General features: G+C 57.3%; 11 protein-coding genes and 1 non-coding gene across 39 annotated transcripts in view; 5 read left to right on the top strand and 7 right to left on the bottom strand.

Annotated features, from left to right (window-relative positions):
* Positions 1-11,898, top strand: part of ADAR (adenosine deaminase RNA specific) — a 12,753-nt gene extending 855 nt beyond the window's left edge. The window contains exons 3-16 of one of the 2 annotated variants that reach the window (XM_075724527.1): positions 626-2,167; positions 3,473-3,659; positions 3,741-3,898; positions 4,306-4,447; positions 4,644-4,861; positions 5,112-5,268; positions 6,310-6,481; positions 7,067-7,160; positions 8,612-8,740; positions 8,851-8,984; positions 9,670-9,852; positions 10,330-10,442; positions 11,020-11,147; positions 11,458-11,898. In XM_075724527.1, coding sequence (XP_075580642.1) covers positions 626-2,167; positions 3,473-3,659; positions 3,741-3,898; positions 4,306-4,447; positions 4,644-4,861; positions 5,112-5,268; positions 6,310-6,481; positions 7,067-7,160; positions 8,612-8,740; positions 8,851-8,984; positions 9,670-9,852; positions 10,330-10,442; positions 11,020-11,147; positions 11,458-11,698 — 3,598 coding nt within the window. In that variant the 3' untranslated portion in view covers positions 11,699-11,898. The remainder of the gene's footprint in view (positions 1-625; positions 2,168-3,472; positions 3,660-3,740; positions 3,899-4,305; positions 4,448-4,643; positions 4,862-5,111; positions 5,269-6,309; positions 6,482-7,066; positions 7,161-8,611; positions 8,741-8,850; positions 8,985-9,669; positions 9,853-10,329; positions 10,443-11,019; positions 11,148-11,457) is intronic. The other variant, XM_075724528.1, reaches the window with a different exon arrangement.
* A 2,524-nt stretch (positions 11,899-14,422) lies between these two features.
* CHRNB2 (cholinergic receptor nicotinic beta 2 subunit) lies at positions 14,423-17,649 on the bottom strand. The gene is made up of 6 exons (XM_075724529.1): positions 17,607-17,649; positions 16,841-16,986; positions 16,695-16,739; positions 16,269-16,378; positions 15,193-16,153; positions 14,423-14,593 (listed from the first exon to the last, which is right to left on the bottom strand). Exons 1-6 carry the CDS (start codon positions 17,647-17,649, stop codon positions 14,423-14,425), a joined length of 1,476 nt encoding a protein of 491 aa, XP_075580644.1.
* A 750-nt stretch (positions 17,650-18,399) lies between these two features.
* UBE2Q1 (ubiquitin conjugating enzyme E2 Q1) lies at positions 18,400-26,919 on the top strand. The gene is made up of 13 exons (XM_075724326.1): positions 18,400-18,684; positions 20,019-20,123; positions 20,464-20,568; positions 20,919-20,969; positions 23,088-23,228; positions 23,811-23,895; positions 24,355-24,415; positions 24,951-25,041; positions 25,144-25,202; positions 25,477-25,525; positions 25,755-25,850; positions 26,019-26,085; positions 26,492-26,919. The coding sequence occupies exons 1-13, from the start codon at positions 18,400-18,402 to the stop codon at positions 26,521-26,523; spliced, it is 1,227 nt and encodes a 408-aa protein (XP_075580441.1). The 3' UTR covers positions 26,524-26,919.
* A 3,619-nt stretch (positions 26,920-30,538) lies between these two features.
* Positions 30,539-34,308, top strand: SHE (Src homology 2 domain containing E). The gene is given in 7 exon segments (XM_075724514.1): positions 30,539-30,934; positions 31,617-31,743; positions 32,535-32,611; positions 32,613-32,844; positions 33,314-33,464; positions 33,567-33,686; positions 34,109-34,308. Coding segments are annotated over 7 exon segments (1,290 nt in total). The 3' UTR covers positions 34,296-34,308.
* Positions 34,309-36,096: 1,788 nt separating this feature from the next.
* On the bottom strand, positions 36,097-39,364 carry IL6R (interleukin 6 receptor). The gene is made up of 10 exons (XM_075724505.1): positions 39,262-39,364; positions 37,935-38,186; positions 37,726-37,849; positions 37,384-37,568; positions 37,140-37,300; positions 36,909-37,053; positions 36,783-36,826; positions 36,578-36,656; positions 36,364-36,472; positions 36,097-36,286 (listed from the first exon to the last, which is right to left on the bottom strand). The coding sequence occupies exons 1-10, from the start codon at positions 39,362-39,364 to the stop codon at positions 36,097-36,099; spliced, it is 1,392 nt and encodes a 463-aa protein (XP_075580620.1).
* Positions 39,365-40,679: 1,315 nt separating this feature from the next.
* Positions 40,680-50,462, bottom strand: ATP8B2 (ATPase phospholipid transporting 8B2). The gene is made up of 27 exons (XM_075724631.1): positions 50,402-50,462; positions 49,284-49,342; positions 48,448-48,561; positions 48,165-48,263; positions 47,925-47,986; positions 47,701-47,773; positions 47,261-47,331; positions 47,012-47,091; positions 46,630-46,788; positions 46,467-46,555; positions 46,196-46,392; positions 45,252-45,460; positions 44,984-45,027; positions 44,743-44,908; positions 44,474-44,662; positions 44,153-44,268; positions 43,843-44,007; positions 43,648-43,759; positions 43,400-43,505; positions 43,137-43,281; positions 42,867-43,050; positions 42,453-42,676; positions 42,041-42,124; positions 41,577-41,822; positions 41,285-41,423; positions 41,060-41,190; positions 40,680-40,967 (listed from the first exon to the last, which is right to left on the bottom strand). Exons 1-27 carry the CDS (start codon positions 50,460-50,462, stop codon positions 40,680-40,682), a joined length of 3,612 nt encoding a protein of 1,203 aa, XP_075580746.1.
* A 902-nt stretch (positions 50,463-51,364) lies between these two features.
* On the bottom strand, positions 51,365-53,372 carry AQP10 (aquaporin 10). Its single transcript, XM_075724577.1, is given in 8 exon segments — positions 51,365-51,600; positions 51,603-51,643; positions 51,715-51,931; positions 52,010-52,088; positions 52,090-52,133; positions 52,226-52,366; positions 52,462-52,585; positions 53,268-53,372. Coding segments are annotated over 8 exon segments (987 nt in total).
* A 651-nt stretch (positions 53,373-54,023) lies between these two features.
* On the bottom strand, positions 54,024-55,978 carry HAX1 (HCLS1 associated protein X-1). The gene is made up of 8 exons (XM_075724515.1): positions 55,918-55,978; positions 55,361-55,584; positions 55,141-55,262; positions 54,984-55,026; positions 54,759-54,874; positions 54,494-54,644; positions 54,275-54,420; positions 54,024-54,129 (listed from the first exon to the last, which is right to left on the bottom strand). The coding sequence occupies exons 1-7, from the start codon at positions 55,968-55,970 to the stop codon at positions 54,302-54,304; spliced, it is 828 nt and encodes a 275-aa protein (XP_075580630.1). The 5' UTR covers positions 55,971-55,978; the 3' UTR covers positions 54,024-54,129; positions 54,275-54,301.
* A 1,827-nt stretch (positions 55,979-57,805) lies between these two features.
* Positions 57,806-89,284, bottom strand: UBAP2L (ubiquitin associated protein 2 like). Of its 5 annotated transcripts, XM_075724547.1 has the most exons (29): positions 89,245-89,284; positions 85,141-85,270; positions 84,485-84,562; positions 83,942-84,052; positions 81,238-81,406; positions 80,806-80,901; positions 80,075-80,120; positions 79,677-79,789; positions 77,897-77,971; positions 74,282-74,334; positions 72,714-72,799; positions 72,080-72,251; positions 71,026-71,227; positions 69,523-69,800; positions 69,070-69,242; positions 67,895-68,084; positions 67,251-67,305; positions 66,613-66,787; positions 66,338-66,410; positions 65,444-65,639; positions 65,249-65,337; positions 64,481-64,534; positions 63,738-63,819; positions 61,702-61,919; positions 61,508-61,613; positions 60,234-60,301; positions 59,713-59,910; positions 59,210-59,260; positions 57,806-58,580 (listed from the first exon to the last, which is right to left on the bottom strand). In XM_075724547.1, the coding sequence occupies exons 2-29, from the start codon at positions 85,228-85,230 to the stop codon at positions 58,485-58,487; spliced, it is 3,393 nt and encodes a 1,130-aa protein (XP_075580662.1). In that variant the 5' UTR covers positions 85,231-85,270; positions 89,245-89,284; the 3' UTR covers positions 57,806-58,484. The 5 variants fall into 5 exon arrangements, with proteins under 5 accessions (XP_075580662.1, XP_075580663.1, XP_075580665.1 ...); XM_075724548.1 differs by lacking the exon at positions 59,210-59,260; XM_075724550.1 differs by lacking the exon at positions 59,210-59,260 and having other exon boundaries at positions 77,912-77,971.
* On the bottom strand, positions 63,922-64,056 carry LOC142595782 (small nucleolar RNA SNORA58). The gene has a single exon (XR_012831803.1). It is a non-coding gene; the product is annotated as a small nucleolar RNA SNORA58 (small nucleolar RNA).
* Positions 89,285-89,513: 229 nt separating the features above from the next.
* On the top strand, positions 89,514-92,366 carry LTAP1 (lipid transport auxiliary protein 1). Of its 5 annotated transcripts, none has more exons than XM_075724349.1 (7): positions 89,514-89,607; positions 90,265-90,366; positions 90,625-90,733; positions 91,098-91,106; positions 91,346-91,512; positions 91,648-91,706; positions 92,130-92,366. In XM_075724349.1, the coding sequence occupies exons 1-7, from the start codon at positions 89,539-89,541 to the stop codon at positions 92,326-92,328; spliced, it is 714 nt and encodes a 237-aa protein (XP_075580464.1). In that variant the 5' UTR covers positions 89,514-89,538; the 3' UTR covers positions 92,329-92,366. The 5 variants fall into 5 exon arrangements, with proteins under 5 accessions (XP_075580464.1, XP_075580462.1, XP_075580466.1 ...); XM_075724347.1 differs by lacking the exon at positions 91,098-91,106 and adding an exon at positions 90,986-91,039; XM_075724351.1 differs by lacking the exon at positions 90,265-90,366.
* A 5,375-nt stretch (positions 92,367-97,741) lies between these two features.
* TPM3 (tropomyosin 3) lies at positions 97,742-117,068 on the top strand. 19 transcript variants are annotated; one of them, XM_075724277.1, is made up of 11 exons: positions 97,742-97,855; positions 98,215-98,340; positions 104,360-104,493; positions 105,334-105,451; positions 105,701-105,771; positions 106,569-106,644; positions 107,702-107,764; positions 107,928-107,997; positions 109,829-109,907; positions 111,826-111,893; positions 115,185-115,472. In XM_075724277.1, exons 1-11 carry the CDS (start codon positions 97,742-97,744, stop codon positions 115,247-115,249), a joined length of 984 nt encoding a protein of 327 aa, XP_075580392.1. In that variant the 3' UTR covers positions 115,250-115,472. The 19 variants fall into 19 exon arrangements, with proteins under 19 accessions (XP_075580392.1, XP_075580396.1, XP_075580397.1 ...); XM_075724281.1 differs by lacking the exons at positions 106,569-106,644; positions 111,826-111,893; positions 115,185-115,472 and adding exons at positions 107,135-107,210; positions 114,314-114,372; XM_075724280.1 differs by lacking the exons at positions 97,742-97,855; positions 98,215-98,340; positions 106,569-106,644 and adding exons at positions 100,907-101,038; positions 107,135-107,210 and having other exon boundaries at positions 111,826-111,889; positions 115,172-115,472.
* Positions 117,069-132,462: the final 15,394 nt, after the last annotated feature.

Here is a 132,462-nt window from a genome sequence, read left to right as displayed (position 1 = left end):
CAATTTCTGTGCGTGTTATTGCTTTACTTCCCCTGTGGCGTGATGCTTTACCTCTATGGGTATGTTCAGGAAGCAAAAGACATTTGGGCTTTCAGGCTTTTTTTGGCCATGAGTCTGAAAACTGTTGCAAGCCTCTTGCAGCTCTGTCCTGTGTGACCGTGTGAGCTGCGTCACCACCTTGTGCCCCCATTTTTCTGGTTGCAAAGCAGGCCTGAGATTCTTCTCTCCCTCAGGGCAGAGGAGTGAAACTCACTTGTGTTTCAGAAGCTTAGGGAGCTTAGGGTGAGCCTTCGACAGAGGGCATCACAGAAGGACAAACCGCCCCTGTGCAGCTATCTTGAAATTCAGTCCAACGGGAACAGGGGGTCGCTCTTATTAAAAGCTGTTTCTCGTGGTTTACTTCACCTGTGATTCCTGACTGCTGGGTTCTGTGCTGGGCAGACACAGAGTTTGCTATTTGTGTTTACATGAATAATTTAGACTTGGTCGAAAACAGGAAAGCTTGAGGAGGTGAAGACGTGAAGATGTTTGAAATGCCTCAGTAGCAGGGAAGCTGTTTAAACTGCGTTTCTGGAATCCTATAGTTGTATAAATAGGTTCTGAATTCCTGTGTTTTGCCTCCTAGCAGGTGCCTGGGAGAGTGCAGAGCGGATCGCAGCTCCCCTTCTCCTGGCGTGCGAGTAGCCCGATTCACACGTGTGTCTCAGCAGTGCGCTATGAACAGAGGCGCTGGTCGAGGCAGAGGCTCATATCTTGCCCGGTCAAGACGTAACTGCCCCAGCACTAATCAAGGTTTTTTTCACCGCCCTCATACCCGACAAGAAGTTAATCAGGAAACCTTTTTACATCAGCAGTTCCTAACAGAGCGGGCCACTGAAGTCTGTTCGCTTCAGGGACGGGGATCACACGACGAATCACGCATCAGAGGCGTGCGAGCTGTGGCACCGGCTCCTGCAGAGAGATGGCAACCCAGCTGCAGCAGAGTGGGATGGCATAAGTTCTCCAGTAAGCGTCCATGGGTAGAAACTTCGCCACGTTATTGTCATCCTCAGTACCATCATCAGGAGGACTCGGAGAGAGATTCTGACACCATCAGGCTGAATTTCCAGAGACTGTCTCTTGCTGGACAAGACTGTGAACAAGAAATTCTGACAATTTTCAGGCAGCTTGGGGAGGGGAAGACTTGTACAGTCCATGATCTTGCACGTAAACTTAAAACTCAAAAGAAAGAGGTCAACCGTGTTTTGTATCAACTCTTACGAGAAGGCAAATTGCACAAAGGTGAAGAGACGCCGCCGCTGTGGAGGATTGCCAGCCCAAGCGCAGGGAGAGAAAGAAGCCCTGCTGACCACAGCAGTGGTCGCGCAGGTCCAGCTTGCAAGAGCAGAGGTGGAAATAGGAGCGCAGTTGGCTCAGGAGACACCAATCCCATGATGGCTGAGACGAAGGACAAAATCTGCAACTACTTGTTCAGCGTGGCAGAAACAACGGCGCTCAACCTTGCCAAAAACATTGGGTTTTCGAGGGCCAAGGATGTTAATGCCTTTCTCAGTGCTCTGGAAAAGCTGGGAGATGTCCACAAGCAGAACACAAGCCCCCCACGGTGGTCCCTGACAGACAGGAAACGTGAGCGGATGCAGATGAGGCTGAAGGCCAGCGCGGTAATGCAGACGGCAGATCCCACACCTGGGTCAGGTTTTCAACCTTCCTCTGTTCCTCCGTGTTCTCAGGAGATGGCTGTAGCTTCACCAGCAGTGACGACATCAGAAGAAGAAAGTATAGAAAACGGACAGCAGCGTTTGGGGCAAACTGACCAGAGCGATGCCAGTGACACAGAAGCAGCCCTGCCTGAGGACACTAAGCCCGAATTCTCCAGTTTGAGTAATTATGATAACTCTGAAAATGGCAAGTGGGCCACGGATGATATCCCAGATAATCTGAACACTATCAATAAGCAGCCCGATGAGTCAGAATCCATCATGAATTCCCAGTCTTCCCCCAGTTACGCTGCCCAGTTTGAAACTGCTTTCCTATGTACGCCCGTAGAAAAACTGATGGCTTGTCAGGAGAAGAACCCAGTGAGTGGCCTTACCGAATATTCCCAGTACACATACCAGCACTGTGAGTTTGCCATGCTGGAGCAGAGTGGACCCTCTCATGAGCCACGGTAAGACAATTTCCTGCCTTTCCTCAGCTGTCTTTTTGCTTAAAATGATCTGATGTCAACTAACTTCACCCACTCAACTTTGTCCTGAAGGGCCTGCTCATTAACGTTTACTTCATTTCAGAAGGATTAGCCTAGTTGATTTCTTGCTGCAGCTTAAGGAAAAAAAAAAAAACCAAGGCTAAAATTGAACCTTGGTTTTGGCAACCCTGCACCTCATTCTGAGAGCAAAGGTGGGATTCATCTCTTCAGCTAGGTCCTGTCTGATTTAATCACTTGGCTTTCAATTTCATTGTACAGGGAGAAACTGGTATTTCTAAGCTACCTCTCAAGATGCTCTCACCCTGGAAGTGGTATAAAGGGGGCCTGGAACAAAGTGCTTGGGTGCAGATACCTTGGGTTAGATGAGGTGAACCCACTCTGGACATTTCTGTGGTGTAGCAGATCAGAGTGGCCACTGTGAGCAGAGCACGTAGCATGGCACTAGGTTTTGCGGAGTCAGTCTCTGGAGTCCTGCTTCCCCTTGCTAAATCATGGCTGTTCCTGAGCACCAGCAAGACGGCGAAAAGCACCATATGTGCCGCACTGGAATATGTCAATAGATCCGCTAGACAGGAAAATTGGCCTCATTTCTAAAGACAGAGTCCTGGGCTTTTTTTTTTTTGGAGGAGGAGGGATCTGAATGGATTCAGCCCCGTAACCCCTCTCCAGATGTGGTTTGATCTGTTCTCGTTGGAAGCAGTTTTCCTCTGTATAGGGCTGGAGGACAGAAGAGAAGCTGTGTTTGTTAGAGTTCACAGGGAGGAGAGGGACAGAAACATCAAAGGCAAGACGTTTATGTGCGGCAGCACCTCTCTGAGATGGTGTGAATGCACTGGATAGCCAGGGAAAATGCCGGAGGGATGAGTGACCCCAAATGTCCAGGTGCAGAAGGAACAGTGCAGGCTGCTTTTAAGCTTTCTTCATCCCTATGCAGGAGACGTAACCAAACTGCTCTTTGCATACAGCTATTACGCATTTTGGGCGCTTGTAGAACAAGGCAATTCATCCTGGTCCTTCAGAACAAAATCTGGAGCTGCTCCTCTGTCACAAACAGCTCTGGAAATGTGATGAAATGAGGCCCAGCTGCAGAGCTGTTGGGGCACCCTTGGTACTTTTGTCTTCTGCATGTGGCAGCCGGGGTTTGCTCTCCCAGCCAGGAGCTAGCTGTTCCTTCTCACTTGAATTCCAAGAGCAGCCTTACTTGCTTGCTCTGAGAAGACCACACTTTTGCATCTCGATTTACCCCTTTGGTTTTTTCTTTCAAAGATTTAAGTTCCAGGCAGTGATTAATGGGCGCCGATTCCCACCAGCAGAAGCAGGGAGCAAAAAACTCGCTAAACAGGAGGCAGCAGCTAATGCTATGAAGGTCCTGATGAGTGAAGCAGAGAATGGAAGACATGGTGGAATTAAATGTGAAGAGCCATTTCCCTCCAGCAACTCTGAACTGGAATTGGTGAGTCGTGTTTTCTTGACTTGTGAGGCTGGTCAAACAGTGTTTGGTCTGAAACTAGTTTCTTCCATCTTCTTGATGTAGCCTTTGCAACCAGAGCCAGAGCCATTGTCTGTGCCAGCTCAGCTCAACCTGCTTCCTGGGAAGCACCCTATCAGCATATTAATGGAGTACGGACAAAAATCGGGGAACACGGTTGAATTCCAGCTGCTCTCTCAGGAGGGCCCACCTCATGATCCTAGGTATGGCATAACAATATGCTAGCTTTGGGGAGGACAGAAACCCTTTCTTTAATACCCTTCCTCTTCAGCATGCTATCCATGTTCCTGGACTCATCGCTGACCTAGCTGAGTGCTCCTCTTATCTGAGGAGTCTGGGCATGGCTCCTCCATGACATCTACCTCCAGAAAGAAACCAAAACCAGGAACCTTTCTCTGAGAAAGGACATTGTTTCTTCTACCAGACCAGGAACAGCTTCCAGTCCTCTACCCTTATCTGGTAGTGCTCTAGTGGGAGTATTTAGGACCATCGTGGTAGATTTAAGTTGGAAATAACCCCGAAGGATTTAACTTGAACCAGGAGAAGGGGATAATAAACAGATCGAGACACCTATGCTTAACACTTTTCGTATGCTATAATGTCCTGTCAGGTTCAGCTACTGTGTGAAAATGGGTGACCAAATTTTCCCTGCTGTGGTAGGAAACAGCAAGAAGGGAGCAAAGCAAATGGCAGCAGAAGTTGCTGTGAAGATTCTTTCTGGAGAGTCTGTACCCCATGTCTTGCCTGAACAGGTACAAAGAACTTCTTTATAAAACCCAAGTGTTTTGGGTTGGGCTCCCCCCCCCCCCCCTTTATTTCATAGTCCACTGGATTTCAGCCCACAAGGTCACGTGCTGGCTCTAGCAGAGGTTTGCTGAGTGCTCTTGGCCTGCGGTAATACCAGCTGCTGAGTATTTAACAGCCTTCTCCTGTCTAACTCTGCTCTAGCCTGTCGTGAAGCCCCATGGCGATCAGTCTACACACAGCTGTGGACCATGGATCCCCCCTCCAGATGAACCCAAGGTGGTGAAAGCAAAGGGTGTTGGGGAGCTCATCAAATACCTTAATGTCAATCCTGTCAGTGGCCTGCTGGAATACGCCCGCTCCAATGGTTTTGCCGCAGAGTTCAAACTCATTGACCAGTCGGGACCTCCTCATGACCCCAAGTAAGTAACTGCCTCTGTCCAGGAGGAAATTTTGCAGTGTTGCTGTTGTCCTGGAGAAAGGGCAGAGAGTGCAAAATTCCTGATGCAGTTCAAGATGGCAACAGGCCGAGCTGCTGCCTCTGCCAAACCTTATGTCTGGATGACAATAAGCTACCTCCACTCCTCTCCTCTCTCCACTGAGACCATTTAAAAACCAGACTGAAATCTGTAGGTTTCCTGGTTTCTCAGAGGTGCGCTGCTGTCTTTATAGGTTTGTCTATCAGGCGAAGGTTGGAGGCCGTTGGTTCCCAGCTGTAACTGCACACAATAAAAAGCAGGGCAAGCAGGAGGCAGCTGATGCCGCGCTCAGAGTCCTGATTGGGGAAACAGAGAAGATTGAGCGCATGGAAGGGATGAACATCACCGAGGTAAATCCTCTTCCTCCAAAGCTCGGACTGCTTTTGTAGCCCTGCCTGTCCTGTGCTGTTCAGTCCAGCAGAAAAATGCCTTCAGGATCAACTGAGAGATCTGTGTTCTTCAAAGGTGTAAATAAGCTGATGTTTTCCTGAAGTGGATTAGGTGTTTCCTCAGGGCACAGACGTGCTCTTCCTTCCTGCTGGCGTCTGCTTTAGGGCTAAAATACCATCAGATTCTTCCACAAGCTACTGAAATGTGTTCCTGTGGTGGAGCAGGAGTGCACTCATTTCTAATTCTGTGTCTTTTTTTTTTTTTTTTTTTTTTTCCCCCCTCCTTCCAGATTCTTTCATGCTGCGTTAAAAATTGTGTGTCAGCTCAAGAAGCTCATGTGTCAGATAAGAGCAAAGCTCTGGTTGTGTCAGGATGGCTGTCTCAAACCTGTGCTGCTTTAAATCAAACTTAGAGTTTTGTGATCTCTTAAAAGCTGCGTTCCAGGCCGCACAGCTGAGCACAGCAGCTGTGCCTCTAAATAGAAAAGCCATCAGGGAGGATTTGTCAGTCAGCAGTGCTAGAGGAGGCAAGTGCCCGTCTGCAATGGGAGTGACTGTGCAGTCTCCTCACAGGCAGCCAGGGAAGGAATTCCTCCAAAGCCAGTAACAGATTTCCTTGGCTGAGTCTGTGGGAACAGGCAAGATGGGTTTTGTTCCTTTGCGATGGGGGTTTCCCCTGGCAATCTCGGGAGGCCATTCCTCAGCCCATTTCGCTTGCTGCCAGGAAGACAGCTTGCCGCTGTCTCTTAATGATGTGCTCAAAGCAGAACTCAAAGCATTGGACAGGGTTTTCCCAGAAATACCTAAAAGAACTTCACCCACCCTTTGACACAATACTGTCCATGCACTCAACCCAAACTTGCACTGCCTGTAGCTCATGTTTTCTGTGTTCCTGCCTTCTGCTTGGATCGCTGTGCTTCAGGTTGGCTACTTCTTCAGCTGTTTTGTTCCGTGACCTGCTCGTGATCTCTTAGCAATCCTGGTGTTGTGTGCCCGTTCCAGCTCCCCGTGAGCGGCAGTACCCTACATGATCAGATGGCTATGCTGAGCCACCAGCGCTTCAACACCCTCACTGCTCGCATCCAGCACAGTCTGCTTGGGCGGAAGATCCTGGCTGCCATCATCATGCGGAAAGGAAACAAGGACCTGGGAGTGGTGGTCAGCATCGGAACGGGTATGAACAGCATAAGCTGAACTCTCGCTTCCCCGCTAGATTCCCTGTCAGCTACAACTAGGGAATGGCTCTTGCTGTAGGCTTTTTCAGAGAGGGCAAGAAACGTTCCCAGGGCTTGCATGGTGTCACAAACGATCTGGTTATAGAGAGAGAACAAAGCAAATGTGCCTGCAGCTATATTGCTCTTAATCTTTGCTTCCATTGCTACGCGCTAGTCTGTGCATCAGAGCATGGATTCCTTGCATCATACAGCAAAAGATCCCCCAGCTTCTCTTGGCTGCACGTACCTTAGCTCCCTGCCTAGTTAGTTGCCATGCTTCCAGCCAGAGCGGTGTGCTGAAAAGCACTCAGGAAGGGACACTGGCCCTAAACCTGTGGCAATTTAAGTCTTTGCTGTCCCTAAAGTAGTGTGTGCTCTTTGTCCCTTTATTTTCCTAACTGCTTGGATCAGGATAATGATTTAATAGTTAGGGTGCTGCTGCTGCTCAGGAGCCCAAAGAAGGAAAACTTGAAGCAAAATGAAACCCTCCCTTTTTCTGTGAAGCTGTGTGTTGACTTTGACACTTGCCTTTTTTTTTATTTCAGGTAATCGTTGCGTGAAAGGAGAAGAGCTGAGCTTGAAGGGGGAGACAGTGAATGACTGTCATGCAGAAATAATTTCTCGAAGAGGCTTTGTGAGGTGAGACAAGGGAAAACCTGAAGGAGAGGGGCCTGCCAGGAGGTGCTGACCCATTCTAGAGGGATGTAGCTGTGACGGTTCCTTGCTGTGTTGAGAGAGGCTGTGATCCTCTAACACTGCTGTTTATCCATGTGTTGTTAAATAGAGGGAAGTTATTTCTGATAAGAAAGGGCCATGCTTGAATGGTGCCTAAATTAGTACTGAACTGGAAACTTGCCAAGAGCCCAAGGGCCGCATCTGATGTACTTAAAGCATCCTGCAGAGGCTGCTTGGCCGGCACGCAACACACTGTTTGAGTCTGAGCACAGCTCTGAGCCAAGGTGCTGGGGAATCTGCAGGCCAGGTCTCCCTGTGGCCTTTTGGATCTGGATGTAGAAGGCTTCAGGAAAAAACACTGAATGTGTTTGTGTTGATAAGTCAGAAATCCCTTTTCATCGGTTGGAAAGGGTTTTCCCAACTAAACTGCACAATTGTTCTCTTCTCTTTATAAACATTCAGTGTGGCACTGTTGTGGGGTTTGGTTTTTTTTTTTAAAGTGAGATGAAATTGGACTACCCTTGTTAATGTCTGCCCTTCCAGTTATGAACAGCAAAGCCAGCTGCTTTCTTAAAGCCTTCGCCTGTTGCCACCATGCTCTGTGCATTCCTCGGCACCAGAAGGTGTTGAGGGCAGGTCCCCGGCAAGCCGTAAAGTCTGAGGATTGCTCTCTTGCTTACTGTCTGTCTCGGCTGTTAATCTTGACAGTTGTGACTGATGGGCTGCTGTGGCACAGCAGAGCCTGTCAGAGATGAGAACAGCGAGTTCCACCTCTCCTTGCAAAACAAATCCCTGCACAGGCTCTGCTGGAGGAGTTTGTGAAGCTGCAGTTTTTCTTTAGTCCTTGATGCTATGTTGGAGACCTCAAGGTTTTTCCCTGTCCCTGGACAGAAGTGGCCATAAAAGACCCAGTCACTGTAAACAGATCGTGGGGTTGTGCTAATAATACCACTTAGCATTCAGCTGCCCATGGGGCTGTTTAGGCAGCACCAAGTTGGCATTAAGAGTAAAGGTGCTAGGTTAAGAACCTTGAAGTCTTCTTCACGCTTGGATCAGATACACACGAGCAGCAGCCAGCCAGGCTCCTTTGTTTCTCCTGCCATTGCTTCCCTCTGCTCACCTGCCGGAATGCTTATTTTCTATTGCATGTCCTCTGCATGGTAGGAAATCGGCTTTATTTCTTGCCTTTTCTGTGGTGTCAAGCACTGTTCGTTGGCTTCCAAGTATTCTCAGCGCTGTTCATTGGCTTCCAGGTATTCTCAGCTGCAGCTCCGGGTCTTCACTCTCCTACGCGTCAGGAGCAGACAGAGGCAGAGGTTGGGACGCTGCCTGTCCCAGCATGGGCAGTGGCTGGATTGACGTTCTCCTTGTCTGAGGAGCAAAGCAGCCTTTTGACGTGATTTTGTTATTTTCAGGTTTCTCTACAGTGAGTTGATGAAGTATGACCCATCTAATCCTTCCTCTGCAGAAGAGAGCATTTTTGAGCCAGCAGGAGGGAAGAGACTCAAAATAAAGAGCAGCATTACCTTTCACCTCTACGTCAGGTTTGTGTGGGGTTGTGCAGCAAGTGACCGGCGTCAGCAGTGCTATCGCACCCCTGGCCCTGGCTGTTTTCTGAGAGTCGGTGCTAACCTGGGGAGTATTTGTTTTCTAGCACAGCACCTTGTGGAGACGGGGCACTCTTTGACAAATCCTGCAGCGATCAGGCGAGCGTGGTGGGGCAAGCCCAGCACCAGCCTCTCTTTGAGAACCCCAAACAAGGCAAGCTGCGGACCAAGGTGGAGAACGGTGAGTGTGTTCGCTCCCTGCACGGTGTGGTGGCTCCAGTCCTCTCCTCTGAGCCTTTCGGGAGCTCTAGAGTTTTCTTACCCCTCTCTGTGTGGTGCTGTTGCGGCATTTGAGGGTGGTGAGGCACTGGAACGGGTTGTCCAGAGAAGTTGTGGATGCCCCATCCCTGGAAGTGTTCAAGGCCAGGTTGGCCGGGGCTTTGAGCAACTTGGTCTAGTGGAAGGTGTCCCTCCCCATGGCAGGGGGCTGGAACCAGGTGGTCTTCAAGGTCCCTTCCAACCCAAACCATTCTATGATTTAAAGCATTTGGGAACTTTGGGGGTGGGTAAAAGGGATGGGGGGCATTAGGGGGAGTCCCTTCACCTCTCCCCACTCTGCCTGTCGGACTGCCACGCTAGCAAGAGTACAGCTGAAGTTTGCCGCAAAGCTTATACATCTCTGACCTCCCTTTCAAGCACTATTTAATTCTGCTTCAGTCATTTGAAAAATGACTCATCTGTAATCAGTACCGAGTTCCCTTTTTCATGTGGTTCTAAAACATTCCCCAAACCTGGGGACAAACAGACTCCAGAGGTCACTCCCTACCTGTGCATAGAATATAGTTTCTTCTGCAGCTGCTGGTGGGGTTTTGATTTATAGAATATCTCACTCTTTACAGGAAAGCTTTTCTTCTTCTCTTGTGCAGGGGAAGGTACCATTCCTGTGGAGTCGAGTGACATCGTGCCCACGTGGGATGGGATCCAGCATGGGGAGCGGTTGCGAACCATGTCCTGCAGTGACAAAATCTTACGCTGGAATATACTTGGCTTGCAAGGGGCACTGCTGTCGCACTTCATAGAACCAGTTTATCTCAGCTCTGTTACACTCGGTATGAGACCCGCCATCCTTTCTGGGTCGGGATGGATGTGCTGCCCTGCTCCTTAGAACCAGGCTGCAGCGACAAGTAACCTCCCTTCCCCAAGTGATGGAAGAGCTTGTTTGTGGAAGCTGTAGGAGTAACAGACTGAAACGTCGTTCTTGGCAGAGCTGTGCTGTTTGGAAGTGAAAAGGGAGTTTGTGGATTCTGTGCTGTGGGTGGAGTGGGTTTTTCTCCAAGGTTCTTGATTTTTAGAAGCCACATGTGATCTAGGAGGGTGAGACAAAAATTGCCTGTTTGTGTCTTCTGTGAGAAACATTGCAGTCTATAAAGCTTCATCTTACACATCTAGGGTAGACGTAGCTGTTGCTGATCCACATGGCCGCAAGCTTTTTGGAGCTTGTGGGAAGCGCTGTGGTTCTCAGGGTTTGGCCCGTCCATCACCTGTGCCATTCCTGTTTCCTAACGCCTTCACGTCTGTCTTCACAGGTTACTTGTACAGTCAGGGTCATTTAACACGTGCAATCTGCTGCCGCGTGGCAAGAGATGGGAATGCACTGCAGGAAAAGCTCCAGGCTCCGTATCATATTAACCATCCTGAGGTACTGTGGGCTTGGCACCTCTTTGTCTTTCCATCCCCCCTTCCACCTCTGCTCTTGGCTTTGGGTTTCGCTCTGCAGTGGGGTCACTTGGCAGAAACTCTCTGGCCAGGGTCAGGAGGCTGATGGCCAGAAACCTGCCCGCTTTGTGTCACCCCACGGTGCATGGGGGTTACGGGCAATGTCTTGGTCTGGGAAAAAGGAGACCGAAGTTGGCCTGGTAGCCTTCAGCTTAGTGAGAACCTCATGCTTGCTGCTCTCAGGAGTTTGGGATGAGCTGAACCCCTGCTTGCGGGGGATGGAAGGTCCTTGGATTTCACATGTCCCGGATAAGATCAGACCTAGTGTGACAGCCTCTCGAAAGGAACAGCAGCAGCAGCCGGGCACCTTGAGCGTGGGGTAACTGAGGCTTTAACACGCAAAGCACTGAGAATCCAGGATGGAAAGTAAATGCTAGGCTCTGCCACACCTCTGCAGGGCTGTGGGTGCCATGTGCCCAGTCCGCTGGCAAGAGGCTGCCCTTAGCAGCAAGCTTGCGCAGCAGGACCGGTGTTAAGAAACCCTCTTACCTCTTATGCAGGTTGGGCGAGTCAGCGTATATGACTCTGCGAGGCAGACAGGCAAGACGAAGGAGTCTTCAGTGAATTGGTGTCTTGCCGATGAAAGCGAAGTTGAAGTCTTGGATGGCACAAAAGGGAAAGTAGACGGGTAAGAAGAGCCTTTCCTGATGCTGCTTTTCTGTTTTGGGAAAGAGGGGCAGCTCTGAAGGCATGAGTACCCTCTGTGCTGTTCCAGCACCTTACGTGTGGGGTGGGTTGGAGAGAGGAATTTCAAACTGACGTAAGCGAGCGCTCTTGAAGCAAAACAAAATACTGCCCAGCCTGGACCCTGCAACAGAGCCCCACTGAGCTGAGAGATCTCACAGGCATCCCACTGTGGGTTTTTCCCTGTGTCCTCTGCTCCTCTTTGCTTTTCTGAGTGTCGTGTCCTTGATTGCTGCCTTTGTCTCCCTTCTCAGACCGAAGCTGGAGGTGTCTCGTGTGTCCAAGAGGAAAATGTTCGCCCTGTTCCAGCAGTTATGTGCTAAGAACAACTGCAAAGACCTGCAGAACCTCTCAGTCTACTCAGATGCTAAGGAGGCAGCCACGGCGTACCAGGAAGCCAAGCAGTGCTTCTTCAGCACGCTGGAAGAGATGGGCTATGGCAGCTGGATCCGCAAACCCCAAGAGGAAGATAATTTCTCTTTCCTTGATGCATAACAAGACGCCCTGTGTGCGTGGGGGGGTGAGTGTGCACAGGCGTGTGCATGGGCGGATGCGTCCTTCTTTCACCGCCACCTTTTTGAAGTGGAATCAGGAGCGTGCAGCGGTTTTCCCCCATAGGCCTGGCTGCCTTTTCTCTCTGCTCTTGTTACTCTGAGACCCTGCCCCTTCTCTTTTTAAAACATGCATGAAAATTACTGTTTTGTTTTTTTTTTTTTTTAAGCTAGGGCAGGCTCAGTCCCTGCTTGCTTTTATGTTTTCGTCTCCTCTTTTTTTAAAAGAAGGCACAAGAAACCAGAGGGATTCTCGGACTGCAAGCCAAACCTTTGGACTGTGCACTACAGATCCCTCTGGCAGGTTTTGAGGCAAATTTTCTCTTTTGAGAGAGGGGAGGAAAAAAAAAAAAGCTGACTAGCTGGTTTTATGTGTCTCTGTTGGAAGGTGGCTGATGGGACTGACCTCTGCAAGACAGCCGGCAGGACCAGCATAACATTCCGCATTAATAATAAAAAAAGAAAATTTCTGTAGTATAGCTGGCTCTGCGCCATGGGTATGTTAATTCCTGCAGGGTGAAAGAGGGGCCCTGGGTAGAGCCGGGTGGGGTTTGGAGAGGAACGGAGGTGAGTTATTGTTTGCCAAATGATGGATCATCTCATGTAGAATGGTGGCAGTTGTGAAGGCAGAACTGAGCCCTCAGGGGGTTTGAGTGTACCCTGAAATGACGGGGCAGGGTTCTCCTGGCTCCTTCCCTCACCTCTGGCTCTAGGACAGGGCATCTCCCCTCTGGTCTCGGGAGGTCGCTCAGGCGGCTGGCGGGGGCTGCAGGCCACGTCATGTGCCTGCTGATATCTGAGCTCAACCACATGCCAGATGCACTTGTAGAAGGCGAGAAGTAAAGATGCTGTTCCCATCCAGCAGCGAGTTTATTGGATGTTGTAGAGCAGCCCCTTTCCCCACGCACAGCCCGTGCCAGCTTTGCCTGGGACGGGACAGTCGACACCAGTGAGATCGGACCAAGCGACCGTGAAGCACTTAGCGTGGGGAGCGTGGTCTAAAGTGAAGAGAAGTCCTGAGGCTGGGGGAGCCCAGCCTGGGGAGCAAGGCCCTGACTCCGGCTGTGCCTCAGGCTTGCACGTCCCCGTGCAGCAGGGAAGGATGCTGGCGGGCACACCAAGCAGGTTAAACGCTTGCTGAAAGGCTGGCTGTCACGGGCTCTCCCTGCCTGCGGTGGCCGGACAGCACTCGGACGCTGACTGCAGCGCAGAGCTGGGTGGCAGCATCTCCGTGCATGGAGCAAGGCTCCGGTGGCAGCAACGGCACAAGAACAGAGCTGGGGGCTCCTTCGTCCACGGTGGCCCCCCCCCATCACTCTGCTAGCTGCTCCGGGTGCTGTGCCTGGTGCTACCGGGGCTCCCGCTGTGCTCCCCGCACCCTCCTGCTTTGCTGGAACTTGTGGGTCTCTGCTCCCCGACGGGGTGCAGCGGGAACCCCCTGTCCTGCGCCCACAGCAGAGGGGATGTAGAGGTGGAACAAGGTGGGACAAGCCCCTGGCACAGGGCCAGCAGGATGCTGCTTTAGGGGCAAAGCTCCTCACGTTTAAGTATTGAGGGGTACCCCTGAGAGGGGGAGCTCCAGGAGGATCTGCTGGAACAGCCCAGGATTTCTCTGGCTGGGTGAAGTGCTGGGATTTAAAATTAATTTCTAGCGTGTGGCTTCCCCCGGCGTTGTGTGCTACCGGCCCCCGTCTGCGCCACGCTCCCCCCAGCATGGAGGATTAGTGGTATTTATAGCAAACGCTCCACTGCGGTTTTCCCTGATGAGGCCAATTCCTGCCTACGAGGGAGAGTGCGGGAAGCGCTGCCGGACAGGCCAGGGCTGCCAGCCCAGCCCACCAGCTCCCCTGCACGACCCGCGGCAGAGGCCTGGCTGCCGGCTGCTCCCGGCTCGAGTTGTGATCGATTTGTATTTTCCTTCCTTGCATGATTTTGTCTCATGGCTGCTCTTGGCTTCAGCGCACCGAGCCTGGAGTTTAGCAGGTGGCACTGCCGGGGCGTGGAGCAGTCCCCGGTGCTCACTGCCCCGGCCCTGCCTGCAGGTAGGACCTAAAAATAGCTCACCTTGAGGAGCCAGAGCAGAGCAGCCCCATCCTCCTCCCTGTGCCTCTGCTCCCGCTGCATCAGCACGGCTCTGCCGGGCTCCTGGGAGCCCCAGGGACGGTGTGGGGGGCTGGCGGGGGCCAGGAGCTGGCTGCAGGGGCTGGGGCACTGGCCCCACATGGCCCTGCATGGTTGCATCCACGGGAGAGCTGTGGCGAGTGGCCGGTGCTCCCGGAGGTGTGGGACAGAGCTGGGTGCATCCCTATGAAGCTGGTTTCATGCCGCTGCGCTCCCACCCTCGGGAATTGGGATTTTCCTCTTCCACAGCTGATTCCTCCCTGGCCTCTTACCTTGGTCACAGGGTGCTGGAGCCCCCCTCCCAGCCCTGGCTGCACCCTGCTTCCTCGTGCCTGCAGGGAGCGGTGTGGAATTAAAGGACACTAAAATGAACAAGCCCCTCCTGTGTGAGTATTTATTGTTTTGCAGCGGGTGCCTGGAGCCCGGCACCCAGCTCTCCGGCCCCAGGACTGGCCGGCCCCCAGCTCGGCAGTGGGGAGAGGGTGCGGAGCCCACAGTCCCTTGCTGTCTCCGGGGCCGGCGGAGAGGGTGGGTGGCCGCCATGGCACTATTTGGAGGTGGGGGTGCCCTGGCCAAGCTGCAGCTGGGAGTTGGTGGCGTAGTTCTGGAAGAGGGGCTGGAGGAACATGCCAACAGTGCCGAAGACGCAGACAAAGACGAAGATCCACAAGAAGAGGCGGTCGATGACCATGGCCACGTACTTCCAGTCCTCGCTCACCTGCGCAGGGCCGGGACAGATGCTGCGTCAGGCCAGGGCCTCCGGCATCACCCAGCGCTGCCTGTGCTGCCCCTGGCAGGTGGCTGGACCAGGAGCTTGGCAGCTCCGCAGAGCCCTGAATCTGCTCCCTCAGCACTGCAGCTCCCAGGGCTGCCTGCCAGCCTGCCATGGGCCCCGCAGGGCTCCGTCCCCCCACTGCCACTGCCCCGCCGAGCCCAGGAAATTCAACTCCTCATCCCTTGGCCCTGCAGCCCCAGCTGGGGCTGGCTCTGCCAAAATCTGCAGCCTCACGGTGCTGTGCAGGGTCAGGCCTCGCGGGACCCTCCTGGGTTATCAGAGTAACTGCTTCAGGCTGGGGCCGCAGCGGCGGGTCGGGGGCCAGGGCCAGGCCCCTGCCCAGGCAGGGGCTGCAGAGGGTCCCCAGGCAGGGACCCCCTTGGTGTTCATGCACATCCCTTCCTGCAGGCCAGCCATACGTGTGCTCTGCACCCCACAGCCCTGCCTATACCCCATGGTCCTGCCTGCATCTTGCAGCCCTGCCTGTGCCCCACAGCTCTGCATGCACCCCACATCCCCTGCCCACCTCCGCCCCGACTCACGCTCTGGTCGTCGTCCTCGCTGCGCATGTGGTCGGCAATGAAGCGCACACCATCCACCGCCTCCTCCAGCCCGCAGGTGCAGCTGGCTGCGGGGGCTGGTGCCTGCCCCTGCCGCTCCTGGTAGCCGTTGAGCCCCTCGGCTTTGGCAGCGCCGAGGTTGGCATAGCAGGTGCAGGCGCGGGCGCCGGCCTGGAGGAAGAGTGTGGTGGTGGCAGCGCGCTCCTGGGTGTGCCGGCGCTGGCGCAGGCGCTGGCGGGCACAGTTCTGCTGCGGCTGCTTCATGAAAAGCAGCGCCGGGAGCTTGCGGAGGAAGAGGGTGCGGACCCAGGGCGGCATGGTGTGCGTGGTGGGCGAGCGGTGGTGCACGTTGAGGACGCAGACGCTGGTGACGATGGAGAAGGTCACCAGCACCATGGTGAACATGAGGTATTTGCCCACCAGCGGCACGTCCAGTGAGGTGGGTGGCACGATTTTGGAGATGAGCAGCAGGAAGACGGTGAGGGCGAGCAGGACAGAGATGCAGAGCGTCATCTTCTCGCCGCAGTCAGACGGCAGGTAGAAAACAAGGATGGCCAGGGAGGTGATGAGGATGCAGGGGATGATGAGGTTAATGGTGTAGAAGAGCGGCTTGCGCCGGATGATGAAGTCATAGGTGATGTCCACGTAGGTGGAGTCATCGGGGTTCTCATTGCGCCGTCCCGGCAGTGCCACGATGTCCCACTCGCCACTGGGCGTGAAGTCGTCCAGGCTGGCCACCTCACTCTTCAGCACCAGGTCGATCTCAGTGCGGTCGTAGGTCCAGGAGCGGAACTTCATGGTGCAGTTCTGCTGGTCAAAGGGGAAGTGCTTCACCTCGATCTTGCACGCGCTCTTGTAGATAGCCGGCGGCAGCCAGAAGATGCTGCCGTCATAGGAGATCACCGCGTTGGAGTAGAATGAGACCTCGTACATCCCATCGGCGCTGGGGCGAAGGGATGCACTGTCAGCCCTGACCCTGCCCCAGTGCTGCAATGGCACCGCCCCGAGCCCCGGGTAGGGTTAGGACATGCAGGCGCCCTCCCAAAAAAAACACCTACTTGTTGTAGAGCACCACATCAGGCAGCCAGATGTGCTTGGAGGGCAGGCGGACCTTCTTCATGTTGTCAAAGTCCTCCGGCTTCCAGGTGAGGCGGTAGTCCTCCCACTCCTGCCGACAGGCAGGCTCAGCACGGCCCGGCCATGGGTGGGGGGGCTCAGCGCAGGGTGCAGGGCATCCCCAGGACAGGGTGGACATGGGGGGCCTGGGGCAGGGTGCAGAGGGTCCCCAGGACAGGGTGAGCATGGGGGTCCCGGGGCAGGGTGCAGGGGTCCCCAGGACAGGGTGGGCATGGAGGGTCCCGGGGCAGGGTGCAGGGGTCCCCAGGACAGGGTGGACATGGGGGTCCCGGGGCAGGGTGCAGGGGGTCCCCAGGACAGGGTGGACATGGGGGTCTCAGGGCCGCGGCAGAGTCCAGGGCTCCCACCTGGGTCAGCCAGACGTTGGTGGTCATGATCTGCTCCCGCTCGTGCTGCAGAGAGCAGGGCTGGTTACTGGGGGTGCCGGGGCAGGGGCTGCAGGGCCCCCTGCCTTCCCCGGGGGCCGGGGGAGCAGAGCCCCCGGCCAACTCACCACGCTGATGAGCTGCGCCAGCGACACCATCAGCTGCACCGTCACCAGCTCGGAGCCGTTGCTTGCCGGCCGAATCAGCTTGTTGTAGCGTGCGGGGTCCAGCAGATACTCGACCAGCCGCTCCTCCGTGTCCGTGCCCAGGCTCCCTGAGGCGCGGCAGGAGGCTGAGCCCACGGCGGAGGGCAGGGCCCCCCGGGAGGCTCCAGACCCCCCCCGGGGCTGAGCCTGTGCCCGTCCCGGGGGTCTGGGCCTGGCAGCTCGAGGGCGGGTGTGCCGGTGTGGGTATCACAGCCAGGTGCAGGCTGCTCTCGGGGCCGGGGCGAGATTGGGGGTCCCGGGGGGCTGCGGTGCCTGGGTGGGAGCTGCTCCGGGCGGGGCTGGGTGGGAGCCCCGGTGCTGCCAGTGAGCCTGCAGCTGGGTGCCCCCTACCTGCTCCTGCCCTCCCCATCCACCCCCTGCCCATCCCTGCCCACCCCCGGCACCGCCCCGGCGCAGCGGTTCAGGCAGCCGGAGCCCCCGGGCCAGGCGGTGCACCCGGAGCACCGGGAAGCGCTGCCGAGCCGGACCGGGGCAGCGGGCAGCGCTGGCACCGCAGCGGGGCCAGTACCGGGTCCACGCCGGGTCTGTGCCAGCTCGGTACCGGCGCGGCGGAGGACGGTGCTGTGCGACAGGCGCAGCCCCGGGGCCCGGTGCAGTCCCCTCCCCGCCGCTGCCGGTGCCGCTGCCGGTGCCGGTGCCCACCCCTCCCCCGGGCCCCGGCACTTACGTCTGAGGGCGGCGAGGAGGCAGAGGACGCGGAGCAGCGCCATGGGGGCCGCCCGCTGCCGGCGCCGCTGCCGGTGCCCGGGCGCTGTCCCCGGTGCTGCCCGCGCTCTCCGCGGTGCTGGAGCCGGCGGCGGCGGCGGCCCGGGCGGGGCGGCCCCGGGCGGGAGGCGGTGCCGGGTGCTGCGCCGGGGCCGCCCCGCGCTCCCTGCTCCGCCGCCGTCACCGCCGCCGTCAGCGGCCCCGGGGCCGCCCCCGCCTCCGCCCCGGGGACAGCGGGGGAGCGGGGGGCACCGCGGGGGGGGCCGGGCCGGGCTCCCCCGACCCCTCCGCTCCACCGGGGTCCCTGCACGGTTCCAGCGGGGCGGGGGAGCCCCGAGCCGGGAACCGAGGGGGCAACGGAGCGGGCAGATCCCGGCAGCTCCCGGAGACCCCCCGCGGCCCCGCCACAGTGGGGGGAGGGGAGGGGGCTCACCCCCCGCAACCCCCCCGGGCCTCGGGGACCCCTCAGCCCCGCCCCCGCCCGTGCCCCCCCCGCCGGTGCCCCGGCCACCACGTGACCCCCACGTGACACCTCTCGCCCCGCCCCTCTCTCTGATTCGCCTCCCTGACGTCACTTCCGGTCCGGTGGCGCCTCGCCCGGTTGCACGAGCGCTTCCGGTGGTTTTGCGGCCACGCCCCTTCCGCTGGTGGCGGGAGGGGTCACTTCCGGAGAGCGGGGCCGTCCCGCCGCCATCTTGGGCCGGCTCCCGGGGCTGCGGCGGCGGCGGCGGCGGAGCGGGTCCCTCCATGGGAAGATGCAGCGGGCGGGGGCGGAGGAGGCGGCGGGGTCGCAGGCGGCGGCGGGGGGGCCCGGGCGGAGCGGGACCGAGGTGGCGGCGGCCCCCGCCGGGCGGCTCCTGAGGCGGGAGCTGCGGCTGCTCGAGTCCATCTTCCACCGGGGCCACGAGCGGTTCCGCATCGGCAGCGCCTGCCCTGACGAGATCAGCTGCGAGTTCGTCCCGGGGGCCGGGGCCCGCGCCGGTGCCTCCGGTTCCCGGGGGCCGCCGCCGGGGCCTGTCCGCATCCACTGCAACATCACGGTGAGGCCCGGAGCGGGGGGGAACTGACACCGGCCCGGTGCGACGGGCCCTGGCGCCGGGGGAGCCCTCCCTGGGACCGAGGGGCCACCCCGAGCCGGTCAGGGGAGCCAGCCGGGGCGGGGGCCGGGGCTGCCTGCCCGTTGAGCGACCGCGGCCCTCTGGAACCTGGCACCGTTGCGGGGACGGGGCGCGCGGCCCGGCCCCTGCGGCTTGGGGGGAACCGGGCCCCGCCGTGCCCCGGGGTGCGGGGGGAGCGAGGCCAGGCGCAGGCAGCTGCGGGGGGATCTGCCCCCGGCCCCCCGCCCTCCCAGGGCCCGTGTGAGAGCGCTGCGAGCCGCACTCAGCCCCCGCGGGGCCCCCCGTCACCGGGAAGCGTCTCCCGGCAGAACAAACCCCAGAGCCTTCACCCTCGGCCGGCAGGCACAGGCAGGGCCTAGGCGGCACTTTGGGGTCCCCAGGGTGCTCTCGCCATCCCGATGGTCCCCTCCTCCCCTCCACAAGGCTCTGCCGCCCCCCTTTTCCGTGCTCACCCCTGGATTTTTTTGGGGGTTCACAGGTGGCCCTGACCAGCGATGCCTGGAGGAGAGGGTACCTGCGACATCTGTGTTGGGCTCTTTGCGTCCGCTCTGGCTCGTTCTCGTCTGGGTTTTAGGGGATCTTGGTTCTGGGTTGGTTTGCAGTGGGGTGCAGATCGCATCTCGTATGGCGAGTTGCAGCTGGTATTGCAGCTCCAGGCGAGGAGCAGCAGAGCCTGGAAAGCCCTCGGTGTGGATGCTGAACGCGGCTGCTGTCCAGGATTTTCCAGAGGGCCGACTTGGGAGCGTTGTCCGAACCTGGGTTGAAAGCACCTGCTTGGCCTCTGCCCCTGCGCGGGTGCTGTCGGGTTGTGCACACCTGATTCTTCTCCTGCGGCGCTTCTGGTCCAGAGCTGGCGAGACAAGAGGCCTGCAGGGCAGCATGGAACGCCCTCGGTGTCCTGCCTTAACTGCTTTCCCACCCCAAAAGGCACCGGCGACCAAAGGGGTGCCCAAAACAGCACCACCCTCCGTATTCCACCCCATTCCCCTGGGCTGGGGGGAAGCGGTGCGGAGCTGAGCCAGATCAGTGCAGTTGAAGCAGGGGTTTGTTTTGCTCTTGGCCCCAGGATTGGCCTGGAGAGTGGATTCAGTCGCTTGCGGGCCGTTCCACTGATCTCTGTGGCCTGGAGGGATCCATTTGCAGGAGACACGGGGCTGCAGCTCCCTGTCCTGCTTGGCTTGCTGCTCTGTTCCCCGCCAGCTGCATCAGTGGGACGGAGGCTTGTGGCAGCTCACACGCCACCTTCTTCTCTCCAGGAGTCTTATCCAGCTGTTCCCCCGATATGGTCTGTGGAGTCAGACGATCCGAACCTGGCAGCTATCCTGGAGAGGCTGGTGGAAGTCAGGAAAGGAAATACACTGGTGAGGGGGTGCTGCCTGGGGAGAGAGGAGGGGTGGCGAGAGGCTGGCTGCTTCTGCAGGGTAAAATCCCTCTTGCGTGTCTCTGATTGTCTGAGGCAGGAGGTGCGTCTGGTCTCAGGGGTTCAGGGAATTTGGGATGAGCAGCTCCAACTTCTGTTGAGTTTGGTGCTGGAGTGTGATTTTCCCCCTGTGTCCACCACTGCTTGGAGTGGGAAGGAGCGGTGTCCGGGCCTTCGCTCGCTTGTTTGCGAGGAAAGCATTGCAGTGCTGAGGATGGCTGAGGCTTAGCTTGGCGTGTGAGTCTGTGCGCTTCTCTGACGCTTGTTTGGTCTCTGGACAGCTTTTGCAGCACCTGAAGCGAATAATCTCTGACCTGTGCAAACTCTACAACCTCCCCCAACATCCAGATGTTGAAATGCTGGACCAGCCTCTGCCAGCAGAACAGGTGAGTGACTCGGGATGAGACTTTGTAAGCTCATAAAATGAGTTCCTTGGAGTTAGCTTTAGAGGCTGAGGCTTCCTAACCCCCAGAGGAGGAACGCAGCAGGTGAGGTGTTGATCTTCTCTCGCTGGGGTGAATTCCTGTCCCGGGTGATGCCAGCCTGATCTGTTGGGCCTCAGTGCTGTTTAGCTGCTCTGGTGTAGTTTCCTGTAAAGGTTCTTGGCTTCGCTCTGGTTTTAACTTGGTTCTGCTTGTAAATCCCTGTTTAACCTTGCCTCAGAAGTGTCTGGGAAGGCAGGAGAGCGTTGCTGCAGGAAGGTGTGATCTTCGTTTCTGTCCTTTTATCCCCGCAGAGCACGCACGAAGAGGTGTCCTCTGAAGAAGAAGATGAAGAGATGCCAGAGGTAAGTGTTGCCTCGCTGTATAAGGAAGTACACCGGAGAACTGAGCACAGGGAGATGCCCGCTGAAAGGTGCGAGGGCGCAGGGATCGTGGCTGGGAGGAGCTTGTGGAGTCCAGACAGGGAGGAGCCCGCTGTTTGGCTCAAAGGCTGGGTTGTTCTCAGCGTTTTGCTGCTGGGGAGCCAGGTCCTGAGCCACGGATGGGAGTGATGTGTTCACAAACCACAGGGGACCGCAGCAGCCGAGAGGTGTAGCTGCGGCCTCCAAAGGCATGCAGACGAGCTGAGAGTGGAGCCCCTTGGACAATTTCTCTCTCAGCTCGTGCTGCTGTTGCTGTAGAGCCTGAAATTTACTCATGAGCGATGGGATTTCCGGGTTGCCATTGCTGGCGGGGAAATCGCACCGTGCAAATGGGACTCCCGCAGAGAGGATTAGGTAGGATGGCTGAGTGTGCGAGCGAGCTAATTGGCAGGAGCGGCAGAGGCAGCCATACTTCACTGCAGGATGAGAATATCATGCTGCAAAACCCACAGGCTTCAGTTGTTTGGTTTGCGGTTTAGAGATCTTTAGAAGTGGGTGGAATAATCTTGAATCTCCATGGTGATGTTTAGCGATGCCTCGCACACTTCTGGGGTGCGAGAGGCACGGGCACCGAGTCAGCAGCACCACAGAACCTGGGGGCAGGTCACTTAGCAGCAGCACACCTAGCACTTGTTTGGGTTTTAGCAAAGTTAATAGCTTGCTAAATCAAGGCTGGCCTTTGCCAGGGTCCCTGGAGAAAATGAGGAGGCTTAAACTGGTACCAGCATAACCTCGCATATCTGCAAACTTGCTGCTTTGTGGCAAATTTGTGATGTGCGAGTCCTCACGCTCCTGTGGGCTGGAAAAGAAATCCTTGGGAACTGCGCATTCCCCCTCGGGCTTTCTGCTAACGCTGTGTGTTGTCGTGCAGGGACAACGCGCTCGCTTAGAGCAAAGGTTTCTTGCTGAGCGGTTGGATTTGTTGGGCTGTGTTGGAAGAGCAGAGCCGTGCCCTGCTGCAGAGATGCATTATGCAGGTTAATCCACTCGAGGGATTTTCTAGGAGGATCTATTTTCCTGTGTGACAGTCTAAAAACGTCAAAGCGCCTTCCAAAAATGCTGCTCATCCAGAATAGCAGCAGCTAGCCTGGAGAGGCCGAAGTAAACACTTGTTCGGAGAATGCAATACCAGCACTGGAGCTGTGTGTACCCACAGCCATTTGCAGGCAGCTTCCAGGGAGCTGAACCCTGTGTGCTGACACAGTGCAGCAGCCACTGTGCGCAGGGAGAGATCTCTGGTGGCCCCGATTGCTGCCGCTGGTTTTTACTGGTTATTAACGTCAGGATCTTGCACACGTCAGCCTGATGAGCATTGCTGTGGAAAGGGATGAGGGGCAGAGCCTCTGCCGGGGTTAGGGAGGGCACTGGGGGCGTGCTGTGCGGCGGAGAGCTGAGCTGATCTACAAAGAGCCTCCAGACACGCTGTGAAACATCACCTCTTTGAGGGGAAAACATCCTGCACTACCGAATTTTGTGTGTGAGGGTCTCTTCTTGTGCGCTGCTGGCAACCTGTGTTCGTTTTGGGTTTTTGCTCATGAAGGGGGAGCAACACGGCCCAGCAGCACTGTGCCGAGTGCCTGCACTTTGTTCCAGCCATCCAGAAACGCGGCACGGGGCTGCTTGAGCCACGTGCCTGCTGAGATGCAAGTGCCCTTCAGTTACATGGGGCTCGCGGGGGAGCATGCGTAAGATTAATGGGTAATTATAAACAGGCGCAAGACTTGGCAGGGAAGAATCCAGCGAACAAAGAGCTTCTATGAGCCCAGTTTAATTCTGGAAAGGGAACTGTGCCACTCTGCCTGCTGGCTTTGGTACGGGAGGGCGGTGGGGGCCTAGTGCCTGAAACCTCTTCACTGAGCATGCCCAGGCCTTGTGCCTTCCACTCGGTTTGTGCCTCAGATCAGGGCTTGGGACTTCTGGGGAGGGAGAGATGCACTGGGAATCCTTCCTGGTTCAGGGCCAGGCAGCTTCTGTCTGCAGTGCTCGGAGCAGGGAGGAGCGAAGGCGTGTCTCCTACTAGCTCTCCTCTCCCCTTCCCAGGACACTGAGGACTTGGACCACTATGAGATGAAAGAGGAAGAGCCAGCAGACGGGAAGAAGACGGAGGATGAAGGAATTGGGAAGGAAAACCTGGCCATTTTAGAGAAAATAAAAAAGAACCAGAGGCAAGATTACTTAAATGTACGTGTCACCTGGCGGGCGGGTGGGTTGGGGAAGCAGAGGGGCCCAAGGGTGAGAGCAATGGAGGCACCTGCCAGCCCTGAATCAGAGGGGCCATCTCTGGCCAAAGGTACAGCAGTGGCCCTCGGGGGGCTGGCGTGGCTGATGCAGAGAAGCCTGTGAACTGCCTCTGCAGCTCAGGGAAGTCAGTGTGGGCCTCAAGTGCCCTCGAGGCATCAGTGCTACGTGGGGCAGCCTTCCCGCAGTGAGATCTGGGGTTCCCCTCTGCTCCCAGGAGCTGCACCTCACTTTGGGCCGTGGAGGTGGCTGGTGGGTTGTGCTTTTGTACTCCAGGGCTGAGATTCATACGCAGCTGAGAGGGCATGGAGGCGTTTTTGCTGCAGCTGCGCTGCCCAGGGTGGCCTGTTTGGGGCAAGGAAGGTTGCTGTAGGGGGAAAGGTGAAGACTGAGAGGTGGGGGACATGGTAAGGTCTCATTTAGAGGCCGAACGGGATTTCTAGCTCAGGCATTGGCCTCGTAGAGCAACGGCTGTGGTTGGTGCAGTGTAACAATGCAAATTCCCTCTTCCCAAATTCCTCGTAGGGTGCAGTGTCTGGGTCTGTGCAGGCCACTGACCGGCTAATGAAGGAGCTCAGGGATATTTACCGATCACCAAGTTTCAAGGGCGGTAAGTACTGCGGGGAGCTCGAGGGCTGCTGCTCCACTGTTTGTGCCGGGGTTTTCCTCCTTGTTCCAGGTGGCACCTAATGGGCCTTAGAGCTGTTCTGCTCTGCTCAGCTGGGGAGAGGACCTTCAGTGGCTGTGGCTCTGTCAAGAGCGAGCAAAAGTGCCTTACCATCCCTGCCAGTGCTGGATGGAAGTGAGGAGCGTGCTGTGGGTGGATTATCTGGCTTTGAGGGTGATGGTGCTCCTCCCCCTCTGCTGAGCCCACGGACTCGGGGAAAAAGCAGTCGTAGGAAAACTGCTGCCCTCGGGACAGTCCTTCGGGATAAGTGCTGCTTTTTGGGGAGGGTCTGTGCCAGGCTGAGGATGTGCTGCAGGGTCGAGGGAATTTGAAATCTGGGTGGTGGCTCAACCCCCTCTTCAGTCTCCCCCCGTAGTGACACACCTCTTCTCTGCCTTGCAGGATACTATGCAGTTGAACTAGTGAATGACAGCCTGTACGATTGGAACGTCAAACTCCTGAAGTAGGTGGCATAGCTTGGGATCATGCAACTGTGGTGGATCTTGGTGGTGGGACCAAAATGTCCCCATGAGCCAGAGGGGAAGTGAGCAGGGCAGGGGAGCACCTGGCAGACCTTGAGTTAGCCTCTTGGGCAGCTTGCTTGCTGTCTCTGCATCAGAAAGGAGATGACATCTCCAGAGAAAGATAATCTGAGGGCTCTGCAAGTCTGTCTGCTGTTCCTAGAGTCCTGGAAGAGGTGCATCAGACAAAACCCCGAGCTTTCACACCCTCCAGACACCAGTGCTGCCTTTTCCTTGGGCCAGGCAGTCTTTATTTTTAAGCTGGCAGCATGCAAAAGGGGTGTGATGGTCTTCTCTGCAAACCGGGAGCAGAATGCTGACAGCCCGTGCTGTCGCTGCCCTCTGGGTGAGAACCCGAGGGCCCACGAGGCAGCCAGGTTGTGCAGGTACAGTAGCTCTGGGGTTCGGTGGCAGTGAGCATGGCTGACTTGAGGTGCACGACCTTGACTCTGACCCTCTGGGGTTTTCCTTTGGCAGGGTTGACGAGGATAGCGCTTTGCACAATGACCTCCAGATCCTCAAAGAGAAAGAAGGAACTGATTTCATCCTCCTAAACTTCTCCTTTAAAGTAAGGCTTTCCTGTACCTCCCCCTCCTTGACACACACCCGCCTCAGCGAGTCATCAGAGATGATGTTTCTCAGCGGCTTTGCTTCCCTTCTCTTCTTCCAGGATAACTTTCCTTTTGATCCACCATTTGTAAGGGTTGTGTCCCCGGTGCTGTCAGGGGGGTAAGTACCTATTTGCCTGTCTCTGCTCACTGAGCTCTCCAGCACTGCTTCAGTTTTCACTAAGAGTTTATCCAGCGCTGTGCAGTCCTGTAATCCCCCTGATACGAGTTTGCAGTAGCTTTCCCAAGAAACGTAGATGGGGGTGGTGGATTTTTTTTTTTCTGGTGTATCTCTCCATCTGAGATCTACTCTGAGAAAATGGTTCATCTTTGGAGCAGCGGTGGGTGTGGCTCTGTCCATCTCTGACATAATTTTGCCTGATTCCTTCCCCAAGGTATGTTCTGGGTGGCGGTGCCATCTGCATGGAGCTACTTACAAAACAGGTGGGTGCTGGCTGTTACGTGGACTCGGGTAGCTGCTGCTTTGTATTCCTGCTGCTCAGGGCCTGCTGGCAGCCAAATCCTGCCTGTACCCCTGGCCGGCAGTTGCCTGGCATGGCTTTGCAACGCCTGTGCCGGGCTGGGGAAGGCCCTTTGTTGCTGTGGGGAAGCGCAGCCCCTGGGTGGGGGTCCTGTCTGCACTGGCCTCACCGTCTTGTGCTCTGTCCCTCAGGGCTGGAGCAGTGCGTACTCCATTGAGTCAGTGATTATGCAGATCAGCGCAACTCTGGTGAAAGGGAAAGCGCGAGTACAGTTTGGAGCCAACAAGGTAGGGGCACGGTCAGCATAAGGGAACTTGAGGAGCAGTTGGGAGCGGGACGGAGGCAAATGAGCGGACAGCCGGCTCTGCGGCAGTGCAGCTCGCTTAGGGAAGGCGTGTGGGGTGGCTCGCACCGGCTTCTGGCTGGACTGACGGCCACCCTGGCTTCCCTTGCAGAATCAGTACAGCCTGACGAGAGCACAGCAGTCCTACAAGTCCCTGGTTCAGATCCATGAGAAGAACGGTAAGGGCTGAGGGAGAGGCCCTGCATTTCTCCTTGCTAGTCTGGGCATCCAGACAAGCTGCTTGAGATTTTTCTGCCCCAAGTGTGGAGATTACCTGGAGTGAGATGGCAGCCGGTGACGGCAGCCACTATCTAACACGGAGCGCGCGGCTGTGGCATCCCTCTGCCCTTCCCCACCGGTCAGTGCTGCGCTCCTTCGGCTGTAACTAGAGACAGCACGCCATTGTCCGGGTGGTGTTGGGAAGTAACCTGGAGAGAAAGCCTCCCAGTAATCTGGGAGACATGGCCCTTTGGAAGTGGGACTTGGCATGCTTGCGCTGCTGCTTTCAGCAGCTTTTCCAGCTGCGTGTTTCCACGTGTAGGTTCGTGCAGCTTTGTCCCTCATGGATCTCTCTTCTTCTTTCAGGCTGGTACACACCACCCAAGGAGGATGGTTAGCACAGACGGATGCTGCAGGACCAGTCTGATTATCTTCTGGATGCTCTACTTGGATCTTTGATGCCTCTTGGCTTTCCTCCAGGATGTAATAGCTCTGCCTGTTGCAGGACAGTAATGGCTGTTAAAAACTCTAAATAAAACTGTTTAAGCAGTTGGACTGACGTAAAACACTTGCTGGACCCTTGCTAGCAGGCATTCTTGTTAAAACAAACTTTTGAGCCTCTTGTATCGCTGGAAACTTTCAACTCTACTCCAGTCTAGAGCGTCCTCCTTACCTATGCTATGGATTTAATTTATTTTCTTATTTCATGTACACTGCTTTTTTTTGTTACAGTGTATGATGGATGTGTATGGAAAATGTATCTTTCAAGAAAAATTACAGTTTGTTAATTTGAAGATGCTGGTCTGAATTTTTTTTTTTTTTTTCCCCCCTAAGCTGCTGCTGGGTGGATTGTACCCACACTGGCAGTGGCTGGGAGCAAACCCCTTCGTAGCAGCTCTGCCATGCTGCATCTTCAGCCCTGGTCCTGTGGTGGGGCGGTGGATGGAAAAGAAAATCTTTTTTTTTTTTTTTTTTTTTTTTTTTTTTCAACAAGGGAGCAGGGCTTCCATCTTGTCCCCTAGACCAAGAACAGACTTTTCTCTTTATAAACTGCAAACTACACCTCTGGAAGCAGAGAGGGGAAGATCTGTAAGGCTTTCCCCAGCCCTGCTGTGGATGAGGGGTTTGTAGGTGCACCCCAGGGCTGCCAGCTCTCACCCCAAACTCCTCCATGTCCTGTCTTGCCAAGCAGCAAGAGATGAGCAGAGGCTCGGCTGTGCCAAACCAGGAGCCGTACCCCTGTGCACCGTCTCTCCCTGCCAGCCATGTGTGTAGAGGGAAGGTGGCTGAGCCCCTCATGCCTGTAATTCCTGCGCTGTGATGAAAGCTGCTGAATGAAGGGGAGTATGGGCAGCGCTGGGTGTTATCGCTGCCCTCATCCCTGCAGCAAGTGGCCTGGTGCTGTAGGGTTTTATTTTATTTTTCCTCCTCAAGCAATCGTTCCTGCTCAGCTCAGTGCTGCAGGCGTTGGTGGAAGGCATTGCTGCAGTCATGCCCTGTTGCTTCCCTCCCTGTTCCTTGCTCGAATCCCCCCCTGCTCTGGCCTGAGGCTGCTGGAAGATTTGGGTGTTGGAGCTCCTCTAACTTCTGACACTGTGTCCTCAGCTGGAGGACATGGCTGATTCATTAGTGTCAAAGCTGGACCATCAGTATTAATTCACTGTGTTTGAATAAAAGTTCTTAGAAAATCAAAGGGCCTCAGAAGAAGTCCATTATCTCCTCCAGCAGCTGTTCCCCTGCTCCAGCCTTGGAATAAAAAGATGCTGTAAGAGAGGGATTACTGATGGACGCTCTGTGCTTGCTGCTCCGACCTCGGCCGGGGACTATTTTTAAGTTGCTTTGCTGAAGGATGGGAGGGTTTGTGACACTGAGCAGCTCGGCCATGCTCTCTGCTCCGCTCCTCCGCCTCGGACTGGCACCCAACGGGCTCCTGGTGCTGGGGGGGCGGAGGCAGCCGCGCTCCGCTTCCCTCTTCAGCTCAATTTGCACCAAGGAACCCGCTGGGGAGAGGGGTTGGGTTAATGAACTTTTAAAAATCTCGTGGTGTTGAGATTTGGTGAGGTGGGGGCTGTGCCCGCCGCCCCCAGTGATGGGGTTGGGTTTGGTTATGCTGAGTTGGTTGGAAGAGCTCACGGCACGTGCATTCCCAAATCCCGGTGGCTTTCCAGGCCGGGATAGGTGGGAGAGTTGAACAGAGCCCTGCAGGGACCCTCTGCCGCTTGGATGCCAACCCGGCAGGCGTTGAGGCTGCAAGCACAGCCAGAACAGCGCGAGCTGGCATCTGGCAGGCGTCTGCCTGTCCCGTCTGTTCTCACCCGCCTGAGCGTTGGGATCCGTCCTGCTCCGAGACAGGCTCAGCGCTTGTCACCGCCGTGCTGGCTCGGCTCTTGTTTTGGCTGCTTCGGGAAGCAGGCGCGCGGTGCCATCTGTCACCACTGCCAGAGATGCTCCCACAGCCTTCCCTTGCAGGACCTGGCAGGGGATGGGGAGAGACTTCCCAAAGGAGATGTGTGGATTGGCGCGCCGCGGGGAACGCCACCGTGGTACAAAGCCATCGAGACGGCGCTGCCTGCGTGTCAGTCCTGCTGTTGAGGCCCCCTGGGAAGATTCACAGGGGTTTTAAATCTGCAAAGGAAAGAAAATGAACCAGCACCTTTCACATTAAGCTAGCACCCGAGTTTCCCAGTGGAGGCATGGCGTTTTCCTTGGCCTCAAGAAGACAAAGCCGAAGCCAGCCAAGATCCCACCGCCAGTTCGGGCACCAGCCTAGCAGCGGCGCCTCGGCACTGTGAAGCGCATCCTGCTCAGCAGCAGCAGCGAGGAAATTGCCACCGCTTCCTACGGCACTGCCGGCACCGCTGCTGGAGGCTGCCCAGCGCCCTGGCACCTCCCTGCACCCAGACAGGGGGGCACAGTGCTGGGAACCAGCCGTTCCTGCCAAGTCAGGGTCTATTCTCCCAGAGTCCCCTCACAGCAGGACCCACTGCCATGGGTGGGTGCTGGCTGGTCCTTGGGCACATTCTCCAGACCCTGCAAAAAGGAGGAGCCCGTGTCCAGCCCCAAACCTTGTCCTGGGGGGCTGGGGGAGCATCTTTACCTGCAGAACCCCATCCCCTTCTGTTGTGCTGTTACAAATGGGTTGGTCAGGGTCCCCCCAGCACTGCAGAGCCCAGCTGCCAGCCCGGCAGGAAGCAAAATCGCTGGGCTCGGCTGGGGTTTTCCGGCAATGGCTCAGTACCACCAGCAAAAGTAGGTCTTTGCTGGTGTGGTGTGAACTGCAGCCGCGGCGGGCAGCAAGCGCACCAGGGGCCGTGCCCTTGCCCCATCGAGCCCCTGCACGGCGCCTGTGCACGGGGCCCTTGCGTGGGGTCTGTGGGGTTCCGTACTCGGGGGGACTGTGCATAACAGGGGGGTCTGTGCACAAGCGGCCGTGAGTGGAGGGCTGCGCACGGGGGCTCTCGGCGGGGCGGCTACGTGGGGTCCATGCGCAGGGTCAAGCCCCCTTGTCCCAGCAGCCGGGCCAGGGTCCCGAGGTCTCCTAGCCCCACCGGAACGGGACCCCCCCGCCGCTCTCGGGAACCACGCAGCCCTCGGCAGCTGCCGGACGGAGACCCCCGGCCCGGGGAGGACGGGGCCGGGGCTCCCCGAGGCTGGTGGCCGCCCGCCCGCCCGGCCGGTGCCGCGCCGTCCCCCAGGGCCGCCCCCTCCGGATCTGGGCGGGGAGCGCCGGCCCCACCGCCCCCTCCGGCCACTCCGGCTCCGTCCCGTCCCGTCTCGTCTCGTCCCGTCCCGTCCCGTCCCGTCCCGTCCCGTCCCGTCCCGCCGCATGGGGCCCCCCGGGCCGGCCTGACCCCCCCCGCTGCAGCCCCGCCGCCCCCGGAGACGGGCCCCGCCGAGGAGCCGCGACGGGACCCCCTCGGCTGCCCGGCCCCGGCCGGCCCCCCCGGAGCACGGACAGACCCCCCGGGCCCCTTCCCCGGGGGCAGAGGACGCTCGGAGCCACCGCGGGGCCGCCCCGGCCGGACGCCCGGCGAGACCCCCCCGCCTCGTCCCATCGCTGGAGCAGAGACCCCGGCCGCCCCCGGGACCCTTCCCCGGGGCCAGGAACCCCCGGGGAGACGCGGTCCCCTCCCCGGGACGCGGGAGCCGGCACCCCTGGGGACCCGCCAGCCATCCCCGCGGGGGCGAAGGACGCCTGGAGCCCCCCGCCCGCGCCGGGGGCGAAGGCCCCGGACCCCCTGCCTGCATCCCCCTCCCGGGCTGGCCCCTGGGTGCCGAGGGTCCTGCTCCCGGGGCTGGGGGGAGCCGGGCTGCCCCGTGCCCCCCGGCTGAGCTGGCCCTGAGCCGGCAGGGCGGCCGTGGGGTGTCGAGGAGCCCTGGGGGGACCACGGCACCCTGCCCCTTCCCGGCCCCATGGCGGCCAAATGGTTCAAGGAGTTCCCCTCCAACCTGAAGACAGTTTCGGAGAGGGCTCGGCCGGGCAGCGGTAGCCTGGGCAAGAGCCGCAAGAATTCGGCCGCTGAGCTGGGGGGCTGCCGGGCTGGCCCGGGGGGAGGCAAGGAGGGGGGTGGCCGGCTGTCGCGGGACAACCTGCAGGGTCTGCTCCAGGCTGCCACCGGGAAGATGCGGAAGAACTCGCGAGTGGAGGGGGGTGCACCGGAGGGACCCCCCAAAACCTGCGGCACCTACATCAACCGCCTCATCAAGGTGGAGGCTCACGAGAAGAATGGGAAGGGGTACGCTGGGCCCCTGCCCACTGGCCTGGCTGCCCCTGAGCAGGACAAGGGGAAGACCCCCAAGACAGAGACGGTAAGGGCGGGATTGGGAGGGGTGGGGTGGTGGTGGGGTTGGGGCAGTGCATTGCACTGGCAGCTTTAACCACTTTGGGCTCCAGCTCATTAGCCTGGCTAACCCCAGCCTTTCATCGCTCCCAGCTCTGCTGCATTCAAATCCCATTCAAAGCTCCCTTCATCCCGACTGCCCTTCATCTGCCAGGTGGGGGGGGCACTCGGCAGCCCCCCTCACCGCATCCTGCTGTGCCCCATCCCACCCTGACCCCAACACTCGGCCACTGTTTAAACAAAGGCTGATGCAAAGCTTTTCTGGGAAGCCGGACTTTTACCTCCACACAGCACCAGGGTGGCTGGGAGCCAGTGCGGGGGGGTGGGGTGGGGGGGGTGGGTGGTGGTGTGTGAGGCGGTGGTGGTGTCACCCAAAAGGGTCTCTGAGCACATCCCCACCCCACCACTGGGGTGCATAGGGATGGGCACTGCCCCCACCCAAAGGTGCCACTGGGTGCACCCTCGTGGGGTTGTGACATGGCTCCATCTACCCTAGACGAGCTGCCATCCTCCCCCAGGGACCCTGGTGTCCCCATCCCCTGCCTGCGCTGGTGGCACTCCTGCCACCCCCTCCCACTCCACCGCCACTGGCACAGCCGCTGGGACCCCTGGCAGCCCCCTGAGGCTGGCGGTGCCCATCCCCTCCCCAGGTCATCATCCTGGAGGACTATGCCGACCCCTACGACGCCAAGCGCACCAAGGGGCAGAGGGAGGCCGAGCGCCTGGGGGAGAACGATGGCTATATGGAGCCCTATGATGCCCAGCAGATGATCACAGGTACGTGCCGTGCTGTGCCATGTCGCAGCGGCACGGCTGGCACTGGTCCCCAGCCGGGAGAGCGCATGGCCGCCCTCGGAGCCGCCCGGCGCGGGAGGCTCCGGGAACAGGAAAGCCGCTCGCCGCTTCCTGTGGCTGCGCGGGGCCAGATAAGGAGCGGGCGAGAGGCCGGACGCTGACCCATGCCCGCTGGGCCCTTGGCTGGTGCTGTGACCCATCACCATTGCCTGATGGGTGCACGGGGCCAGTGCAAAGCCCTCAATGCCACCCAGCTCGCTGTGTGTGTTGGGGGGGGGGGAAATGCAGCACCCCTGAGGGTCCCCTGCGGCTGTGCCCCCCAGCCAGCAAACCCCCCGCCGGTGCGGCGGCCGCCCAGCTGGCCAGAACAACAGGAACTGACTTGGCCGGAAGCTGGAAATAAAAGATTTGCTGCTGATGGTTTTTTTCCGTGCGGGGCAGCCCGGGCTGTTTGGTGGAGCCCAGTGCCATGGGGCGAAGCGGGTGGCTGGGGGGAGGTGGGGGGGGTATGATCCCTCCGGGGAGACCTCCCGCGGGGCCGAGCTCCAGTGCGGGGTGTAGCATCCTGCCACTGCAGCTGGCCCCATCGGGGTGTTTCGGTGCCGGCAGCCTTGGGGCTGCGACAGCAGGCCAGGTGCCACAAGGGTGGGCGCCTTCAAGCTCTGGCTCCTCCCAAGCCAGTTCCCAATGCACATCCCTGGTGCACATCCCTCCCCGAGGGCAGGCGTTGGGGTGGGGGCCCCTCCCTGACCCCCTGTCCCTTTTCCTTCCAGAAATCCGCCGTCGAGGCTCCAAGGACCCCCTGGTCAAAGCCATCCTGCTGCTGGACGGTCCTGGCGAGCCTGGGGAGGGGGGGTGGCAAGCCAGAGCCAGCCAAGTGGCCGGGGGGCAAGGAGGTGGCGGGGAAGGGGCCACAGCTCTATGACACCCCGTACGAGCCTGGGGAGGGGGTGGCCGGGGGGACCCCAGAGCGCAGGGCAAGGGCCGGGGACGGGCGCCTGCCCGAGAATGACGAGCGCCCAGCGGGCGAGTACGAGCAGCCCTGGGAGTGGAAGAAGGAGCAGATCGTCAAAGCGCTGTCAGGTAGGGGACAGGGGTACAGATGGGGACAGGGATATGGATGGGGACAGACTTTTTAGCAGGGCCTGTAGTGATAGGACAAGCGATAATGGTTTTAAACTAAAAGAGGGGAGATTTAGACTGAATATAAGGAAGAAATTTGTTACGCTGTGGGTGGTGAGACATGGGCACAGGCTGCCCAGCGAGGCAGTGGAGGCCCCATCCCTGGAAACATTCCAGGCCAGGTTGGACGGGGCTCGGAGCAGCCTGGTCTGGGTGAAGATGTCCCTGCCCATGGCGGGAGGGGGTTGGACTGGATGGGGTCGGGGACACAGATGGGCACAGGGATGGGGATGTGGACAGGGCTGGGGACAAGGAGGGGGACAGAGATGGAGACGGTGCTGGGGATGGGGACAGGGACGGAACTAGGGCTGGAGATGGAGGTGGCATGGCGGAGGCTTTCGGGGGCTCATCTCGTGTGTCCCCCCCCCAGTCCAGTTCGAGGGCTCGGAGCATCCCAAGGAGGAGGTGCTGTGGCAGCACCTACGCCAGAAGAGCTGGACCCCCAAGATGCTGAAGCCAGCAGGCGCCGAGCATGGCGAGGGGGAGCGGGTGGACCCCGCCCTGGCACTGGAGAAGCAGCCGTGAGTTGCAAGGCTGAGCTAAGCACGGCAGCCGGGGCGGGAAATGGGGTGGTGGGGTTCTGGGGCTTTGCTCAGCATCCCCCCCGGTGTGCCCCCCTGCAGCTGGTACCATGGGGCCATCACGCGGGCCGAGGCAGAGAGCCGGCTGCAAGCATGTCGGGAGGCCGGCTACCTGGTGCGCACCAGTGAGACCGGCAGCGGCAAGTACTCCATTGCGCTCAAGTGAGTGGCCGAGTGGCTGTGGAGTGGGGGGGTTCACGGGGTGGGGGGGGTCCCACCCTGGAGGGATGCTGCAGCTGGAGCCCCTGTTTGTTCACACCAGAGCCCTGGTGGGGTGGGAGCACCCAGGACCACCCCCCTCACCCCCACCCACCCCCCCCCCGCAACCCACGGGGGGACCCAGGCATCCTGGCGTGGCGTTGGGGCGGGGCGGGGGGGCAGCACGTCCCCCTCCCCGGCGCATTGTCGGGAGCGCCGGTGGCGTTTCCTTCCTGAGGAAGCGGAGCCCCTGAAGCTGAAACAATCGGAGCTGGATTGGAACAAACAGGGGTGGATGCAGCCGTGGCCACGGGGCGGGCGGGCGCCGCGGGGCTGGCGGCACCGCTGACGCCCGCCGGCACCGCTGACGCCCGCTGGCCGCCCAGGACCAGCCAGGGCTGCGTCCACATCATCGTGGCCCAGACCAAGGACAACAAGTACACGCTCAGCCAGGCCAGCGGGGTCTTCGCCAGCATCCCTGAGGTCGTGCACTACTACTCCACCGAGAAGCTGCCCTTCAAGGGGGCCGAGCACATGGCCCTGCTGCACCCCGTCCACTGCAAGCTGCATTAGCACCCACTAATGCCCCCCAGACTGGTCCGCAACCCCCAGGGTGTGGGGCAGGGTCCGGCCCCGGTGATCGCCCTGTGCTGCGGGAAGGGACTGGCTGAGGACCCTTCAGTCGCGTCCCCAGCCCTGCCTGGTGGCTGCCCGCCGCTGGACTCCGGCAGGGCTGTGCTGCCCACGCGCCAGGATGGATCCTGCCTGCCCTGTGCCGGAGCCGACCTGCTGTGGGGCTGCCTCTGGTGCCCGGGGCAGGGGGCTGCAGTGAGATTGGGATGTGTAACAAAATAGTAAAATAAACTTGTTGGCTGAGAGGAGACGGGTGGTCCTGGGGGGCTGCAAAGGTGAAGGGGATGGGGAAGGGTTGAGGCTGGGGGGCTGCAGTGGGCAATGGATGGGGCTGGGGGCTGCAGGGGTGGGGCTGGGGGCTGCAGAGGTGGGGCTGGGGGCTGCAGAGGTGCAGGGAAGAGGCTGACAGGATGGGGCTGGGGGCTGCAGAGGTGAAGGGATGGGGCTGGGGGCTGCAGTGGGCAAGGGATGGGGCTGGAGGGATGGGGCTAGGGGCCCCGAGGTCACGGGGATGGACAGGTGCCCCAGGTGCGGGTGCTGTGGGGCAGGGGTGCAGCAAGATACCCAGCCCCTTCCCTGCCCAGGGCCTGGCTGCCAGGCTCCGCTCTGCCGGCAGCACGGCCATGGCACTGCCGGAAACCAGGGCAGGTTTCGAGGGCCGGGGACCCATCAGGGCGGATCCCAGGGTCTGGCCCCTCGCCCCCCCGGGGCTCACCTGCCTGCTGGGGAGCGCAGAAGCAGGTGACTCAGCCCCAGGCTCGTGCCGGCAGGAGCCACCCAGGTTTCAGGGGGCACAGGGTACCGGGGCTCCCCCCACCTGCACATCTGCATCCTGCTGGCCTTTTTATAGAGTAGGGCCGGCTGGGGCGGGGGGAACATGGTGTCCCCAGGGTGCCCAGGCACCCGCTTCCCTTGCCCTGTGGTTTCCTGCCCGGGTGCAGCTGCAGCTCCCCGAGGTGTTGCACAACCCAGCGCGGGGTGGGCTGCTGCGGGGGGCACGGCCGGAGGGACACTCAGTGGCATAGGGTATGTGGCATGGGGAGGCACAGCAGGGGGGGCATGGCCAGGTTAGGGGGCACAGCAAGGCAGAGGGGGCATGGACCGGGGGTGCACAGCCTCAATCGGGGGTTGCACAGCCCAGCCTCACCCCACCACCCCCCGGAGTCACCTGCAGGTGAGGGAGGCTGCAGCCACCCCTCTGTTTACTCCCCCCTCGAAAGCACCCGCTCCGTTACAAATCTAAGGCATTTATTTGAGACACATTTTGCCACATTTCCCCAACACGTGCTTTAAAAATAAGCCCCGTGGGGGGGCTGGGACAGAGGGATGGGGCTGATCCAGCCAGGCCCCCGCCTCCCCGCCCCCTGCGGCACTGCAGGGGCTACGCCTTTCCCCACAGGACCCTCACGCCCGGCCCTGCGGGCAGAGCCCGGCCCCGCTCCCACGCTCCGGCGCGGCCACGCTTCCAGTGCCTTCACCCCTGGCCACTCCAGCTTGGCCACAGCCCTGGAGCTGCCCCCCTGGGACCCATCTTGGGGGGCCCTGCTGGCTGGTTCTGCATGGGGGCAGCGCTGATCCCCATCCTCAGAGGCCACGGGTCCTGGGGGCGGCTTTCGGCACCCCCGGATATAGGGGGGTGGGAGTGGGGCTGCTCCCGGGGCCACATCCCAGCCCTGGGACCCCCCAGGGCCAGGGACCCCCACCTGACCTGCAGGCGCCTGCCAGTGTGTCCAGCCCCTGGCTACTGCCCTGAGAAGAAATAGTCCAAGTTGGTGACGTGGAGAGCCCCGGGGGCTGAGGGGCCGGGGGACAAGAGCAGGGGGGTTTCACTGAGTGGGGGGCTGGGGGGGCCCAGGGGTACCAGCATGTGCTGCCCCTCGCCCTCCGGCTTGGCCCCCTGCCGCCTGCCCGTCCGCCACGTCTGCCTGTACCTGCAGGAGGGGAGAGGGGTCCCAGGTCAGGGGGGGCAGGTGGAGCCCCCCCACCCCGCCGGCTCCCAGGCACTCACCTCACCACGATGCCAACGAAGAGGGCGATGCCCAGGAGCAGGCTCCCCCCAGCCACCAGGAAGGTGTACGGGGAGGCTATGGAGCGAGTGCTGGCTTCCACAATGGCCGCTGCAGTAGAGAGGGGGGGACGGGCTCATCATGGGGATGAGGGACCCAGGATGAGGGATGCGGGACCCCCCCCACCCTGCAGTCAACCCAGGGACCCCTCCTCACCACCAGCACCATCAGCAGCGTCTTCCCCAAAGAGCTCAGGGGGCAGTGTGACCCCGTACGTGCCATCCTCCATGGGGAACTGCAAGAGAAGGCAGGGGGGTGCGATGGGACGGGGCAGCCCCCCCACCCCAGGTGTCCCCTTATCCCACACGGGGACATGAGGCCCCACACGTCATATCAGCCTGGGGCTGAGGCCGTGCCCTACCTGCGAGCTGAAGGGTCCCATTTCAGAGGTGAGGTCCCTGGGGTCTGCAAGGTGAGGGGGAAGCGTGAGGCTGGGGGATCCCAAGGCTGAGCCCCCCAGCCTTGGGGCCACACATCCCCCTCCTACCTGTCCAGGGGGTGCCCACCGCCTCCCGGCTCCACTCGCTCCACGCACCGTGGCCGAACTCCTCCTGCGCCCGCACCTGCACCACATGCCGCGTCCCCCGCCAAGCGTCATGGATGTCCAGCCATGTCGTCGTCACCTGGTCCACCTAGAGGGGACGGCAGGCAGCATGGGGTTGGGGACAGCCTCGCCAGGGCCAGGGGACAGCCCCACACCAGGGACTGGGGGTCTCACCTCCATGAAGGTCTGGGCAGGCTCGGGGCGGTAGCGGACCTGGAAGCGCAGCCAGTAGAAGCGGGGGTCCCAGGACGAGGGGTAGGACCAGTTGACCCGTAGCCGCTGCGGTGCCTTCTCCAGCGCCTCCACCGTCACATTGAGGGGTGGGTCGGGCTTCACTGCCAGGGAAGGAGGGGCTCAGGGCTTGGCACCGTGCCGCTTGGCCTGCCCTGGCCTCCCGCAAGATGGGAGCGGCACTCACGGACGCTGCTAAGGGTGATGATCCTGTCCTCGCCAGCCGAGCCGCCGGCACCATTGTTGACGCACGTGGACACCACGAGCGGTTTGGTGTCGTCGGCACCGGGTGGCACCTTCACCCGGCAAACGAACTTCCGTGCCTTGGAGAAGTAGCGGCACCGCTGCTCCGTGGCATTCTCAGCCACGAACCTGTGGGGACGTGGCTCGGCTGGGACTTTGGCACACACCGGGCACAGGGCAGCCCCGGTTGGCACCGGGGAAAGGGTCCGTGGGGAGGGACAGTAAAGTCTCCCACATCCCATGCCATGCAGTCCCAACCCCAGGTAGGTGCCAGGACGGCGCTCACCTCTGCTTCACCCAGAGCATTGCCCGCGTCCCTGGGGACGGCTTCACCCTCAGCGGCCACTCGCACAGGACATCTTTGTCGTGGCTCCGCCGGTAGCAGGAGACCCGGGGAGTTTCGGGGGGGTCTGCAAGGTAGGGAGGCGCTGGGGGATGGGGGACGCCAGACCAGGCGATGCTGTGAGGGAAGCCCCTGCCCTGGCGCGGACCCACCTTCCACCAGCAGCCGCAGGGAGCGCAGTGGGCGGCCCCCCGCATAGCAGCCGTAGCGCCCCGAGTCCTCATAGCGCAGCTGCCGCAGGAACAGCGTGTTGCCCTCTGCCAGCCGCCGACTGCGGCCCCCCCCTGCTGCCATGCCCTGCTCCTCCACCCGCCAGGACACGGTGACGTTCGCCGGCCCCCCTTCCCGGCAGGTCAAGGTGACGTTTGCTCCCGGGCGTCCCAGCACTGTGTCCCACGAGAGCCCTGGGGGGACGAGAAGGGGGTCAGGCAATGGAGGCAAGACCCCAGGCCCTGCGAGTGTCCCATCTGCTCCCCATGCCCAGCGGCTGCTTGGCGTCAGTATTTGCCGCAGGCACCGAGCCGGAGTGAGCGGCAGCTCCTGCTGAGCCAGCAATTCCCTACCCAGCCGGGCACCGGCCCCCTGGCATGCAGACCCCCCGCCACCGCCACAGGGACGGCACCCACAGCACCTGGCCGAGGCGCGAGTAGGGCGTCTGGCGGTGGGACCCAGCTGAGCAGCACAGGGAGCGGAAAACCAGGAGCAGGGCTCCGGGAGAGCCGTGGGCTGGGGGTCCTGGGGGTCCCGGGGGGGCTGGGGGTCTGGTGCTGGAGGGGTTAAGTGGCCGGGCTGGCCGGCGGCACAGGGCCAGGCCTGGGCTGGGGCCAGGGAGGCCGCCCGGGGCAGCTCTCCCGGCTCTTGCTGCAAAGGTCACCAGCCAGCACGGACCTGCTGGTTCCCGTTGGCTCCTGCTGCCAGGAACGCACCCAGCACCCACCCAGCACCCAGTCCGCAGCGCCCAGCACCCACCCAGCGCCCAGTACACAGCATGTACCCCCAAGTACATAGCACCCAGCCCCAAGTACACAGCACCCAGTACACAGCACCCACCCAGCACCCGCCCAGCACCCACACAGCACCCAGTACTCGGGACCCAGTACACAGCACTCACCCCCAAGAACACAGCACCCAGCACTCACCCCCAAGTACGCAGCACCCACCCAGCACTCAGCGCCCAGCACCCAACGCCCGTTACACAGCGCCCACCCAGCACCCGGCACCCAGCACCAAGAACCCAGCACCACCCCACCCCCAGCACCCCCCAGGGTGCCCCGTACCGCACCCTGCCCGTCTCCCCGGGCCCGACTGCGCTCCGCCAGGGCGGGCAAGGCACCGTTCCCCGCGTTCCCCCCTCCCCGTGGGGCCCCGGTACCGGGAGAGGTGCCCCCCCCTCCGCCGCCCTCCCCGGGGGTGGGAGGACTGTGCCGGTGGGCTCCCGCCGCCCCCCCCCCGCCCTCCACCGGGACCGATCGCACTCACCCGCGGGGCCGCAGGGCCGCCCGGGACCGGCAGCGGCGGCGAGGAGGAGGAGGAGGAGGAGGAGGAGCGCGGCGGGGAGCAGCGGCCCCGGCGGCCGCGCCATGCGCCCGGCCCCGGGCAGGAAAACATCGGCGGAGCCGCCCGCGGCGCGACCGGTGCCCGCGGTTGTGAAACCGGGGCGCGGGGGCGGCTCCGTGGCGGCAGCACGTGCGCCCGGGCGGGGCGGGGCCAGCCGGGGGGGAGCCCTCCGACCCCCGGTGCCCCCGGGTGCTCGCCCCCCCGCAGGACACAGGACACGGCAGAGGGTGCACAGAACTTTTTTTTTTTATATATATATATAAAAAGCTGGGTTTTAGGGTTTTTTTTTCTCCGTAGACCCATAAAATGATACAATTCCGCAATATAGAAACATGTAATAAATTAGACGCCCCGATCCTCGCCCTCGTCCCCCCTAAAAACACAAAATAACCCCCAAACTTCCCCAAAAATAGACTTCGGCCCACACCAGAGCCCATCCTGAACGGTTTCCTCTTTGGTATCAAGGAGAGCGCGGCCCCGGGACCCCCCCAGCCCCTCTGGGGTGGAGGGGACAACACCCACCCGCACCCCCGGGAGAGGGTCCCGTGCCTCGGGAGCTGGCGAGGAGAAGGAGGAGGAGGGAGGAAGCGGAGGCCGAGAGTTGTGCAAGACCCCGGCGTGGGAGTGAATCACAGCGGCCTGCAAACACCCCTGCTTCCCGCAGAAAGCAGGAAGGAACCAGGGAACACTTCCCCTTTCCCACCCGGCACCCCGTCCCGGAGGACCCCAAGGCGGGGGGCTGGAGGACGGTGACACCCCTCACCCCCGGCACCAGTGCCCGGCCCCCCGCGCTCTCTCTGTAACCAGCCGTGCCAACACTGAGAGAAACAAGTCGCTCTGTAGAACTTGGAGGTGTTTTCCTTCCCTTTTTTTTTGTTGTTGTTGTGGTGGTGTTTTTTGTGGTTTGTTTTTTTTTTTACCTTTTTTTATATAAAAAGAAGACACGTGGGTGAGGGGCGGGGGAGGGGGCAGGGCGCTGTCACAGCCCCCTCCGCCCCCCGTGCCTGCCCGCACCAGTGGCTCTGGCGTGATACATTCGCGTGTGATGGGGTCTTTGCACTGTGGAGGTGAATACTGACAGAGGAGCAGCCTGGGGGGAAGTGCCAGGGACAGTGTCCGTCCACCCGTCCATCCCGGGGACGGGGAAAGAGTATTTTTTTGGTTACACTGCGACAGTCCAGACTCCTCCAAACCTCAGCATTGGGGTTCACACGGCCTCTGCTCCCATCATGGGAGCCCCCCGCCACAGAGGGGCTTTGCGCCCCCTGGGTCATGGTGAGAGAAGGGGGTAAGGGGAGTCCCCAAGCTGCACAGGAGGGGATGCGACCCCCCCTGCAGCCTCACACCTTGAGCGTTTTGTCGGCCGTGCCGCTGGGGCTGCCGGCGGTGCTGCCGTCGCTGCCCTTCTTCTTGCGCAGGGTCTCGATCCAGCCGGCGCTGGGGCGGGCGGTAAAGCTGGAGAGCGCCAGGGAGCTGAGCCGCATGTTCTTGCCTGACATGATGAGCTCCCCGAAACCCTCCTGGTGGGAGAAGGCGTAGCCAGAGCGGCGCGAGCCCACGCGCCCCACGCGCCGCATGCACCGGTGCTGGGTCTTCTGCTTCTTCCGTACCAGCTGAGTGTAGCGGACCTGGGGAAACGGGATGGGGTCAGGGACCCACAGAACCACCTACCCCAGGAGACAGGACCCCCTGTCCGACATCCATGGCCACATGCTCTCACCGTGTCCGAGAGTTCAGGTTTCAGGTCCAGCTTGAGGAAGCGAAAGGCCACGACGGGCATGATACAGACCACGGTGGTGAGGGCGATGGTCAGCCAGACCGTGGGCTGGGCCAGCGTGTTCTGCGCATTACCTGAGGAGGGGTAAAAGTGCGAGTCCAGCCGGGGCTCAGCTGGGGCAGCACCCTGCTGCAGTGGGGGGCATCGCTCAGCCCCCCTGGGACTCACCCACAAAGCGGAACTGGTTGGGGAACATCTGGAAGAGGCCGTCGCTGTGCATGGCAAAGAGGATGGCGAAATAGGCGGCCAGGCTGCCCCAGATGAAGAAGTGGTTGATGGCCGTCCAGAAGCCCGTGTCCAGCCCGATCTGGTGGAGAGGGGAAGGAGGACGCAGGGCTCAGGGGACGGCTGCAGTGCTCCAAGCATGGCCACAGCCGTGGTCCCACAGGATGGGACCCAAACCTTCGCCTGTCCTTTGTGTTACAGGCAAGGGGCTAGGGCCAAGCAGCCGCGTCCCTACCTGCACGCTGACGACAATCACCAGGGAAGTGGCGACAGTGACGGCAAAGGACTGGTAGTCAGCCAGCTGGGCACCATCGTCACGGGTGGCATCAGCGAAGACACCGTAGGGGATGAAGAACATGAGGACAGAGGTGTAGATGCCCTGGGCGATGCAGATGAAGAACTCTCGCTTGTTGAAGAGCAGGTTCAGCTGCCCGGGCTCATAGAGCTTGGGGTACTCCATGCTCCGCTGCTCTGGCACGTCCTGGGGGCACAGGGCACTCTGGGCACCTCCCTCCAGCCCCGGGCAGGCACAGCCTGTTCGCCAGGGCTGGGCCAGCCTCCACCACCGCCCGCCAAGGGACAAGGATAGCCCAGCCCAAGCTCCTGGGCAGCCCTTCCTCCCACAGGGTGGGCCACGCAGGGGAGCTGGGCCAGCTCCTCATGCACCCAGGGATCCCCCCTCATCGCCCCCCGCCATACCTGGTCAAAGACGCCCATGGCGAGCACGGGCAGCGATGTGTAGACTATGTTGTACAGCGTGATGAAGTACTGGTCGTACACAGTCTGCGTGGAACGGAGCGCTCAGGGGGATGCAAGACCTGCCCGCCCCATGCCCCAGACAGCCCCCGCGTCCCTGTGCCCACAGCTGCAGGGACAGGAGAGCTGCCGCCAGCGCCCCGTGGGTGCCCACCCCAAGCGGTGTGGGGTGCTGCAGCCCCGGCCACACAGGCCCCTCGCACCCAGCGCAGGCTGCCATGCTCCAGAGGGATCCCAGGCTGTGCCTGCTAGCGCAGGATGAGGCCCCACAGGGAGCCCGGGGCATGCTTCTGAGCAGAGGGGTCCTGCAGGCAAACCCTCCCCAACTCTTGAGCACGAGAAGCCAGCAACTCACCTGTGCCGAGAAGCCACAGAAGAAGCCGAACCAGAAGTGGACCATGGTGAAGGCAAAGTTCTTGTAGAAGAAGTAGCAGAGGAACTTGCACATGCGTAGGTAGGACCAGCGCCCATGCACCAGGAGCAGGCGCTGCAGGAACTTGAACTGTGAGAAGGAGTAGTCGGAGGCCAGCACCGCCTGGATGCCCTCCTGCCCGCTGATCCCCACCCCGATGTGGGCAGCTGCGGATGGAAGAGACACATGGGGTGAGGAGAGCTCTGCCAGGAGCACGGGGGATGGGGGGTGGCACCCCCGCAGCGGGACTGAGCTTCCACAGGGCACAGAGGGGTGAGAACAGAGGCTGCCATGAGCCCCAGGATGGTGCGAGGGGGGACCTGTCCCTCCTGTGGCTCCCCAGACCCCAGGACTTACTCTTGATCATGCTGACATCGTTGGCCCCATCCCCGATGGCCAGGGTCACAGCTTTCTTGTACTTCTTCACCAGCTCCACCACCTGGGCTTTCTGCAAGGGTGTGACGCGGCAGCAGATGACGGCCTTGCAGGCACATGCCGTCTCCAGGAACTCCACCTCCATGTCAGCCTCCAGTGCGTGGGCCTGCGAGGAGAGCGGGGGGACAGTGGGGGGCACAGCCCACAGCCGGGCATGGTGCCCCGTCCAGCCCGGAGCTCCCAGGTCCCTACCAGGCTGTGCCCGTTGATGACCAGGGCATATTCACCCGCGATGGCTTCCAGCACAGAGGTGAGCTTGGAGGAGGAGAGCTTCTCCTGGTAGGAGAAGCCGTTGCCCATGGAACACGATGCATCCATCATCTTCTCCCGGGCTTTCCTGAAAGAAAGAGAGGGGTCAGGGGGCCCCGATTCAGGGCATTTCTGTATCCCACACCTCCCCCATGCCCAGCCGTGCCCTGCATGTGTCCTCTGCCCAGCCCTGCCCTGACCCTCACCTGAGCTCCTCTCGCACCTCCAGCACAGTGTGGCCCGTGACCACAAACACCTCCGTCATGTCATCCGTCAGCATCTTGCAGGAGTAGCCAATGTTCACAGCTGTTTCTGGGGATGGGAAACCAGGGGCTGAGCTAGGGTCAGCTCAGGGGGGGAGCATCTGTCCCACTGACCCCCAGGCAGGTGGGATCCAGCCCATGGATGTCCTCGTCTCCAGCCAGCCCAGACCCCCACCCCAACAATGCCTCACCCTGTTTGTCCCCCGTCAGCACCCAGATCTTGATGTTCGCCAGCGTCAGGATGGCAATGGTTTCGGGGACCCCCTGCTGCAGTTTGTCCTCAATGGCTGTGGCTCCAAGCAGCTGGGGGGACCCAAACAGGCGGGAGGTCAGCAGGGGCTGTCCCCCAGCTGCCTCCCACCCCCCAGTGCCCCCAGCCCACGTACCATCATATCGTGCTCCACCTCATCGTAGAGCCGAGCCAGGCGATCCTCACGGGCCTCGGGGGCACTGCCGGCTCGGTGCAGCCGCTCCGACCAGTCCTCGTAGTAGCCCTCCTCCAGGTCTTTGTAGGCCAGCACCAGCGTCCGCAGCCCCTCGCCAGCATATTCCTGCAAGTGGCCGGAGCTGGGCAGACCCCGATGGTGTCCTCAGACCCCTGATAGCCCCCCAGGACAGGGCACAAGCCAGGCTCCATGCTTCTGGGCAGCTTCTCTTCCCTTCCCAGCCCTGCCCACAGGACCCTGCCCCACTCACATTGAGGTGGTCAGTGGTGACGTTGGTCAGGTCCTGGTTGATGGGGTGCAGGCGCTCCAGCAGGATGGTGTCAGCACCTTTGCAGTACAGCCGGATCTTGCCCTCGGGGCTGCGGACTGCGGGGAGCAGGGTACAAACTGCCTGGCTCAGGGGTGCAGGAGCAGGTCCCACTCCAACCCCCAGCCACGACCCCACAATGCCTCCAGACACGTCACGATGCGCGTGGGGCTGGTCCCCAGCACACCGCACTGGGCTGCCATGCCCCAGCCCCACCATGGCTCTCCCGGCCCCACAGCCCCTGCACCGTGCCCAGGACCTCACCGATGACGGACATGCGCTTGCGGATGTTGTTGAAGTCCAAGATGGCCAGCAGCTGGTAAGTGATGGCTCGACCCAGCTCATGCAGCGTGATGGTCTTGGGCGTACGGGATCGGAACACGAAGCCGAAGTTTCTGGCAGCTGTGACCAGCGCTCCCTCATCCGGGGACTGAGCCTTGTAATACAGCTCCCCTGGGGACAGCACGGGGCGGGGTCAGAGCCAGCGCCACGCCCCGAGCCGTGCAGGGACAGGTCCTGCCCTCCACGCCCACCTTCGCTCTTCTCCTCGGACATGACAGTGTGGCAGAGCGAGAGCAGGCGGAAGAACTCATGCACGTGGGGGTCTCCCAGCTTGACAGCTTCCAGCAGGCTGGGGTCCCAGAACTGGAACCGTGGGTCTGCCAGTGGGTTGAAGGAGAAGTCGACTGGCTCTGGCCTCTGGCAGGGGCAGAGATGGGGTTACCGCCCTGCGGCACGCGGCCCAGCCAGGCACCAGCCCTGCAGCACTCTTACCTCTCCCAGCTCCGCCTTGTGACCCAGCACATCCTGCATGTCACCTGTGAACCGGGGCACGAAGTTAACCAGGCCAGGGACCCAATGCTGCTGCCCCACCAGCACCCACGCCCAGGGGGGCCGAGGGGCAGCAGCAGCCCCACAACGCTACGGCTGAGCCCCCTCGTCCCTCAGCTGCCCCGAGTGCCCCAAAGCATCTGCAGGAGGGGAGCTGGAGCACCCACAGCCCGCAGGCAGACACAGCCTGGCCCCGGTGCCCTGCGCTCACCGTAGCTGTGCCCGTTCACAGAGCACTTGCTGAAGACCATGATGTTCTGGGTGAGGGTGCCGGTCTTGTCGGAGAAGATGTACTCCACCTGCCCCAGCTCCTCGTTGAGGGTGGTGGTCCGGGCCTCGGCTGGTGTCCGGCGCTTGGCACAGTACATCTTCTTGTCCCAGTTGATGAAGTAGCTGTGCCCGAGACGGATCACCTCCACGCTGCAGGGCAGGGGACAGCCGGGTGTCACCGGGGCAGGGCAGCATGCCCTGCTGAGCCAGCAACAGGCACACACACGCCCACCCTAAACGCCCCAAAGCGCCTGGAGCACCCCGGCACCCAGGGCCCCCACACTGCTCACTGGCTCCCGCGCCCTTCCCTGGGGCTGGCCCGCACCCGCTCCTACCGAAGGTCACCGCCAAGCCAGGGCTGGGGACATGGGGCCTGGCACCGAAGGGGCAGCCCGTGGGGCTCCCCGGGCATCTTGCACACCTACAGGCCCCGACCCTCCTCCCCGTCCCCCAGGGCAGACAGCAATGAGCTACTGGGAGGGGTGGGGGTGACACGTTCTTACCTCGGGGCTAAGGGTGACAGAACCCATGCTGGGGAACGAAAAGAGAGAGAAATTAAAAGAGAGAGAGAAGGGGACAGTGCAGGAGCCTGGGAGCTGCAGGAGGGCAGAGCAAAATAACCAGCATGCAGCCAGGGCAGGGAGAGATGAGCAGCCAGACAGACACAGCCAGGGGGCCCCGAGGGACCTGTGGGGTCTCAGGTCTTGGGGTATCCCTGAGGGCAAGACGTGGCCCATCACCAGGAGAACAGTTCGCGCCCACCCCACGCACACATCTCTGCCCATGGGTCTCCATCCCCATCTCCCCTCCCCAGAGAGGGCACCCCTAATTCCTAGTGCCTGCTCCTTGCACGCCCCCAGCCCAGCACCTCGGCCCCTGCCCTACCTCACGTAGAGCGAGATGGGCACCACAGTGTTGAGGATGATGATGTAGGACCAGAAGGAGAGGAAGCCGGAGAAGAAGGCACTGTGCACCCCCTCGTCCCAGGGCAGGTAGATCTGGAAGCAGACGCCCACCTCGTGCTCCCAGATGGCATTGCCGATGGCCAGGATCACCCCCATGCACACCAGGAACCCGAAGATCTAGGGACAGGATGGGACATCAGAGCCTCAGCTGGACCAGAGCCGGGGCTCCCTGGAATCTGCCTTCTGCATACCCAGAGCACCAGTGTGTTCATCAGCCGATCGATGCTCGTCCGCTTGAACTTGGTCCGGCCACTGTTCTGCATCAGTTTCGTGTCGGGCCCTGGGGAGAGGGAATGGTGTCAGCGGGGTGTCTCCCTTCTGTGCAGCGCAGCGGCAGCAGCCGTCCCAGCCCACCTGCAAAGATGACGAGGCCGAAGCACCACTCGGTGTTGCGCAGGACACAGCCCCGCAGCAGCATGTTCTGGTTGCTCAGGGGGTACTTGTTCTCCTTCCAGTACAGCATCCCGCCAAACTTGTCCAGCTTGTTGTTGGGGGGCTCACAGATCACCTCGCCTGGGAGCAGGGGATGGCTCGGCTGTAACGTGCCTTCTCCACGCAGCCAGCTCCATCCCAGGGCTCCCAGTACTGTCCCCAGCTCCCCAGAGATCCGCTTCAAGCCACAGGACCACACCACCATGTAGATGGTCCTGGTCTCTCGAGGGTGGACCCATGCTAGGTGATGGAGGAGGAAACCCAGGGGCTGCCCCATCGCAGAGCACCGGTCGCAGGCACTCACCATCAAACCGAGCCAGCTTGCTGGTGTCACCCAGCTCTGAGGTGACGGGGATGGCCTGCCGCACCTTCATGTTGGTCTCTCTGTGGGCAAGGAGGCACCACGTGCGGGGTTAGCGACAGCCTGGCAGGGAGGGCCTTCGCAGATGCTCCCTGGTTTCAGGTCCCCGGCAGCTCCTGGCCTGCCTGCAGTCCGTTCACGCTCCTACCTCTTGCCTTCCCCTGGCACCCAAGGCAAGCAGGGGTTACCTACCCATCCAGTTCTGCGGTCTCTATGTAGCACAAGCCATGGGGTTCGCTGCTGGAGAGGAGGAGGAGGTCAGCCTGCCGGGAGAGACATGTGAAGGGTTGCGCTGACACTGGGGCTCCCCTACGCCTTCCCCAGGGAAGCTCCCGGCCCTCAGATGCCAGAGGCCAGTGGGGTCTCTGGAGCTGCGCGTCCTTAGCAGGGCACTGCTGGTACCCTGGCCTGCACGCCATCGCCTGAAGCGCCCGCATCAGCCAAATCCCCAGAGCTCAAACATGGCTCAAACGCTACAACCTAAATGCAATTCCAGGCTGGAAAGTCCCTGATATCTCCACCCCAGGAGGTGATGGAGGAGCACAAAAGCAGAGTGGGCGCAGCACCATGCCGTGCTGCTGTCCCTATGCACTGCCCAGCCAGGACTGTCCTCATCTCAGGGCCACGCTCACCGCCACAAACTGGTTGTTCTCCAGCTTGATGATGTCTCCAACACGGACGTTCATCCACTGCTCCCGCCGGAGGCTGCAGAGGGACAGCGGAGCGGAGTTAGGCCTGAGCTGGCAGCATTGCTTCTTCCCTGCCCCTCTGCGCTCTGCCCCTGCCTGCAGCCCCGTGCTGTGTCCCGCAGGGCCCTGTGCACCCTTCCCGGCTGCCCCATCCCCGCGACACTCACACTCCGCCAATCAGCACCTGAGACTGCCGGTTGTTCACCTGGTTGTCGCTTTTATGGCGGAACTGGGTGCGGAGGGGAAGAGACAGCAGCGTCAGCCCCTCTGGGGATGGGGTCCTGCGTCCCTCCCCTGGCAAACGCCATGGCCCTGGGCACCGCACACTGGCACCAGGGTCACAGCCCCCTGCCCAGCCGGCAGCCCACAGCCAGCCCGGGTAGAGGAGCGTGTGGGGGACCACTCACGTAGTCATCGGTGGCATCTTTGACAGCTGTGATGGTTAAGACAAGAACCAAAGGCACGATGGTGGTGAACCAGGAGAGCGAAGAGATCTGCGGAATCAGCTGGGGACGGGGAGCGGGAGTTACAGGGGACCAGGCCAGCCCCAGGGCCACGCTACCCCTGCTCAAGGGTGCCAAACCCACTGCTTCCTGGGGTAGGATGTGCCCCGGGCCCTCCCGGCTGCCCAGCCAGGGAAGGACAGCATTGGGGACCCCCGTCTGCCTCCCTGGGCCCCCCAGCACTCACCTGCAGGATGAGGAGGAAGAGGAAATAGGTGTTGGCCACTTCCTGGAACTGCTCGAAGAGGTTGACAGGCAGGAAGGTGACGATGTTGTACTTGGAGGTCTTGATGCAGTTGCTCTGGGGACGGATGGGGCAAGAAGGGGGTTCAGGAGTTGCCAAGGCCCCGTGACCCCCCAGCATCGCTCTGGGGGCTCACTGTACCCCTAATTTGGGCACTCTGGACAGCAGCCTGGACCCCCAGCTCCTGCCCCTGCCCTAACTCCGTGGCAGCTTCGAGAAGCCAATTCCTCTGCCTCGGTCACCAGCCAGTACCCAGGGACCAGCCTCCTCCGGCGGCAGCACCCGGGCAGCAGCACCCGGCCCCCCCAAGGGTCACCCCAACCCAGACCCCCTGCTCAACTGCCCTGCAGTGAAGCTGAGGCAGGGCCTGGTCTGGAGCAGCCAGAAACAACCTCCAGCGTGGAGGGGGAGGCCAAGGTGAGCGGTGCCCCTCCCCCAGCAGCTCCGGAAGCTCGTTAATTAGCCAGACACAGAACCGCATTGGGGACCAGGCACGGGTGCAGGCAGAGCTGGGGGGTTTCGGGCCCTGGCAGAGGATGGGGGGGCTGCATCCCCCACCATGGGAGTGCGCCGTGCCCACCTCCAGCCGGGCCGCCCCGGCCCCAGAGCTCCGTTGGCATTAACGGCTCGTCAGCACAATTTTCTCAGGGACAAACATCTATTTTTAGCCGTAACCCCCCCTCTGCTGACCCACAGGGTGACGCAGGCCCCAGCCCCCCCAAACCTGTCGGAGCCACGGGATGAGGCCCCATGGGACAGGGCTCGCTCACCACACTCACCGCGTACTGGAACTTCTCGTTGTACTCCCGCGCGTTGGCTCGCACCCGCCTCTCCTCTTCTGCAAGGCAGCGCGCCCCGTCAGCCTCGTGCCCCTGCGCCCCAGCCCTCCCCTCTGCACCCTGCAGCCGCCAACCCTGCTCCCCTGCACCCCGAAAGCCCCCCAGGCAAGCCCAGGAGGCAACAGCGAAGCCCCCCCCAGCCGCGTTGTGTGGCCCTGCGCTCCCCCCATGCCAGGACCCACAGCCCTGCACCCCCAGCCCTCTTCTTCTGCACCCACAGACCCCCCAGCCCTGCACCCCAAGACCCTCAGCCCGGCTTATCTGCACCCCCAGACCCCCCCAGCCTTGCACCCCAGACCCCCCAGACCTCTTCTTCTGCACCCACAGACCCTCCAGCACTGCTTATCTGCACCCCCAGATCCTGCACCCCCAGATCCTGCTTAGCTGCACGGCCAGCCCCCAGCCCTGGATATCTGCACCCCCAGAGCCCCCAGCCCTGCACCCCAGACCCCCAGCCCTCTTCTTCTGCACCCACAGACCCCCCAGCACTGCTTATCTGCATCCCCAGAACTGCACCCCCAGACCCCCAGCCTTGCTTCTCTGCACTCCCAGGCCCCAGACACCTCCAGCCCTGCACCCCCAGGCACCCAGCCTTGAATATCTGCACGCCCACACCCCTTCCAGCCCTGCACCCCCAGACCCCTAGCCCAGAACCCCCAGATCCTGCACCCCCAGTCTTGCTTAGCTGCACCCCCCAGGACCCCAGCCCTGTTTAGCTGCACCGCCAGACCCACAGAGCCCCAGCCCTGCACCCCAGCCCTGGATATCTGCACCCCCAGACCCATAGCCCAGAACACCGAGATCCTGCACCCCCAGTCTTGCTTATCTGCACCCCCCAGGCCCCCAGCCCGGCTTAGCTGCACCCCCAGACCCCTCCAGCCCTGCACCCCCAGCCCCTAGCCCAGAACCCCCAGATCCTGCACCCCCAGCCCTGCTTCTCTGCACCCCCAGTGCCCCAGCCCTGCACCCCAGGCCCCCACCCCAGCCTGCACCCCCAGACTCCTCCGGCCCGGCCGCCCGGCCCGGCCCCGCCGCAGGCCCGCCCGCCGCGCACCCACCCGCCCCGCCGGGGGCGCGGATCCGCGGCCACTTCTCGGGCATCTCCCGGGGCACCGTCATGGCTGCGGGCCCGCGGCGCGCCCCGGCGGCGCCATCCCGCGCTGCCGCTGCTGGTGCCCCGGCCCGGGCCCTCCCGCCCCGCCCGGCCGCGTTGCCGGGGCAACGGCCGCACCGGGGCCCACCGCGGCCTACCGGGGCCTACCGGGGCCTGCCGGCCCCCCCGCCCCGCCCCGCTCACCTGGGGCCCGGCGGGCCGCGCACCGCTCCATGGCCCGCGGCCCCGCAGCCCATGGGGAGCGGGCGGCCGGGGCCGGGGCCGGGGGCCGGGGGCCGGTGTCGGGGCCGGGGCCGCTGCGGCCCCCCTCCCGCTGCCGCGCCGCTGCCGCCGCCTCAGCGCCCCATGGCCGCGGCGGCGCCGGTCGGCGGCGGAAGTGATGGCGGGGCGGGCGGCGGCGGGCAGCGACCGGACGCTGCCCCGGGGGGGTCCCGGGGAGCGGGGCGGGGGGGTCCCAGGCAGCAGGGGAGCCAGGGGGGGTCCTGGGGGTCAGCGGCAGCCCTAGGGGGTACCGGGGCAGCCTCGGGGGTCCCGGGGGTTCTGGGCAGCAGGGGGGGTCCCTGGGGGTCAGCGGCAGCCTCGGGGGTCCCGGGCAGCAGGGGATCCGGGGGGGGGGGTCCTGGGTAGCAGGGGAGCTGGGGAAGGTCCTGGGGGGCCAGCGGCAGCTCTGGGGGTCCCAGGGGTCCTGGGCAGCAGGCGGGTTCCTGGGGCACCAGCGGCAGCCCCGGGAGGGACCGGCTGCAGTCTCGGGGACAGCCCCTTCCTCCCCGGCAGCACATGCCCCCCGGGCTGGGGTCCCCCCACAGCCCGGCCTGGCTGGGCCCCTGCCTCCCCCCCGCCCCAGCACTGCTGCCCCCATGTCCGGACACAAGACCCCCCCCCCCCCCCCCACGGCCTCGGGGCTCCTTTAATGGTGGGACAGGGACCACGGGGGGACCGCACTGCTGGCTCGGGGTGGCAGAAGGGGTCCCCGGCATCCCTTCTTCTGGGGCAGCACCCCCCTGGTGTGCTTCTCCTCAGGTGACATCTCAGTGTCTGGGGGGATGGTGGCACTGATGAGGTCCAGGCAGCTCTCGCCCTCCTTGGCCAGGTGGTGGAAAGCCACGAGGGGCTGGTAAAGGGCCAAGCCCACGGCAGCCCCAGCAGCGTTGCCACCACCGGCACCCACCACCACCCATTGCCCCTACTGGGGATGGGGCATGGTGGGCAGGGGGTCACCCCTGCCACCCCCATCTTGCCCCCTTCCCGCTTACCCACCTGAAGACCTCCGCGCCCCAACCCGCCACGTAGGTGAAGAGCTGGGGCCCAAAATCCTGTGTGGGGTTCATGGGGCAGCTGCAGTTTGAGCCCATGGAGAGCTTGATGGAGACCACCAGCAGGGCCACGGCCACTGGCTCCAGGCCCTTGGGGACACCCTTGTTGCGGGTGTCCAGGATGGCCACGACGCCCATGATCAGCAGCGCTGTGCCCATCACTTGTGGGGCCAGCACAGCAGCTCAGCGCCGTGGGGACTGGCACCGATGGAGGGCCTTGCGGGAGCTGATGCCGGCACCCATCTGGTCCAAGAAGCCATCAGAGAGGGAGAGGTAGTCAGCGGGGTAGGTGGCAAAGATGGAGGCAGCTTCCCCAGGGGCCAGAGGCAGTGAGGGTCCCATTGCTGTAGTGCTGGATGGCAGCTGCAGAGCACAGGCCAAGCCCGTCTGCTAGCCTGGCCACCCCGGCACAGCCCTGGTGTTCCCCCGCCAGGCGTCCGCCCACCTCCCCGTACGGTAGTAGAGAACGTAGATGGCTCCAGTAGAGATGAAAGCTCCCGAGGTCTGCACAGCCACAAAGATGGGAAACTTTCACCAGGGAAACTGTTCCAGCAGGCACATGGCGAGGGAGAACGGCAGGTTCAGGTGGGCCCCTGCAATGGAGCAGGGAGAGGGACCAGGCATGGAGGGTCCCAGGGGAACTGGAGCCAGGGAATAGTGGGAGCTGCGGCCCCCTCCCCAGCCTCAATGGAGACTCCCCCCACCGTGTAGACGGCCACCATGACAGCCAGGGCACCCACCAGGTAGGTGGTGAGGATGTTCCCCTTTGTCATGGCACTGGTGACCATCTGTGCCAAGCCGCTCAGGGTGATCAGCTGGAGAAGAGGGACATAGCTCCACCGTGGCTCCACTGACCCATCGCCAACCCCCCTGCCGCTGCTTCCCGAGGGCCGCTGCCCCACCGTGCCGCAGCCACTGGCAGGATTAGTGCCAATCCCGGGCGGCAGAAGAGCAGCGAGGCAAGGGCTGCTCCAGTAGCTCTGCCTGCGCTGTCTCCACGGTTTTGCTCCCCCATCCCCTGGGGTTCAGCTTTGGGTGCCGGACGGGGACAGGCAAGGAGGTGGTTACCGGTCTTGCTTGTGGTTTGGACAGCAAGGTAAACAAATTATCAGCAATTAAGGAATCTGCTTCCCTGGGGAGACAGCGGGGAAGGGGTGCCGCCAGCGCAGCCATGGTGTCACCGTCACAGGATGTAGCCCAAATGCCAAGCGTGGCTCCGGAGCCCCAACCTTTGCCTGCTCCAGGGCAGGAGGCATCAAGGCACTCACTGCCCGGTGCTGCTCCCTCAGGCACCACGTGGCAGTGCCCGTGCCCTTATTGTGCCAGAGCCGCCACAGCGGAGAGCATACCACACCGCGGGAACAGGGTCCAAGTGGGAGGCCAGGCAGTGCCAAGTCACTCGGTGAGCACGGCACAGCCCCAACCCCCGCCCAAACCCCTAGTGAGGGACAGGCGGGCAGCCCTGGGACCCCCGGCCCACCCATGTGCCCTGCTCACGATGAGCACAAAGATGGCCAGCAGCTCAACCAGGCACTCCCGTGCCAGCTGGTTCTGGATGCGGACCAGAGCCTGGGCCCTCTTCAAGAAGGAATCGGTGCCCATGGGGCCGGCCAGGAACAGGCAGCAGCAACAGCAGTGTCAGTGTGTCTGTCCCGGAGCAATTTTATGAGCCCTGGTGCTCGGGTGGGTGATAACACGCAGACTTTAAACCAATCGGGGACACACAGCAGGGAGATGCCTGGCAGGGACCAGAGTCCTGTGTGGGGTTGGGGACAGCGGCACCTCGTGATGCCGGCATCCCCCGGTAGGGCCAGATGTGGCGGGAGCCCCCAGGGATCCCCGAGCGGCTGCAGGGAATCAAGACCTCGCTCAGGTGAGCTGGCACAGGCGTTTCCCCTCCGGGGAGCCCAGCTTGTTCCCTGCCAGATCCCTGCCCAAGCCATAACCGCAGGCAGTGCTCATGAAGAGGCCTTGGAAAAGCTCCCAGGATGGGCCCTGGAGAGCAGCCCAGGGGAGGCATTAGTGCAGCACTGGGCAGGCAGGGAAAGGGGAGAGGGAGGTGGGCAGGGAGTAGTGCAGGCACTCCTCCCATGCTGGAGGAGCCCAGCAGCTGCCTGCACCTGTGGGGCAGCCCCCAGGAGCCACCCCAGCAGCCATGCGGGTCCCTGCCTCCAAATCAGGGAGGTTCCAGCCTGAAGGAGCTTGGCAGGTCACCATTAGCATAAATATATTTTATTGCTCTGTACACACACACGCATGCACACGCACTTGGCCCCCATGGGGGTCCCTGCAGCTCTGCAGCACCCAGAAGACAGGCAGCCCGAGGCTGGGTGCCAGCTCCCAGCAGGATCTGACACATCTGCAACAAAAACAGGTGGCGAGGAGGGGCTGCTGCCCACTACCCACCCTGGATGGAGCCGGCAGCCCCAGCCCCCAAGCTGGTGTCCATCCCCGCAGACCTGGGAAGCCCCAGGGTCCCCCCACCCCGCACCCATCACACATACGGGGTGCTCAGCCTGGGGTGCGCACAGCTACCAGCTCGAGAACCAGCGTCGGAAGAAGCTGCCCAGCATGGACGAGGGGTCGCTCAGGTTGGGAGTGCGGAGCTCGTCTTGCTGCGGCCACGTGCCCGTGAACTGTGCCAGCTCCCCTGGGAGAGCAGGGAGAGCTCGCTCAGAAGGGACCCGGCCCACTCCCCTCGCCCTCCTCAGAGCTCCACTCACGGTCATCCATGTTGACCACCTCCTCCCGGTAGTCCTTGCTCTGCCCGTCCTCCTTGGTGGTGGTGATGAAGGCCTGGTCCCCCCTCCGGTGCGTCACTGTCGTCTCCCGGCGGCCCTGGCTGTCCTGCACAGTCCGGTGCTCCTCCACCGCCTGTGCAGAGCACCGAGCCCTGAGAGATGATGCCAGCACCCCAGGCTCCCTGTGCCGGGGATGGTGTCCCCAGGTCACCTGTGGCCCACAGCTGTGCCCGCAGGGGACACTCACCCCATCAGGGAGAGTCACTTTGGTGATGGAGACGCTCTGGAAGTACGAGTGGGACTTGGGCTCCTCGGGTCTCAGGATGGTCCCCAACCCCGTGGAGGAGACCTGGGAGTCCAGGTCTGCAGGGGAGATGCGAGACAGTGACAGCAGCGTGGGGACGGGCCCCGACAGCTGCGGCAGCGCAGGCAGGGAAGGCGGAGACCCCGCGGCCCCGCTCCCGGCACCCACCTTGGTCTTCCTTGAGGCCAGGAGCTGGGCGAGCGTCTTCCAGCTGCAAGGCAAAGCCATGCACCAGTGACAGGGAGGCAAAGCGCGACGCCGCGACGGCAGGCAGGCTCTGAAAGCCACCACAGCCGAGCCCAACTGAGGCAGAGCCTTCACCCACCCCCAGGAAGGGTCTCCAGGGCCGGGCCAGGTCACTGGGAGCGGGGCTGTCTGGGTGCTTCAGCATGGAGTCCCGCAGCGGTTGCCCCGCGCTGCCCTCGCCGGGGCCGGGCAGGGGGGGCTCTGGGGAGCAGAAGGGGGTCGGGTCAGGCTGGGCCACCCGGGGGGGCTCCGCATCAGCCCCCAGAGCCCTGCCTGGGGCAGTCCCTTCCCATCCCCACCGAAGGGCTGCGGGGGCCCGGCCCAGGCCCAGGCCCCCCCGAAGACGCCCAGGAGCTCGCCCACGTCCTGGAACAGCTCCTCGAAGGCGTCGCGGGACTCGCCAGGGCTGAAGCCGAAGCCAAAGGCGAAGTCCTGGGGGGGCTGCGCTAGAGACGGGCCGTCATCTTCCCCCTCCTCCTCCTCCTCGTCCCACGCCGTGCCGCCGAAGAGTGGGTCCCGGGGCCTGTGGGACCGCGGCGCTGAGACACCCGCAACCGGGGGCCGGGGGACAACCGCAGGCCGGAGGACAGCACCCGCGGGGCAACAGGGGGCTGGCGGGAGAGAACCGGGGGGGAACCGGGACGAGAGACACCCGCACCCGGAGCAACCGGGGGCCGGAGGACAACCAGGGGCTGAGGGACAACGGGGGGCCGGGACAGGACCCGGGGGACAACAGGGGGTTGGGGACCACGGGGGCAGCCGGGCCAGGGTCTGCGGGGACGAGGGGCGCGGAGTCGGGGGTGGCCGGGGGGGAGGGGGGGAGGGCAGGGCCGGGCCGGGGGCGGGGTACTGGTACCTGCGCCGCCCCGAGAACCCGAAGAAGCCGCGAAACGCGTCGTAAAAGCTCATCGCGCTCCAGCCTCCGCCCGCCGCCGCGCCCGGGTCGCGCTGCCGTAAAGCGTCGTGGCCGTAAAGCGCCGCCAGGTGTCGCGGGCCTGGAGCGAGGGCGGAGCGACGGGTCCCGCCCGGCCCCGGGGGCTCAGGGCCCGGCCCGCAGCCCCCCCGCGGCCCCGTCAGGCCCCCGCCCCCCCAGGCCGGAGCCTTCCCCATCTGACCGCCCGGGGCGGCTCCGGGGCCTCTCGCTCCGGCCGCTGCCGTCCCCGGGGTCCCCCCCCCTCCCCCACGCCCGGGAGCGGGGGGCTGCCGGGGCCGGTTGCCGGCAGGAGCCGTACGCGGCGGGGCAGGCTGGGCTGGGGGACGCCGCGGTGGTGCTGGGCCAGCCGCGCTTGCAGGGGTCTCACGGGGAAGGGCCGGGTGTCCTGCACGGCGCCCTGATGGGGCTGGAGGTGCGCTGGGCTCCGTCCTGCACCGTCTGGGGGTCCCGCAGCCCCGCTCCGTCGCTCGACCCTCCCGCTCCTCCACCGGGCCCCCAGAGCATGGGAGGGGCTGGAGCCAGCTCCAGCTTTGCCCTCCCACCGAGGCAGGGACCCCTCACAAGCCCCCCACTCGTCCCAGGGTGACGGGGAGTGCAGGGCTGGAAGGCGGCTCAGCACCCGCTATCGGGGCACCCACGGCTGCCTGCTGCCGCACCAGTGGTCCTGTTTGCCCCGCTGCACTGGGGACCCCCCTTCCATGATGGCCAAGCCTTTCCTGAGGCCCTCACAGTGAGGAGAGGGGCGGAGAGCTACCCCAGCCAAATCCAGAACGGGGGCTGAGTTAGGAGTTAGTTGTCACCACAGTAGCTGACACAGGGCTGGGTTTTGGATTGGTGCTGGGAACAGTGGTGATCACACAGGGATGTTGATGTTATTGCTGAGCAGCGCTGCACAGGGCCAAGGCCTTTTCTGCTCCTCATCCCAGCAGCGAGCAGGCGGGGGGGCAGGAGGAGGTGGGAGGGGACACGGCTGGGACAGCCGAGCCCAACTGACCAAGGGATGCCCCACACCTCACATCGTGCTCAGCAGAGGGCTGGGGGAAGGAGGAGGAAGGGGGGATAGTCAGAGCGATGGCATTTGTCTTCCTAAGTCACCATTAGACGTGATGGAGCGCTGCTTTTCTGATGGGAAGTAGCAAATGAATTCCTTGTTTTGCTTTGCTTGCCCACATGGCTTTTGCTTCACCGATAAAACCGCCTTGATCTCAACCCACGAGTTTTCTCACTCTCACTCTTCCACTTCTCTCCCACTCCCACCGGGGGGGAAGCAAGCGAGCTGAGTTGCCAGAGAGGGTTAAACCATGACACCCCCCACCCTGGGATAGGGTGCACCAGCACCAGAGCAGGGGGCAGCTAGGAGGGTACAGCCCAAGTCACAGGCAGAGAGCAGCTGCGCCCAGCACAGGGGGAGGCAGAGGAATGGAACAGACAGGAAAAGGATGGTGGTGATGTCCCTGTGCTGGGCTCCTGCTGCCCAGTGCCACAGCTAGGGAGGGGAAAAAAATCCGCAAAAGCGGGGGGAGGGGGGGAAGGAAAAAAAACCAAAACAAAAAACTGGGGAGGGGTGGGCATCCCTGTGCCCAGGGCCTCCCACACCCTGCGCCAAAAATACGGAACCAGGCTGAGAAGGTTAAGTATTAAAAAATACACACATCACTTTGTGATCTTTATTCTCTTTAGTAAATCACCCGCACGGGGGCTTCAGTTGAAGTGACCAATTTGAACTGAAAAATACAAGATCTGGACTGCATGGGGGGGGACGGGATGGGACGGGACGACACCAAAAAAAAAAACCCACACCCCCAAAACAAAAGCAGAAGATACTTACAGCGTGCAAGGGGGAGGCAGGACCTGCACTCGGGGCCCGCAGGGAGGGAGGGGCGCGGATGGAGAACGTAAAACAGGGGGGTGCCCTCTGGGGCTCCTCTGGGCCGGTGGCAGAGAGCAGCAGAGGGTGGGCGAGGAAATGAGAGAACTACAGGACGGCATGGGGTTTTTGTTTTTATATACAAGACACATTTATCCATTAAATTTAGAACACGGTACAAAAAAACCACTTCAACTAATTCATCTTACAATGCTGTTCATATCAATTACTGTTCTTATTCCTAATAATAAGGGGGTTTGCTGTAGGCGACTCGCAGCTTCCACTCCTTTGGATCCGAGAGATTCTGGGGCAGCAGGAGGTGGGGGGAGAAGGGAGAAAGGAGTAAAAACCAAAAAAGGCCCCTACGGCAAACAGTTCAGAATCTGAATGCAGAAAGAGGGGGGGAGAAAAAAAAAAGAAAAAATACAAATTCTATATTACATACAACAGGAAAGGTGGCTGAAGAGACAACGCAGAGCTGCCTGCTGGCCTGCCCTGCCTGGGGGCTGCAGGGCCCGGGTGCTGCCCCACGGCAGGGCGCTCTCCTCCCCGGGATCCTTCGGCGTCGGGTTCGGTGGGATTCTCTTCTGGAAGCAAGTGGTGGGCGAGGGCCACCCCGGCCTCAGTTGGTGCCCCAGTTGTAGCTGTTGTAGGCAGACTTGTTGGCCTGGGATTTCTGGGGGATGGAGCTGCCTTGGCTGCGCTGCCCGGAGCCGCCCTGCAGGAAGGGGGCAAGAAGGAGAAGTAGGCGGTTATCGCGGGGGGAACTGGTGCCGCCGTCTCCAGGGTCTCAACCGTGGCCTGCTCTGCGGGGTGACACTGGCGTGCCTCAGGCGGCTCGGCCGCAGGCACTGCCGTCCTCACAGGATGGCTCCAGCCCGCAGACCCCGGGCGCTGCAGGCTACGGCTCCTCGGCGCTCGCTGACCCAGCACAAGCTCCCTAGGACCACCGGCACCAGGGCACAGGCTGCCTTCCGCACCGAGCAGCAGGCCAGTGGCTCTTGCGCCATGCCGTCTGCTGCCCCAGCAGCCACAGGACCCTCCCCTCCGCTCTGCGCCTTCCTCCAGACCAGCACCGTGCCAGGAAACGCAGGCAGCGAGGGCCCTGGCAGCTCTGCAGGGGCTGCCACATGGCAGGGAGGGGGGAAAGGGGGGGAAGGGGTCGAGCGGGGGGGTGTGTGTCTGTGCGCGCGGGTGTGTGTGTGTGCACATACTGACTGAGGGCCTCTCTCCTCGCCTGGCGGGGCCACAGGGGGAGAAGGAAGGGGCTACGTGAGCCTGGGGGGCCTTAGGGGCAGGGGAAGAACCCCAGGGCAAGTGCAATGCATTATCAGAGAGGTTCATTACCTGGTCTTCCTGCTGGCGTTGGCAGCACAGTATCATCTGCAAATATGGAAGCTGTTGCAGTACCAGGATATGTAAAATAAAGGGACAAACTATGACAATAGAAATCCACGGTTAGACCTGAAAGCTATGGTGGGGTTGTGGCTGTGGCGAGTAACCCCTTCGCTGCTGGCCTGCAGAGCCGCCACTGCGAGGAAAGGGGGAGGTCAGGGCGTACCAGGCATGTCTGCGTGAAGGGGCACTACCTGACCGTACCTGGTATGGCCCAGCAGCGAGGGGGCTGTGCCGAGTACCCCCCAGCGGAGCGCACCCCGGGGCCTTCCTCACCTCATCCTCTTATCGGCCCTGTGTGTATGTGCAGGTGTGAGCATGTGCGTGTCACCACGTGTCCGTGTGTGTCCGCCGCAGGGCGGGAGGGAGGGAGGGAGAGGGGGGCCGGGGTGGGGGGAGCAAGAGCCCTAGGAGATACCCCAGCAAGGGCCAGGTGGCCGGGGGGGGTCGCTTACCTGCCCGTCCTGCTGCAGGTGGTGGTGGAGGATCTGCGAGTGGGGCTGCTGATGCGGGGTCAGGATGTGCATGAAAGGGGTGGGGGGGTACGCTGCCGCTGTTGCAGGGTTGATGGGGCCGCCGCTGCCCAGTGCCGAAGGCAGGTTGAAGGAGGCTGCCGGGGTTCCAGTGTGAAATCCCTGCTTCTCGAAGGATTGCTGAGGAGGAGACACCAACAGCGGAGTAAGGGCTGGGAGCTGGGCAGCACTCCCCTGCCCCTGGCTGGCAGCATGTCCTTTCCCAGCTTGACAAGTCACGGGACCGGGAGTCAATGCGTGGTACAGAAAATGGACAGAGTCTCTGCCCATGGCTCTTTCTGGGCTTGGAATTGCTCTAAGTTGGGAAAGGCCGAGCATTTCCCTTCTCCCTGGCTGGCTGCTCCAAGGGCAAGAGCCCTCATTGCTGGGGAGCGGAAGCCCAGCTTTGAGACAGCCTCCCTGGGCAAAGCGGCACCTTCCTGGAGCACGCACCAGACACTAACCTGAGTTTTGGAGTAGACAGAGCCCGAGATGTCCGGCACTCCTGTATTACTGGATGTCACAGATACACCTGGGGAGAAGGAAAGGCAAGCAAGCATTAGGCAGCAGCCACTGGTTCAGCAGGAGCTACTGCTGCTAACGCCAGCATCGGGTGGTGGAGAGCTCTAGCCCAGCAGCCAGGTAAGATCTGGAGACAGACAGCAGGGTCTTGGCAAGGTCAAGCTACAAAGTGCCCGCACAAGTGTAAATTCTTTTGCTCTGGATATGAGCAATTTCTGAATGCCTCCAGAAACAAATTTAGGGGCCTGGTGCCACCCAGAGAAATGCACATTCTCGAAGAGCCCAGAATATAGCAACTCTGAGAAGAGCTGGGGTGTGCAGCAGACAGACAAGGATTAACAAACTCCCAGCACGACATGGTAGCAAGAACAGCCCGAGAGCTCCTTGGCTGTAAAACAGGCAATTGCATGTAAAGGCGACTCAACTGCGGGCTGGGATGGTTGGTGTGATGACTGACAACACCAGCACACAACCCGTATTTGATGCTGGCTGTTTCTAAAAGGTGGTGGTACGGAGGAGAGCCTCAGCAATCATTTAAGGCCCAGAAAAAGCATGGAAATTAAAGAGGTTTGAAAGACTCAGCACCAGGTGACCTGGTACAGAGCTGAAGTATCTTCACAAAGAGAAACTTGCATCTCAAAGGGCTCTAATGCAGTGCAAAAAGGCACAACAGGAATGTAAAGGCTGGAAGGTGGACCCAAACGCACGCCCTTTATAGTCAGCCAGAGGTTAACCAGTGAAACCCAGTACAGAGACAAGTGACAGGTTCACAACCTTGCATCTTTGAATCAAGGAGGACACTTCTCTAGAAACCATGCATCTGCCAAACACAGGAGTCAAACAAGTTCCCAGGCTCAAATCTGGAATAATTATTGTTCTATGGATCACACACAGGCAGTGAAAAAAAAACCAAACCCAAACAATTCAGCAGCTTAAGCTCTCTGACACAAGTCCAAGGCCCCATCCATTCCAGCTGGGCACAGAGGAGGGCATGAAGTGCTCTGTACTCCTCAAACCCGCTCCAAACCTGGATGTGGAACAAACCCTGGCCTTTCCAAGGAGAATAAAACGACCTGCGAGTTGCACCATGGCTGTTTTCCTCCCTTACTGCCGGAGGCGGTAAGGCAGCAGTCCCCTTACACGGCCAGCAACATTGTGAACAAGCCCTACTACTACTGGTAACTGCTGCCGAGAAAGATGCTGTCGGGTCTCTTACCAGTGCTGTATCCATGAGAGCCATAGCCGCTGGGCTGCTGAAAAGGGGTTGCTGATGCATTGACGCTGACATTCACACCATGCTGCTTGGAAGAGGTAGGAGCAACCTACAGAAAGGAGAGAAGCAGAATGAGGAAAGGCTTTGCTGTGTTGCCCTCCTGCCTGAATTTCAAGCCCTGCCTCTGGGAAACTCACAGGGAACACGGCGGGCCCGTATTGGAAGGTGCTGGGGAGCCCTGGTACCCCTGTGTAGTACGGCAGACTGGTGTAACTGTAGCCAGGAGGCAGCGCTGGGTTCAGGAACGTCTGCTGCGTGGTGTGGTGAGTCTGGGTCTGGCTCTGCTGAGGCTGGGCCAAAGTCGTTGCAGGAGCAGGGGAAGAGGCATCACCTCGGCCAAATTTTGTTAAGTCACCTGGAGATAGAATCATCGAATCATTTAGGTTGGAAAAGACCTTTAAGATCATCCAATCCAACCATTAACCCAATGCTGCCAAGTTCACCACTAAACCAATTAAGGGTAGAGTAGTGATTAATTTCAAGTTTCCTGGCTTGGTGGCTAGATTATTTTTTAATGAAACTAAAAACTAGGAATCATTAAGGTTGGAAAGGATCTCTAAGATCATCCTACTAAACCATGTCCCAGAGTGCCACATCTACCCGTTTTTTGAACACTTCCAGGGACTGTGACTCCACCACCTCTCTGGGCACAATGCTTGACCACTCTTTCCGTGAAGAAATTTTTCCTAATATCCAATCTAAACCTCCCCTGGCGCAGCTTGAGCCCATTTCCTCTCGTCCTGTCACTAACTACTTGGGAGAAGAGACCAACCCCCACCTCACTACACCCTCCTTTCAGGCAGTTGTAGAGAGCGATAAGGTCTCCCCTCAGCCTCCTCTTCTCCAGACTGAACAACCCCAGCTCCCTCAGCTGCTCCTCATAAGACTTGTGCTCAGAGGGGAAGGGAAACCTACAGCAGCTAAGGTATAGTGCTGCACCGCCTGCTGTCAGCCTACGATCTGGCCCTGGATAAACCTGCCACTGGCTGCCTGCGCAGCAACAGAGCCCAGATGCTAGAGCTCTCCCTAAGCCCTCTCCGTGCATCAGCAGCAGGCCCGAACACAACTCAACTCCTTCCAGAGCCAGGCCCGAAGCAGGGCAGCAGCCTGGCAGCCCTGTCCTACCGGCAAGTCAAATACCTTGCAGCTGAGGATGTGTGAATGGCCCCTTTTTACAGCAGGGCTCACGCCTCCCTCCCTTGCTGGTGGCACCAAATCAAATGCTGCTGCAAAGGCCCAGCAGCCCGCAGAGAGCACTCGGAAATATCGCCCCTCTTCCCAGACTGGGCACTGCGTGAGGGCTTGGCTGCAGGGCTTGGGGGAGCTCCCTTTGCTGCTCTTCACAAGCACCTGCTTGGCTCTCCCATGCAAACACTCTCCCTATTCAGAGCTCACACAGTAAGCCAGTGAATTTCTCAGTGCTGCCCCAGCTCACAAGTGAGTCCAGGATAGCCACAAACATTAATTATCACTGACATTAACTTGGCAAATTACGCATGCAACAGTGCCGCACTCTGAGCCTCAGATTTCAGCCACAGTGTGCCGGGCAAAAGCACTTCCGCACAAGCAAGCTCCGGCTGAAGAAGGGGAGAAGTGGTGCTGGAAAAAGAGTGACCCACAAAGTGCAACAAGTCCTAAAGCACGTGAAAGCTCAGCACAAGCGCTGCCCACTGCAAGTCAGCAGTGTGAATAAACGCACCACCAAGGTCAGCAAGAGATCAGCCAGGCACTGGGCATTTGGTTTGAATTTGACAGGTCCTAAATGCCCTGTTTTCTTTCTCCATGAGACTGTCACATAGATAAACTTAATTTCTCCAGATTTTGTGTTTCTTTGTATTTTTACTCTAAGAAGCACTGCTTAACCCCTGCGTCACCACAACCTGAAAAGCAGTTCCCCAGTTTTACACCTCTCAGATTCTTTCAGCCCCTCCTTGCTCCCTTTCCAACTGCGCATCGACTCCTACTTGTCCGCATCTTCCTGCTAACATGCCTCAACACGACCAGATGATCAAAGGGAAGTCAAGAATTTAGCTGCTGAGAAACATGCTCCAGACCAAAGGCAGTGCAGGAGGCAGGGGCAGATGTAGCTCCAGCGGACAACAGCACAGGGACCTAGCAAGCAGCAGCATGAACACCTGATGGGATAGGTGATCAGAGCAGTCTTTTTCCCTACCAGAGTATGGATTGCTGCTCAGGCTGCCATCTCTTCCAGTCAGCGGGGTGGTGGGTGTAGGGAATGGGATGCTGTAGTAATCCTGAAGGATAAAAACAAAAGGAGAAGTTGTTTTATGAGCTCTGTCCAAAGACGCAAAGCAGTATCTTTTGGAAAAGACGGATTTCTGGACTGCAGCCACTAATTATGTTGGAGTATTGCAGTTCAATCAGCCACATCACAGCTGATCACAGCCTACAGCAACCCCAGGTTTTTGTAGCATGCACCATCCCCCTTGTCTGGCTATTAGGAGAACCAGATAAGGTCTACTGGTATGCAGTCCTGAAACTGCCTGGACTTACCCCTCCACAACACAAGGGACACATGTCATATTGCTAAATAAAACCCATTCTCATAGAAGTATTTAGTTCCTGCCTCTTTCAAGGATCAGAGGCAAGTATTTACAACAGCTCCTCATACCGCTGTCGGGCAAAACAGCTCTGCCTGCTGTAGTTTTCTATTCCCTAGCCCCAGCATTGATACCGCTGTCTGAATAACGAGTGCTCCTAACTCTCCAAGTGCAAAGGAGTGACTGATTAAATCCTCACTACTGCCAGGGAGAGGTGCATCTGTTTAACACCCTGTTTTGACAGCTCTTCACGACTACCTCACAGCCTGGCCTATCTGTGTACACAGTGCATGCAGCACCAGCGAGCTGTTAGACCAGTGGAAGTGGTTTGTCCCTGTCAGTCTTCAGTACTCACCAACGGGAATCTCGTCTGGAGCATTTGCAAGTCATCATATCCATACACCTGTGGCTAGAAAAAGAGCAGGAGATTAGGTTAGGAACACAGACTAGATAAAGACACTTCCCTAATTTTAGATTAAACATTTAGATAAACATTAGATAAAGCCAGAAGCAGATGATCAGAGGCTACACAATTACCTAGGTGCAGGCAGCCAGCATTCACTACCGCAAGACTGACACTGCCAAGAGTCTTTTTATGAGCTGCTCAAGTGAAGAGTGAGCACCAATGCCTGGCACCACTGCTCCAGACCACAAAGGCACTCAACAATTTTCCTCTAGAAATTATTCCAACACCAAAAGCTGTCCTCACCTTCAGAAGAGGGCTGTGACACACCCCTAGACTTCATGGCAGTCGCCCTCCTTGTTCTGACTGTTTGGCCTTTGCAATACCATGCTGCTAAAACAGCTCCACACTTTCATGAGCCATGCTCTGACCAAGGGCTGTTACTCCCCAAAGGTTGGGGAGGCTGTAGAGTAGAGGCAGACAGAATCTGCTCTGCAGTGACCAGAATTACAGACATTTACCCCCACGGGCACACAGATTCCCTCTGCTACTGTTTTACAGAGAACAGCAGGTCTAAACTCTTCCCATCCAAGGTAGTCCTGCTGGGCTGATGTTACAGTTTCTCGTTTCTCTACTATACTACATCACTCCCTGCTAGCGGGGCACAAAGCTAGGAGGGATCTAATAGCATGACTGCAAAGAGTCGGTCGTCCCACTCACCGGATAGGCATGTAGCAACCCTGGAGCCATGATGTACGGATTAGGCAACAATGGTGGGACTCCAGGAGGGAGATTGGGAGGGGCTTTTCCTGCAAAAGGAAGAGAAAGGAAAAGTTCCACAGTGAAGCAAACAGCAGAAGCTGTCTCTCCTAGCCCCCGCACCCTTCTCCTGTTTAGCAGTACCCAGGAAAGTACCTGATGTTGTTGCAACAGAGCTGCGAGTCGAGGCAGTCACTGTGGAGTTACTACTGAGGCTGAGGCCCAGGCTGCTGACACTGCTGAGACTGGATGAAACGCTTACAACTGGTGGGGCGGCTGACACTGTGCTGGAGGAGGTGGAGAAAGTGCTAGCAGAAGAATGGAGGCTTGCTTCACTCTCCACACTTGTGTGCTAGGGAAGGAAGGGAAGAGAGTTAGGGGACCAAGGCAGATATACCTGAGTGCAGAAATATTGCGGGACGCTGTCTACGCAGGATATTGCACAGCTCTGTCTGCACCCGGATGTTCCTGCAATGAACTTGGCTGCTGCAGGCTACAAAGAAACCTGCTTTGCATCTGGCTTAAGTCCAAAGTCCTGACAGCAGCCAACCCCTAATGCGTCCAAGCCTCTCAGGCGGCTGTGTCCCAACATGTCTATCTGCCAAGAGAAGCAGGGCTGAACACCACGTTTGTGGCAGGGAGATTGATTCTGCTGCAGAAGCCAATACCCAGGGACTCTGTACTGCAGGACCTCCAGCAGTATATACATTTGAACATGTGACACTCCATCAGCCCCCAGTTTGCTCTGCCATCTGGTTGCAACTCTGCAGCACTTTCAAGAGTTCAAAAGAAGGCTCAAAAGAAGCCGCTGCTATGTCTGAAATGGGCAGGGTGTCAAAAGCCTTGAGCCAGAGGTGCACAGACTGGGTTCTGACATAACCCTCTGTCCTCTCTCCACACAACATCCAAACTCCAGCGGGACAACCAGCAGCCTGGCAGCTCCTGTCATAACTGCAGACCCCGCTGGCCACACACCCAAGGTCGGGCACATCAGCAGACCTATCTGAGCAGGAATGGGGGTACCCAGTACTAGAGCACACCTAGACTCACCAGAAGAGTTGAAGTTGATGTTCGCCCAGAGGATGTGGATGAGGACAGACTGTTCTGCTGGGTGGGTAACGTACTGCGGAAAGAGGAATAAAAGGTTGTCAAGCCAAGGTGCAAGAGTCACCATTGGTAGCACCAGGCCAGATCCCGCTCCCCGTCTACTTGGATGGGATGAATCAACTCAGTCCTCCCTACTGCACGAGACAGACTTTGATGTCTACTACAGATCCCTGCTCTAGTTCTGCTTCTCTAGAAATCCATCCACCGTGCTTGCTCACCTGCTGAGTTGGGCAGTGGTTGTACTGGGGAGTTCCTCACTGTGGCTCAGGCTGCTCAGAGCTGTCGAGTGTTGGCTGGCTGTCGTCAGCAAGGACGATGCAGATACCCCATCATTGAGAGGCGTGATACTGGGAGCAGAGGGGGAATCAGATTTCACTGCGGGGCCTGTAGCACCTGCGAACAAAAGCTTTGGATTAGGGGCAGCTACTAGCAGCTCCTGGAGGGCAAATTCAGAGGTGAGGATCAGCAAAGGCTCAGCTAGAGGAGCTGGGAGATCTGGGGCTTCCCTCACTGCTGCCAACCAGTTAAACACTTGCGACAGCGTGATTGTGTTCTGTGTCTCACTTTACCCCACCACTGCCATCAGCTCTGCAAAGAGTTTCAAGACCTACAGGTGAGGTGCCTTTCACAAACAAATCAGAGTAAATTATTGTCATCAGGGAGTGACTCATGAAGGATCTCATGGATCTGTCAGCAGAAAGCTGAACATTTCAAGGCAAGCAAATAATCTGAGTGGCAGCAATTAGTCCATCAGGGAAAGAACTTGCTATTAGCACAGATAAAGCTTTTCATCCAAAGCAAAGAATATGAGCAGTACAAGAGACTCAGGACACCCACTGCACTGACAGACTCTTACCTTCAACGGCCTGTGTGGTTTGTAATGGCGTGGGTTGTACAGAACTGAAACCATTCTGAGGAAGAAGAGAAAAAGAGTACTGGGCATTGCAGCTGCTCATTTCCAGAGGCAGATCTACTGTCATCCCCCTCCCACACTCCCTCCTCAGTTGTGAAAAAGGCATGCTACCAAGACATGTCACCAGACTGCGTCGTGGTCAGTCCCAAGCTCAAGTAGCCCAGTGCCGGCATGACCCCCAAGCGAATATTTGAGAAAGCAGCACAAGAAGTTTCTCTGCTGCTGGTAGTTAGACTGGCTCAACACCCTCAACCCAAGTTCATTAGCCAAAATTGGTGTTACTGAACTTGTGTGCAGCATGCAAGAATCGAATCATTACAACAAAACTAAATCCTTAACCTGAATGCCACTCTGCAGCATGGTAATTATGTGTGACACAACACATGGCCTGCAACCAACTTAACCGCTGCTAACATAACTAAGGGCTCTGGCAGCAGCCAGAAGAAAGCTCTCATCAGAGTCCACAAGCCACGTGGTGAGGCTGGAGAATCACAGAAACACTTGATAAACCACTTAGCTTCCCCCGAGACAGTGCTTCACATGCTACGCTGACTCAGCACAAAGGATGAGCAAAGCTATTTTCCTACCTTGGCCTGGGTCAGATCTTTCTGGGGCGAGGAGGAGATTGAATTTGGGTATCGCCTCGTCTGGGTGGATCTCTGTTCGTACAGTGGTCCCTGAGCGCTGTTCTGGGAGGTAAACGTTGCTGTCTGTATTGTGCCGCTCTGGTAACCAGACTCCTGGCTTTGATTGGACGAAATTGTGGATGAAGATTCACTACAAAGGCAGGGGGAAAAAGTTTATGTTTTCATAGAAACATAGAATGGTTTGGGTTCGAATGGACCTTTAGAGGCCATCCAGCCCAACCCCCTGCAGTGAGCAGGGACAGCTTTAACCAGACCAGGGTGCTCAGAGCCCCGTCCAACCTGACCTGGAATGTTTCCAGGGATGGGGCCTCCACTGCCTCTCTGGGCAACCTGTTCCAGTGCTTCACCACCCTCATTGTAAAAAATTTCTTCCTTATATCCAGTCTAAATCTACCCTCCTTTAGTTTAAAACCATTACTCCTTGAGTTTTCCTCCAAAAGAGCCCTGCTGTAAGCTGCTGACCCAGACTGTAGGCTCTGCATTTTAAATCTTCAAAATAAAGGGCCCCAAACATCAGCATAAAGGCACCACACAAAGCAGCCAAGCAAACCAAGCAGAGAACCATACCCAGACAAGGGCTAGCCCAACCCCAGGATCCTAGCCTGGCACCGAGCTTCAGCCTTGCCTCACACACTGCTGTGCTCTGGGTGACATTTCATGAGCTGCCACCACTCAGGTCCCAGCACTCAAGGGACTGGCCAGATCCTAAGGGTCAGCCCAACAGAAGATAGAAACACTTCGTTTTGGCAAGGCTTCATCACCATAGATACACCTACTCCACTGCGTCCCTGTTTGCCAGGCAAAAAGCAGGACAAAACACACAGAATCTGTTCACCAGGGACAAGGAGCAGTCACACTGGGGATTCCCCTCCTGTGTTTCCAGCAACACAGTTTAACAGCAGCAGGAAATGTCTGCTTTCTGTATAAGTACCACAGGACAATCAGTCATAGAGCTGCCTGAATGAGTCTGCTGGCAACTTATGCTTTGCTGTTGCATACATTGTCCCCCCTTTGTGACCACAGCACAGCCAGAAAGGGTCTACTAGTATGCAGCATAACTAAAGTCCACAGAACCAGCTACCTTCCAAAGCTACCCGCCTCTGCCTGGCCCTCACCTAGCCGTGCTGGTGTACAGGCTGCTTTGAGATTGGCTAACAGCAGCACTTGTTGTGGGCGTCGATTCATACTCCGCAAGAACAGGCTCTGAACCAAACTGTAACGCCCCAAACTGCAGGTTTAGCCCTGAGATATCTGCTGAGCCAGGCATTTCCACCGCAAGCGCAGGAATCTGCAAGGGAGGAACAACAGAAAGGGTCAATCGCTCCCTGGGACAAGCACAGAAAATGACTTTAGTATCCACATTTCCCAGCACATGACAGTAGTTACAGGCTTGCATCCTCTGAATTACACTGTTCAACCCAGTCAGGCAAGCTTTTCTCCGTCACCCCCACAAACACCCAACGCTAACAGCAGGAAGGCCAAGCCCAGCCCTTCCCTCACCAGCCCACACTGATTTTAATGCAGCTCTAACACAATACAATGTCCCCTTCCCCACCATCGATTTGCACCTTTGATGTTAATGATGCTTTTTTCTTTTGCTGCTTCAGCTTCTGCTGTGCTGGCTGGGGACTGGAGGACTGGTTGTCCGATGACCCTGGGGACATCTGGGGAATGGGATTGGCTTTGCTGGGCAGCGGTGAGGAAGGGGGTGCCGGCACGGTTGTGGAGGCAGTCACCACAGGCTGTTTCTCCTGCATGAACACTTCTATCATGGTTGAAGTTGACGTGAAGGCCTGACGCTTGGTGAAGGGACTATGCACGGAAGAGTCTGTTGGATTCTTGAGATCTACCGGGGGAGACAGAGTAGAGTGAGCAGGATTTGTTTCCTTAAAACTAAATCAAGTTCTGACACTTCTCAGCATCAAGAAAACCATTTCACACTATGACTCTTCCTGGAGCCTGTTAAAATCAGAGAGCAGAGAACCCCAGCATCTCCACTCCCAGCCTTGCGCTCTCACCACCATCAACGCCAAGCCTTTTAAGCCCTTCTCCCCTCAGCTCCCTCCACCATCTCTACGGGACAAAGCAAGCTTGCACAGCAGAAGTCCTTGATCCTCCAAGAAAAGCTGGACTTCAGAGTCCCTTGTGTGGAGGCACTACATGTTAGATTCCTGCACGGGCCTGACACTGCTTCCTTCCCCCTCTCTGCCAACATTGCTGCATTTCGTTGCCTGCTCTTTCCCGTGCAAGTCCTGGGTATCCTCCAAGCAACATCACTGAGGGCTGCCCACCCTCAGGTCTTTGCACAACTGCACCACCCTCCTCCTTCGCCTAAGCCTTACCGCAGCTTATTAAAAAACAACTTCTATTCTCTCTGACTCTCCTCTGTAGCTCCTTGTCTGAAAAGATCAGGAGCTGCCAACGCTGACTGTTACTAGGACAGGGCTTGATTTTTCTTCAGCTTAGATTTGAACCAGAGCCATTTCCCTATAGCAAGAAATAAAACGCACAAGCTGAAAGAAATGGCACTAGTACTCGACCACAGGAGGGCTCAGCATCTCATCTGAAAAGCAGGAGCCTCTCTTAATCACTGTTTATTCTCTCATGCCAGCCCAGAGGTAGAGTTACTTCTCGGCATTCAACAGTCACCAGAATCACATTCCTTGAAAAGATAACATCAGCTAACTGACAAGTGTCAGGGAACTATTCTCCAGAGGTGCCCACTTTCAGATCCCTTCTGTTACACAGCTTTACACCAGGAAATAGTTCTGCACACTGTGAGGGTCTTGGAAACACCAGATACCTGGCCCTGAAGCTGGCTGGAATGACCAAGAGGCAGACAGATTCAACTGTTCTAAGTATAAAAGGAACAAGGAAAGAGTCGCACGCTATTACATTTTACTCTCACAAGCTTGCACCCACGGTCCTTTTAATTTCTCCAGCACAACTGGCTTGGTTGCAAACTTGTGATCTGGCCCTCTGCTGAATCCCTCACACTGCTGCTTGCAGTGTGTTTCTGCAGTTCTGGGAGAACATGCTCCCCTTTGGGGAGCCACGCTGCTTTTCCTTACCATACTGCACGAGAGACGAAGTCTGCGTAGTGGATCCCATGTCCCAAGAAGAAGCAGTGGTGCTCCCACCAGGCTGGGTGTGCTGAGCAGCCAGCTGAGCCAGAGCCTGGGCTGTCTTGAACTGCTCCAGGAACTGAGAACCTGTGGTACTGCTGCCTTTGGCCTCCCCGACATCTCCAAACCCTTTCCCCAGCATGCTCACCTGCAACATCAACAATGAAATAACAAAGTCAACATCTCCCTTGGCTTGGAACTTGGCTCAGAGGACAGATACATCTCTTAACATAAGCCTGAACATGCTGTACCCTGCTGCTTTTCACTGGGTGCCTCAGCTTAACACTCTTGAGCTCCAGATGCCCACTGGCAAGGAAAGCTCATACTTCTCTCACAGCCTTTATCGCATGTGAGTGCAGGTACACTTATCTGTTGCCCAACCCGTGGCATTTTACAGTGCCATGAAGGCTTACAAAGAAAGGTAACAGATAGGATCTTTAAAAAAAAATGTACTAAGTTATTCACAAGCATTCAGTTGCACTAAAAAAGACAGCTACCAGGAGAACTTAGCTTTACAGTTAAGGTGTTTTTCAAAAATCCTTCCTGAACTATCTCACCATTGAGTGCACAATTTTTATTTCTTTTGCTGAAGTTACACAAAGAAGCATCTGCCCAGGTCGGTGCACATCCCCAATTCAGATTCAATGCCTTCTTCCTTCACCTATCAGTAGATGCCAGCATTTCATCCCACACCAAACTCCCAACAATTTGCATGCCCTGGACTGCAAGAGTTTTTCCTTTCCTCTGAGCAGGCAAGAAGCATGTGTTGCAAGGGCAACAGGGGAGGAATTACCCCAATTATTTCTAATTAAGCAATAGACTTCATGCCTCTTATTTAGAGCAGACAGACAAATCATCCAAGCAGAGGATTCTGCCACCCACAAGAAGCGAGCAGGTGTCAGAACTGTATTTCCCATATTGCTCAAATGGAGGCAGAGAACGTCAGGGAAACGAAGACCTGCCAAAACCCGCACACTGGCAGAGACCAGTATTTCCTTACCATGCTGTGGTGAGAGAAGGAGTTACCAGAGGCAGGCTGGGATATAGCACTCTGCTTGGAATTGCTGAACACCAGCGGCTGGGCCAGGGAAGGAGCCTGGGACGACTCCAGGTTTGTTGACTCATTCTCCATAGAAGAAGGTGTCTTTCCTAGCAGGACTGCAAGATCGATTCTGGGTAAAGAAAGAAGATAACCCACTGAGGTTAACATGAGCTCTGTCACACCTCTCACTTCCATTACAGCTGTATTCTACCACCAACCTCACAATTTATAGCTTTTACTTTACAAATTGAATGAATCTGCAGAATGTTAACTCACAACTGCCAGTAGCAACCTCAAAAGGACAGAGACCAAGCAAATCCTGCATAGCCTTCTATTTTAAAGCATGCCTTCCATTAATGTAGCACAGCAAAATGCCCCCAGGTCTGAAGAACCAGCAGCAGAGCCTAGGAAAACTCTAATCCAGGATTAGGACCTGGAAACTCATAACTCAACTTTTCCATTTAAATCCATCTCATCTTATTCAGAGCTGCTGCATTTTAGCTAGCTGGCAAGGTTTCGTCTGAGATGGCAAATTGCTCTGGGCCTTGTGTGCCACTTTTCCCACATAAACAACATTGCCATGGGCTATCACCTCTGTCCAGCTGTGATTGTCACATTCTCAGCAGGCAGAGGCACTGAAGACACATTGGAGGCGGTGAAGATCTTAGTCTCAGATAGCTGAAAGATTAAAAAAAAAAGGGAAAAGAATCCAAAAGTGAGAACAGCATCTTGGGACTCCAAGTAAAGCACACAAATGTTTGAGACAAACAGCCACAGAAAGCTTCAAGAAACTCAAGTGTTTAGACTTAAGCTTCTCTAATATTTGGCTCCCATCAGAATCAGCTTCTATTTCACTTGTTGCTTCTCAGGCAAGTGCACAAACCACCTGTCAGTGGAAGAAAAACCCAAATCCTCCTACAAATTTCCTCTAGTCCACAAATCCACTAGGGCTGCTGGGGTCTTAGGTGCTCTGAATTGATGGTACGCAGCACTGATCTGCAAGCCCACCGCACAGGTACGTGCAATCATTGCTAGAGAAGTCAAAGAAAAAAAGCTTCAGACCCATAGTTAAGCTTCCAATGATCTTGGCCTCACCTGGATGATCGGACCAGAGACCAACAGATCTACTTCAACTATGGAAGAGAAAATAACATTGCTAAAAAATGAATGAAGGGGAGGTTTAATGACCACCTGCGATTTAGCCCAGAACATATCTGAATATGAACAGCTTTTACTCCAGACTGAGGAGCTGCCAGCAACTAAACTGCAAGAGTTTAGAAACAAAATCAGGAACCCCTGGGAGCATATCACACACGCGGAAGGCAAGAAGGGCTATCAAAGGCTCTCTTCAAGCAGAGACCTGACTGAACAGACAGAGAAGCTGGTTGTGTCTCCAAACACAGAAGCACTTCCTTCAGACGGTGTCTGGAAAGCAAAAACCTTCCCTTTGTGCCTGTTCTGTAGGCTTAGCAAAAATGAGCATGCAAAACTAATACTACTACTAAAAAAGCCCAACCCCTCTCCTGTCTGCAAGAACAGAAGTTCTCCCTTGATTCAAAGAGGGACTGAAGCCCATTTCAGGAGAAACTGATACAGAGACATTAAAAGCAGGTGATAACAGGATCCCGTCTTCCCTGAAGGAGACCCCAGGCAGACAACAAAAAGCAGCGAGACATGCCAAAGAGCAGAAGTCAGAAGGTAAAGCCAAGACCTTCTGTTCAATCCAAACCACAAGGACCAGCTGGGGCACATGACATATGCATGAAACTGCTGCCACCTCCTCCATGGCACATGGTATGGGTCAAAGGCAAACCTTCCCAAAATGCCACTCCACTGGAGAAGCAGAGCATGAATCTTGTGTAGAGTCAGGCCAGTTTATGGAAGAATTCAATCACGCAGTTGCAGGGAATGAGAGGACCAGACTCGATGCCCCAGGAGATCCCTTCCTGTCTTGGACTCCTATGACAAGCTCTACTACACACGTACTTTAGGAGCAGTGATGTTTACTTCATCATAGCTCCTGGAATTGGGAGCCTGGCTTGGGCTATGCCCATATTTTGGGGAGGATGGGCTTTGCGCTCCTCTCGTAGCTGTGTGTGTACAAACAGGACAGCAGTCTGTAGCAGATGCATGGAGGAGAGGGGTTTGGAGAGTACCTACATCTTCATTCCAGTCCTCCGTGCCCCATTCTTCTGTCGCTGCCCTCCACGCACCTACAAGGATAACAACAGGTAAAGAAGTTACGCGTGCATCAAAGCTCTACCTCCAAGAGCCAGGGAAGCACTGGGGAGCTTTGCAAGCAGCTGAATGGATTTCTGTTTGCCAATCGACAAGTTAAAGCAGTCAACCCCAACCCACAATTCATGGGTAAGGCTACCACAATGGGATTGCCTCAGCCTTGCTCAGGCAGGCTAGGCTGAAAGAGAGGGACCGCAGGGCTGGCAGCTAGGGCAACGCACACACCCCGACACCGAACAGGGAAGCTGAGCTTGGCAAGGAAGCCCCAGCATCATCCCCAGCCTCCCTGTCCCATTTTCCTGATTTCCCCTTGTACTGCAGTAGCTGCAAGTTTCTGCACCCATGAGCAGTAAGTGTTACCCCAGCAGGTCGGACAGAGCACCTCCTTCAGGGGCTTCCTGCCAGCTCTTGTGCAGGACCTCACCACCCAGTTAAACGTTAAGTTTCTACAAAACCCAGGGACAACTGAACCATTCACATGGTTCGTCTTCTCCCCTGCCCCCCAAAAATGTTGAAACCTCACTGCACCAGGATGTCCTGTGCACAGGCAAATGGGAATTGGAAAGGAAAATTTAAGGAACTAAGCAATTCCTGCATTTTCTGTGACCAATTTCAGAGAGATGCTCAAAGTGAATAGCTTAAAGTATCAGGGAGAAAAGCATGAGATTTCAGCCACAATCCAGCACAGCACAATTTGTAAGAGAGCAAAATTTACAGGGGAGGTGGGGGGAAAAAAAAAAGTTTTGCCTGGCCGCATCTTCAACTTGTTCTGTCCCTCACTTCCATCACAGTTTAACCTCAGTACTTTGAATATTACATGGCAACTTCCGAATCCATTAGACAACTTAAACTTTGGTGTGGGAGGAGAGCGAGAGCATTTTACATCCCAAAAAACTCAAAGCGTAAAAACAGCCCTGTTTTGCGCAGCTTGTTTTCAGCCCATGCAAACCAGATCAACAAAACCCGGCACAGCCAACAGGTTTAATCCTGGGGAAATTTACAAGGACGGAACAAGTTGGCATCAGCCCTTTTATAAGCCTAAAGCCTTTTACAGCATAAAAACATAGCATGTAGGGAACAAGAACATTGTGGATTCTTCAGTGGAACATAACCAGGCTTGCTGAGATTTTGGAGGCAACAACACACCAGATCTTCCCATATACACTTTAATTATGAGGCCAAAACATGCAAACAACTGCTTGTCTAGAAGTGGGGGATTTAGTGCATGAAATAAGTACATTATCAGTGAATTATTCTTTTTTCATTGTTGTTTTGTTGAGTGTTTTGTTTTGCCTGACAAGTTGAGCCAATTCAAGAAGCCTTCCTGGATTTTTTTTTTTTTTTTTTTAAATATTCAAGTTAGAAATACAGATATTAATACAACACAACTTCCTTGAGTGCCAGGAGTCTCAAGGTACACTACCCCTTCCTCCCCAGCCAGAAGCATCAGGAGTTCAACACATTCAATGCAAAACACATCTGGGGTTTAAAAACCCGGATTCCACCGTTCCTTAAATTTTTTTTTGTGCCGTCACAGCAGTAGTGGGAAGGCTCCTTTCCAGATTTTCATGGATCAGACAGATCCTACCAGCTCAACCATTACCCAAGAGGTGAAGTGGGAGCTAGAGGCGCCTGGGACAGCTGCAGCTGGCTGGGGAGAGTAGGAAGCTAGGAAAGTTGCCCCAGGAAGAGTTTGTGCATGTAGGAACATGGCACAGGGCGCTCTCAGTCTTTCTCATTTGGGGGAAATGAGAAGAAAAGCAAAGCAGTGCAAAAAGCAGAAGGAAATCCTGCAGACGAAGAGCAGGCATTGATAGGGCTTTCCTGGCAAGTCTGTTTCTCCAGTACTGGGCACCTATTCAGCATGGCTTGTGCTCCTTGCACACAAAGGGACAGATGGAAAACCAAAGACCTGTGATGTACAAGCAGGCATTCGCCAGAAATGCTCCAGAAAGCTTCCTAACCAGCACAGTCTGTTTAGTTTTTTTAAAGAAACTGAGTGTATCTCTCTCCATCAAGCTCTTCCAAAGCGGAGAGCTGCAACGCAAGCAACACCCTGACACTTCTAACACCATTTCAGAAGTGTCGTCTTCTGAACCGCAATCCCTCTCTCTGCTTTAAGACAGCCCTTCAAAGAGCTGCTGCTCTTTAAGCTCCTCAAACCAGGGAAAGGGAAAAAAATAAAATTAAGTCAACAGGCATTTGCAAATATGAATGCGCTGAAGAAGAAAATCCCATTGTGTCTTCAAGATTCCCCCCCACCCCCAATACACTCTCTCTTCATTTTAAACTGGGAGATGAGCAACCAGCTTGCTCCTCCCACAGCCTATCAGGCGGTCTGCTGCTATCTCAATGGCTGCGTACATGCTCCATGCCCCAGCCTGGCAGGGTGACAGGCCCCAAACCCCCCACTCTGCACCTCAAAGGAATGTAAATCCAAACAAAGTCACAGTTTGGCAAAAACACAATGGCAGCACTGGAGCAGATGGCCTTGTGCTGCCTGCAGGAGTTAAAGATTAACCTGGAGGCAAGAATCAGGAGATACTCCAAAGCAACAGAAGCACTCCAAGCATGTCTGCCTCTGGGCCCCTGTGAAACAGACTCTACAGCCTCAACACTCCTCCTGTCCTGACCTTCAAGAGTAAAGTGGCAAGTTCCTCCAGAAGGGCCCTACGCCTTGACTTCCAGACCTCGGGTTAGATGGAGGAGACATTAGTCAAACACGATTTTGGCCTTGTTAAGGATGCCAACACGATTTGGCAGGTATAAGGCAAACTGTATCGTCTCATGGGCTTCATAAGGCATAAAGGTGTAAGAGCATGAAATAAAGTGGCCAGGCACTGAGCAGCTTTGCCATCAAGCATCCTGGTCACCTCAAAATCCACCGTCATCTTCAACTGCAGGGCAAGTCTGCTCAGGTGAAGAAGAGCAGCCAGGCAGCAAGAGCATGCCAAAGCAGCCATCAAGAGCATCACTCACCCAGAGGTAGCTGTAAGCAGAGGCAAAGCACTGAGATAGTTTAGCCAGACTAATTCCCCTTGCAGCATTGTTTTGACCCTAAGCAGAAACATAGCAGAGAGGCCAGCGAAGTGATCACTGCAGAACCGAACTACCGTGCAGAGGAAATGGCACGGGGACAACAGCAAGTCACAGCTTTCTGTATGGACAAGCGAGATACAAATAAGCTGCCTCACGCTTCCTCCCCTCAGGTGGGATACACAACTAAGCTGCCTCACACTTCCTCCCCTCAGGTGGGATACTCTGTCATCAGTGCTGTGGACACAGAGCTGCTCAGGGTACCAAGAAGCAGTGGCTGAAGTTAAAATTTACATAATCCACAAGAATTTGGGTTAACCTCTCCCAATTTACATTCAAGGTGTCAGCATTAGTAAAAGCACAGTCAGAATAAACATCAAATATTCATTAAAATGAACAAATTAAGAGAGAGAAGAATGACATATCCACAGATATTTCATTTTTAAAAAAAAAAAAAAAAAAAAAGCTATAAAGTAAAGGTATCCGGGGCAGTTAGTGCACCTGGATGTATCGTACCAGGAGCAGTGTCAAATTTTCGGGGATAATTTGACCCCTCACCCCCAATGAAATCAAGTCCTGAAACAAAAAAAACAAAAAAAAACAAAAAAAAAAGAAAAGACAGACAACCAGTGAAATTTTGACTTAAAGAAGCGCAGGTGAGTTTCAATGCCTCCATTTACACCAGTCACATTGTACCTGTGGATATTGTTAATTTAAAGAGATACCTGTGGCTACTAAAATGGAAACAAAACGACCACGCATGACACAGGTGAACAGCATAGCTGCACGATAAACTTTACAGCTGCCTTGTAGTACTAGAGCAAATTTGAGTTCTTCCATCAGAAAAATCTTCAATTCCCCCCAACCACTTTGTTCCACAATTCCACAAAACACCAACACAGGAAAAAAAAAAACCAAACCAAAACCAAACCGCACACAGAAGCCTGTTCAGACTAGACAGTTAAACTTCCAGCACCTAGAGCTCATCCACTCCCATCCCTTTTTCCTCCAGAGACAAGCGTACTCATTGCCCTTAATACATGGCTATACTACTCTCTCCGGTATTTAAAACTCCATTTCTCAGTCGATAAGAAGATGATCACCCAATCTCCTAGCATTTTACAAAACCATGCTTAGTTTTTTTTCCCCTTTCAAAAGAGCTCTCCATTTTCTGGACCAAAAAACCCCAAACAAACAAAAAAAACCCACCACCACAAAAAACCACACCAAGAAAAAAACACCAAAACACAATCCAACCAAAAACCCCTACACTAACAATGTGTAGTAAAAAGGTATCACAGTTTACAGTACTTTATTACTTTATTTCTCTCTTTCCAAAGCTACCAGTTTTTCAGCAAATACAAGAAATATGGAAGTGGCCTAAAGCAACATCAGTATGGTTGTGAATGCTTCTTATAACCAAGATGTGGTATTTACTTGAATGCTCAAAAATAATGGAAAAATAGCTTTACTTCACAGTGGTGCAAGATGCCTCCATAAAAAAAAAAAAAGAAAGAAAGAAAACCAACCCACTCTTAAGAAAACCCACACAAACAGACTACTTACGATTAAGCATTGTCCCTTGCGACTCTGTGCAGTTATCACACTGCAATAATCTGAGTTCACTTGTGTCTTGCAATAGTGCACATACTTGGAAAAAAAAAAAGTACCATTTTTCCAATGCAAGAGAATGTACAAGGGCAGACTGGCGTTCAGGAACCACCCAGTGAAGAAATGTTTGCTTCAAACAGGCAAGCGATGAAGATTTCTTTTCAGCTAGCTTTCTGTAACAAGGTCTCATCCTACGGCAGTTCGAGCAAGGTGGCCATGAAAGAGAATGCTCCCCGTATCGAAATCAAGAGCAAGACATCTGAACTCTGAGTAATATTCTCTGGAGGATGCACCAAATATCAGGAGAACTTGTGTGTGTTTATCACACTGCAGTTTATAAAAAGACTCTTCCAAAGCGGCAGCATGGTTACTACATGGAAAACAAACGGAAGCAAGTGTTCCTGTGCCTCTGCTGGGCAACAACACACACAAGCTCACACCAGAACAATCATCCAGCTCCCAATCTCCAACGTGGTCACCCTAATGGATACAAAGGCACCTCTGGGTGCGAAGAAACAGGGTCACTGAAATCCATCTCTGAACTAACAACCCATTCCTCTGTCCCTGAGCCAAAGACCTACCCAGAACCTCCTCAGCGCAACTGGATGGACACAAAATCCACTTACCCTCTAAATACAAAACAGCGAACACACACATGAAGACCACTTACTTGTGCCATCATCTGGCTCAAAGCTGCCAGTGTTGTTCCACGTGTTGTTGTTGCTATTCCCGTAGTTCTCATCCGTGCCAGCCGGCTCGGCATAGTCAGCTGGGTTGAAAGTTCTGTAAGAAATACGAGGATGGAAATGTTTACTCCCTCTCCCTAAGCATTTTAAAAGCAACTGGTTTTATTCAGACCATGACACATCTCAAAGAGTCTCAAAAGACAGTTCTCTCAGCAGAGGCATGCTTCAGCTACACCAGCCATTGCAAATTTAAGTTAGCATGATGGAGTTTTGGCTTCATTAACAAAAAAAGGAAAATCAGAACACAAATGACTGACACAAACAGTACTATTCATGCACAAAGACTTTTATTTTTGCTGTGGTTTGTACCAGTGAAACCTACCCCATGCCTTGAGCTGAAAATCTTCCCCCTCGCCTTCCAGAGCCACCTGTAAAATATACACACGTACTGCTGAGCATCTCCCTTGGCTCTGCATCACCAGGAAAGGAAACATTTCAACAACATATGGAGTTCTGATGCCCAGAATATGAAAGTGGTGAGGATCTTCCTGAGCTGATGTGATTTCCAGCAGCGTCTTTATATGTATGGGAATGACCTCAGCTGGCACAAACCGTAAGTACCGGACCTCAGGTTCTGATTTCTGCAGCATGTGTCCTCAGCAACAATTCCTGAGCAGCACAGATTTTGTGGGAAAATGAATTTCTGCTGCTGAATATTTGAAACCCAAGACAAGCATTTGCACAGCAATGGTGCTCAGAGACACATGAGCAAGAATGAGGAGGATCCAGATTCTGTTGCTAACAAGCATTTGGCCTCACCTGCCAAATAGTCACCTTAGTTTCTTCAACTTCCCACCTCTATACAATAAAGTCCTATTTTTTCTAACTCCACAGATGGGATGCAAGAACAGATACTGTTTCTAGCATGCTTAAGGTGGGGAAGCCACGTGTAGGCACTAAGTGTAAGCATAAGAACAGAAAAAAAATCAAGTGCTTATTTTCAGTTTGGCAATTCCTCCCATAAAAAGAGGCTTTCAAACCTCATGGAGGAGATAGATCTGCTGATGTAATTATTTTCCTCCCACCCCCTCTGACCTCAAACCCCATGTGTACCTCGGCCTCGGCCACGTCCCCGCCTCCCTCTTTCTGTGCCTCTTCCAGAAGATCCTCCACTCTTACCACCGTCTAGTCCATTCTCCTGGCCCCGAACTGAAAGATAGAACAATGCAAAGACAATTTCAAGATTCATCCTACTTTAGGGAGGATACAAGACCAGACCTCAAACACCAAAGTGCAGTGGCTGTGTGGGAGACCATGCTGCCAAACGCTCCCATAACTTCTTTTATTTAAGCTGACGGTATTAAGGGTATCGCTCAAGGAATCATCTCAGACAGGGGAGCATGAAACAGATTGCCACACGCAAAAGGATGCTTTTCCTCAAAGACATGTCTGACCAAGAAGCTTTACTGATAGCTTGTATGCAGCACAAAGTGCCTCGGTGTGCACCGTGACAGTTACGGGTGTTATTAAAGGGCAGGTCCATACACTCTCTTCCACGGCTGGCACCTCGCCCCCGCCTCGGTGGCCCACCACGTCGTCTGCTGAAATCCCGATCCCTCTCCCGGTTTTCTTTGCTTTCTTCACTGGGTTCTGTCTGTCCACTCTCCTTCTGTCCTGAGACACCCTTCTTCTTCCCGACCATTTCCCAGGAATGCTGAAGGTTTGCAGAGGGGAAAGGAGTTAATCACAGTTTGACTGATGCAAGATGCAAATACATGCATATTTAAACATGCTACAGAGAATATAACAAGGATCTCCAGAAAAATCGTTTCCAGCCCAATTTTTTTTAGAAGAGTCTATCAGCCTACACACAGTACAGTTTCTTCCTTCGAGGAAAGCTTTCTTACAGCTGACTGGCATGCAGTTTCAGGTAACAGGAGACAAGTTATTCTATTTCTGCAAAGATCTACTAAACCTCTTAAATAGAGCAGACATAATACTTACTCAAGATCAAAGCGTGGTTAGATTTACCCTGTTTAGGGGAAAAAACCCAACCCTGCCATTTCATATAGGTCACTGTTTTGGGGGTGCTCTCAGAATAACCCAGGTAAAGGTTCCAAAGTCCTCTGCAATCAACATTTCAGTGTAAGTTATTCTCTCAGATGCAGAGTGATTTAACAAAACCCCTCCCCCTAAACAGCAGCTCACAGACAGAGGAGTATCACAGAGTTTATACAACAGGCAAGTTCAAGTCATCCCAAGTTCAACTGTAAGAAGTTAAGCATGCCTCCAGCTTACTGCTGTGGGCCCGCATTGGTTTATTTTATGACAGTCTGCAGTGGTTTCATACCCTTAAACTGATGCTGCACACTGTTAGAACAATTAAAAATAGTCACAAGTCATTGACAAACACTTGAAAACATAACTGGCAGACAAATAAACAGCTGGGTTTGGATGGCAACATGCAGGGACAGTGACAAAAAAAAAAAAAAAGAAGCACAAACTGTCTTCAAACCCAAGGCTGCTGAAGTCTCCATATGTATCTGGCTCAGAAGGAAATTTAGGAAAATATTTACTTTGAACATTGTAATTTTAAGCCAAATCTAACCCAATGCTAAGATCATTCCATCTCCTTTACTGTTTGAAATATGGTACGTTATGAGTAACTAGGTCAGCAGGTGAGCTGTCTTGATCATCACGGGAATATCTGAGCCGTTAGCAAGTCTGTCTCTTATCAGAAAATCCCCTTTACTGGACCACTGCACAAGCTGAACCCAGGCCAGCAGCAGCTCCAAGACTGCTGACCAATTACACTGCCTGTGCTCAGTGCTGCAGGTACCAGCCCACAGGCCCCCCATGGCACTGCAGGGTGGAGAAGTGGCAGGCACTCAAGGGCTTTGCTCTGCCAACTCCATTTCTGCCTCTACAAATCTTCTGCAGTAGCCATGCCTTGCCCTGCATCTCATGCTGCTGGGAGTTTCAGCTGCTCGAATAAAGCAGGTACTGCTACATAACGCGGTTTGCTGCACACTATCCTGGCTGCTGTTTTCACAAGCAACACGTTTATCTAGGAAATGCAATTGCTGGGATAGCAGGAGTTTGTCATTTAACTAGAAGCCGCCGGTTACAAGGGATGTGGAGGAAAATACAGTCATGGCAGAGCTTTGCCTCAGCAATGCACATTCATATCATCCCCCTTTCTAAAAGGATTTTCCAACAGCTATTTTGTTTGGTTGTCAATGGAAAGGGCTCTCTAAAGGCAAGGACGGACCCTTACATGCACTGTAATGAACTTGGCTGGTGCCAAAGCTAGCAAAGCATCTGACATCGGGGAGCAGCTACATTACACAGAATAAAGTCTGAGCTGTCCAGCTCATCCATCTACACTCAGGGCTAATAATGAGAAAAAAAAAAAAAATCAGCTAATGCATAATATTGTGAAGTGATGTTTAGAGCCTTCACTCTACAAAGAGTTGAATTGGCTTCAGCCAAACCAGGGTACAGGGAGGGTATGTTTGATCAGCAGCAGTTTGGAAGGATCTGATATTTGCAGGCTTTTTACTGGGCTGTAACAGAACTTGCATCTCTGCTGTCTTTGTCACAAAAATGAATGACATGCCACACACCAGGCAGAAGGTTCCTCCTAAGCAAGCGCTCACTTGTTCTCAGAGCTGACTTTGGCTTGCCTGAGACAGGCACCTGTGTGAGTGACAGCAGCCAAGCCTAACTCCACAGAAAACAAACAGCAAAAAGACCCTCAAAAACGTGGCATGGGCAGCGGTGTACAAGCCAGTCAGCGCATTGCTAAGAACCGAATGTTTAGGGCCAGAGACACAAAACTGCATTAGTCTAACAGAAATGAACCACAGCTGACACATACCTGCCTTTCAACACAAGTCACTTAGCCCTTGTGGGAAAAGATAAGTTACTTCAAGCTCACGGCAGTGTGAAAGCTTATACAGATGCCACTGTACTGTTGTCAGAGTGCTTGGATTCAAAAGGAATAGGAAGCAAACGGTTTACTGCATTTTCCCCTCTACTCCTTTGGGCCTGCTGACCACACTTGTATTCTGTGCAAGCCTACAGAGAGCAGCGTTAAGAAGCCAGGACACAATCACACTTTACATGCTACTTATGGAACTAATCAGTCATTTTGGCTCTTGTTATCTAGACACCACTCTATGTCTTGTCTCCAAATATGCAGTTACACTGAACTGGGCCTCACCAGATTTACAGGACCCAATCCTACCGTGTCCGGATTGCCCTCCAGCAGCACGTTGATAGCTCTGTTAACATCTCCGTTGCAGTCATGCAGAGCAATCACACACTCATCCTGGTTCTTGCCTGTGATGTCAATCAGCTGTAGAGAAGACAACACCACAGTCAGCACGTTCTAAACCAAGGCGGCACCAAATTCTCTATGAAACTCCTAGGAGGGAAGCAAGCTGAATCCCAAACCAGAAATCCTACAAAGAAATGTCAGGGTTTTGGAGTCTCCCCAGCTTCCTCAGCTTAATTATGTCCCCTCAATGAGAAGTAACTGAGAGTGGGAATTTCTGAGTTACCGCTGTTTCACCACAACCCACCCTACAACCTCCTTTTCTCAGGATAACATCATTCCCTGCATGCTGGTGCTCAACATGGCAGGCATTAGAGCCCCTGAAAAACAAGCCAGTCCAAGGAAATTCAGCGAGCAGCCAGCCACGTCCCTCCCACTCCCTGCAGCATTCACGGTATTCTTGACATCGATCTTGCCCTCCCATCAGGGTTCACCCTCACTTTCCACACTCACTTGTTTCACCTTCTCCTCAAAGTCAGCATCGTTGTGGTCCGAAATCATCTGTGCAAGTCGAATCTGTTCTGCAGTGGCCTAAAGAAATTGAATGGAAAGAGAGCATGGTTAGAGCAGCGTGTTTCCAACAAACCTTCCTTCAAAGGCCATACCGCTTCCCTGAGATATCTGGAAAGGAATCTATACGGTGAAGAAGAGGTGCAAACAAGGGTCAGAAGAAAGCAAGCTTCAGAGAGAAAGTCACGCAGAAGAGGAGCAAGCGAGGGGAGTCTGGAAGAAAGGGATGTACCGCCGGATGGCCTCGCAGCACCACGTGAGCGACAATCACCTAAACTACGACCATTTTGAGGCAGACCTTACCACCGCCAGAACGTCAAGACCCACTGCAGGCAGCTTCTCAGCCACTTGCGTTTATTAAAGTGAACAGGGAATGGTCAGATGGAAGTGAAAACAAATCTCAGCCCCGGCTCCCAGCTCGGAGGCACCGATGTGGAAACCCCACCGTCAGTGGCCGCCCAATTAACCTGGCTCTGTGAGCAGCACCCTGCAGCATGCGGGAAGTTCGTTAGGCCAAGCCCAGCCGTTAGCGCTGCACCAGGCAAGAGTGCCAGGTCTCCACCTCCAAGCTAACTGGTTTCCATGGACGCTGCTCTTACCTGCGGCCGCTGCTTGTGCTGTGTCTGGCTCTGTGTCTGTGTCTGCTCCCAGTTCCCCCGGGCTCGGTTAGTGCCCACCGATGTCATCATTTACAGTATATACAAATAACAGTATTTACAAGGTAGAACTCTGTGGTGGGTCAGGGGAAAAGAGAGAACAGACTGTTAGAAACCAAAAACAAAAGGCAGCACCAAGACTGAACGATCGCGTGGGCAAGGCAGCCAGTAAAGCTGTCGTGGGCCCCCACCCTCCCCGCCGCTTCCCCAAAAGCCATGGCAGGCCAGCCTACCATTTCCACGTGCCCCCAAGACAAAAAGGCCACTTGTACTTCTTGAGGTTTCTACATTGCTACCACAGCGGAGCGCTCCAAGTGAAACGTCACCTGCATCCAGGTGGGAGCGATCGGGACCCAGGAGCAGAAGTACGTGGGGTAAAGGGTTTAACAACTCTTTACGAAAATGCAAGTGTGTGAGTGGGCACAGATTTGCCATGGCTGGGGCCATTAGAGGCTAATTCAGCGATTAACTGAAGCAAGGAATGCTTGAAAAAAGCTCTAAAGAAACTTCACTTTGAGAGCAGAACATCTCAGAGCCACACATCAGCTACTTCCCCTTCTCCTTTCTTGCCTTCAGAGCAGGGGAAGCAAAAACATTCCAGTAATAAGTGGTGCTACAGGTTTGTGGGATACTCTTTTAAAAAAAATACCACCCTTGTAAAACTGCCCATTTTTGCTTGCTTCGATTATTCCCCAGAACTGAAAATATTGAGTTTTCTTCTACTGAGTATTCCAGACTAAAAAACTACCAAAAAAGTGAACTAGATGTCAACAAGTAGTAACAGCCAGTAACGTTGTTAGGAAACTGCCCGAGGCAAAAAATCCCAGTAAGAGTTCGGGCCATGGAGCATCCATAGCAAGTGGAGTTTTATAACCTCGCACTGGCCTTCAAGGGAAGACCGGACACTTAGACCAGGATCAGCACTGAGCAGTTTTACGCTGCCTATTGCCTCCCAGACACAAGGAATGCCAGGCACATCCCACAGCACTCGCCAGGACTTGCTATTTCCAAGCCCCTGCAATCACAATAATCGCAAACTTCACATTTTCGGATTTCGTTAGTAAGACTGCGATGCCTTCGTCCAAAGCAGCAGGGTCTGCTCCAGGTGCTGGTGCTGCAGGCAGATGCTTGGGACAAGGGAAGGAGCCACAAACAGAGTGTAAGAGCAGGGAGGAAACCCAAGCAAGCAAATCCGACCTGCAGTATACGATCTGAAACATTGCTTGTGAACACCAACGTGGCAGCACGGAGCAAGACCTGGTGTGCAAAGCAGGGAAAGCTCAGAAGCAGTGGTAGCAAACAGCCCTGTAAGAACTGGGGAGTCTTGTCAAAGTCCACAAGCGGAGGCCTCGACCAGGCTGAGAGACCTTTCCCAGAGAGCATGGGGACCCTAACGTCACTTTCGCACCATGGCTCAATGCACATGCCACCGCTCCTGCTCCCATCAGCGCCTAGTGTGTGTTTGTAGGCAAGTTTTCAAAAGCAATTGCTCCCATACCTTCCCACAAAACCTCAAAAGTTTGCCCTTTGGGGCCACCCATGCCTCGCGGTAACTTAAAAACACAGTTTTCCAGCTATACAGTGCCAAGGTTTCTTGTCAGGCAACAATCCAAGCTACCTGTCCAGTCACCAGGACCCCCTGAGGTGCGTGTGACACCAAGCAGATTTAAGGAAGAGCACCAAGCCTGGGCTTCACCCAAGGCAGAGCAGACAAAGCCTCCTGGGCTACGCAGCCATCCCTCCCACACTCCATGCAGGCTCCTTCCCCACAGTATTTATTTTCACTCTCCACCACTACGTCTCTTCCAGTTCTAAGTGTTTGACGCACAAACAAGTTATCATATTAAACCAATTTGACAGCAGAACTGCAGGCCCAGAGGGAAGCAATCCTGCACGTTTGCAGTAACTTAATCTGCAATTTCAATAGGATACAGGTCCAGCAGTCTGCTGCCCCGAACCTTTGTGCAGTGGCTGGGCATTGTTCAACAGCTGCCATGCTCTGCTCTGCCCAGCTGCATTCCTGCCACGATTAAATCATTCTTATTTTTTTTTTCTTTAACACGCAAAACGCACAAAAAACCCCATCTATTATAGAGATATCAGCCAGGCCCTGACTCTGCTAAGACTGTTGGGTAAGCAGGCGTCCCCATAAAACACCCCATGTGCTGCATTGAGGGAAGATGACTCGGCTGCTGAAAATTTATTCCTCAATCGTATAAATTCAGTATAGCTCATGGGCAACATTTAACTGCAAATCTTGGTTTTTCTGACACTTGAACTCGCCCTGCACTGAAGTAACATTAATATGAGTTTACTGGTTCAAAGCAGTTTTCATCAAAAGTGGTTTGTGGGTTTTTTTCCCCCTCAAAGAGCAAACCCATATACATTCACCAAGAGAGATGTAATAAAAAAGGGCAACTTCAGCCAAAGTGAATCGTGGCTGATCCACACCAGAGAAACATCGTTAAACCAGGTGAACGCTTACATTTCGAGACAACGGGAAAGCAGTGCATTCATACAGGGTTTAGGGAAAACAAAAAGCTTCATAGCTACAGGTTACAACACCTTTTCTTCAAAGAAGCTGCAAGTAAACATGCTGCGCTTTGTCGTCACCCCTTTTCCTTTTCAGACTACACCGCCACTCGCCTTCCACGTCTAGAGAGGAGAGAATCTCAGCGACACGAAACGTGAAGTGCGGAGTCTCCAGAAAAAGAGGTGATACAGAAACGTAACAAACTGTTTATTTTATTAGAAATTTCAGGTAAGTTACAATTTTAGAACAAGAATCTGTCGGTCACATCCACTATCCCCGGCTGTGTCAGACCTGCCGGCTGATGCTGGGCGAGTCCTGGCACATCCCAACCTCAGTTTCCCTTATCTGTTAACACAGAAAATTGGTATTGCCGTTTCCCTCCGACAAAGCTTAATTAACACGTGCAAAAGGCTCCAAAGGAAAGGACCACAGAGGGTCAAGCACTCAGAAAGATTTTCCTGCAATGTGGGGCAGAACAAGCACCCGAAGGAGCCCGATGCGGGGGGCTGGTTTATCAGTGTTACCATTTTTCCTCTGGAGCAAACGCATTGCAGCTGCAAACCGAATAACTCCCGTGTGTGCAGAGTACAAGATTTTGGGGGCGGGAGGGGGGAAGCCCCCGGATATACCATCAGAGACCCCAGACTGGTACCGATGTGCAGCGCTTTATTGGGAAGACTCACCGGCCGGTGCTGCCGCCCGGGAGCACGCAGGCAAAGCGCCCCAAAACCGGCACGGAGCCAAGCGCCACGCACGGGACCTCGAGCGGGGCAGACGCCGGCGGGCCGGGATTGCTCCAGGACTACCGCACCGGCACCGCCCGGGAATCCCGCGTGGGCCGCGGGAACCCGCCCCGCACCGACGGGCCGCCACCGGTCACGGCCCCCGGGGCGCTGCCGAAGAAAGGGTGCCGGAGGCGGGCCCGCTCACACGCGGGGAGCCCCGAGAGCTCGGCGGTAGCGGGGCGGCGCGGCCCCATTGTTACCGCCGGCAGCGGCGGGGCCGGGCGGGCCCCGGGAGCACGGCAGGGCCGGAACCGCCCGGTCCCGCGGCCCAGCAGGCCCGGCGGCCCAGCCCGCGGCAGACAATGGGGGCGAGCGGCCGGAGGGAACCGGAGGCGGGCGGAGGGGGCGGCCCGCGGGGCCGGGCGGGAGCCCCCGCGGCGGCGCGGCGCCAGGCCGGGCCCGCACCCGGGAGGCGGGCAAGCGCGGGCCGCTTCCGCCCTCATGGCCGCGGCCGCCATTCCCCCCCCCTCCGCCCGCCTCCAGCCCGCCCGCCCGCCCTCACCTGCGGCGGCCGCGCTCTACGCCAGCCCCCGGCTGCGACCCGGCCCACTAGGCCGCACGGGGCCCGGCGGCGGGGCGCGGCGGCCGCCCCCGGAGCAAAGCGGAGCGGCGGGGCCGGGCGGGCGGCGGCGGGGCCGGGCGGGCCGAGGGGAGCGCGGCGGTGGCGGGGACGACGATAGGGAAAGGGGAGGGGGGAGGGCGGGATTTAAAGGGGCCGCGCGCAGTTACCGGAGCCGCCGCCGCCTCCGCGCAGCCAACTTTACCTGGGTCTCACCACACTGACAACTACCAGCGGCGCCCGCCCCCATCACGTGGCGAGGGCGCGGGGGCGGGGCCTCCCCGGCTTCACCCACGTGACTCTCCGGGCTGGGGGGGAAGCGCTCCCCTGGCGGTACGCGTGTGTGACGCGCAGCGGCGCGCCGCGTCACGTGGGAGCGGGGCTTGGCTCTCTCCTGTCACGTGGCGGGGGTGCGGAGAGGCTTCGTTGGCCGCCATGTTGTGCGGCCCCGGGCTGGGCCGGGGATGGCGGGGGCCGGCAGTAACTGGCTCTCCGGGGTCAATGTGGTGCTGGTGATGGCCTACGGCAGCCTGGTGAGCCCGGGGGGACGGGGGCGGGCCCAGGGGAACGGGCCTGGCGTGTCCGGGGAGCCGAGGCTCCTGTGAGGCCGGGCCCGGGGTGTCCGTGGGGCTCCTGTGAAGCCACTCCCCGGGGTTTCCGTGGGGCTCCCGCCCGTGGGGCTGGGACGTCCGTAGAGTTTGGCCTGGGGTGTCCGTGGGGCCCTTGTGAGGCCGGTCCCGGGGTGTCTGACGGGCCCCTGTGAGGCCAGGGTGTCCGTGGGGCTGGACCTGGGGTGTGGGACCCCCATGAAGCCAGGCCCGAGAGACACGTCCCAGGGTATCCGTGGGGAACTCCCCTAGAGCCGGACTCGGGGCCCTCACAGGGCTGGGCTGGAGCACCCGTAGGGTCCTGGCGGCTGTGGGGCAGGGAGAGGATGTGAGTAGGAGCCTCTGTGGAGGCTGGGGTGTTTGTGGGGCCGGCCTGGGTGTCCGTGGGGCTCCTGATGGGCTGAACAGGAGCCCCTGTGCTTGCCGGGTTTGGGGGGGGTCTGTGGGGCCCCGTGGTTGCTCGGCCTGGGGTGTCCACGGGGTTGGGAACCAGGCATCAGCGGGGCTGGCCCAGGCTGGCCGTGAGACCCCCCCTGGGGTGCCACTCGGTGCGGCTAACTTCTGTCCCTGCTGTGGCTCCAGGTCTTCGTGCTGCTGTTCATCTTTGTGAAACGCCAGATCATGCGCTTCGCCATGAAGTCCCGCCGTGGCCCCCATGTGCCTGTCGGACAGCATGCACCCAAGGTGGGTGCACATGGCCCCGCGGTGGGGACGTGCCCTCCCTCCCCGCACCCACAGACCTGTCCATGCCTGGAGGGGCAGGCAGGGTCTGCTTCAAAATCAGATGTTTCCAGGAGCTGCCACCTTGGTGTGGTGATGGGCAGCTAAGAGAGGGAGTGGGTTTATTTCAGAGGGCCCCCAGGACATGACTGTTATCATCCTTGTGATCCCACAAACAAAGCCAGTGCTCTGTAAACATGGGGCTTTTTCCCCACTGTGTAGGATTTAAAGGAAGAAATCGACATTCGACTGTCGAGGGTGCAAGACATCAAGTACGAGCCCCGGTTGTTGGCTGAGGACGACAGCAGGCTTCTGCAGCTGGAGGCACAAGGTACCCTCTCTCACTGCGTGTCAGTCAGAGGCCACCACAGGCACCGTCCAGTGCTTGTCCCGCTATGGCAGATCATTCCCCTGGGGCCAAGTCGCGTCACTGCCCTCTCTTGTCGGCTGTCCTGTCGCAGTGTGGCGTTTGGCAAGCTGATACGAGCTGGTGTCTCTGCACTTTGCTCCTATCCGCTTTCCCCACCTCCCTCCCGCTGCCGGTGGTTTGCAGAGCTTTCAGTTTGGGTTTTCTCTTTGCCAGGCTGCTATAACTACCTGTACAGGATGAAGGCGCTGGATGCGATCAGAACATCTGGTAAGGGAGCTCAGGGCAGGAGTGGGAGGGGAAGGGTGGAGAGAGCCTGTGTGTGGAGGAAATAAGGGTGCCAGCAGCCTCATGATAAGGTTCAAGGTCCTTGCTTGGGAATAGCAGTCACTTATCCCGCCCGGGGCTGGCAGGCTGAGGGTCTGCTTTGCTCACACATTGGGAGCAGTCAGCAAACAGAGGCAGCAGATGTGATGGGAATTTAATTAGCCGCCAACTTCTGACGTTGTCTGTGGGTGAACACAATGGTTTTGACCTGCGCTTCAGCCGGTTGTATTATGCCTTTTTATTTTCCAGAAATCCCATTTCACGCAGAGGGCCGGTACCCAAAGTCTTTAATAGGGAAGAACTTCTGTGCCTATCTGCTGGAACTGCGGAATTCCAGCACCTCCTTCAAAGGCATCCGCAAAGCCTTGATTGACACCTTGCTGGATGGGTACGAGAGTGCCCGCTACGGCACCGGGGTAAGTGCCAGCACCGCTTCACCCCACCCCCACAGCAGCGCAGGGGCCTGTTCCTGCACTCCAGTCTGATGGCTGGACTGAGGTCATGCTGTAACCTCAGCTGGGTTTTTCAAGGCCTTTTCTGTTTGCGTCCAGGTCTTTGGGAAACCGGAATATCTGCAGTACCAGGATGCTCTGAACGAGCTGGCAAACATGTAAGTGTTACTGCCTGGGTGTGTAGCTGGGGTGCAGTGGTGGCTTCTCGTGCCCCAGCAGCCCGTCGTGGACATGTGAACAGAGACGGGTTTTGGGGCAAAACCCAGCCTCTGAGACATGGGCAGTTTACGCCTGTCTGTCCTTCCAGGTTTACTTACTCCTTACAGCCCGTCTGTTAATGCGGTTTTGGGTTTGGTACTCGGTCACAGTCCACGTTCCTTGTGCTGGCCGCTTTGAGCCAGGGACCTCACACAGGCTCCAGATGTGGCACCCGCAGAAGTGCCAGCTTTGGGTTTCAAAACCATGGCGAGCGCCGTCATCCTGAGGGCAGATCTGCCTGGTGTTGGACAGATGGACGCAATGGTTGAGTGGCTCCTCTGGGGCGGGTGGCAGCTGTGATGGTTCCTTTCCTCTCCCTGCAGGACCAAGGCCCGGGGAGGCAGCAGCCAGCGGCAGCACCAGTCAGCAGCGAAGGACCTCACCCTCTCCCCCGAAGTCTCCAACCCCGCCACCATCCAGGTCACCTACCTGCCTTCCAACCAGAAGAGCAAACGTGCCAAACACTTCCTGGAGCTGAAGAGCTTCAAGGACAACTACAACACGCTGGAGAGCACCCTGTGAGCTGCACAGGGAGCACTGCTCCAGGGACCTGCCATGAGCAGAGTCCCTTGCTGGGTGCAGCTGGTGTCCTGGGCGGGTTTTGGCTGCAGTTTGGCGCGCAGGCAGCGTTGGGAGGAAGCGGTTGCGCTCTTGGGTCTCCCTCTTGCACGACGTTGGAGATCGTCGTGTGGCGGAGGCTCCGTTTCAGTTGGTGGAGCTCGGCCCTCGCCAGGAGCCTGTTTGAAAGCAGCGCGCCCGCCTGCTGAACCTGGAGGGGATCAGCCTGTGCAGCCGCCTCCACAGCAGGTTTGGGACACGCTTCAGGCTTGAGGCTTTGAGTCTAGCAACATCTTGGAGCCCTGGCCCTGTGAATAAACTTTGATTAGCTTTAGCTTATTTATAAAAGACGTCGATCCCAGCCAGTGCTCTCCACCTGTCCTCCTTCCCCGTGGCAGGGCTGATGCTGTCTGTCCATCCTGTCTGCGTGGGTCTTGGGCTCTGGAGCCACTCATCTGTTCTTTCCAAAGGGCGAATGCTCTTTTCCCCATGGCACCGTCGCTGCCTGCTGCTCTGGGCCAGGTGTGCCCAGCCTGCCTGTGTGCCCGGGCCGTGCACCGGGGTGCCTGGACAGAATGTAAATAGTTTGGTGGCCAGTTCTCAGCTGCAGTGGCTGAGGTGTCTCTTTGGGCTGCGGTTTCTACTCTTTCTCCTGCAACTGGGCATTTGGGGACGTCTCAGGCAGACAAATACCAGCTTCGGAGGTCCTGGCTGTCCTGCCAAGGGGGTGTTTTCTCCCACTCTCACCAGCGCCTCGTGCCAGCGGCTGCCGAGCCCCCGGGGGTGAGAGCTCGCAGCCCCCAACTTGACATCTGTGTCCAGCCAGGCCGCCAGCAGCACCCGCTGCTCACCAGTCACCGCAGTGTGCACCATGTGGGGCAGGGACCCCTGCCCCTCGCCTGGGCCTCTGCACTCTTTTTAATTGCTGTTTAATAAAATGACAGTTAATCCTGAGCAGGATGCGTGCCGTCAGCCTCCGATCTGACTGCAGGGAGCCCATTCCATGTGCCACACCTGTCCCTGTGCTGCTGCCACGGTAACCGGGCTGCCGTTAACGGTGCAGAGGTCGGTTGTGGGGTCCCCTGTGGCACCGGCCATGGCAGCAGCAGGCAGCCAGACCCCTTGGCTGTGGCGGGAGGAGGTGGGATGGGGCAGCTGGTAGGGAGGTGGCTGTCCTGGGGCTCCCAGCAGCGGTTGGGGACAGTGGGGTGCAACATCCCCCTCGTGTGGGTCAAACACTGCCCCCCGCCCCCCCCAAACTCATTGCTTTGGTTGCAGGCCCTGGCGAAGGGGAGCACCCATGCAAGGCTGCTGGAGAGGTAGAGCTGGCAAAGGGAGCCCCGGGGGCTGAGCCCCCTGTGCTGGCAGCAGCAGGCGAGGGGGAGCCGCGGCATGGGGCGGGCGGGGGCCCAGCCCTGTGCGCAGGCTGGGCGGGCCGGGTGCTGGCATCCCGCTGGCACCCTGTCCTGCCTGCCCCGTGTCCCCACAGCTGTGGGCAGGCAGCCGGGGGGCACCCGCAGTGCTGGGAGAGGATCTGGGCCGCAGCCCGTGGGGTGATGCAGCAGAGAATGGAGTTGGAGCTGCGCCTCGCTGGCAAAGAGCAGACAGCGGTGAGGCCAGGCGTGTGTCGGGCATGGCCGGGTGTGCCCAAGCCCTGTGCCACCAGGGTTGGGTGCTCCCCTTGTCCCCCAGTTACCACATCCTGGGGCTGACGGCAAGTCGGGAGGATGGTGGGGTTCAGCACCAGCTCCTGTGCCCGGCAGGTCCGCCGAGCCGTGTTGCACCGGCTCCTCCAGGACGAGCACCAGCAGCACGAGCGGGAGCTGCGCCAGCTTGGAAAAGCCTTCTATGTGGAGCGGCTGTGAGCGCCTGACCTGGCAGGCTCAGCACCGGCCTGGCATCACCCGGTTTCCTGGCTGAGAATAAAACATGTTGAGCAAGATGGGGTCTGCGTCTGCTGCGTGCTGGGATGTGGGACAGCCCTGGGTGGAGGTGGAGGGAAGGGGCAGCCCAGCATGATCGCCGTGGCTGGGATCTGGCAATGTTGCCCATGACCCCATGCGCGCTGGATCTTGCACGTGCGATCCCGGCCGTGGCCACGCCAGGAGATGGCAGCACAGCCAGTCTGCCTTTGCCAGCCCTGCATGCTCTGCAGCTGGGTCCCGCTCCTGGCACGGGTCCTGCCATGCTGTGCCGGTATTGGCCACGTGCTCCTGTCCCCTGCGGCACGGTGCTCACGGCCATGCGGCACAACCCTGCAGGAGAGGAGCCTGGCCAGGCTGGGTGTGATGCTCCCTGGCCCCACTCGCTGTCCAGGCACCCCTGAACCCCCGTCTGCTTGCCAACTGGGGGGGCCCCATCCCCCGCCTCCCATCCCTGCTGCCTGCACCTGACCTTGGTGTCTCCCGGCCCCAGGGCCTATCAGTGCCTGCCCTGGCTCTTCTTATTGACAGGGCTGGGGGCCGCTGGGCTGGCACCCCCCGCCAACGGCCCTTCATTAGCTGGGTTGTCGGGTTGCATCACATCAGCTGCCACTGCGTGCGCGCCCCTGGCTGCCAGCACTGTGCTGCTGCCACATGTGTCCCTGCCACACCGCTGCCACCCTCCCCGCATGGCCCTGCCGCCCTGCTGCCGCCTCTGTGGGGCTGCAGCCCCTGGTCCCCCATCCCGGGCAGGCAGCGGGGTAGGGGCTGTGCCCCCGTCCCCCCGTGGCACTCAGGGCTCTGGCTGCCCCACATCCTGCCCCATTGGGCCCCCCAAAATTTGGGCCCCTGCAGAGTCCCCCAGTGCGATTCACAAGGTTGTTGCGTCCCACTGCTGGCATGGCATGGAGAGACACATGCCCCCAGCATCCCAAAAGACCCCGTGTACCCTCGTATCTGGACGCCGCCAGCCAGGTCCCAGCAGCCGCCCCAGAGCGGGTCTGGGGTCCTGCCTTTGTCACCCAGCTGTGTCCAGCATGGGGGTCCACATCTGCATGAGGGACGGGGCAGGGTAACAGGTGGTCACCTCCTCTGGCCGCCCCGTGGAGCAAATGCTCCTGCAGAAAGGGGGTCCCAGCAGCTCCCCCAAAGCGAGGGGACAGCGACACAGGAGGAGGGAATGTGGGGCACAGCCCCCCAAGCACCATTTGGGGCTCATCCTTGGGCAGAGTCACAGACAGTCCCTCAGCATTGCAGAGCCTGCCGGGATGGGGCCGGCTTCCCAGTATTGACAGCCCCGCTAATGACGGCGAAGTGTGACCGGGGGCAGGAGCAGGCGGTGCAGGGCCATCGACCCATATTGACCAGCAGCGCTCAGCGGCAAGGGCACGGAGGTCTGTGGAGGGGGCAGGGGACGCCGATGGGTGGTAATTAATGGGAACGAGGCCACGTGTGTGGGGCCAGGGCACTCACTGGCTGCATCCCCCCGCTGGGTGCAGCTGAGCACGGTTATAAATGGTGGCTGGGTGGCCCCTGAGCCAGACCGCTGAGGAGCCCCCTGAGCCGGCTCAGGTAAGGCAGTGACGGACGTGGGGTCCCCTCGGCCCCGGGTGCGCAGGGCTGGGTGGGCAGCGCTTCCCACCATGCTGTGCCATGCCATGCCGTGGCCCGCCAGTCCATGACATGTTGTGCCATGGCGTGCCGTGCCATGCCATGCCATGCTGTGCTGTGCCACACTAGGAGACTGTGCCCACACTGCCTTGCTCCTGCTTCATCCCCGCTGCAAGACGCCTCCTGCTCAGGCACCAGATCCCAGAGCATCCCAATGCCGGTGTGGCCGTCCAAGCAGGCTCCGGGCCTCCGCGGTGCTGCCAGTGCGGTGCCCTGGGGGGGTCCTGGCCAGGCAAACAGCAAGAAGGTAACCCACCCCCCTGCTCTCAGCCTCTCCTTCTCTCCTTCTCTTGCAGGGAGCTGAGCCCCAGGTCCCATCTGCCTCCGCCTGCCCCTGCCTCTGTCTGATATGTTTGATATTAGGTTGTTTTATTGGAAAACCAACTAAATATCAAACATATTCTTACAGCGCCAGGGATGCCCAGCACCGACCCGGCGAGATGCTGCCTGTGCCCTCCCACGGGCAGGGGGGAGCGTGGGGGATCCCTCTGCGCCGCTTCCCGCGCCCCCTGCCCACCCTCTCGCTGCCGCAATAAAACCCGTCTGCCTGCACCGCGCGCCTGTCTCTGCGGGGCCGGGTAGAGGGAGCCGGGAGCTGCCATCCCCGGGTGGCCGGCAAAGGTTTGGGATGGCGGCGGGGTCAGCGCTCACCACCTGTCCGCCTGCTCACGCCTGGGATGATCCCAGGATGAAGGCACGTGGCCCTGTGCCCACCGCTGGCTCCGCTGCCCCGGTGCATGGGGTTATTTATGGCTCCCAGGGCATGGAGGTGGCCCTTTGTGGGCACCCGTCCCTCCTGGCACCCTGCCCACGAAGCAAGGAGCTGCCACCGGGGTCAATCTCTGTCTCCTGGCTTCCTGGGTGCTGACCCCCTCAACCTCCAAAATCTATCCCCAGATGGGAGAAGTGGGTCTCCCCCGTGAGACATCCCAGCCTGGCTCGCAGGGCTGGCAGGACCTCGTGGCGGGCGCGAGGAGGCTGCTAATCCCCCGGCTGCATAGGAAGTGCTGCTGCTCTCCCTGAGAATTCCTCCCTGCGCCTGGGGAATTTGCTCCTCCAGCTGCCAACAGCATCTTCTGCCTCACTGCCAAGGACCAGCGTGGCCAGAGCCGGGCTCAGGGCTCAGCAGGCTCCTGGGTGGCTCTTCCCTGGGTTTTGGGCTTGGCTCCCCCTGCTATTCCCTGCTGAGCCAAACAATTCGGGCCAGGGGCTGCTGCTAAGCCCCTGCTCTTAAAATAGTACCGGGCTGAGCTTGCCCTTTTCCATGCTGCCCACAGGCACGGGTAAATGTCAGCCTGGGGGCCACCAAAACATCCCGAGACACCAGTGGGCTGCAAACTGGGGGGGGCTTCAATGCTGGTGCCACATGGACCCGGCTCGATGCCTGCCCAGTGAGGGGGGTGCCGGGTGGGAGCACGGTGTCCCTGTGACACCAGCCAGGGTGTCCCATTGCATGGCAGGGGGGTGTGGGTGGCCGGGACAATGCGGGACCCCCCGCTCGCAGATCTGCCGCTGCTTTTTATAACCACCTCAGCTGTCCTCAGGAGCCCAAATAAGGCTGTGGCCGCCCGGACCCCCCCAGGGCAGACAATGGGTCCCGAGCACAGACTTTTTGGGAAAGTGGGGAGGCGGCTAGGCCCAAGAAAGGCAAAGCCCCCGCACCGGCAGGCAGGGCAGAGTTGATAAACTGGGCAGCAGGGCAGCGGGCAGCACTGCTGCTCTGCCTGCCCCTTGCCTGTTCTGCTGCCTGCCGCCCCGCTGCCAGTGCCCGTGTCCCACCGAGGATGGAGGCCATCAAGAAGAAGATGCAGATGCTGAAGCTGGACAAGGAGAACGCCCTGGACCGGGCGGAGCAGGCGGAAGCCGAGCAGAAGCAGGCGGAGGAGCGGAGCAAGCAGGTAGGGCAGGTGGCAGAGGCCCCCAGGTGGGGATGTTTGGGGGGACGGCTTCTCCCCATGCCAGGCCACGCTGAGCCCAGACCCAGATTCTGGCAAGGGGAACAAGGGTGCAAGAGCTGCCACCGTCCCACAGCTCGGGTACCATGTCACGATGCTGTGGGGCATTCTGAGGGCTCAGCCCCTGCCAGATGGTGTCATGTGGGACAGGGACGGGCACTGTGGGGCAGAGCTGGCCCTGCGATGGGGCAGGAGGGATGCTGTGGGGCAGACCTGAGCCTGGGATGGGGTAAGCAGGGCTCTCCCGCCATGCAGGGGTCCCAAGGGGTGTCCACCTGCAGTGACTGCTGCCACCCTTCCAGCTGGAGGACGAGCTTGCCGCCATGCAGAAGAAGCTGAAAGGGACGGAGGATGAGCTGGACAAATACTCCGAGGCCCTGAAAGATGCCCAGGAGAAGCTGGAGCTGGCGGAGAAGAAGGCGGCGGATGTACGTATGGGGTGCAGGGTGGGAGCTGGGTTGGCTACCCTCCTCTTGTCACCCTCCCGGTGGGACTGCAGCCCTTCCCTGAGGATGGAGGAAGGTCCCTGTCAGGCCCAGCGCACCCCTGGCAAAGCTGTGCGGGTATCTGGGGGCAGAGAGACCCCAGGAAGGACACATCCCACGGCCACACAGGGGACAGAGGGATGCTGGCAGGGGCTGGTCCCAGCTTTTTCCTGGGTAAGGAAGTCCTGGGCAGCCTGGGAGCAGGGACGGAGCAGGCTGGGCAGTAAGGCTTCCTGAAGCAGGGCACGGGGACCCCGAGTTGGGGGGCAGAGCCACAGCCCCCTTGAGCATGGGATGTGGGGTCTGTGTGTGTCCCCAGGAAGCTCCGAGATGGGGCTGCCGTTGGAGGAGCTGAGCTCTGGAGGAGGAGGAGGGAGCCCTCATCTCCCTGGGCAGGCGGAGGCCGTGTGGGCAGCGTGACAATGGCACAGCCCGGCTATTGTTGGCCACTGTTTCCAGGAAAACAATGGTGCGAGCAGTGCAGGGTTTCGCTTGCCGACAGCTCTGCCGGGCATCACATGGCGTGGCGTCTGGCCCCGCTCGTCACCTGCCAGGACCTGGCAGCTGGAGGGACTGTCACCCCATGGGGCTGTGATGTCTCAGGGGTCAAACGTCGGGAAGATGCAGATCTTACCTCCTGCGGGAGCCGGGAGAAAGCCCCCGGCTCCTCTCCCTCAATGGGCCCAGCTCTGACGTCCAGCCCGGAGGCAGGAGCCTTCCCCTCCCGCTACGCTGCTGACGTTGGGCCATGGGGAAGCACCCCAAGCCCTGGCACGGCACCTGGGCTGGCTCTTGCCAGCACGTCCTGGCTCTGAGCTGAGGGCCGGGGTGTAATCTGGAACTCCCGAGCCTTCCCTGAGCCCTGGGCAGTTCATCAGCCCCATGGCCTTGCTCACGGCTTCCTGTCCTGGCCCCAGCTGAGCGTGCCAGTGGTGCCGGCCCTGTGCTGGAGCTCGGCACGTGCCGAGCACGCCATTGCAGAGCTCTGGGGAGTCCTTTCCCTCCCTTGCACCCTTCTTGCCTCCCTTCGCTCCCCACTGGCATTTTCATACTCTCTCCATGCTGTCACATGCAGTGCTGAGGACCGCACCCCCACTTGCTTCCCAACTCGTTCATCCCTTTCTGTTCATTTGGGGCCCCCTTTTTCTGGCCGCCACCCCCCAGGGTGGCTCTTGGGGCTCCCCCGGTTTCACCCTAGCTCAGGGAAGCGGAGGGAGGAGGGATTTCGCACCCTGGAGCGTTGGATGTGCAGAGCTGCCTCCTGGCTCCTTCCAGCCAGCGGGATTGTGCAGGGCCAGGCCCTTTTGGTTGCCAGCTCATTTCTGGGGGACGTGCCAAGCCCTTTGGCTGGCCGAGTGCACGCCAGCCCCCTCCGCCCTGGCAAACGCACCCCTGCGGCATGTGCTGGCCCAGCTGCAGAGGTTTTTAGGAGGCAGCGCAGGGGTGGCAGCCTGGCACCCCTTTCCCCTTTATTCGTGTGCCCGAAGCGCTGCTGAACGGGCTTCATGGTGAGCAAGGGCAGCAACAGGTCTCGGTTGTGTTTTTATTGAGCTCTCAGGGGGTTCTGTGACCCTCGCAGCACAGAGGAACGCTGCTCTTGGCAGCAGCATTTTCTGCCCTAACTGAGACCGGAGAGTTTTAGCAATGGCTAAAGCTGTCGCAATGGCGAGTTTTGGCAGCCGAGTGGGAGCTTGGAAGCAGCGTTCTGCACCGTGGCTCAGCGGAGCCACCAGCTGCCAGAGCCCTGGCCCCGGGGAGGAAGGAGGGGAGCGTGTTCTGCCACAGGGCTGTGGGGTCCGGGGGGTCCGGGGGGTCCAGGGGGTCCTGGGGTGCTCCGGGACAGGAGTGGGTGGGGGGAGGCGGTGTGTGAGCTCAGCCGACGGGAATGCGGCGCTGCTGCGGCCCGGCCGTGCCCATATAAGGCCCGTGGGGCTCACGGACGGAGCGGCCCCAGGGCAGCCCCAGCCCCACGGCGCTCCTGGGCTGCACGGCCGCCTGGCTGCAGGACCCTGAGGGGTGGGGGGGCCGTGTGGGTCAGGGTGGGGGCCAAGGGGTGCGTGCACCCTTGTGGGGCAGGACGTGCAGGCCTGTGTGGGGCAGGCTGCCAGGAATGTGTGGGGTAAGGCCCAGGTCCTTGGGCCCCTGTGGTGCTGTCCCTGGTCCCTGTACCATGTGGGGCAGGTCCTGGTGTCCCCCCACCCGCGTGGGGCAGGTCCCTGTGTCTCCAGGCCCATGTGGGGCAGGTCCCGGTGCCCCCCCACCTGTGTGGGGCGGTTCCCTGTGTCCCTCGGCCCGTGCGGGGCAGGACCCGGTGTCCCCAGACCCACGTGGGGCAGGTCCCGGTGTCCCCAGGCCCCGCCACCACGGAGCCGGGCGGCGGCTCCCCGTCTCCACGGCAACGCGGGCGGGCGGGCAGGGGCCGGAAGTGACGTCACTTCCCGGGCGGCGGGCCGGGGCGGTGGGTTCCGGTATTTCAGGGCGGGGCCGTGCGGAGCGGAGCGGCGGGAGGATGGCGGGGGCCACCACTATCGAGGCGGTAAAGCGCAAGATCCAGGTGCTGCAGCAGCAGGCGGACGATGCCGAGGAGCGGGCCGACCGCCTGCAGCGGGAGGTGGAGGCCGAGCGCCGCAACCGGGAGCAGGTACGGCCGGTGCAGCGGGCGGGCCGCGCTGTGCGCCGGCCCAGTCACCGGGGAGGGGGTGCCCCGCAGCCCGCCGTCGCGGTCCCCGGAGCGCGGGGGGGCGTTCGGCCGGGGTGGGCGGTGCTTCCACGGCTGTGGCGGTGCTGGGGGTCGCCTCGAGCCGGGCCCGGGGCTGCGGGAGCATCTGCGGGATCGCGGCCTGGGTCTCCGCCTTCCCTCGCCGCCTCACCTCGCAGCGATCGGGGCCCTGCGCACCTCGCCGAGGTGGTTGCTGGGGCCGGGGGGTCCCTCTCCGCCCTGCGTCCCGCGGCGGCCATCGCCGGGGTCCCCAAGCCCCCGAGCGCGGTGCCTCGGCCGGGGCTGAGGGGTGCCTGGGGCTGGGGGGGGCCGGCCGGCCTTTCCGGCATCGTTACCGGTCTCCTGAGCCAGCCTGGAGCTGGAAGCGGCTGCTGGGGAGGCCGGAGGCGGTCGGGGAGGGCGCCCGGTCCCTGGCCGGGTTCCCTGGCTGCCTGCTCGCTCCGAGCTGCTGGAGAGGAAGGGGAGGAACCCGGCCATCTTGTCTGGCCCAGTGTTGCAAGCACAAAGGTGTGAGTAGCCTTGGTGTCTGCTGATAAAATGGAAGTGATCTCACTCGTGATGCGTTGCCAGCGCAGGAGTTGAGTGGGACGCTCCAGAGCTCCGCATCCTGCCCCGCTCCCAGCCAGCGTGGGGATCTCCGCTGTCCCCAAGGCTGGCAGCTGTGCGAGAGCGTGTTGGGAGCAGGCCAGGACTGGGCCGGGAATGCTTGGAGGGAGGGAAGGAGCTGCCACGGCAGAATGCAAACTGATGCGCACCCACTTGTGCAGCTCCATCAGGTCGGGGAAGCAGGCAAGGCCAGTGTCACCGTTGGGGTGACACGGGGCAGATCCTTGCAGGTGACTGGCTTGGATCTGAGGGTGACCCTCTGCAAATTTGCACGGTGACTTTGCCGATTCTGTTCAAAATATGAAACTGAGGCTTTTCCACGCCTGGTGCCCAAGTCCGATGTCTGTGACAAGCGGCATGGTGCTGCTGCCGTGGGACTGATCGGGTTTTGCTGCTGAGGCTGACGACAGAAGCTTCTGCCGCGTGGTGGGTCGAGGCCACTCCCAGACCTCAGCTGGGTTCTTTCTTTGCAGCCACATAAGGAATTCTCTTGCAATAGCGGTGTTGTCATGGGAACGTGCATGTTTCTCCCAGCTTGCTGGAGCCTCACTACAGGGGAGAGAACCCGTGTTCCCTGTGTAGCGGCATCTTGTACTCACCCTGTGGCCTGGCCCTTGGGTCCTGAGGAATGTCCTTGTTAGCTCTCTGTGGCCTGGGGAAGCCAAGGTGAGCCTCAAAGGCTGAGGCGAGCTCTGCCCTTGGCTTGCAGGGCTCCCAGTAGGTCCCTGACTTGGGGTAGTCTTCCTGAAGGAAGCATGGAGTTACAGGAATGCGCCGCTCAGCAGCAGAGCTGCCTGGAATTGTCACCCTGGGGAAGCCTGACAACTTCAGCTGTATCCAGTGAGAAGAAGCAGAAAGGGGAGGTATAAGGACCCTTCTGCAGAGGTGGGGAGGCAGTTCCTTAAAAGTAATGGTGTCTTTTTGGGTGGGTTGAGCACTGCCGGCAGGAAGTCAGGGCTAAATGGTGCGGTTCAGGGGGTCAGGAAATGGAGGCCTGCTGTGCTGGTGTGTCTCTGTCCCATGGGAGGAAGCTCTCCACCTTGACGGCTCATTGCCTTTTTGATAGGCAAAAGATGTGTGTGTGTCAAGCAGTCTCCTTCCCAGTTCTGTTTAATGTATCATTCTGTTCCTCTTCGACCAGACCACTTCCTCCTCCGGAGGAACGTGCCGGCGGGGCTGGCTCTGGGGCAGCCGGCTGCAGTGCTGCCTTGTGCGAGCATCAAAGCGTTGCGGGCTTCCCTGGTGAAAGCAGGGCGTGCCGGCATGAGAGCTCCTCTTCAATTTCTGTTCTCACAACCTGGTCTCAAAACATTATGCAGGGGGGGTGCTGAGCGCCTTGCCGCTGGCCGGCGGGGGGGGGGGGGGGGGGGGGGGGAAGAGCTCGGACAGCCTCTCCCAGGAACTGAACAGGATTTGTTGGGCCCTGCTCTAACACTGGCTTCTTTCATTGCTCTGCTCCTCCCTCCTTGGGCATGATTAGAAGCAGCATGTCCTTGCAGGCTGCTTTGTTACAAGTAGCTTGAATATTTCATATATGCCTGGCATGTGCCTGTGCACAGGTCTCTGCAGCCATTTCAGGGCAGCACTGTGATCTTCTACAGCTCTGTCCATCTTTGTACATTGGGTTTTGGGCTCCCCTGGGGTGGCTCAGGTGGGGCGTTAGTGTCCTCAAGGTGTCTCAGCTTCCCCCCAGGCTCTGGCTGGGGTTGACACAGACTGGGTTGTAAGCAGATGCCTCGTGGTCAACAGCAGTGCTGCTGTGACAGGCCTGGCTGGGGGGGTGCGATGGCTTCTGATCTCTGCTGGTTCATTAAAGCCTTGGTCACTTTTCTGGTCGCGCTTCTGGCAAATGTGTGGCGCCTGCGGGCTCTCGGCAATTTCACCGGCTCCTGGCACGTACAACTGAGCTGAGGTGGCTGTCTGCATGTGGCTGTTGCTGGGCAACAGCCTCCTCAACCTGTCTCAAGCCTGGATTGAGGCTTTTGCTCTTTCTCTGGGTTATTAGTGAATTGCTGCGGGGAAGGAAGCCTAGAGCACAGTGGGCTCTCCAGGGCTTGAGCCACTGCAGTTGTAGGCATTACAGGGATCAGCTGAGCCCTGCTGCTGCCCCAGGTGAGGGCCATGCTGTAGAAAGCCTGGCCTGCCAGTGCCCTGACACAGCTTGGCAGACCTCTGAACCTGTTAGTCTTTATCATGTTGCTGATGAGAGAGCTTGTTTCAAGCAATGCTCATGTCCAGATCACATGTGTAAACTGACTTTGTGCTAAGTGGTAGCTGTCACAGAGCTCTGGTGTGGTGGATAAATAGGACTGATTGATGGCCTGGCAGGATTACAGCAGCTGCAGAGAAGATCCATTAGTGTAAATCATCTACTTAGTGTTTATGGCTTAAACTGTCATGTCAGCTCAAGTTGACAGGCAAGAAACCTGCAGGATGACTGCTGTGTGGACAAAGCGTGTGTGAAATGTTGTGCGCGCAAGCCTATGGGAGTGCAGCCTCTGTAAGAAAGTGGATAAAGCACCCTGGCTTTGTTTTGGCTTCCCATGTGCTGCTGCTGACCTGAAGGCAGACTTTGACTGCCCTGCCCTAACTGCGAAACCTGCCACAGACTGAGTCGCCCTCATCTGCTCCCTCTAGGCTGAGGCAGAAGTGGCATCTTTGAATCGCCGTATCCAGCTGGTAGAGGAGGAGTTAGACCGAGCCCAGGAGCGCCTTGCCACAGCTCTGCAGAAGCTGGAAGAGGCAGAGAAGGCTGCAGATGAAAGTGAAAGGTGAGCAAGGGCTGCTGCTCTCACTCTGTCAAACATCTCAGACGTGTTCCTGACCAAGGGCCTGGTGCCATCAACCTCTTGGGCTTCCTGGAGGGTGGGAAGTAGATACCACATCAAGGCTGGATGTGGGAGTCGGTACCTGCTTATGCGGAGCAACTAAAACAATGCTCTTGGCCTTGAGTGAATATCTTGGAACCTGAGGCTAAGGAGTGAGAAAGTGCTGTGTGCTACCATGCATCCCCACTGCCAAGGGAGGAGAAATAAGTGGATTCTGGGACACTGCTGACTTGTAAAGGTGGCTGCTGGTGGGGAAGCCTCTCTTCCCACTGCCTCTGCCAGCATCCTCCCTTCTGGCAGATGTCCCCTGACCTGCTGGTGTGATTCAGAGGGGAGCGGTCCACTTCCAGTTGGCTGATGTGCTTCATCGGTGTGCACGCTGTAGTGAGCAGCCTGACCCAGCTGATATCCTGCCATAAAGATGGACTTGGCTCTTCCTGCATTCCGGCCTGGAAAGTGCTTGGCTGAGCTGTGTGGAGTCCCTAAGACAGCCTGGCTTGTTCTTCTCGGCAGCACCGCATTTCCCTTGGCCCAGGAGCCCAAAGAGCTGCTGGAGTAATGCTCCAAGGAACAGTTAATTCTGAGCAATTGAGATTGCTGTATTTGCATCAGCCCAGCAGTGTCTGCCTTCCTGTGCTACCCTCTGCACTTGGAGGTGTCGTGGCTCATGAGGAAGCAATGTGGCCCTGGGGGAGCACTCTTAATGCTCTGAAACTCATTACTCTGCTGGCTTGTACAGGATTGTTTTATACATCTCCCCTCCCTGTGCTTTCTTTTGGGCAGAGGCATGAAAGTCATTGAAAACAGAGCTCTGAAGGATGAGGAGAAGATGGAACTGCAGGAGATCCAGCTCAAGGAAGCCAAGCACATTGCAGAGGAGGCGGACAGGAAGTATGAGGAGGTGAGACCCTTGGATGCTTGAGTACAGCTGACCGTGGCCAGGAGAGGTGGCTCTTCTCCCTGCTGACAGGGCTTTCCTCAGCAAACCTCAGGGAAGAGCCTGGCTCTCAGCAGAGCTACCTCAGTGTTCCCCTTGGCCAAAAGACTCTGGCAGCTCCAGTGACTCCTGCAGCTGTTCCCTTTACTGCCTTGCACAGCCTGCAAGTACAAAATCATCTTCCTTCCTCTTAACTCTGATTCTCCCTTCCAGGTTGCTCGGAAACTGGTGATCATAGAAGGAGATCTGGAGCGTACTGAAGAGAGAGCTGAGCTTGCAGAGTCGTGAGTAATCTGCTTGCATGTAACTGGCATGTCTACCTTTGCATGGGAACTAACACACCATTTCTAACCTTGTTACACAAGGCCTGAAGCACAGGGTGGGTTTAGATCCTCAGGTGAAAGAGTTGGAAGCACTCTCCTGCTCGGAACTGGATTAGGTCCACTGAGGATGTGGAGTTTGCGATGGTGCCATTTGCCTTGCAGTGGAGATGTTCTGCCCCTTTGGATGGAGGGGCTCCCTAGTTAGCGGGGCCAGAGAATCCTCCTCCACTTGGTATTCACCAGCACTGCTTTGTACCTAATGTCACGAGATCCTTACACGTTGCTGTGGGGCACGTGAGTGCACAGCACTCATCCTAAAGTGGCAGAGGCCTCCCAGGCTAGGAGCTGAAGTGGCATGTGGGATGTCCAAGGGCAGAACTGAGGCTGAGGTTGGTCTCTGGCCTCTTAAAATATTTGCAGTAATCACTACAGGCTTCTGCACTGCTGAGCAGCAAGCTAGACTTCCTCTGCTTGGAGCAGACACAAATTGGTGTTTGGGCTCCTCCCACGTGTTCGGATGCTTCAGCTGATCCGTGAGGAGCTGGTCAGGGCCTTTCTGTACTCTGGGCCTTGTCTAACAAAGTTAGCATGTACGCAGCAGTAGCACTGTGCTTCCTGCCCAGACATGCATGTCATGACCATGACTTTTTTGTGTTTTTCCCTTACCCCCTTTTTTGCTCTGCGGTATTGTGTTATTGGTGCTCCTTTTGACCCTTGCCCCCACCTGGCTTGTGCCATCGTGTGACCGTCACTAACAGTCGTTGCCGGGAGCTGCAGGAGCAGATCAGAGTGATGGACCAGAACTTGAAGTGTCTGTCTGTTGCTGAAGAAGAGGTACTAACCTTTCCATTCTTGAACCATTAAACCAGAACTCTTGTGGTCTTCTTGCTATGCTCCTTCCCTCAGCTTAACTGCGCCTTTCTCTATCCTGGAATGGTTTGTCCTCTCTGCCCATAAATATGCGTGTCTGGTGGTGGCTGTCCATCTGTCCATCAGAACAGCTTCCCTCCTTACAGCAAACTAAACATGCAGTTTCTAATTGAAGGCTCCAGGTCTGGCAGAAATCTGTGTCCAAATCTCGGCTGCTCAGCTCAGTGCCCTGTGCGTGTGCTGGCGGAATACTTAAAATATGAACTTGGAGGCGGGAAGGGAACTTGCTTTCCACACAAGTGCCTCAAAGCAGGGTCCCATCCAGTCTGACTGCAGACTGTCTCCAAAAGAACTTCCTGGTCTTCCCTGCACATGGATTCACTTCTTGTCTCTCCTGTCTTTCCCTCCCACTTCTTTTCCTTTATCTCCCCCCTTTCTTTACAAAACCCCACAGTAAATGTTCCGAGCTGGAAGAAGAGCTGAAGAATGTCACCAACAATCTCAAGTCTCTTGAGGCTCAGGCTGAGAAGGTAGGGCTGCTTGTCCAAGGGCCAGAAACATCTGTTTTGCTTGGAGGGTGTGTGACACCAGAGCACCTGCTGGGATGGAAATGATGCAACTGCAGCCTCAAGCAGGCAAGGAGAGCTGTGCTTGCTCTGCTGGGAGAGCTAACGGATTTCAGTGCAGCACTAATGTTGACTGTAGAAGCTGGGAGTGCAGGAAGTCTGGCTGCCCTTCCCTGCCTTGGGGCAGACTTGATCAGCCAAGACGTTTATGCTGCTGCGATGAGAATTTTTCTGTGCCCAAGTTTGTGTTACAGGTGTGATGTGGGACTTGCTTCCTGACCCAGTTCTATTGGACTAGGGTAGGGATGCGAACAGCTCCCAGCTGGAAGTTCCTGTGGGCCTGTGCACTGCAGTGAGGAGTTCACGTCTCCCTCTGTAGCTGTGGGCTCTCTGGAGTGAGAGGTAGCTGGGCCTGCTGGGGGCTGCTGGTTGCTGACTCCTCTCCTCTTCCACAGTACTCTCAAAAAGAGGATAAATATGAAGAAGAGATCAAGATCCTGACTGATAAACTCAAAGAGGTGAGTGACCATGTCGGGATGGCCCAGCTGGGTGAGCTGGTCTCAGCTTGACTTGGGAGAGACATGGATGGGTGGGAGACTTCATGCCCTCAGGCTGATGCCTCTGTTGTCCTTTCCTGTATCCCAGAGCTGTTGTACTAACGGGCTTGCTTCTGTCTGGCAGGCGGAGACCCGTGCTGAATTCGCTGAACGGTCTGTAGCCAAGCTGGAGAAGACCATTGATGATTTGGAAGGTAGATTCTGGGGATGGGAAGCCAAAGAATATGTGGTGAGGAGTGGGGAGCTGAGGAAGGCTGTCTCCCAGGTAGCTGGAGAGTGGAGACACTGCTCTGCTCCTCAGTACTTGGAGCATGACCTAACTTGGCCTCCAAGGTGAGGCTTGGTGCTTCTGGGCTCAAGAGTCATGCCCCATGTATCTACTCTGAAAACAGTTCCCTGGCTGTGCTGCAGCTGATCTCAAGCTTTTGATCCAAACACTTTGCTGTATCTGACTGATAGTGAGAGATAGCACAGCTGGTGTGTCTTTGGTTGTGATGTCCTCAGGAATGTAACTGGATTCCTATGCTCCAGCTTAACCCAATTTAAGGAGTGGCATAGGAAAAAAAACACCTGAACCCAACAGGTATTTGTTACAATAACATACTTCTGTGCAAAATCTCATGCATGTGACTGGCTGCTGCAGACTGTGTTGCTGCAAGTCAACCATGGTAGTTGGTGAGTCTTGAAACAGCCCCCATGAAGACTCAGACTCCCCAGTGTCGGTCCTGGTTCAAGATGAAATCACCAGAAGCCCCATCCATGCAGTGTGGTGGTGAGCCTGTGCCAAGGTTGGGTTCCTTTCCTCCTCCTGTTCCTGGTTTCACAGTACTTCGGGGGCACTCCTGAGGCCAGCTGTTGCAGAATCCTACCTTTCCCCAAGCTGTGGAAGGAGAAGGTTCCAACTGCCTCCCTTAAATCTGGGGCTGTGCCTGGATTCTTCTGTGGATAGCTGTGGCTGGAGTGGTGGTGCTGGTAAACGAAAACTCTTACAGGCCTCCTGCCTTGACCACAGCATGTGCCTTTGTGGTCTTTTAGTGCCAGGTCTTGGAGATTCAAAGCCATATCCTACTGTCTGGAGTCACTCAGGAGGTTTTTTTAATCTAGAAATAGCAATGGTGTCAGCTGAGCTGTTCCAGAACCGCAGCCAAGCAGCAATTTGAGCCACCTCATGATCCAGGGCAAGCTTTTATTGGGAAGTGCAAAAACTCCTCCAAAGCCCTGCACGCTCCCCTTGAAACATGTTGATTAAGAGTTGGCTCCGGTCTCCAGCCTTGCTGCTGCAGTGACCTAGTTTATGACAACTGACAAAGTTCTCTGGGCTCTGTGAAGCTGTTAACAACATTACCAGCTGTAGTGTAGCCTAGGCAGCCAGAGCTGGGAGAAGTCTGTGCCAGCTCTGCGCAGCGCTCAAGGAGTGCATCAGTACGAGTTTCAGGACTGCCGCTGCCTCTGGTGGGTGATCTGCTGGTCTGCTCCGTTATCTGATGGAGAACACAGGTGTGGCCTGTCTGTTTGGCTCACCCTGCCTAGCTGTGTACTACAGAATGGGGATTCCCTCTGATGCCCAAGACTATTACATGACTGACTTCTCCCAAGCTTTTTTTTATATTGAGACTGAAGGTGAGAACAAAGCACCTTAATTGATCTGTGCCTGCCTTAGGTGTAGCAAGCTTCTCCCTAAGTGGATGGAGTTGCTCTTCCCTGCTGCTCCTTCTGTCAGTGGTTCTTACTGACTGAGCTGGGCAGGTTGTTCTCACAAGCTGATGTGGTTTGAGTTCTTGGCTCTGCTCCCCTCAGAGCTCACTTGTCATCCTGGAAGGCACTTGCTGGTCAGACTGTCCTCAGGCTGTTGGAACCCTCCCGTTTGTTGTTGGGAACTACTACGGAGTCATGATGGCTCTACATCTAACTTCATTTTCTTCTGTTCATGAATCCCATACTGCTTTTCCTGCCCCAGGGTGTTGGAAGAACTCCTTTGCCTTCCCTCATTGTTTCCCTTTTGTTCTCCTCCTAAACCTCTTCTAGATGAGCTCTATGCCCAGAAACTGAAGTACAAAGCAATTAGTGAGGAACTGGACCACGCCCTGAATGACATGACTTCCATGTAAATATGAGCTGGCTGGTGTTTGCCTCTCGCTTCAGCAGGCTAGACCGCCAGAGCTTGCTTGGTTTGCTGTGACTTTCATAGTTGGAGAATCAATGGCACTGTGTCTAGGTTACTTCTACAGATCTCTGCCTCGAGGATTGTGGAGACTTCCCTGCAGCATGCTGTACTCTAACTCTAGGTCCTCGTGATCTGCATGTGTAACACTAAGTGCTGTGCTGGCCTGAAAGGGTTCTGACTTGAACTCTACAAGTGCAATTCCCAGTCCCGCTGGGAAAGGCTTCCTAAGGTAATGTGGCTTAGTCGCCTGCTGCAGCCACTGGGCCACAGTCTCGGGATTCCTCCTGGAAGAGGCTGTGGATAGTGCTCAAGTGGATTCCTTAGGAATTGCCGTGACAGGCTTGAGATGCGCTGGATCATGAAGTGATCTGTGGAAGTAGCTGAACTCATATGTTTCTGCAACTTTGCTACTTGGCTTTTTGTTCAGATTTGCAGTGGGTTCTGCTAACAGCTGCTCCACGCAGTCCTTACCACTAACTGAGGAGAGGCCAGGTACTTGCACTGCAGAAGAAGAGCCTTAACGCTAGCATCTGAAAGCTCCCTAAGCAAAGTTTGCTGTGCACAAACACTTAAGCTTCTCTTAAAATTAGTGTCTCCTTCTGTCTCACACAGATAAGTCTTGTGATTCCAAACTTCACTTTGGATTTGCCTCTGCTTGGTGGCTTGTTCTGCATCCGCACCCTGCATTCACGCTCTCATCATCTCGCTCTGAATTCCAGTACCTTTTTCCAGTTACTGTACACAGGGCATCCCTGGGAACGAGTGCTGTAAAGATGTTGAAGCTTGACAGCAGCAGCAGCTGCCCCCAGTTATGCTGCACTTGCTCCTAAACAAAGCTCCCTCTGTTTGACCTGATGTGCCAGAAACTGCTGTGCTCTGAGGGGCTGCCCTTTCAATGTCTGGGTGTAGCTGGGAGTATGTTGTTCTCATCTGCATATCTTGTGTAGAACCATAAAGCGCCTTTTGTATTTCTCTTGCCTCTTGCTTGGAGCATGATGTCACCTTTTTTTTAAGGAAAACAATTCTTGTATAAATTGAATGGAACGGCTGGTGCTTTTGAGAAATGGGTTTCTAGTGACCACTTGCTGCTTTAGAGTAACTGTTTCAATGTTGCCTTCAAACCAGTGTAACCCTCATCACCCTTGGTGGAATACACAGACTTCATTAATGTGCTGGATTTTTCCTTTTGGGTGTCTTACTGGCTCACAGATGTGAATTGCAGCTCTGCAAAGGGTGCCTTGGCACGCAGCATGCTCTGTAGGCTCAAATGGGAGGGAAGTCCTTGAGCTGTGCCCACTGCAGCCTGGCTGAACACACTCCTCACACCTGCCTGCTCTGTAGTGTTCACTGGCATCAGTTGCCAAATACTGGCTTGCAGTGGGAAGTCACCACACCTGATAGTCACTAGGTCACTGGTAGGGTGTGAAAGCTAATAAATATTAAGTGAGCTCTGGCTGGTTTCCAGTTGGAACAGGACTGGTTGGGTGTGAGGTGCTGCCTGTGCCTGGGGGGGGGGGGGGGGGGGGATGATGTATGGCCCCTTGCTTCAGGAATGTGAATGCACTGCAGCAGAGCTGTGGGCATCTGAGCCAGGGAATCAGTGTTTTGCAGAGTCCTCCCCTCTCCGTGCAGGGGCTGAGGGTGATGGGATCTTCCTGGGAGCGTGGCATGGAGCTTTACACTGAGCACTGCAGTGGGCAGCAGGCTGCAAACACTTGACATACGTCACTGCTGGTCGGAGTCTGTTGCTAGTTGCTCTGGTATTGTAAACACTGATCAGGGTCTTGTAACTGTATGTGCTGCCTCATGGTGGCTTGTCAAATACTTTTTTCGTTCTGGATTGGTTCATCTGCCACAGTGCCCGAAGAGCCCTTCATGAACAGAGTTTTGATGAAATGGGACACCTCCCGTGGTTTCCTCAGGTTTGTGTCACTCCATTCTCCACACAAATGGCACTAGCAGTAAGGACAGTCCAGACAGGCTGAACTGCCCCAGCCTGTTCTCACTCTGTCTTCTGTGTCAGGGCTATCCCCTCTCTGCTGGGCCTGGGTGGGGAAGGAGGGAGCATTCCCGCAAGGAATTTCAAAGGGTAATAGCTTGGAAAGCTCTGGCAGATGGTGGTCTGACTCTCCTAGGGTATGGGGCAGTAACTCTGTGCCCTGTAAGCACAAAGCAAGAACCTGTAACTCCTCAGTAACCAAACCTGCAGCTGGAGTAGGGGGTCTGGATCCTGTGGGAGGGGCAGGGCTTCTGTGGCAAGTGTCTGGGTGTGTGGAGGCTTCCAGCCCAGTGTTCAGTTGCCAGCTCTTCCCGGGTGGGAGGTGGCACCCTGCCTTTGTGAAACGGCTTCTCTCCTCACGGGGAGGTCCTCTCAGCTGTGGGTTTATTACTGGCTTGTGCTGTGTGGAGCTGGTGGCTCTGCTGTTGCACAGTGGTGTTGCAAGTGAGGTTATCAAAGGCTGGGCTGTGGCAGGCTCTTTCCCTGCTTGTCCTGATAGAACTCCACGCTGGGTGGTAGATGGATGAATGGGTGGGTGATGCAACTTCTGCCCTGGGAGGTTTTGGGAGGCTTCTGGTCTGACTGGAATGCTAGGCTTGTGCAGGCTGGTTACTGTGAGCTGGGCTGTTGACTCAGGAGCACTGCAAATGCAGATTAGCTGACCAGGAGGCACGGGTCCTGGAGTTCCCCAGGTTGCAAGCATGTCTGGTAAGGCTGCCCTGTGGGCTGGGTGGAGAAGGGAGCAGGCCAAACACTGGAGCTAGCCCCAGCAGACCTGGGCAAGCGTTCCACATTGACGAGCTGTTCCTGGGGTCTGGGAAGGGTCATGCTAATTCCTTCAGTCAGTCTGCTCCCTCATGTGGGTGGATCATCGGGTCCCTGTCCACAAGCAGTAAGGCTTGCTTGAAGGCTGCGAGCTGTTGCACCAGCCTACAGTCACTGGTGCTTCTGACTGCAGTTCACTCCCATAATCTGCCACTCTGGAGACCCAGGACCAGCCCTGATTGCCTGGGGCTGGAGACTGGCATCAGGGTGCCCAGCCTACCTGCTCAGAGCCAGCATGGAGGCCAGACAGCGAGTCCCTAGCAGCAGCAGTAGCTGATGTGCGAGGTAGGCTCTGCTGGAGGCCAGGATGGGGTGTACCTGTCCCCCATACCACGACTTCCCTCAATTTCTAGTTAGATTCTAGTGGGATAGAAATTGTTGGCTTCTCTGGCTGTTGCTTGGTCCCTCGTGGCTTTAAAGAAGGGACAATCAATCAGCAAGAAGCCTAAGGCCAGCAAGAATTGCTGTGCTTTATGCTCATTCATCGGGCAGAGGCAGCACACTGTGTGTGTCACTGCAGTTTGTGATGATTAGTTCTGCCAGGCTGGAAGCTGTCGTGTAAGGATTTTTTAACGGCCTGGAATTCCCCCAAATGCGGGAATTGGAGTTGTCAGGCTGGGAGGGCCCTGCCTGTGTAGATGGGCAGAGGTAGACAATGAGTTGGTTCTCTGCGGTGGCTGGTTGTGGCTGACAAGCTGCATGGCAGGACAGTGGCCATCTAGCCCCAGGAGGTGACCTGTCCTGGGAGAGGATCAGACTGGTTCTTCCTTTCCCTGGAGTTGGTGGTGAGTACATGTGCTTGGTACCAGCCTTGGACGAGCGTGGCCGCAAGAGCCCTGCGAGGCTGTGAGGACTGTCAGATGCAGTGGCAGTTTGTGCCCTGCTTACTTGTTCTGGGGCAGATATAAAACAGGAGCCTGTGCCCCAGAACTTCGTATGTCCTGTACCTGAAGTCTTCAGTCCGTGCCTAGATGTGGTGGGTTGTTAGTGTGGCACAAAGGCAGGGCCTCGGAGGAGCGTCCTCCAGGTTAGGTATGAGATGCTGTTGTTCTCTGTTCTTCTGGTGTCCCTGTCCTACTGTTAAAACCCCACCAATCCCACTGCTGTGTGGTGTGGCTCACTCTGGAAGGTGCTTCTGTGGTAGGACAACTTCTTTCTGCAAAGTGCTCCACAGGCTTAAAGCTCATCCCAAGTCTCTCTCTGTACCTCGGTATAGCCCAGCCAGCAGGCTCCTCTTCTGGGGTTTTCTTCTTCCTTTCTTTGCCTTTGCAAGTCCTTGGCAGCACTTCCATTTCTGCCTGCACTTGGTTTCCTCTGATCTTCCTGAGCTGAAACACAATTTAGAGTAAGACAAACCTTTGTCTTCCCTGGCTTCATCTGTGTAATAGCCTAGACTTGATCCTCAGAGGCACATGTTATGGAGACAGCTTATTTGATGTGCCTATCTTGGTACTCTACTAACCTTCCCTTTCTCTCTTTTTGTCTCTTCCTCTTGTTTCCCCTAATCCTGTTGCTGCTGCAGAGCGCCTGTACAGCCAGCTTGAGAAAAATCGCCTGCTCTCTAACGAGCTGAAGTTAACGCTGCATGATCTGTGTGACTGAGAAGGGGGCCCACTAATGCCATTAAACAAGCTTGTTGCGACCACCAATGCTGTGGACCACAGTGAAATCTGATTATTCTTAAGACTGGCAGACTTGCAAATTTTATGCAGTTGCTGCTATTTAATGGGGCACTTGAATTTATTCTCTAATTTGAGTGGTGTGGTGTATTTTTTTTTTTAATAAAGGTAACCTCTATTCTTGGTGAAGTAACCCTCAGACTTGGCAGGTTTTTGAGCAGTCTTGTTCACTTGTCCAGGGGGTCCTGCCTGGCTCCTCCATGGAACCAGAATGGTTGCACCCACCAAGAGAGGGGTGGGGTGAAGTTAGGCTTAAGTCTGCTGAAAGATGCCTGTCAAGAGCTATGACTTAGTTTACTGTTAGCTGAATGACTGTAGGATTTCCTGCTGCATGGAATGATGGCTTCTAACAATAAATGACTGAGCTTGTGGTGTCTAAGATGCTGCACACCTGTAGTACTTTCCTATATAGTTGAGTCCTAACCTATAAGGTTTGGGGGACGTGGTCATTCCCAGGGCCTGACCCTAGTGCAGCTGCAGAGCCCCAGAATGGGTTGGGAAAGCTCATGGACATCTTGAAAGCAAGTCCCAAAATCCACAGCATGAAGCTGTGTCTTGACTGCCTGCAGGGAATCTTTAAACACTGCAGTTGCTAGTGCTCTAGGAAGGCTGCTTCTCGCTCTGTGCACGGTTCCTGACCGTGGGGAGGTTGGGGAGCGGCTTTGAGAAACTGCCTGTACCTAAAGGACATCTTTCTACAGCCTGTCTGTCCAGTGTCCCAGCGTGTGGATTTCTTCAGTGATAAGGGTGGGCTCACCTTTGGAGTAAAGCCTACCTAGAGCGCTAGTTGCTGATCTGAGCTCTCCTCCTGGCTTAAGGAACATGTGAGAATCAACTGTGCGGCTGCCTGTAGTGTTGGGCAGAGTTGCAGCACCCTAGCTCCTACTTGCTCCCTGCCTGCCCTCCACTGAAAACAGCTTCTTCCCTGCTGTCCTTGAGGCATGGTTGTCTGCTCCCTGCTGCTAGGTAGTTATGGTCTTCGTGACCAGCTTGGCATCTCTGTCCTCTGCTGGCGGGAAGGGGGTGTGGGGGGGTGGGCCACAATCAGCTGTAATTCCAGGGGGGTGATTTCAAAGTGATTTACCTCCGCGTTGCTCTTGGGTGGCTTGCTGGGCCACGGGGGTCTGCTGTCTGGAAGTGTTGAAGCCCTGGGGAAAGCTAGCTACAGTTCGGAAGCACCTGCATGCAAAACACTGCCTAGAGCACTGGCTAAAAGTACAGCGTGACCATGCCGACTGGGAGCACCGGCAATGCGAGGGGCCAGGGCTACAAATGAGCCAGGTAACTTCAGAGCTTCTAGCTGCACCCAGCCAGGCACCTCTGGTCTGAGGACTTGCTGCAGCAGTGTGCTGGGAAGGGGCTAGCGCAAGCTTTCTTTGGCAAAGGTTTCTCAGTTGTCTGAAGCTGACTTGTAACTCTTGACTCTTGCTTCCTGCCAGATAAACTGAAATCCACCAAAGAGGAGCATCTCTGCACGCAAAGAATGCTGGACCAGACCCTGCTAGACCTGAACGAGATGTAATGGATCCCTGCCACTGCCTCCGCCACACAATGCCTGGGGGGGCCAGCCCAGCTGCTGCTGACCTCTAACCCTTGGGGACCAGAGTTTACTTTCTGTTGCCAACTTGACCAAACACAAATCTCCTTTGCCTTGGGGTTAAAGGCCATCAGGTTGGGCAGAGCTTCAAACAGCATTATTAAGGGAAATAAACAATGCAATAATGTTTCGGGAGCATGTTTGAGATGTATACATTTTGTAACTACCATTTTTTTGTAGCAACCATTGTAAACATTCCAAATAACTCCGAGGCTGGTGAGATACACTTCAAAGCTCTTGGCTTTAAAAATCTGTATTAACCTTCTGTTAATCAGCTCTGGACCACCCTGCTTTGGCAGGGGAGGAAAGAATGTGACGGTTCCTGGCTGCGGGCCACTGAATCAGACCAGCTGGGCTAGGGATGGAAGCCTGTGGGGAAAATGTCCTTTCCACGAGCTGTTTGTCAAAAGAGCAGTTCAGTTTCTCAGCTTTAAGCTAACTCTGCGTTGAGGAGAAGTAACTTGGGCAAAAAGGAGACTTTTTTTTTTTTAAAGCCAAGCCTATTACCTGAACAATTGAACCTTCACAGGGGTTATTTCCCTTCCCGGCCACTGTTGGCCACTTCCTTTCCTGGTAGGCTTAGAGAAGCCGTGGCCTCTAACCCATTGCTACACAGGGGCTGAATTCGCCTTCACTAAGTGCTGCCACACCAAGCTTTATCTCTCGTTGCTGGGTTACACTTAACAGCTTAAGTACCACAGCCTTGTTTTCTTGAGGAAGTTTTTTTTTTGCCTATCCTGAGGGAGGGAACCGAGGCCACCCCTCCTGCCCAGGAGTGCTATTAGTGTCTTAAGGTACAAGCCATCTTGCTGTGCATCGCTGATGTGTAGTTGTTGTGAGGCGTGAGTGTGGAGATGTGTCAGGCTCGCAGCGTGTAGCTTGTGCTCGAGCATGCTACTTGGTCGTAGCAGTTTTAGGCGCCGAGCGGGAGAAAAAGAACCCTATCAAGTGTTTTGATACTAAATTGAAAAATTGTCTTACTGTCTTTTGAAATAAAAACCAATCCCTCCATGCTGCTGTCCGGCTGCAGACCTTTACTGTGTGCGAGCCGCTCCGCCTGGGCCTGCGGGGGGGGCTGGAGATGGGGGGGGCCTGTGCCCTTCCCTCAGGGAGGAGACCGGGGGTGGGCTAAGGCCAGCCTCGCCCGCTTCTGCCCGCGGCCAGAGCGCAAAGGCGGGCCCGGGGGGCGAGCCCTGCCCTCCCGCTTTCCCCTCGGCCCTTCCCGGGGAGCCGCTGCGGCCCGCGGGCCGGGGGGTGCGGGGGGGGGGGGGGGGCGAGCCCTGCCCTCTCTGCTGCGGCCGCCGGCCTCGGCGCCGCGGGGGGGCGGGCGGCAGGGCGCACGCGCAGCGGGGGGTGGGCGGGGCCGCCCACGCGCATGCGCGGGGGGGGCAGGAGGGGAGGGCGCGCGGGCGCCGGCGCCATTGCGGCTGCGGGCTGGCAGGGTGAGGCGGTCTGGGCTGTCTGCTCTCCTCTTCCTCCTCCTGTTTTAAGCTAAATGTGCCCAAGGTGTTGCTAGCCCTCAGCCGGGAGCTCCCTTTGAGCTAGAGGCTGAGGGGCGCTGTTATTCCTGGGGAGCGGGCAGTGGGGAAGCAGGTGCCGCTGCTCCTGGTGAAAAAGGGAGTGGTGTTGAGGGGAGGGGAAAAAAAAAAAAGGCTGTGGGTGTTGTCCCAAATAGGGCTCGTTTACCCGGTGTGCAATACGCCAGTCTTCACACACTGAGACAAGATACTGTTTTATTCTCGAAGTTGCACAAGTTTGGGTGCTAGGTGGTGATTCCACAAAGCTAGCACGCTTACCAAAGTTTTCTCTAACTTTTAGACTAGACATAAGAAAATAATTTTTTACAGTGAGGGTGGTGAGGCACTGGCACAGGTTGCCCAGAGAGGCGGTGGAGGCCCCATCCCTGGGAACATCCCAGGCCAGGCTGGACGGGGCTCTGAGCCCCCTGCTCTGGTTAAAGCTGTCCCTGTCGCTGCAGGGGTGGGGCTGGGTGGGCTCTACAGGTCCCTTCCCACCCAAAGCGTTCTGTGATTCTGTGATTTTTATACATTACGATTAACACACCACACCTATCTACTGTATAATCTTTAAATTAGCTAAGCATACTTGTCTCTCACTGGTTCATATCTTCTTCGCTTAAATTTAAAGGTACAGCCTGATTTTAACTTGCCACGCATGCTCGAGGAGGGGGGGGGGTAGTCTTTCTAGTTTTTTAATTAAGTTGGTGGTCACAATCTCCCCCTGCTGAAATTACCTTTCCCCTACTTTCCTTCTTGGCAGATCCTTAGTAACTTTATGGTTTACTAGTCAAGGCAATAATACATTGCCTTGTGTCCTGTTGCTGGACAATTTGTCATTAGCAATCTATTAACCAAACAAAAGCATAGATAGGGTTGGGCTTTACAATGGACATTCTATAGCAGCATCGGTTTTGGATAACATGGGGAGTGTTGAGGGGGTGGAACCCTCTGGTAGCAGGGCTCGAGAAGGAAGGGGCTAAGGGTGGATGCAAGAGGAGGAGCCAGTGGCTTGTTTTCCTGGTTTAGGGAAAGATTTGGAGAGCACAAGGGGCTGTCCTGAAAAAAAACCCAAAACCCTGAGCTCAGGCTCTTCCTGTGGGCACGGCTGCACTGTGTGCTTGCGAGACAGAAGGCTCTTGCCGTGTTTAAAAGCACTGTGGTCCGAGGGGCCTCTGAGATCTGGCAGGGAGCGAGTGACTGAGGGGATGTTGTCCCATCTACTTGTGCTTAGCTGTGGGATGCCGGTTTGTGTAGTCAGAGCAGGGGTGGTTTGGTTTCTGGGCTCTTATTGTTGGCAGGTGTCAACATCAAAACTTGGAGAAGAGGGACCATCAACTGTTGGCCTGTGCAACTTTGGAACTTGATGTGTGAGCTGTTGTGAGTGAGCTCTGCCCAGCACTGAGATGAATGCATCAAAGCAGGTTATTACAGGAATAAATACTAAAAAAGGGAGTGGTTTAATGACAGTACAAACCTGCATGTATTTAAGCACTCTGCCACTTTTTTTTTTAAGTTCATTTAAAGATACACCTGTGAACGGAGGGGGGAAAAACATCATCCTGTCTTTCAGGCCTTCCTCACGTTATGACAAAGTCACTGTTGAGCCCGTTTATGAGAATGGTGCCCTTTGTTCCCAAAAAAAACTTTTGGAGTCTGCTCAGTCTTTGCAAGCTGGAAAACTAAGCAGTGTTGTGACAGCTGAGCAATGTGGTAGGTAGAAAAGTAAAAATTCACAGAGCACAGGATTGTACGCATAGATGTAAATTTTTAGAAAGAAGAGCAATTTAATTATTCTGTTGAAAAACCTATGGTTTGTGATAGCATATTATTCAGGCTCTTTAGGATGGGAAGCCACCTATTTCTTCTTTATTATTTTCACTAGAACTAGCTTTTCACAAGTTTCGAAGCCAGTATGAGGTTGTAGATGCTGAATTAAGGATTATTTGTTCTCTTGTTGTAGTGACAGGTCATTTACTCGGTTGTGATGTCATTGTTGATATGATAGACAGTACTGAAATTATCTCCCAAACTCTAGAACTCTGAGTGGACGATTCTCCCCTGGAGTCAGCTATAAGAGCTCTGGACATTGAAGGTATTACTTGTGAGATAAGCTCTCCTGCTATAATTCCAAAATTGTAACTCTTCCTCCTGAAAAAAGGGATGCTTCTTCTTATCGTAGTATTTAAAGGGAAAGGAAGTTTGCTTTTACTATGTCAGCTATGTCAGCAAGAATCCATGAGTTTTAGTCTCTGTGTGAATTCTTACTTGGGCTCTCTGAGGATGTCCATATTCTCTTTTCATAAAATGGAAATTGTGAAAGAACTCCTGCACAAGAACAAAGGTGTTCACATGCAAGCTGCATGTGGTCTTCCTAATTGCACTGTCTATGTTGTAGACATAGGCAAAGCTGCCAGCACTCAAAGCTCTTGCTGCTCTTCACCTTTCGTGGAGTGTTGTTTCACAGCCAAACACACAGTGGCACTCCGTGACTGCTAATTTCCTTACACAGCCAGCACTGTCTCACTGTCACTATCAGCAGAGCCCTGCTCCACACTGCAAACAGCCAGCGATTTCTCGCACAGTAAAGATGATAGCACCGAAAGCTTTTGTTGGTCCGCACCTTCCCGTGCCAGCGCTTTCACAGCCAAACACACGCTGGGCATCTGCCCTTGTCTTGCCTCCCAGCACTCCCAAAACATGTTTTTCAAGCTCCTCCTCACTCTCAGCAGAGCCCACCTCCGAAATTGCAAACCACCAGTGGTTTCTCCCGCACCAAAGGAGCAGGACTGAAAACTGTGGCTGCTACTTGCTTGCCCCTACTGGTACTTTCGCAGCCCCGCAAACACGGCGCCTCTGCCCTTGCCTTGCCCCCCAAACACAATTTCGCAAGCTCACTCTCACTCTTGGCTGAGCCCAGCTCCGAAATTGCAAACTTCCAGTGGTTTCTCCAGAAGAAAGGAGCCAGGACTGAAACCTCTTGCTGGTCCTCGCCTGCCCTTGGCATCACTTTCACAGCCACACAAACACTGCGGCTCTGCACTTGCCTCCCAACACTCCCTAAACAATACCCCAAGCTCGCTCTCACCCTCGTCGGGGCCTAGCTTCCCAATTGCAAGTGTCCAGTGGTTTGTGACGTAAGAAAGGAGCCAGGAATGAAAGCTCTTGCTGCTCCTCGCTTGCAATTGCAGGCACTTTCCCAGCCCCACAAACACGGCTGCTCTTCCCTTGCCTTGCCTCCCAGGCCACCCAACAGAATTGCTCAAGCTCACTCTCACTCTCGGCACAGACCAGCTCTCAAACTGCAAACGTCCAGTGATTTCTGCCACACTATACACCTCAGAGCTGAGAGCTGTTGCTGGTCCTCACGTTGCCTTGCCAGCGCTTTTGCGGCCAAACACACTCTGGGCATCCACCCTTGCCTTGCCTACCATCACTCCCCATACACATTGCCATATTTCGTGGTAGAAATCGCCGGACGTTAGCACTTTGGGAGCTGGGCTGTGCCGAGAGTGAGAGTGAGCTGGAGAATGTGTATTCGAAGTGCCTGGGGGCAAGGCAAGTGCAGATCACCATTGTGTGTTTCGCTGTGAAGGCAGTGGCTAGGAAAGCTAAGGAGGAGCAAAAGCTATCCGTGCTGGGAGCTTTGCTGTGGGAGAAATCGCTGGGTGTTTGCAGTGTGGGAGCAGGGATCTGCCGATCGTGACAGTGACATGGAGGGTTGGCAGTGTAAGCAGCCAAGCAAGCGCGGAGCGCCACTATGTTCAATCGGCAGAGCCCTGCTCCGACACTGCAAACGTTGAGCGATTTCTCCCACAGCAAAGCTGCCAGCACTCAAAGCTCTTGCTGCTCTTCACCTTTCGTGGAGTGTTGTTTCACAGCCAAACACACAGTGGCTCTCCGTGACTGCTAATTTTCTTACACTGCCAACACTGTCTCACTGTCACGATCAGCAGAGCCCTGCTCCACACTGCAAACGGCCAGCGACTTCTCGCACAGTAAAGATCGGTGTGTGATGCCTGTGGTGGCAGTGTATGTAGTAGGGCAGAGCATACAGGTGTGTATTGGCGGTGCTTGTGGTGTCATGTGGAGCTGTGTAGGTGGTGTAGCTGGAGCAGGAACGTTCCTGGTGCAGGTCATTGTGATGTCAGAGGTGTCTGAGGAGTTGGCAGAGCAGGAGCAGGAAGTTGTGTTGCACAGCTGCTTGTGATGTCAGTGGTGTGTAAGCAGGTGGCTGTGAATGACTGGCCATGTGGCCAGTGCAGGTGCTTGTGATGTCAAGGGTATCTTTACAGGTGTTAGGGCAGGAGGACGCAGCGGGTTCGTGCATGTTTTTGTGATGTCCTAGGTGCCTGGGGAGGTGATAAGGCAGGAGCATGGCTGTGGCTTGTGCAGGTGCTTGTGTTGTCGTGTTGCTGCGTAGTTGAGAGGTGAGGAGGGAGTCCGCGTCTTGTGCAGCTGCTGCTGTTGCGGACTATCGTGCCAGGGCACCAGCATGAGGCGCGTCAGGAGGGCGTGGCACGTCAATTTGCGCGTCGGTTCACGTGGTCAGGGCGCGTGGGGAAGGCCGAGTTCCCCAGCTCCTAGTTCCAAAGGGAAACTCAGGCAGTGGTCATCATCCGCCCAGGAGAATGCCTGGCAGCTATGGTTACCACCCGCCCGAAAGCCTCTGCCAGAAGGAATGTGGTGACCCAGACGGAGCTCCCGCACAAACATGCAGCCATCCAGGTCGCCGGCTGCAGGGAGTGCCTGAGCCTGTCGCTTGTACCGGAGGGCAGTGGAGACGGCAAATGTCTTGGCTGTGACCAGGTAGATGATCTCCTCAGCCTGGTGGCAGAGCTGAAGGAGGAGGTGGAAAGGCTGAGGAGTATCAGGGAGTATGAGAGGGAAATAGACTGGTGGAGCCGCACCTGACCATCCCTGGGGCCAAGGCAGCAGGCGGAGGCCCCACAAGGAGTGGAGGATCCCCTACCGTCTTGCCGGCAAGCAGAAGGAGGGGATCCAAGAGACGCGGGGGAATGGAAACAGGTCCCTGCCCGGGGTGGCAGGCGAATCCCCTCCTGGCCTCCCTCACCTTCCCAGCTGCCCTTACCTAACAGGTATGGGGCCCTGGAAGTTGAGGGCCAGGCAAGCGGGGAGGGAGGTGAAGGTGAAGGTCCAGCCAGGGGGTTGCCGAGGGCCAGTCAGTCACCCCCACGGATTACGACTGCCCCTGTTAAGAAAAAAAGGAGGGTAATTGTGGTGGGTGATTCCCTCCTGTGGGGAACCGAGGGCCCGATCTGCCGTCTGGACCCATCCCACAGGGAAGTCTGCTGCCTCCCTGGGGCCTGGGTTAGGGACATTACTAGGAAACTCCCCGACCTCATGAGGCCCTCCCATTATTACCCGTTGCTGGTTGTACAGGTGGGCAGTGATGAGGTTACAGAGAGAAGTCCTAAAGCAATGAAGAGGGACTTCAGGGCACTGGGGCGATTAGTCGCAGGATTGGGAGCGCAGGTAATGTTTTCCTCAGTCCCATCAGTGGCAGTCAAGAGTGCTGAAAGGAATGGGAAAACTCACCTGATTAACAGGTGGCTCAGAGGCTGGTGCCATCAGTGGAATTTGGGGTTTTTCGATCATGGGGAGGTTTACACGGCACCGGGCCTGCTGGCGGCTGATGGAGATCAGCTGTCTCCAAAGGGGAAAAGGATCCTTGCCCATGAGTTGGCGGGACTCATTGAGAGGGCTTTAAACTAGGTTTGAAGGGGGGAAGGGGATATAAACGGGCCCGCTAGTGAGGAGCCCAGGGGCGGCATGGCAACACTGGGGGCAAAATCAATAGCCCGGCTCAAGTGCATCTACACCAATGCACGTAGCATGGGCAACAAACAGGAGGAGCTGGAAGCCCTTGTGCAGCAGGATGGCTATGACATAGTCACCACCACAGAAACGTGGTGGGATGACTGTCATGAGTGGAGTGCTGCACTGGATGGCTCTAAGCTCTTCAGAAGGGATAGGCAGGGAAGGAGAGGCGGTGGGGTGGCTCTGTATGTTAGGGAGTGTTTTAACTGTATAGAGCTCGACAGTGATGATGATAAGGTCAAGTGCTTATGGGTAAGGATGACGGGGAAGGCCAGCAAGGCAGATGTCCTGTTGGGAGTGTGCTATAGACCACCCAGCCAGGATGTAGGGAGAGATGAAGTGTTCTACAGGCGGCTGGCAGAAGTCTCGCAATCGCTAGCCCTTGTTCTCGTGGGGGACTTCAACTTGCCAGACATCTGCTGGGAATACAACACAGCAGAGAGGCAACAGTCTGGGAAGTTCCTCGAGTGTGTGGAGGATAACTTTGTGACGCAGCTGGTAAGCGAGCCTACCAGGGGAGGTGCCTCGCTTGACCTGCTGTTTACTAACAGAGAAGGGCTTGTGGAGATGTCATGGTGGGAGGCCATCTTGGGCTTAGCGACCACGATATGATAGAGTTCTTGATTCTGGGCGATGTAAATAAAGAGGAGGGGCAGGAAAAGTGTTACCATGGACTTGCGTGGGGCAGACTTTGGCCTGTTGAGGACGCTGGTTGGGAAAGTCCCTTGGGAGGCAGTCCTGAAAGGCAAAGGGGTCCAGGAAGGCTGGGCCTTCTTCAAGAAGGAAGTCTTAAGGGCGCAGGAACAGGCTGTCCCCGTGTGCCGTAAGACGAACCAGCGGGGGAAACGACTGGCCTGGCTGAATAGGGAGCTTTTGCGGGGACTCAGGGAAAAAGGGAGAGTCTACCACCTTTGGAAGAAGGGGCGGGCAACTCAGGAGGAGTACAGGGATCTTGTTAGGTCATGCAGGGAGGAAATTAGAAAAGCAAAAGCCCAGCAAGAAGTTAATCTGTCCAATGCTGTAAAAGATAATAAAAAATGCTTTTATAAGTACATCAGCAATAAAAGGAGAGCCAAGGAGGATCTCCATCCTTTGCTGGATGCGGGGGGGGGAACGTTGTCACTGAGGACAAGGAAAAGGCTGAGGTACTTAACGCCTTCTTTGCCTCTGTGCTTAACAGCCAGACCAGTCATCCCCAGGGTACTCAGGCCCCTGAGCTAGAAGATAGGGACGGGGACCAGAATGGAGCCCTCATAGTCCAGGAGGAAGCAGTTAACGACCTGCTACACCACCTGGATGCTCACAAGTCTATGGGGCCAGATGGGATCCACCCGAGAGTACTGAGGGAGCTGGCAGAGGAGCTCACCAAGCCACTTTCCATCATCTATCAGCAATCCTGGTTAACAGGGGAGGTCCCTGATGACTGGAGGCTTGCCAATGTGACGCCCATGTACAAGAAGGGCCGGAAGGAGGACCCGGGAACTACAGGCCTGTCAGCCTGACCTCGGTGCCGGGGAAGATTATGGAGAGGTTCATATTGAGTGAACTCAACAGGCAAGTGCAGGTCAACCAGGGGATCAGGACCAGCCAGCATGGGTTCATGAAAGGCAGGTCCTGCTTGACCAAGCTGATCTCCTTTGATGACCTGGTGACCCGCCTGGTAGATGAAGGAAGGGCTGTGGATGTCATTTACCTGGACTTTAGCAAAGCCTTTGACACTGTCTCCCACAATATTCTCCTTGGGAAGCTGGCAGCTCATGGCTTGGATGGGCGTAGTCTTTGCTGGGTAAAAAACTGGTTGGGTGGCCGAGCCCAGAGAGTAGTGGTGAATGGAGTTAAGTGCAGTTGGCAGCCGGTCACGAGCGGTGTTCCCCAGGGCTCTGTTTTGGGGCCAGCCTTGCTTAATATCTTTATCAATGATCTGGATGAGGGGATTGAGTGCACCCTCAGTAAGTTTGCAGATGACACCAAGTTGGGTGGGAGTGTCGATCTGCTGGAGGGTAGGATGGCCCTGCAGAGGGACCTGGACAGGCTGGACCGATGGGCTGAGGCCAACTGTATGAGGTTTAACAAGGCCAAGTGCCGGGTCCTGCGCTTCGGTCACAACAACCCCATGCAACGCTACAGGCTTGGGGAGGAGTGGCTGGAAAGCTGCCTGGCTGAAAAGGAGCTGGGAATGCTGGTCGACAGCGGCTGAACATAAGCCAGCAGTGTGCCCAGGTGGCCAAGAAGGCCAACAGCATCCTGGCTTGTGTCAGGAATAGTGTGGCCAGCAGGAGCAGGGAGGTGATTGTGCCCCTGTACTCGGTGCTGGTGAGGCCGCCCCTGGAATCCTGTGTCCAGTTTTGGGCCCCTCAATACAAGAAAGACCTTGAGGTGCTGGAGCGTGTTCAGAGAAGGGCAACAAGGCTGGTGAAGGGTCTAGAGAACAGGCCTTGTGAGGAGCAGCTGAGGGAACTGGGGTTGTTTAGTCTGGAGAAGAGGAGGCTGAGGGGAGACCTTATCGCTCTCTACAACTACCTGAAAGGAGGTTGTAGTGAGGTGGGTGTTGGTCTCTTCTCCCACAGAGTTAGCGATAGGATGAGAGGAAATGGGCTCAAGCTGTGCCAGGGGAGGTTTAGGTTGGAAATTAGGAAAAATTTCTTCACAGAAAGGGTAGTCAAGCATTGGAAGAGGCTGCCCAGAGAGGTGGTGGAGTCACCATCCCTGGAAGTGTTCAAAAAACGGGTAGATGTGGCACTTTGGGACATGGTTTAGTGGGCATGGTGGTATTGGGTTGATGATTGGACTGATGATCTTAGGGATCCTTTCCAAAGGAAAGTCATGGGCTAAATGAACTCAATGGACATTTTAGAGGGATGGCCCATAGACAAAGGGAATGATATCTGTGTATATATATCAAGATAGGGAAAGCGGTGGTGATTAATTAGAACACATTGGAAAGGGGAGGGCCTGTGCATGATGTAGATGGTATAGAATAAGGGGTGGATACTGTCCTGGTTTCGGCTGGGATAGAGTTAATTTTCTTCCTAGTAGCAGGCATAGTGCTGTGTTTTGGATTTAGGATGAGAAGAATGTTGATAACACGCTGATGTTTTTAGTTGTTGCTGAGTACTGCTTATGCTAGTCAAGGACTTTTTCAGCTTCCCATGCTCTGCCAGGCGCACAAGAAGCTGGGAGGGGGCACAGCCAGAACAGTTGATCCAAACTGACCAAAGGGCTATTCCATACCACGTAACGTCATGCTCAGTATAGAAACTGGGGGGGTTGGCTGGCGAGCAGTGATTGCTGCTCAGGAACTGTCTGGGTATCGGTCGGCGGGTGGTGAGCAATTGCATTGTGCATCACTTGCTTTGTATATTATTATTGTTATTATCATTATTATATTGTTATTATTATCATTACTATTTTACTTTATTTCAATTATTAAACTGTTCTTATCTCAACACAGTAGTGTTTCTCACTCTTACTCCTCCAGTTCTCTCCCCCATCCCATCGGGGTAGGGGGAGTGAGCGAGCGGCTGCGTGGTGCCTAGTTGCTGGCTGGGGCTAAACCACGACACCACCCCTCCAGCACCCAGCCCAGGTATGCTGCATCCCGCTCGGCTGGTGATGGAAGGGGTGGCACCCATGGTGGGCCATGACCCTCCAGAAGCCCCCAGGAGTCCAGGTACTTGCAAGGACATGGGGACATTGAGGTCACTGGGAACACTGGAGTCATTGAGGACATGGGGACACTGGGGTCACTGGGGATATTGGGGTCACCAGGGACACCGGGGTCACCAGGGACACTGGAGACATTGGGGTTATTGGTGTCACCAGTGACAACAGGGTAACCAGTGACACTGGGGGGCACTGGGCTGCGGCTCTCCAGCAGAGCGCACTTTGCGGGCACCAGTGACACTAGTGACCCCCTGAGCCGCTCCCAGTGTCCTCACCAACACCTCCCAGTGCTCCCAGTGACCCCACAGAACCCTCCCAGTACCCCCTCACCGGTGCCAGGTGTCCCTGAAGAAGGGCCAGGCAGCAGTACTGTCACCCATGGCCACCCCGGCACCCTCCACGTAGTCCCATGCAAGGGGCAGGACCTGCAGCAGCTCGGCCCCCCCAGTGCTCTGGGCCACCCCCCCAAGCCCCCAAAGTGGGCCACTGCCAGAGTGCCGAGGTACCCTGTGGGGACAGGGGTTTCAGGGGCGCCCCAGTGTCCCCTCCTCCCCTGTCCCCCAAGGCCTGACACCCACCAGTGGGGTAGTGGGGGGTCATGCGTCCACTCTTGATGCTCACCTGGATCAGCATCAGCAGCTCCCAGGTATGCGGGTACCTGCATTGGCATCAGCCCTGTCCCCATCCTCCTCTGTCCCCTCCCTGTCCCCCTATCCCCAGCCTCGTCCCTATCCCCATCATGCCACCCTTGTCCCCACCATCCTTATCCCTGTTGTCCCCATTGCCCCAGCCCTGCCACCTCCACGTCCCCCTCTCATCTGCCCTTTGACCCCTATGTCCCCTCCTCCCTATTGCTGTCCTCCGTCCCTAGGGCTCCCTGTCCCCACTCCCCCAGCTCAGACATCCCCGCCCCCCCCCATCCCCACTGGTCCCGGCCTCCCAGCACCAGCACCAGCACCAGCATATCCCCAATCCACGGTCCTTGTCCTCTCCAGCTCCAACACCCCCCATGTCCCCATTCTCCTCTGTGTCCCCATTCCCCCACCTTTTACACCCACCATGTCCCTGTTACCCCATTCCCCAGCACCCCATGTCCCCTTCCCTCCAGCTCTGACACCCCCATGTCCCTATCCCCCAAGCTCTGACACCCCCGTGTCCCCATCCCTATGTCCTCCCCATCCCGCCTTGTCCCTGTCTCCCCATGTCCCCACCCCCCCAGGTCTGACAGCCTTGCGTCCCCATCCCTGTCCCCTCTGTGTCCCTTTCCCTTCCAGCTCTGACACCCCTGTGTCCCCAGCCCTGACACCCTCCTGTCCCCATCCCTCCAGCTCTGACACTCCCATATCCCTATCCCCATCCTGTCCCTGTGCCCCCAGCTCTGATACCTCCATCCCTCCCGTCCCCATGTGACCCCCCCATATCCCTATCCCCCCCTCCCCGTCCTTTCCTGTGTCCCTGGCCCTACCTGAGGCCGATGGCCAGGCTACGCATGGCAGCCCCACAGCCAGTGCCGGTGGGGTTGAAGGGGATGAGATAGCCCTCGGGCTCCCCAGGCTGCAGCTGTGAGGTGCCTGGGGGGGTTGGGGGCGTGAGACCCCCTGACACCCTCTGATTCCCCCCAGACCCTCAGACCCCACTCAGCCAGCATGCTGGTGGGCCCCGGCTTGCAGCCCTCCATGTCACCCATGGCAGCCATGTAGCGGCGAGCCAGCTCCTGCAGGAGGTGTTCCCCCTCCAGGAATGGCGGGGGGGGGGGGGGGGGGGGGGGGAGTACTGAAACCGGCGGTGGCCGGGAAAGGTAAGGAGGAGCGAGAGCTTTTCGTTCTGGCACCTTTGCTGTGAGAGAAATCCCTGGACTTTTGCAGTATCGGAGCGGGGCTCTGCCTGTCGTGACAGTGACACGGAGGGTTGGCCGGGTAAGGAGCTAAGCAAGCACTGTGTGCAGTCGGCAGAGCCCTGCTCTGACACTGCAAACTTCCAGTGCTTTCTGCCACAGCAAAGCTCCGGCACTCAAAGCTCTTGCTGCTCTTCACCTTTCGTTGTGTGCTGTTTCACAGCCAAGCACACAGTGGCGCTCCGGGCTTGCTTATTTCCTTACACTGCCAGCTCTGTCTTACTGTCACGATCAGCAGAGCCCCCTGCTCGACACTGCAAACATACAGCGATTTCTCCCACAGCAATGATGATAGCACTGAATGCTCTTGTTGCTCCCCACCTTCCCGAGCCACCGCTTTCACAGCACTAAGGCCTTCGACTCTTGCAGTGGGAGGACTCTCTGAACGTTTGCACTTTGGGAGCTGGTCTCTGCCGAGAGAGAGCGTGAGCTTGAGAACATGTCTTCGGAGTGCCTGGCACAGAGGCAAGGGTAGGTCACCATTGTGTGTTTCCCTGTGAAGGCGGTGGCTAGGAAAGGTAAGGAGGAGCGAGAACTTTCCGTGCTGGCACCTTTGCTATGGGAGAAATCGCTGGATGTTTGCAGTCTCGGAGAAGGGCTGACCTGATCGGACACTGTGGCGCCCGTGTCTGCTTTGCTGCTTACATTGCCAACACTCCCCGTCACCGTCAGGATCGGCAGAGCCCTGCTCTGACACTGCAAAAGTCCCACGATTTCTCCCGCACCGTAGATCTAAGGGGTTAGACCAATTCCTGCTCCCACCTTCCCTTGAAAGCGCTTCCACAGCCAAACACACTCCGGCCATCTGCCCTTGCCTAGCCTCCCAGCACTCCCAATACAAATTCTCAAACTCACTCTCAGTCTCGGCACAGAACACCTCCCAAAGTCCAGATTTCCAGCGTTTTGTCCTACAGCACAGGCCTGCGGGCTAAGAGCTCTTGTGGTCCTCACCTTCCCTTGACAGCGCTTTCAGAGCCAAACACACTCTGGCCACCTGCCCTTGCCTTGCCTCCAAGCATTCCCAATAATACGCATTCTCAGGTTCATTCTCACTCCAGGCACACACCAGCTCCCAAAGGTACAATCATCCACTTATTTCTCCCACACTATAGGCCTACGGACTAAGAGCGGTTGCTAGCCCTCACCTAGGCCAGGGCAGATGCCCAGAGTGTGTTTGGTTGTGAAAGCGCTTTCAACAGAAACTGAAGAGGACCAAAAGCTATTAAGACTTAGGCTTATGGTGGGGGAGAAATTGGTGGATGATTGTTTTGAGAGACGGTATGTGCCGAGAGTGAGAGTGAGCCTGCGAATGTGTGTTGGGAGTGCTGGGAGACAAGGCAAAGGCAGATGGCCAGAGTGTGTTTGGCTGTGAAAGCGGTGTCAAGGGAAGGTGAGGACCAGCAACAGCTCTAAGACCTTAGATGTAGCGTGCGTCAAAAAACGCTTGGGTGTTGGGACTTTGGGACATGGTCTGTGCCGAGAGTGGGAGTGTGTTGGGAGTGCTGGGAGGCAAGGCAAAGGCAGATGGGCAGAGTGTGTTTGGCTGTGAAAGCGCTGTCAAGGGAAGGTGAGGACGAGCCACAGCTCTAAGCCCTTATGCCTATCGTATGGGAGAAATGGCTTGGACGTTTGCACTTTGGGAGGTGGTGTGTGCCGGGAGTGAGAGTGAGATTGAGCCTGAGAATGTGTGTTGGGAGTGCTGGGAGGCAAAGCCAGGGTAGATGGCCAGAGTGCGTTTGGCTGTGAAAGCGGTGTCAAGGGAAGGTGAGGACCAGCAACAGCTCTAAGCCCTTAGATGTAGCGTGCGTCAGAAATCGCTTGGGTGTTGGCACTTTGGGAGGTGGTCTGTGCCGAGAGTGCGAATGTGTGTGGGGAGTGGTGGGAGGCAAGGCAAAGGCAGAAGGCGAGAGTGTGTTTGTCTGTGAAAGCGGTGTCAAGGGAAGGTGAGGACCAGCAACAGCTCTAAGGCCTTAGATGTAGCGTGCGTCAGAAATGGCTTGGCCGTTTGCACTTTGGGAGGTGGTCTGTGCCGGGAGTGAGAGTGAGAGTGAACCTGAGTATGTGTGTTGGGAGTGCTGGGAGGCAAGGCCAGGGTACATGGCCAGCGTGTGTTTGGCTTTGAAAGCGGTGTCAAGGGAAGGTGAGGACCAGCAACAGCTCTAAGCCCTTAGATATAGCGCGTGTCAAGAATCGCTTGGCCGTTTGCACTTTGGGAGGTGGTCTGTGCCGGGAGAAGAGTGAGAGTGAGCCTGCGAATATGTGTTGGGAGTGCTGGGAGGCAAAGCCAGGGTAGATGGCCAGATTGTGTTTGTCTGTGAAAGCGGTGTCAAGGGAAGGTGAGGACCAGCAAGCGCGCTAAGCCCTTAGGCCTATCGTATGGGAGAAATGGCCTGGAGGCTTGCACTTTGGGAGGTGGTTTCTGCCGAGAGTGAGAGTGAGACTGAACCTGAGTATGTGTGTTGGGAGTGCTGGGAGGCAAAGCCAGGGTAGATGGGGAGAGTGTGTTTGGCTGTGAAAGCGGTGTCAAGGGAAGGTGAGGACCAGCAACAGCTCTAAGCCCTTACATGTAGCGTGCACCAGAAATCGCTTTGGTGTTTCCACTTTGGGAGGAGGTCTGTGCCGGGAGTGAAAGTGAGACTGAACCTGAGTATGTGTGTTGGGAGTGCTGGGAGGCAAAGCCAGGGTAGATGGCCAGAGTGTGTTTGGCTGTGAAAGCGGTGTCAAGGGAAGGTGAGGACCAGCAACAGCTCTAAGCCCTTAGGCCTGTCGTATGGGAGAAATGGATTGGCCGTTTGCACTTTGGGAGGTGGTCTGCGCCGGGAGTGAGAGTGAGAGTGAGCCTGCGAATGTGTGTTGGGAGTGCTGGGAGGCAAAGCCAGGGTAGATGGCGAGAGTGTGATTGGCTGTGAAAGCGGTGTCAAGGGAAGGTGAGGACCAGCAACAGCTCTAAGCCCTTAGATGTAGCGTGTGTCAGAAATCGCTTGGGCGTTTGCACTTTGGGACATGGTCTGTGCCGAGAGTGAGAATGTGTGTGGGGAGTGGTGGGAGGCAAGGCAAAGGCAGATGGCCAGAGAGTGTTTGGCTGTGAAAGCGGTGTTAAGGGAAGGTGAGGACCAGCAACATCTCGAAGGCCTGAGATATAGCGTGTGTCAGAAATCGCTTGGACGTTTGCACTTGGGGAGGTGGTCTGTGTAAGGAGTGAGAGTGAGATTGACCCTGAGAATGTGTGCTGGGAGTGCTGGGAGGCAAGGCAAAGAGAGATGGCCAGAGTGTGTTTGTCTGTGACAGCGCTGTCAAGGGACGGTGAGGACCAGCAGCAGCCTTAAGCCCTTAGGCCTATCGTATGGAAGACATGGCTTGGATATTTACACTATTGTTGCTGGTCTGTGCCGGGAGTGAGTGAGCCTGAGAATGTGTGTTGGGAGTGCTGGGAGGCAAAGCCAGGGTAGATGGCCAGAGTGTGTTTGGCTGTGAATGCGG

Source organism: Pelecanus crispus, chromosome 22, assembly GCF_030463565.1.
Source record: "Pelecanus crispus isolate bPelCri1 chromosome 22, bPelCri1.pri, whole genome shotgun sequence".
Taxonomy (NCBI): Eukaryota; Metazoa; Chordata; class Aves; order Pelecaniformes; family Pelecanidae; genus Pelecanus; species Pelecanus crispus.
The sequence above is the reverse complement of the archived record's forward strand: the minus strand, read 5'-3'. Positions and strand labels throughout refer to the sequence as shown.

Bases quoted from the DNA above. Each gene is read 5' to 3' on its own strand.
- CHRNB2 (XM_075724529.1), bottom strand. From the start codon at position 17,649: ATGGCGCTGCTCCGCGTCCTCTGCCTCCTCGCCGCCCTCAGAC. The intron at 16,987-17,606 runs GTAAGTGCCGGG...GCCGCGCCTCAG, and splicing joins CCTCCTCGCCGCCCTCAGAC to GGAGCCTGGGCACGGACACG. The intron at 14,594-15,192 runs GTGAGTCGGGGC...GGCCCTGCGCAG, and splicing joins GCGAGGACGACGACCAGAGC to GTGAGCGAGGACTGGAAGTA.
- UBE2Q1 (XM_075724326.1), top strand. From the start codon at position 18,400: ATGCAGCGGGCGGGGGCGGAGGAGGCGGCGGGGTCGCAGGCGGCGGCG. The intron at 23,229-23,810 runs GTACGTGTCACC...AATTCCTCGTAG, and splicing joins AGAGGCAAGATTACTTAAAT to GGTGCAGTGTCTGGGTCTGT. The intron at 24,416-24,950 runs GTAGGTGGCATA...TTCCTTTGGCAG, and splicing joins TGGAACGTCAAACTCCTGAA to GGTTGACGAGGATAGCGCTT.
- IL6R (XM_075724505.1), bottom strand. From the start codon at position 39,364: ATGGCGCGGCCGCCGGGGCCGCTGCTCCCCGCCGCGCTCCTCCTCCTC. The intron at 37,569-37,725 runs GTGAGCGCCGTC...ACGTCCCCACAG, and splicing joins ATGCTCTGGGTGAAGCAGAG to GTTCGTGGCTGAGAATGCCA. The intron at 37,301-37,383 runs GTGAGTGCCGCT...CTTCCCTGGCAG, and splicing joins CATCACCCTTAGCAGCGTCC to TGAAGCCCGACCCACCCCTC.
- ATP8B2 (XM_075724631.1), bottom strand. From the start codon at position 50,462: ATGACGGTGCCCCGGGAGATGCCCGAGAAGTGGCCGCGGATCCGCGCC. The intron at 49,343-50,401 runs GTGGGTGCGCGG...GCTGCCTTGCAG, and splicing joins CCGCGCCCCCGGCGGGGCGG to AAGAGGAGAGGCGGGTGCGA. The intron at 44,008-44,152 runs GTGAGTGGGGCA...GGCCACTTGCAG, and splicing joins TCACCACTGACCACCTCAAT to GAATATGCTGGCGAGGGGCT.
- HAX1 (XM_075724515.1), bottom strand. From the start codon at position 55,970: ATGAGCTTTTACGACGCGTTTCGCGGCTTCTTCGGGTTCTCGGGGCGG. The intron at 55,585-55,917 runs GTACCAGTACCC...GCGGTCCCACAG, and splicing joins GGGTTCTCGGGGCGGCGCAG to GCCCCGGGACCCACTCTTCG. The intron at 54,421-54,493 runs GTGAGTGGAGCT...CTGCTCTCCCAG, and splicing joins GGTGGTCAACATGGATGACC to GGGAGCTGGCACAGTTCACG.
- UBAP2L (XM_075724547.1), bottom strand. From the start codon at position 85,230: ATGATGACATCGGTGGGCACTAACCGAGCCCGGGGGAACTGGGAGCAG. The intron at 81,407-83,941 runs GTAGGATTGGGT...GCAAACCTTCAG, and splicing joins TGGAGGGCAATCCGGACACG to CATTCCTGGGAAATGGTCGG. The intron at 58,581-59,209 runs GTAATGAACCTC...CCCTTCCTGCAG, and splicing joins AACGCCAGCAGGAAGACCAG to GGCGGCTCCGGGCAGCGCAG.
- LTAP1 (XM_075724347.1), top strand. From the start codon at position 89,539: ATGGCGGGGGCCGGCAGTAACTGGCTCTCCGGGGTCAATGTGGTGCTG. The intron at 91,040-91,345 runs GTAAGGGAGCTC...TTTATTTTCCAG, and splicing joins GGATGCGATCAGAACATCTG to AAATCCCATTTCACGCAGAG. The intron at 91,513-91,647 runs GTAAGTGCCAGC...GTTTGCGTCCAG, and splicing joins GTGCCCGCTACGGCACCGGG to GTCTTTGGGAAACCGGAATA.
- TPM3 (XM_075724276.1), top strand. From the start codon at position 97,742: ATGGAGGCCATCAAGAAGAAGATGCAGATGCTGAAGCTGGACAAGGAG. The intron at 97,994-98,214 runs GTACCATGTCAC...CCACCCTTCCAG, and splicing joins GCCACCGTCCCACAGCTCGG to CTGGAGGACGAGCTTGCCGC. The intron at 105,772-107,134 runs GTGAGTAATCTG...AAAACCCCACAG, and splicing joins AGAGCTGAGCTTGCAGAGTC to TAAATGTTCCGAGCTGGAAG.